General features: G+C 41.5%; 1 protein-coding gene and 1 non-coding gene across 3 annotated transcripts; both read right to left on the reverse strand.

The window, feature by feature from the left end:
- Positions 1 to 33,963: 33,963 nt before the first annotated feature.
- Positions 33,964 to 95,636, reverse strand: PITPNB (phosphatidylinositol transfer protein beta). 2 transcript variants are annotated; one of them, XM_057526639.1, is made up of 12 exons: positions 95,511 to 95,636; positions 90,834 to 90,864; positions 87,914 to 88,059; positions 78,031 to 78,122; positions 77,357 to 77,364; positions 76,757 to 76,831; positions 75,075 to 75,158; positions 55,705 to 55,782; positions 42,517 to 42,627; positions 40,595 to 40,717; positions 37,130 to 37,215; positions 33,964 to 35,936 (listed from the first exon to the last, which is right to left on the reverse strand). In XM_057526639.1, exons 1-11 carry the CDS (start codon positions 95,528 to 95,530, stop codon positions 37,168 to 37,170), a joined length of 816 nt encoding a protein of 271 aa, XP_057382622.1. In that variant the 5' UTR covers positions 95,531 to 95,636; the 3' UTR covers positions 33,964 to 35,936; positions 37,130 to 37,167. The 2 variants fall into 2 exon arrangements, with proteins under 2 accessions (XP_057382622.1, XP_057382621.1); XM_057526638.1 differs by lacking the exon at positions 37,130 to 37,215.
- LOC114236378 (small nucleolar RNA U109) lies at positions 84,401 to 84,522 on the reverse strand. Its single transcript, XR_003622357.1, has one exon. It is a non-coding gene; the product is annotated as a small nucleolar RNA U109 (small nucleolar RNA).
- Positions 95,637 to 144,179: the final 48,543 nt, after the last annotated feature.

Below are 144,179 nucleotides of genomic sequence, written 5' to 3' on the forward strand. Positions count from 1 at the left end.
TGCGAGGCCCTCCGTGCCCAGCCCTGGAGACCTCACTGTGCCCACCCCAGTCTCCCCAGTGGAGTCACACTGGCCCTTACTCTGTCCTTCTTTCTTTCCCCCTTCACAGGACTTTGCAGGTGCTGTGCCCAAGGCTGGAGAGCTCCTTCCTGCCCACGCCCCCTTTGCCCAGGTAAGAAGGCACAGCCGTCCCTCTGTTCAGCTGCCACGTCCTTCGGGAAATCTTCCCAGCCACTCCTGCCAATCAGCTGACTTTGGGATGCTTTCCCAGCCTGAGGAGCAGGGAGTGTGGCATCCAGTAAGTGGCATTACCTCTTGGGATCCTTTAATGGATCTCTGTCCGCCCCACTCAAGAGCGGGCGCCCGGTTGGGCAGGGACTCTGCCTGTTTCTGGGTCCCTGCTGTTTGCTGGTACCATATAGGTACTCCATAGGCATTTGCTGAATGAATGAATGAAATGAGACACTTTCTCTGGGCCAGACAGAGAAAGTGACAAGGTTAGGTCCAGAGCAGCATATCTAAGACTTATTAGGTCAAACCCAACAGATTTGCCGGCCAAGAAGGGCCCTTACATTCCAGTTTTCCCTGTTCAGCCCCACTCCCTCTGTGGCCTTTTTCTCTGGTCTCACCGTTATTTTCCCTTCCAGGTCCAATAAACTCCTATTCACCCTGCAAGGGCCCACTCAGTGCTTGTCAAACTGCAGGTTGTGACCAATCCATAGATTAAAAATCATTTAGGGAGTGTGGTATATACATACAATGGAATATTAACCATAAAAAGAAGTGAAATTCTGGTACATGCTACAACATGGAAATACCTTGAAAACATTATGCTAAGTGAAATAAGCCAGACACAAAAGGACAAATATTGTGTGATTCTGCTTACATGAGGTAATTAGAATCAGCAAACTTGTAGACAGAAAGCAGAACAGAGATTACCAGGGGCTGGAGGAAGGGGGCAATGGAGAGTTATTGTTTAATGGGGACAGAGTTTCTGTTTGGAACGATGAAAAAGTTCTAGAAATGGACAGTGGTGATAGCTGCACAACATTGTGAATGTACTTAATGCCACTGAACTGCACGCTTGAAAATGGTTCAAATAGTAAATTTTATGTTATATATATTTTACCACAATAAAAAAAACCCATTAAGCTAGCCAAGTAAGTACACAAGTAAGAATTATCTGGTGAAACTTTTCTTTCGTGTGTGTGTTAGTGTGTTTGTGTAAAATATATTTCCGATGTAGGGTCAAGGTCAAATAATTTTGAAAAACATTGCACTCAGGGGTCACGGATCGTCAGAAGCCTGCCCTGACCTCGGGCAGAGTGACGTTCTGCCCCCTCTTTTCCCAGGCCCCTTTGTGCCGGCTCTCAGCACTCGGCAAGCTTCCCCTTGTGGTCTAATCTCACGTTTATCTGTTGGTCACCAGAACTGGACCACAAGCTCATCAGGGCCAAAGACTGTGTCTCATTCCTCTCTGTGCCCTCGAGATACCAAGTTCAGTGCCTGGCACATAGTAGGTACTCAGCGTTTTTTTAGAAATGATCAGGGAGTAGGTGAGTACAGCAGTCCCAGCTTCGGATTCACCGTGATGCTAAGTCCCAGCTCTGCCACTGATATGCTGTGTGAGCTCAGACGAGTCACTTCACCTCTCTGGGCCTCCATTTCCCATTAATAATAATAATAATAATATTACCTACTATATTTTATTGAGCACCTACTATATGCAAGGCTAAGTGTTTTATAAACATTGACTCATTCATTCAACAAATGCTTGAGCACCTACTACAGGCAGCCCTGGAGATTAAAAGGTGAGCAAGACAAGTAGGTCTTGGATCTTTATCTTTATGGAGCTTTATCTTAGCAAATCCTCCCAGCACCCATTATACAGACAAGAAAACTGAGGCCAGGAATTTTTGTCTGACTCTGAGCCCGGCCTCTTTGCTGCCTCCCATCGCCCTATCAGGGTCATGTGGTCACAGCCCCAGGACTAAAGAAGAATCGATTTCTTCCTCATCCCACAAAGGCTTCATGAGCCCTACTGTGTGTCAGACCAGCCCTGCGCTGGCTGGGGAGATAAACACATGAACGGTCACTGATGCCTTTATGGGGGAAGCTCTGGGCCTGCAGGCGCACGGAGGAGACCCTGGACGGGAAAGGGGGTCAGGGCAGGCCCCCTGGAGAAGGTGACACCCAAGCAGAGTGCTGTAGGAGGAGCAGGAAGGGCATTCCAGGCAGTGGAACAGCAAGCCAACCAGGAGGAGCCCCAGATAGTTCCCTGTTTCCTGCTTGGAGGGCTGGATGGCAAAGCTGTTCCTCGCTCTAGTTTGCGTGTGTGTGTGTGTCCTGGATGCACTGGCTGGTGCGGAGGCAGGAAGAAGCAGAGAAGAGGTAAGGGGAGGGATGGCGGCAGAGTGGAGGAGTGGAGGGAACTCAGCTGGAGGGGAGGCAGGTAGGCACCAGCCCCGCCTGGCCCCAGGGAACCCAGAATCTTCATTCAAGACATCCCCTGGCTGAATGAAAGAGCAGGAGAGATCCCTTCCATAGCCACGGCTTCTTTCCCTTGAGAGGGTCGGACAAAGTCTTAACACATCTTAACACATAGAGACCACCCCTGAGCCAGACACCATGCAAACTGGGTTCTAGCAAGCCCCTGCTGTTGGGAAAACTGAGGCCAAGAGATGGGAGGAGACAAGGTTAGGACTCCTACAAAAGGCAGTTCACTTCAACGGACTTTAATTGAACACCTACTATGTGCCGGGCACAAGGAATACGATGAGTTCAAACAGGCGTGGTTCCAGCCTTCAAGGGGCCCACGGTCCAGAGGGAAACAGGTATTAATGTGACAATGAGAAGAACAGCAGAGCATTACAGCAAGGTCAGGGCCCTGAAGGCTCTGGAGGGAAACTGGACAATAAGAGCCCACGACAAAAGACACTGACTAAACCTGGGGCACAGGGTGAACAAATAAGAGTTAACCAGGTTAGAGAGAGACAGAGACAAAGAGAGAAAGGGAAACAGTGCTCCTGGCAGAGAAAATGGCATACGCAAAGGTCCTGAGGCAGGAAGCAGCATGCGAAGCTCAAGAAATGATCAGAGGGGCCAGAGATGATGACAGGGTCCAGGCCTGCAGGACTCGTTGACCAAAGGCAGCCTTTGAAGATTAAGGGGCAGTGATATCTATTCATTTATTCATTCATTCATTCAACAAATCAATATGCATTCAGCATCTACTGTGGGCCCCTCTTTGCCCAGCTCAGTTCTAGGCTCTGGAGATACAATGCTGAATAAGATTGACAAGGACCCAGCACTCACAGAGCTGACCCTCTCGAGACAAGATTTGTGATATCACATAAGCCTTTCTTTCCCTCCTTCCTTCCCTTCCTTGCTTTTCTCTCCCTCCTTCCTCCCTCCCTCCCTTCCTTCCTTCCTTCCTTTCTCCCCTCCTTCCTTCCTTCCTTCCCTCCTTCCTTCCTTCCCTTTTCTTAACTTAAGCCATCCTTTCCCACCAATCTCAATGTTCTTATGTCATATCACCAGCTGGAGAAAAATCATCTTTAAGCAGCTGAACAAGATGGGTGGTGACCCCATGTGATAGTGTCCTAGACCTGCCATAACAGAGTACCATAAACTAGGTGGCTTCAAACAGCAGAAAGTTATTCTCTCACAGTTCTAGAGGAAAGCAGTCCAAAATCTAGGTGTTGGCAGGACCATGCTCTCTCCGAAGGTTCTAGGGGAGGCCCCTTCCCTGCCTTGTCCAGCTTCTGGTGGCTCCCAGAAACCCTTGACATTCCTGGGCTTGTAGACACGGCACTTCAGTCTCTGCCTCTATCTTCATGTGGCATTCTCCTTGTGTGTCTCTGTATTCAAATTTCCCTCTCCTTATAAGGATGCCACTCATATTGGCTGCAGGGCCCAGCCTAATCTAGTATGACTACATTTTAACTTGATGACATCTGCAAAGACCCTGTTTCCAAATAAGGTCACATTCACAGGCTCTGGGTGGACATGAATTTGGGGGGTACACTATTTGAATCAGTACACTCTGGTTCTTTTAAATAAACTAGAACGTTTTCCAGCGACACCAGCTTTTTTTCTGATACACACTGGAAAAAACCCACAGATAAAAATTTCATGCAATTGTGTCCAGGTTCAGTATGTGTTATTCAATTAGGTGTTAAAATATCTTTTGTCGAGTAACATCACAAAGCATTTCATTTCAGTCACAGTCAATCTGCATTTCATCTCATACATTTAATAGGTTTGACCCCCAATTAACAAAATTTTTTTTTAAAAAGTCTAACTGCAGACTGCTTAGGTTTGAGCAGCCTACACATTTATCATTCACTCAAGGCAGAGGTAAAGTTTGATTGTGATTCACCTCATTATGGGATACAGTTCCCAAAATATATAGTTACAAACTATTTCATAAATAGTTGTTTTATACTTATAATCTTATAGTATTATAGGAAATGTTTTATAATATTTACTATAATATGTATAATCCATTTGTTATTTTGATCAATTGTATGCTAATAATTACTAAAATAACTACAATGATAACTCAAGACAGAAAAAAATACTGTAACTCTTAGAGCTTTACAGTCACAGAAAATGAGACAAATATTAAAACTTTTTAAAAAATCTGTGTGCAATACTTTGGCCTGGAGAGGACGAGGGCTGGGTCTGAGTGGTGACAATAATATTTCTATAGCACGTGGCATGGGCTAAAAGAGCCGGCTGAGACCCCACTCACCTCTCTGGATCCTTCTCATGCTTGGGCCAAGACATGGCACAGTGAGAAAGATGCAGGACTTCCAGGGATCACCAGCAACTCAGAAACCACTCCCCACCTGGGCAAGAACCAGATCTCCTGACCCCTGATTGTGAAATTCTTTAGACCCAGAAAATCAGAACCCCCTTCCTGCAACCCCCAGAAGGAGAAATGTCAGCACAACTCCTGCAACCAAAGACAACTGCCCAAGAAGTACTTGAAGTCCTGCAGAATCTAATTTTGACCTGGAGGTGACCAGAGCTCGGGGATTAGTTCTGCACACACGTGGAGAAGCCAGGGTTGGAAGAGTCAGAAGGGGCTGCTCTCCCTTGCACATCTCACGGCAGACGTGTCTCCACTGCACCCTGGACATCTGGAGAAACATGAATTCCCCAGGCACTGATGTTTGGGTATCTCCTGGCAGCCTGAGGCATAGTGAAGGCAGCTGATGAGTATGATTCACCTTGCCCCATGGAAATATATTTCAGTAACAGCAGACCCTTCTCCTTGGTTTGATGGGCTCCCTCCAGACCTCTCTGGGGTCCTCATTGTTAAGACAGGTTCCTGACAGGACCCCACGCTCACCCTGACCTTGGACCATTGGGGGATCCATGTAGAGGGCTTGACACAAGCCCGGGGGGCTGGGGAGGGGACACAATGCGAACCCCTTTCCAAGGCCACTGTAGGGGGCATGTGGAAGACAGGCCAGGACTGCCAGAAAACCGCAGGCCAGCCCCTGTACATCCAGCAAGCCTGGAATCCTCCCAGGACCTCTACTTTCTCACCTGTCAAATGGAGCTGCAGAAATCCTATCCTTCCAGAGTCACTGTGAGAGTCACATTTTTAAAAATGGGGGTGAAATTCCCATAACATGAAATTAACCATTTTAAAGAAAACAATTCAGTAGCAATTAGTACATTCACAATGTTGTGCAACCACCACTTCTATCAAGTTCCAAATGTTTCCATCACCTCAAAAGGGAATCCTGTATCCATATTACTCCTTATTCCTTCTCCCCCCACCCTTCCCCAGCCTCTGGCAACCACTAGTCTTCATTCTATCTCTCTGAATTTGCCTATTCTGGGCGTTTCTTGTAAATGGAATCATTCAATATATGACCTTTGTGCCAGGCTTCTTTCCCTTCGTATAATGTTTTTGAGGTTCATCCATGTTGCAGCCTGGGTCAGTACTTCTTTCCTTTTCATGGCTGAATAGTAGTCCATTGCACAGATAGACCACTTTTGTATATCCATTCCTCCACTGATGGACTCTTGGATTATTTCTACCTTTTGGTTATTGTGAAGGGTGCTGCTATGAACACAAATGTACATAAAGTTGCTGCTTTTTGAAGCAATCTGCTATGTGCCAGGCATGGTACTGGGCTCTGGAAAAGCAACAGGGAATAAGCTGGAAACATATCTGCTCCCTTGAGCTCTTTGCAACACAGCGTGGGATGAAGTGTGTGAATTATAAAGTGGATTACCTGCTGGGCAGTTCCTCTTTCGGTTCTCCAGCTCCTGGCACAAAGTAGGAGCTCAACAAATATTAGTTGAATGAATGAGTGAATGAATGGATGGATGGATGAACCAATGTCTTTGTCTTGTTCATTACTGGATCGCCAGTGCCTGGAACCGGGGCTACGTGTAGTAGGTACTCAACATACAATTGCTAAATGATTGGACCTGAAACACGATGCCTGGTCCCACAGAGGCGCTCAGAGCCTTGTGTTCAGAACCAAACACAAATTCCAGCTGTGCCATTCACATGTTGGGTGACCTTGGCCAAGTCCTTCGCCAGCTCCTCATCTAGAAAGCAGGGATGAAGCTAGTGCTCCTTTCCCAGGCTGCTGATGGATCACCAAGGCCAGGACACACCGGGGAAGGGGGTTGTCAACCCCTGCAGGTTTAAGGCCCTGCCGTGTCACGTGGCTGGTTGCCCTTCTTACCCCAACAGAAGGCCCAATTTAATCCAGCCGCCATCACTGCTGTGGCAGCTGGGGCACAATGCAGCAGGTTTGTGGCCGGCATCTGCCGATCAGGTTTCGAGTAATATCCCCGCCAGGCTGCCCAGCCCAGCAGACAAAGGTCTCTTTGTTGCAAATATATTTTTTTAAATCCCTAAAGATATTAGCAGTGCTGGGGAGCTCACACTGCAAGCTGGTTCAGAAATTGTTTAAGGAACATGTTTCAAATTTGGGGGTGATTGTTTAAATGGAATCTGCCCTGTGCTTTCTTATCAGGAACAAGATTAGCTCAGGGCAGACTTGGCCCTTGGACCTGGGCTGGGAAATCTCAGTGGCGAAATAATCCTAACAGCCATCATAACAACAAAGCCAGCTGTGATTTACAGAGCCCTGGACAGGTGCCAGCCCGCCTACGCTTGTTACTTCCAATTCTCAGAAGTTCCTCAGTTACTTCCAATCTTCAGATTTAGACTTATGCTACCATTCTGTGGATGGGAAAACTGAGGTTTAGGGAAGTCTTGGCCCAAGTGACAGAGCCAGGCTTGAACTGGGTCTGTTGGATCTTCTAAACTGCTTCCCGTGTTCTCACTTCATGCTGTTGATGGTCACAGACGTAAAGTACATCCCCACCTCTGAGCTTTGTCTCACTGGTCACCCAGGAGTATATCTGATGGCCACTTGACCCCATACGCACCTTATTCCTTCAAGTTCACACAGGAGCACCTCCCTCAAACCTCTCCTGCCAACTGGTCTCACCTCCTCTGAAGCAACTCCACTGGTTCCAGACCATGCCTACCCTTGAGTTTTTAATAAATGACAATGACAGTTCTTCAGGGCTGTGTGGTAGGCTAAAGCATGCAGACGTTTCCATACACCTCAGCGTCGGGAGAGCACTTGGGTGAAGTACTTGGACCTGGATCAGAAACACCAGCTCTACCTAGATTTTCACAAGCTGTGTGACCGAGGGCAATTTAAAAGTGAATTCACTTCCTCTATAGTTAAACTTAGAATCACCTTATGACCCAGCAATTCCACTCTTAGGTAGACACCCAAGAGAATTGAAAACAAGTGTTTCAACAAAACTTGGACATGAATGTTCACAGCAGCATTATTCATAACAGCCAAAAGTTAGAAACAAAGTAATGCCCATCAGTAGAAGAATGGATAAGCAAAATGTGGTCCATTCATATAATGGAATATTATTAAGCAATAAAAAAAGAATGAAATACTGTTACAAGCTACAATATAGATGAACTTTGAAAACATTATGCTAAGTGAAAAAGCCAGACACATATTATATGATTCCATCCATGTGAAACGTTCAGAACAGGCAAATCCATAGAAACAGAAAACAGATTAATGATGGGCTCGTGCTCGGAGGAGAGGGGGATAGGGAGTGACTGCTCATGGGTACGGTGTTCCCTTTTGGGGTGATGAAGACATTTTGGAAATAAATAGAGGTGGTGTTTGTACACCATTGTGAATGTACTACATGCCACTGAATCATTCACTTTATAACAGTTTAAATGGTGAATTTTATGTTATGTGAATTTTACTATTTTTTAAAAATTTACTTACTGTCTCTGTGCCTGTTTCCCTTACTTTCACACACTATTGTGAGGATCCAGGAAGATCACATATTTAAAGAACTTGATGCCAAGCGAATGGCAGCAGCTCTTTTATTTTACTTTAATTCTCAAAACCGCTCTTTGGTTCCCTTTATAGAGCAGGGAGCCAATATTCAGGGGTGAGGTGGCTCAGCCAGTCACACGATTGGGCAGGGGCTGTGGCAGACCCCGAACGCTGCTCTGTCTGGACCTCAGCAGTGTCCACCCTGTCATGCTTACATCTCTGGAAAAGAGGACATTCCGATTAAAATTGGCCATCAACTCCCCACCCTTTGCTGGGGACGTTGCCACTGATTGATCTTTTTAGTGTGAAGTCAAACCAGGACTTGAGAACCTGTGCGCAGTCTGGCCCTTGCTTCTGACTTTCCTCATCGGATCAGGGTTCTGTGCATTGCACGCATGTGAGAAGACCCTCCACGTTTATGTATTGAGAGCTTACTCTGTGCCTGTATCAGCTGGGGTCCAGCAGGAGCTGAGAGTGGTGGGGGGATGTGATAGGTTTAATAGGAGGCCATTTGTAGGAGCAAGGGCCAGGGAACAGGCCTGCAGAGGAAGTGTGTGCACCAAGCACTTCACACACACAGGTGCATGCACACGCACTTGTGTACACACACACACACACACACACACACACGCTCGCCAGGAGGACCCAGGGGACAACACATGGAGGCCCCTCTCATTCTCTTAAAACTGGCCAGGATCCTCTCACTCAGACTACGAGCTGGTGTGGACACAGGCCATAATTTAAACTTTACCCATGATAAGCTTTGGACCAGTCCCTTCCCTTCTCAGAGCTTCGGTCTCTCCCTCTTTATAAAAGGAGGTGAGTTTGGGTGACATAGAAAGCTCTCTCCAGCTTACAGGTCATTGCAATGCTGTCCCCTCTGCCTGGAATTCTGCTGCCATTCCTCTCCCCTAGCTAATGCCTCTCCCTCACCTGTCCCAGCTCACCTGGATGCCACCTCCTAGTTGAAGGCCCAATATTACACAGCTCAGTGCTTCCTCAGGGGACGCATCATATTCACGTGCTTCCCAGCTGGTCCATGAGGATGAAGGACCCGTCTGCCTAGGGAGCTGCTGCAGCCTCAGCCCCAACCGCAGTGGCTGGAATTTAACCGACATCTGCAAACATTTATTGACCTTCAATGGTGCACCCAACCTCTGGTGGCTCAACTTGAACCTGTAGGTTTCTTGATAAGTTTAACATAGTTACCCATATGGCCCAGCAATTCCATGCCTAGGAATATACCCAAAAGAATTGAAAACAGGTGTTCCAACAAAAATGTGTACATGAATGTTCATAGCAGCATTATTCACAATTGCCAAAAGTGGAAACTACCAATGTCCATCAACAGATGAATGCATAAACAAAACATGGTCTATCCATCCAGTGGAATATTATTCAGCCATGAAAGGAATGGAATACTAATACATGCATGCTACAACAAGGATGAACTTGAAATCATTATGCTATTGAAAGAAGTCAGTCACAAAGACCACATATTGTATGACTCCATTTATATGAAATGTCCAGAAGAGGCAAATCTATAGAAACAGAAAGTAGATGAGTGGTTGCCAGGAGCCGGGAGAAGGGGAATAAGGGAGTGGCTGTTAGTGGGTATAGGATTTCCTTTTGATGTGAAAATGTTCTAGAACTAGTTAGAGGTGATGGTTGCATAACATTGTAAATGTAATTAATGCCAATGAATCATTCACTTTAAAATGGTTAAAATGATTATTTTATGTTATGTGTATTTTACCACTCACACACACACACGTGCACACACACACACACACACACACCTGTATGTCAGTCTCCTTTCAGGCAAGAGGTGACCTGAGAGAACAAGGAAAAGAGCATCAGAAGACATAGGTCCCAGCTAAGCTCTGTCCAACCTGCTGGGCGCCCTTGGGCAAGTCAGTGCACTTCTCTGAGCATCTTTGTTCTCCTCTGTGCATCAGGCCTGTTGCCCTTGGCCCTGCAGATCTCACAGGCTCAGGGCAAGCTCATGCAGGAGACCATATTGTTCAAAAAATTCATATCATGACAATGAGAGCAAACAGGAATAGAACCCTTGGGCTCCACGCTAACATTGCTCAAGCTTCCCTCCTTTTTCCAAAGGGCCCTACTTCACTTTGTTCTCACAAAATCCCTGGAAAGAAGGCAGGCCAGGGCTGACGGGTGTTCTCCAAGCACAGCATGCCAGCGCATCCACCCTGGCCAGCTTTCCAGAGCACACCCCATGGGTGTACCGAGGGGGGCCTTCAGATGCCTGCCTGTGCTGGTAGGTGCCCACCCGTCTCACTGGCAATGTGTCTTGGCAAGTAAGGGCATGAAGTAGCAGCAGGCACACCAGCCTCAGGCCCCCTGCTGGCTCTGCATGTTCTTTCCCACCCCCAGGCCTTTGCATATGCTGTTCCCTCTGCCTGGAGCTCTCTTCCACAGTATTAGTTTCCTGTTGCTGCTGTAATGAATTACTACAAACTTAACGGCTTAAACCAATACAAATGGTTTCAGTTATGGCGGTTAGAAGTCTTTCCAGTTCTGGAGGTTAGGGTCTCCCTCGGCTAAAATTAAGGTGTATCTTTCTGGAGGCTCTAGGAGAGATTCTGGTTTACTACCTCTTTGAGCTTCTAGAAGCTGCTGCATTCCTTGGCTCATGGCCTTCTTCTTTCATCTTCAGAGCCAGCAGGACTGTACCTCTCCAAGCATTCTTCCATAGTAACATCTCCCTCTGAACAGAGTCGGGAAGGGTTCCCTGCTTTGAAGGGCTCATACGATTACATTGCCCCAGCTAATCCAGGATAATCCCCCCATCTACAGATCCCGAATCTTAATCCCATCTGCAAAGACCCTTTTGCCATGCAAGGAAATGCAGTCACAGGGTATAGGGATTAGGATGTGGACTTCTTGGGAGGCTGTTATTCTGTCTGCCACAAGCACCTCCTCTTACCTTAACTAACTCCTACTTATTCAGTGATTCAATGCATAGATTTTGTGTGCCTACAGTGTCCCAGGCACTGTGCTGGGGAAACAGCAGTGACTAGGACAAACGCAACCTCTGCTGTCATGGATCTCTTCGACTGGCAGGTCTCAGCATAGACAATCACCGCCTCCAAGAAGCCTTCCCTGACTGTCCCGACTTCTCCTTTGGGCTCTCCTGGCCCCCTGTGTCACCCCCATCTCAATACCATCATCTTGTAAAGTGACTGGCCCATCTCCTCAACTAGGTTCCTTAAGGACAGGGAGTGTGTTTCATTCACCTGCATCTCATCAGGGCCCCCATCTAGCTCATAGTGAACACTCGGGAAACATCGGTTGAATGGGTGAACTTGGACTCCATCCCAAATCCACTACTTCTGGCCACGTGACCATGGGCAATCCCTTTCCTTCTCAGAGCCCAGTGTCACCAGCTCTAAAGTGGGTATATTCAGCAGCACCTGGCTTCAGAGGTTCTTGCAAGAATTAAGCCAGACAAAGTCCATAATGCACATAGTAGGTGTTCAACCGAACAGCAGTTCTTTTATCTCTTTGACCTATTTCATGGAGGCAGATTCTGAGTTAAGCAACCCTTTGGGGTTGATTCCAGGCCTCAGATTTCTCCATCAAAGATGTAGGTTTTAGGAGCATTCTTCATAGGCCCAGCTGTCCAAACCACACAGTGTGGCTACAGGTGTCACCTTCCCGAACACAGCTTCCTCCTATGGAAACACCACATGCCCCCTTGGGAGGACTGGTTAGAAAACTGGAGCTGTCTTGGTTGGATATTCAGCAAGAAAGCAACATGAAAGATGAGAACGTATCTATTTGCACACAGTAGGTGCTTCCATCCAGGATCAGGCAGTGGTGAAAGTCTGGACTTTGGAGTCAGGTAGAACTGGATTCAAATCACCACTCTCCAGTAATCAATATACTGACCTTGGATAAGTCCCTTCCACTTATCTGAACTTGATTTTTCTCCAGCAAGATGGGGATAAGAAGAGGACCTGTGTGTGAGGAAGAAATAAGATAAGGAACAGAAGCACGGGGCACACAGTAAGGACCAGATCATTGCGAGTACAATGGTCAGAGAAAAAACCCATCACCGTTGAGGAACCGGCCAGGAGACAGGGCCCCTGGAAATTACACAAGGTTGGTCTCTGATTTCCTGTAACTTGGAGACTCCTACTCAACTCCTAACTTTGGAAAATATTCTCTTAGCGTTTGCAATTCTTGATCTGAGACCAACACTGAAATTATTGCAGCCCTTTTTTTTCTTCTTCTTCTTCTCTTCTCCTTTTGACAGCTTGAGCAAAAGGAGCTGTTTTCGTATTTCAGAGGGGAAAAACACACACACACACACACCCCAAACAGCATCATTTTGCAGGACAAAATATCCCCTGTGCTCCAGAGCGGGCAGCCCAGGCCCCTCTCCACTGGTCTCACAAACACTTACTGTCACTGGTGGTTATGTAAGCGCGGTTTGGGCCTGCGAGTTTGGACGTGGCCTTGGGTTTTAAAAGGAGGCAGAGGAGTTTGGGTGAGGAGACGTTTGGCTCAAGATAAGTCCAGGAACTCAACCCAGAAAAAAAAATCCCCAAGACTCTAATGGAGGGAATATTTAGATGTATAGTTTGAAGCATCAAGAACTCAGAAAAATTATGCCAGAGTTTGGCCAACGTGACTTTCTCAGCCCCATCATGCACGTGGGTGAGGCTCAGAGGCCAAGGGAATGAGGGGTCGGGGGAAGGTTATAATGTGACCCCTTCAGGGGGATAAAGGGCAACATGCAGACCACATCACTCCTGGAAGGAAAACACCAATTCTTAATATTTTCAAAAACTGTGCTTTTGTTCACTGAGTTTCCAGCCCTTTCACTGGGGCCCCAGATTCAATGATTCCTACTGGCCAGTGGGACCAATGCAGGCAAGCAAGATATTTGATCTGGGGAGAAGAAAGCAAGAGATGTAGGGCGCCCAAATCCTCCCGATTTGCCCAAAACCTTCCCAGTTTTAAAACTAAAAGCCTCGGGCTTCCCTGGTGGCGCAGTGGTTGAGAGTCTGCCTGCCAATGCAGGGGACACGGGTTCGAGCCCTGGTCTGGGAAGATCCCACATGCCGTGGAGCAACTAAGCCCGTGAGCCACAACTGCTGAGCCTGAGCGTCTGGAGCCTGTGCCCCGCAACAAGTGAGGCCGCGATAGTGAGAGGCCCGCGCACCGCGTTGAAGAGTGGCCCCCGCTTGCCGCAACTAGAGAAAGCCGTCGCACAGAAACGAAGACCCAACACAGCCAAAAATAAATAAATAAATAAATAAAAAAATTCTCCTAGATCTTGTTCACCTTCCAGTTTAAAAAAAAAACTAAAAGCCTCACATTCAAGGAAACCCCTCAGTCCAGGGTAGATGGGGGCAGTTGGTCAAAAGAGAGTAATAATGACAACCATCGTAACCGTTATAGAGCATCTGCTAAGTGTCCCTTGTCATACTAGGGTTTATATAAATACTGTCACACTTCGTTTCCCCAGCTACATTTAAATGTCGATTATGCTCATTCTACAGACCAGGCAACCGGGAGTCAGAGGGGGAAGTCAAACAGCAGGGGAGCAGAAGACCACTGGGGGCCCCAACTCGGTAGTTGGGGACCTGCATTTATAACACACACTCCCAGTGATTCTATGAGCAAGTAATTTCAATGTGCAAAACTCAACCAAGCTCTGCTGGCAATGGCCTCGGAACTGAGCGTGGAAAGGCAATTTCAGTGGGGACAGGCATTTGAGCTGAAGGAATAGCACGCGGACGGGCACAGAGTTGGTGGCGGCTGGCGAGTGTGTAGCCGAATATAATCCCCTCGAGGGACAGAGCAGGGGAGGAGGCTGCTGTTGCCAAAGCCAGGTCTGGGGGGCTGGAACGCCAGGCTACGGAACTTTTAATTCATCCTGAGGGCAACTGGGGAGCTGTGGGAGGGTTTAAAGAGTAATGACAAGGTCAAATTTGTACTTTTGTAACCCACCCTCCCAAGTGGGTCCCCAACAAGGGTCCTTCTGCCCAGTGTCGTTTGAGCCAATAGAATGTGACGGAGTTCGGTTCAGAAGCAAAGGAAAGCTTTATTCTTTGATCAAAGAATGGAGAGATGTGAGCTTGACCTCCACGCTCCAGGGTCTCCCCAGCAGGCTCCCCGCCCCAGTGGGCGGGGCTGCTTTATAGGGTCAGCGGCGAGGGGGCGGAGTTCTGCACAGCTGTGCTGCTCACGCTCCACATCGCTGTGCCGGGTGCAGCGTCTCTGCACACAGCCCGCCACCGCCATCTTGAATTGAGTGTCACGTGCAGCGCTTCGGCGCACTGCCCGCCGAGCTGACGTGTCCGCGCAGCCATTTTGCGCCGGGAATTCTGGTCTGAAGTGCCCGGTGTGAGGCCTCTGCACGCGGTCCCCTATGAGCGAGCGAAACTAGACTGACCACGGAGGAAAAGGAGATAAAAGGTTAGACTTTATTATACCCAGATTCCATTTTTATTTCCCAGGAACTGTTAGTGGGCTTTGCCGGTGACTAACCCCTCCTCTGCCTTTTTCCCGCTCCTCATTCTCCAGGGGCGCTGAGGGTGCAGGTCCGTCTTCTGTGACTGCTTCCTGCCGAGCGCGGGCCTCGTGGTGACCGGGTGGAGGAGCAGAACTGCTTCCCTGGCCGCCTTGAGATGTGTTTGGTGTTCACCCGTCCTCGGCCCTGACTGTCCGCATCCCTCAGCAACCCACGGTGGCTAGAGTGTTACTGAAAGAGATGAGCCGCAGTTTTGGGCCTGTGGGGTGGCACGTGCATCCCGGGAGTCTGTGTAAACATTTAAGATCTTCCGTGTCCTGAGCTGGGGGGAGGGCTGTCAGCTCAGCCTATTTGGGCAGAAGTCCCTGGGGGAGGCTTCGCGCCTCTATGACTTGGGTCTGGGCGGTCACTGCGTGTCCCACCAGCCTTTTCCCTTCTCTCCGTCTGTGCATCATTCCCCTTCTCTCTTGAATATAAAGGTCAAGGGGTTTAGCTAAATCTGGAAGGGTCAGGGTGGGGCCTGAAGTACAGTAATTGCTTTTTTGACTCTTGAAAGGCTCCTTTGCATTCTGAATTCATTCAAAAGGGTCATCATCCTTTCCTTTCAACGTTTCATTTGGAGGCCTAGGTATTAGATCGTAGTTAGGGATCCAGATGCGGCAAAACCCAGCCATCCCCAGGAAACCCCTAAGCTGCAAATTACTTCTTTCCTGGGGTAGGCTTCTCTGACCTTCTGTGAGAATGAAACCTAGGTAGGTCACCCTAGTTTGTGACATTTGAGCCTTTTGCTTGGACACCTTATATCCTTTATCAGCTAGGTGGCCCAGGGTGGTTACAGTATTTTATCAGAGGCCTCCGTGGTGGGGCTGGTGATCAGAATGTTGTCTGCATGTTGGAGGAGTGTTCCTTCCTCCAGCTGTAGATCTTTTAGGTCTTTAGCTGAAATTTCCCCAAAGATAGTGGGGAAATTTTTGAGCCATTGGGGCAGGGCTGTCCAGCAGTATTGTTGTTCGTGTTGTGTGTTTGGGTCCTGCCACTCAAAAGCAAAAATGCCTTGTGACTCTGGGGCTAACAGAATACAGAAGAAGGCATCTTTTAAATCTAATACAGAACATCAGGTCCTGGAGGATGGTAGAGTGACTGGCAAGGTGTAGGGATTCGAGACCACCAGATGTGTATCATTGGTGGCTTCGCTGGCTGCCCTGAGGTCCTGTGCCATCCAGTATTCCCCACTGGATTTTTTTTTTTCTTTTGGTCGCACTGCATGTCATGCAGGACTTAGTTCACCGACCAGGGATCAAACCCACGCCCCCTGCAGTGGAAGCACGAGTCTTAACCACCAGACTGCCAGGAAGTCCCCCCACTGGGTTTCTTTACGGGGAGAATGGGGGTAAAGGCTGATTCTCCTGGTCTAATAAGGCCCTGGTCTGTTAAGGTCTAATAAGGTCAATTAGGCCCTGTATGATGGGGCAATGCCCAAGAAGGCCACGTGACAGAGAGGGTACTGTTTTCTGTTGGCTGTGTACGTTCCGGTTTTAGACGGACTATCACAGGACTGGCTCCTGCAACTCGTCCCACCCGTCCCTGAGCCCAGCCTTCGGGATTTACTCCACGGAGGTCGACTTGCTCTGTCCGGGGAGGTTTGTCCTCAGCTATTAACGTTGTCATGTGTGTCCACTGTCTAGGGGACGCCAATCTCCAGTTTGCCTCCCAGTAGGTGGACGGCAACTCCCTATTCGTGTAAGATATCCCTTCCTAGCAGGGGTATAGGGCATTCGGGGACGGATAGGGAGGAATGGAGTGCGTTCATCCAGTTTGTGTTCTAATGGCTCTGTGAATGCTTGTTCTTGGGCCTTCCCACATACCCCCATAATTTTACAACTCTTGTGACCGAGTTTGCCTGATCTGGTGTTCAGAACCAAGAATAGACCATGAAGGGAAGGAGCGAAGTAGCCCAGCCTTGGTCTGGAACCCACCGGATTACCATTCCCCTATGCCTGAAGTGGAAACAGAGAGGTGAAGTGACTGGTGAAAGGTCACACAGCAACCCAGGGTCTCCAGACTTTGTTCAGACAACTGTTAAGGCCAGCAGTCCACCTTGTGGGCCCTGCAGGGTAAGAGTTATGCACACTCCTTGAAAACAGCCTAGAGAAGCTGCCCATGGACTCTGAGAAGTTTAAGAAGTATTTCTAAAAGCTGCCCTCCTGCACACCCAGTCTCAATATCCAATCATTCTGCAGGCATATGTTAAAAGGGCGGGAGCCTCAAGAAATCTCTGGTCTAGAGTCAGGATTGAACGGGTCCTGGAAGCCCCCAGGACAAATCACTTCCTGTGTGAGGCATGAAGAAAGGGCTGCAGGTCATGGAGCTGGAGTCCATGAAGCATGTGATACCACAGTGAACCGTCGCCGGGGCACAATTCATTCCGACTTGCAGAGCTGTGTCTGCCTGGAGCGGCGGCTTCGCCGCATGAGCAGGGGAATAAATAGCCCTGAGCGACACAGCACAGCACATGCTGCGAGGTCTCTGTCCTTTACCTTTCTGTCTCCTTCCCAGGCTGTGAGTTCCAGGAAGGCGGGGGTCATGTTGCCTTTGTCCTCAGCACCTAACACAGGCCTGGCACACTGTGAGGCCTGACAAATAGTTGTTAGATCAATGAATGGCTGCCTCAGTTGTCTTGCACACCCCCAGGCACTGGAGGCTCACTGCCACCAAGATGGTCTGTCCCTTTGTTGAACAGCCCTGCTGGAAATGCTGTCCTTAATACCACCCCACTCCAAATGGCAAAATGACAGAGCAAGACCCAGGGATCTCCCAGTTTGAAATTCATCCTCAGGAGAGAATTTAAAAGTGGCAAAAACAAATTTATCCATATGAAGATGTTCATTCTAGTGTTGTCTACCATGGTGGAAATCTAGGAGCAGTCTGAACACCTCACAGGTGGCAAAGATTGTAGGTATGTGTATATTTGTGTATACATTGTGTGGATGTGTATATGTGAGTGTTTGTGCTTTAGTTACTCCTGAGTCAACTATAATGGACAATTAAGCAACGATTAAAAATGCAAACCGCAAGAACCGTGTAGAAATGTGGGGAATTGTGATCTAACAGAAGGTTAGGAAAAGCAAAATGCATGCTATGCCTGCAGCCACATAAGCCAAGTGTGTGCAGACAGGACGGAGTGGGAACTTGCAAGGAAGGAAATAGCTGTGGGGTCAGAATGGCAGCACCTTGGGTTGTTTTTAAAGTTTCTTTCCAGTTTTATTCCCTCATCCTACAGATACTATTATTCCCATTTTAGGGATGAGGAAACTGAGGCTCAGGGAGGTGAAACCATTTGCATGTGGTGGCTGCTGGGACGAACCAGGGAGTTGGCTCTGAGCCCCTTTGTGATCCTATCTGCTGTCCCCACCTGGCCTGCAACTTCCGCAGCCCTCCTGGGACCTGAAGACAAAACTCTTGCCTCCAGGGCCTTCTCTCCTCCTCCTAGACTGTTCCTGCGCCCTCACTGTCCCTGCTAAGACTTGGCCTCAAGTCCCCCATCGCAGACCAAGAGGGAGCAATGGCCGGAGAAGCCCCCACGACAGATAAGAATTGCCTGAAAAATATCCACATGGCCACAGCCTGACTTTTGTGTGAGACTCGGAACAAAGGCCCCTGTGCCCACCGGGGCGGCACTGCCAGTCGGGCAAACAGAGCGATGTGTCACAGCCGCCCGGCGTGGCCATCTGCTCTTTAGAGCACAATTAAATCTGACCCAGCAATTATGACTTCCCGGTAGGCGACGGCCTCATAACCACAGCGCGCGCATCCCCAGGCTTCAGGCTCCAGGCTCTGCAGAGAGTTCTAGAGCGTCACACGCTGGGTGAAAAGCCCCTTCTTTTAAGGCAAGTGGAAGAAGTAACTTGTGTCTACAGACAGAGCTGGCTGTGCTAGGCCAGGCTCTCATGTTAACTTATTTACTCTTCCTCAGATCTCATTAAGGTACATGTCTTTCTCCCTGTTTCACAGACAAGGAGCATGAAGGATGCTTGTCTGGCCCTGAATATGCCCCTGTCCTCCAGCCCAGGCAAGCAAACACAACTGTCTTCCCTCCCCTACCCCAGCCCCAAATTCTTTGCTTCTGAGTCACTTCTTCAGGAGTTTTCTTTAGACACAAGCCCCGTTTTCAGACATTCACTCAACAAACATTTATTGAGCGTTGACTATATGCCAGAATCTGTGCCTGGAGGAAGGGAAGGTGTCATGAGCAAAAAAGACACAGCGCCTGCCCTCATGGAGCTTATAGACCAAAGAGAGAGGCAACATTCAACAGCGCAGGAAGCTATACAGTCTGAACAATGAAAGGAGGGGTACACGATACCATGAGAATGTGGGGGTCATGAAGGGCTTCTCCAAGGAAGTGCCACATGGGCTAAGAGCTGAAGGCAGGTAACAAAGCAAAGAAGTGGGGGGGGGGGGGACAGTATTCCATGCAGCAGAAACAGCATGTGCAAAGGCCCTGTGGTGAGACCCAAAAAGGTCAATGTGACAGGAGCACAGATGTGTCCAGGGAATAAGATAAATGTTGATAAACTCCTGACGCAAGTGATTCCAGCTAACATTTGCCCTGTGGCCAACACACGCTGACTCTGAGCTTCTTGCACAAAATCTCTAAATCCTCCCAGTGCTTGCATGGTGAGGGTGCTTCCCTAAAACTGGTAGTTGACTGAGGGGGTGTCACACTGTGCCTGGCTCTGTGTGAAGCACTTTGCACACATTATTTCAATGAGTCTGTGATCTGTGAAACAGGGACCTTTACTACACCCATCGTAGAGATGACCAAAAGTGAGGCTCAGGCAGGGCATGTGACCCTTCCAAGGTCACAGAGCTTGGAAGCTGCAGAGCTGGGGTCTGAATCCCGGTGGGCTTGGCTCCAAGTCCAGGGCGGTTTCTACAGTATCATAGTTGCACCAGCTTCAAAATGTTTGTTGGCTGAAGCCAGCCCCGCCCCTGTGCACAGACACTGGTGAGGGATTCATGTTTGGCTCCACGTCTGTTTGCTGCTGTGGCTTTATCTGCAGCTTCTGCAGATCCATGGGCTGAGCAACCTCCAGCTGATGAACTAGGTGCTCTCTCGGTGGCCAGTGCCATCTTGCTGTTGTTATCTCAGGGCCTGGCCCCCCCTCACATTATCACTTGATTTCTCCGACACCGCCCCTCCCCTCCCCCAACCTTAGCGGGCATCTAGGCACACTCATTCTGGGTTCCCCTAAAAGCAGGCCCCAAGGAAAGGACTTGGAGGCAAGCACTTTGATTGGCAGGTGATACAGGAAGTAGAATGGGGAGCAAGGAAGTGAGAGAGGGGAGAGCCATTGAGGATGCATTCAGGAGTGGGTTTCCACTGTGGGCAACCAGGGCACATTCCTGTTGGGACCTCTGGGAGAGTGTGTTGCCCCCACCCACCTGGGTTGCCCCACCCACCTGAGTTGTCCCACCCACCTGAGGGATGAGGGAGTTGGGGTATTTATCCCCCAAAGCCCATCCTGCTATGGCTGAAGGCTGTTTTTGGGGTGGGTGTTTACTCTCCAGGGCTTCTAGCCAGCCTGCCCACTCATCTGGCCAGAGAGCACAGAGGCTGTCTGCAGGTGACCTCCAGGGTGGGCCGGGAGACATGGCTGGGGCATCGATTACAGGAAGTTTGTCCATCCATGCAGTCTGGCAGGCAGCAAACCTTTCTTGAGGCCCCAGGTGCCTGGTGGTGCTAAGCTCTGAACAGAGACAGCCTGGAAGGGTAGAACAAATAAGCACCTACTGTGCATCAGCTGAAAACTTAAATCCATAATCTTTTTAAAAACCATGTCACCAGATTTTGCATCCTCTCCTCACTGGCTGTGGAACCTAGGGCATGGGAATCACCCTTGAAACCTCGGTCTTTCCATCCACAAAATGGGCGTGAAATCAGTATTCGTTTCAGAAAGTTGTTGAGAGGATAAAACTGCAAAGTTCTTAGAAATGGTACCTGGCATGGAGTAAGCATTCTATAGACGGTAGTGATTCTTGTATTTTTCTCTTCTTATCACCATATGTCACAAATCTAAGACACCACATCCCAATTTAGAGATATTAAAATGCGAGAGAGAAAAAAAGAACTTTTTAGAATTGATGGAATACAGCATAATTCCTGTTGCCCAGATTGAGGCATGGAGGCTTGGGGCAGGGATATAATTTGCCTGTTTTTCCCCCTGTGTTCCCTGCTTCTTGCCCGGGGACAGGGTCCTCACCAGGTCATTCTGGTGTCAGGTTCGGTCAGACTTTGCTGTTAATGCCATGTTGCAAGAGGAGACTCAGCCCTTTTTGAGCCATGGATTAACTTATTTTACTGCGTGTCAAAGAGAAGCAGAAGTCGGGAGCAATTATGCTGATGGAGGCCCCATCCACCCAACACCCTCCTCCCAGCCTCTGCCAAGATGACTCAGCCCAAATTATCCTGCTAATTGTATCAACCTGTGTGGACTCCCAGCTGAGGCCCTCCTTCCCCCAAACACGCATTACTGGATCCTGGAGGGCTGCAGGCAGGTGGAGAGAGCCCCTCTCTCTGAAATGGACTTTGGACTTTCAGGCCCTTCCACCATTCCTCATAAACCCAGTTCCCACTGCCCTCCCTCATCTGCACGCATGCCCTGTTGTTGATGACATTTTTGAAAGTTCCTGCTTGGAACGGAGAATCTCTTTCTTTGGGCATCCCTGTTTCTCTACCCCTGGCCTTGCCCTATGCTTGTTGACCTGCCTGGGGAAGGAGAGGTATTGAATTTGAAGTCCCATGAGAAAAGGAACTATCTTGCTTTGACATCTGAATCCCACCCAGCCGAGTTTATGGCACAGAGAAGCTCTTTAAGACAAGTGGGTTGAATAAAAGAGAAGGAAGGAAAAAGAACCAAAGAAGAACTTTGGTCATGGAAGAGAAAAGAAATCCGCCAAGGAAGGGGATGCTATGGCTGAATCAAACTCCTGTAGTGAGAATAAGCAGACAGCAAAACAAAATGGGTACAACAGCAAGAACAAGCAGACGTACCAATGTTCCATGCAAATCAAGGGATCAATAGAATCTCACAGGGAGAGAGGAGAATGCACTAAGTGGTGGATTTTCACGTTCAGGGTTCAATAAAGGATCTTCTGTTGGCTGAGAAAATGCTCCTAGTATATTGGTTTTATGAAGGCAGGAGTCCCATGAATTGAACAGATATTTATTGAAGACCCACTGAGAAGGCAGACTGAGGCTCCAGGGACCCAGGCCCAGGCTGTGCCACCGTAGGCTGGGAGATACTAGGAGCCTGATTTACTTATTTTTAATTGGCAGATGCGCAGGGATGAACTGATTCCCTCAAGGACATTCATCTGTGAGCAGCTCAATATCATCAGTCTAGACAGACCCTCCCCCCCCAGTCTGTTCCCCTCCTTGCTACCATAGACATGGGCATAACGTATTTAATGTAATTTCAAACTTCCAGGATGCTTGCCACCCCTTTATGGACATTGCCTTGGGTAGGTGGTTTTAAAATGAACGTAAGTGATATCATCCTCTGTGGTTCATTTGCAATTTTCTTTGTCAATATAAATTTTCAAGGTTCATCCTTGCCCACTCCTTTTAGCTACTATATAATACTCCATTTTATGAACATCCCTTATTTTATCTGTGCATTCTCCCACAATGTAAGTTATTTCTAACCCTACCCTACCAGACACCTCATTTTCTTTTATGAAAATGAGGTGCCACAGATGACTTCCAAGTTTCCATAAACTGGCTGCCTAAAATGCAGAACTCACCCCCAGGAAGTTCACAGTTGGAAAAGTCATGATTTGTACATACAAACGAGGGATTTCACTACTTGGCTGAACTGGGCGCCAAATATATGTCTTAATTTTCATCTCTGTTTTTGGCCCCTCTCACCCTGAGGATGCTTTGCAGAGCGCCTGGCACTCCTGAGTGAGGCCAGTGAGTGATCTGGCATGCGGGGTGGGGGTGGCAGGGGAGGGGGGAGTGGGGTGCAGCTCCACTGATTCCGTAAGGGGGCCCAGTCTCGTCCATCAATAGCAGCCCGGGCTGGGCAGCTTCCTGCCCCAGACCAGCAGGACGCACCTCACGTCACGCAGCAGGAATCCTCTCGCTGTTATTTATGTTGGCTGCAAAATCCAGGAAATCGCCACTGGATATATAGCCCAGTGTCTCAGGATTAAATCCTGTTAGCATGAATCTCATTCCCCAGTATTCCCCTGTGATCCAGACCATGAGGCCCACCCGATGGTGCATCCAGGTTGTTGTTATGGGGAAAAAGAAAGAAACCAGAGCCCACGTCGGGGAAGCTCAGAATCAGATCTATGGCCTGGTGGAAACACTGCCATATGCTTAATTGTACTCCAATTACACAGAATCCTCCAGAATCGCTGCTCTGGGGTGGAGAGACGCTAATGGCCATCATTACATTTGGACAGCCCTGTTCGGTTATGCTGTGATCTTTGCATCTCCCATGTGGTTCACTGAGAGTCACCCGCTTCTTCTAACATGGGAGAAACGCCAGAGTTACTCATTTGCAAATGCTTACTGAGCACCTAGTACAGACCACACCGGCTTCCAGGCACGGAGGGCAGCACGAAATTGGCTCTCATGGAACTTCTAGTCCAGTGGGAAGAGACAAGCAGTGCACACACACAGCACACACCATGCGGGTAGTGATAAGTGCTATCTATGAAGGATAGAGAGCCATGACGGATGGGGGGAGGGCTGTTTTGTATAAGGTGGCCTGGGAAGGCCCTCCTGGACATTAGAGCATCTGAGTGAGGCAGGAGAGGGAACTGGGAGGGGCTCTGGTGGAAGTGTTCCAGACGGTGGGAGCAGCCAGTGCAAAGGCCCTGGAGGTGACTTGCCTGGTGTTTTGGAGAACTGGCCAGCAGGAGGCCAGTGTGGCTGGAGCAGAGTGAGGGAGAGGAGGAGCAGGAGCCGGTAGGGACAGAGAGGGCTCTAGCGAGTCACTGTCGGTTACGCAGGGGCACTCTGAGCAGAGGGGGTACAACTTGTTTGATACTTAAAAGAACCACTCTGGCTTCTCTATGGGAAGAGAAAGGGCCAGTTAGGAAGGTCTTGAGCAACAATCCAGGGAGAGAAGATGGTGGCTGGGCAGGGTTACGGTCGTTGTGGGTGTGGTGAGAAGGGTCGGATTCTGGATGCGTGTTCAAGGTGGAGCCCATAGAAACCGATGCGGGGACGTGGGGTGGGAGAGGCGCACTTGACCCGGTCGGCGGGGACGTGGGGGGCTGGGAGGGGGGAGATGGAGGGGGGTGTGGAGGCACATCTCCTGCTCAGCTGTGCCCCAGGCTCCCTCCACTGCAGCCTGTCACTGGGCTTTGCTTTATCCACTTGGACAAGCATGCTGACAGCCACCAAGTCCAGTGGGTTCAAGCCAGTGGGCGTGACCCATTAAGGTGATCCCTGGGCTCCCTTTTACCTTCGCAGACTCTACTCGTGTGCACTCCCTCTTACCAACGGGATTATCATGAACAGGGTTTGGGACTAGGACCCTGGGTCAACCTCAGTGTTTTCACAGACACATAAAACCCATACAAATAATCCTTTATCTTGCACCCACTTTAAAGCCATAACCAGAGAAGAGTCTTTCCATCTTTATTGAGAAGACAAGGAAACTAAATTAGGAAGCAGCAGGATCTGCTGCCCAAGGCAACAGGGCAACTCAGTTAAGCTGGGGGTTGCACTCAGGTGATGGGGAGACGGCCATCACCTGGCTGAGCCCTGTCCAGGCTGAGGGATGAAGGATTGTGATGCTGGGATCCTTCCAGGGCCAGACACTGGCTCCCACTCCTTCGCCTCAGCTCAGCCTGTTTTCTGGGCTCCCTGATCCCCACTGCCCAGCCTGGAGACCTCACACTTGAGTCCGTCTTCATGCACAGCTGTGATTATTTGAGGAGCTGCAGACTTTAAACATTTGAAAGCACTAAGGGATGCTAGGCTTTGATAATCAGGTACAAGGCATATGGCCTCTTGTTCTCTCTGCCTGCAGAAGCTCCCATGACAATTAAGGAAGAAAACAATTCTGTCTTAGGACGTTCACGGTTCCAGTCCATTCCATTTTAGAATTTCTTAGATCTAATTGCTTATTTGTTCCATCTTGGAACGTTCAAGGTTTTCACTCCCTTAAAAAAATATCCTAGATCCAATTCCTGCCCTACTAGAATTTCCTTGATCTAATTTCTAATCGAGTCCACCCTAGAACTTTGGAAAAGTACGTGGGAAACAGGTCTGGGTCACTTTCCCCAGCATGGATATTTGCTTGTATCCAATTATTTCTTCCGTCGGTCTGTTCTGAGTGTCGACTGTGAGCCAGACACAGAGCTGGGAACTGAAGGCAAAAGCGAACTGGGCTGAACGCTTCCCTTGAGGATCTCACAGTGAGGGAATCAAACACTCTACCAAAGAAAGTGATGAGGGTATCGTGTGCTACATTCATGCAAAGTGAGAGAACATGGGCCCTGAGGGTACCTGTGGTTCCAAGCTCCTCAGAATCACCCATGGGAACTGATCAAAACTAGATCCCTAGGCCTGAGCCCTCAGAGGTTCTCATTCTGGGGTCTGGGGTAGGGCCCAAGTAGGGTGACCAACCGTCCTGGTTTGCCCAGATCTGGTGGGGTTTTCCAGGACACAGGACTTTCAGTGCTAAAACTAGGATAGTCCTGAGCAAACTGGGACAGTTTCTCTCCCTCAATCCAGGTGTGTGCATTTTTAACATCCTCTGGTAATTCAAATGTAGGTGGTTCCCAGGGACCTGGGCGGGTACAGAGAGGAGGCCCTGAGTCCCAGTCTTCCCCAGGGTAGGTGGGGAAACATGGCTGGGCTGGGAAGTCCAGGGTGAGTTTGCAAGGGCAAGGTTGGCTAGGTGTGGGTGGTGTGTAATCCCGGCAGATCAGGCAGTCAAGACTCCCGGGAGTGGAAACACAATTGAGATTTAAGCCCCCGAATCTGCTGACCTAGATCTCTTTCAGAGCATCCCATCCCCCGGTGTGGCAGGCCAGTGTGGGCAGAAATAAAAGTAAAAACGGATTGATTAACCCAACCGGGTGGAGATGTCCAAGCTTGTTGATAACCACTAGGCCAAACTTCCCGACAGCCCCCAGCTGGGCACAGCTGAGCTACGGCTTCCGTGAGCGGCAGGATATTTGGAATCAAGGCTCAACCTTGAAGAAGCATTAATGAAAATGTCACAGGCACTAAAGTCAAAGCAGATGTGAAGCCGGCTACATGGGCAGACGTAGCTGATAAGAAACAGCCCAGGAGAGAACAAAACCTCTTGAGATTAGGTCACGGGCAGACCAGAAAAAAAAAAAAAATGACATCAGGGGTCCCCCATGAAAACTCAGAGGAACACTGTCGCTCCTGTGGACAAGCCGACGTTTTTTGTGCTGCTGCGTTATATACTGACATCCCGACAGGGCAGCATTTGGAGGCTTCCACATCAGCAAATAAATATTACGTCTCCATCTTCAGCTAAGCAGAGCTGTGGTGCATTCCTATTACTTCATGTGGATTAACCATCTGGAAGTTGAATCAAGCCACAGAGTAAAGAATGGGATCCAATTTTGCATTCACCAAAATAAGCCATACTAGTCTCAATTTATGGCAGATGGTTATGCAGTCTCAGCGGGCCAAAAAATCTCTCTGCAAAAGAATAAAGTTTATGCCAATTACTGTAATAGGAACCAGCACAACAACTGTGTGGGTTGACTAAGATCGCAGATATCGCTGTACAGCTCATAAACCGCAGGGGGCCACGGGAACGATGGGGACCCAGTTAATTCATTAAGATAACGCGAGAGAAATGAGGAGCAGAGTTTAGTCATAAAACAGAATTATTTCCTCACAAGTGATGGGAGGGGAGCGAGGTGGGGTGGCTCTTACTGGGATGTGGCCTCGGCTGGGCTGCAGGCAGGGTCAGGGGAATGGTTAACAGGTAATGATGGAGAGAGACTGCCTGCTGCTCGGTGGGAAAGGCGTGGGAGGAGAGGGGTTAAATTTGGGGCTTCTCAGCTCCATTCATTCGAAACAGATCTGTGGAGTGTGGATGACTCCGTGGCAGGCCCTGAGCCTACGGTGGCGAGTGCCGCTAGTGCTCTTGGTACCCGCCTTTATGGCGCTCCCGGCTTGGCTGAGATGGCAGCACCCAGTAGGGACGCTGGCCTATTCGGGAGGTCAGGGGAGGCATCTTGGAGGACAGGGCCCCTGGGCTGAGGTTGAAGGATGAACAGCGGAGGGAAGGGGGCTCCAGGCCTAGAGGGCACCGTGGGCTTTGGTCTCAGAACCTGGAATGAGGCACATGTGGCTGAAGCCTGGAGGTGAGGGTGAGGATGGAGAGGGTTCCGGGCCAACACACAGTGAGGAGGTTGGTCTCTGTTCTGGAAGCAAAGATGGAATGACCTGACCCACCTGCTTTGGGAGAGAGGCCTTGGCTGCAGGAAGTGCAGCCTCTTTTTAGCTGAGGACAGCTTCTTGACCTATGGGAAGTGTGAGAACTTCCTGTTCCCCAGGAGGGTGTCAGGGTGAACCTGTGAGCTGGAGCAGAGGAGGCCTGGGTGGAGAAGGGATTTGCTCCGTCCTTGATGAGCCATCCCACCTGAGGAAAGCACTTCCAGGCCCTCCTGGCCAACACCTCCTCGGGCTGGAGAGAGAGAGGCAGTTAGTTTGGAGAACATCGGGCTACAAAACAAGTCTGTTTCCTATACAATTTGGGTTCAGTTTATTTGTTTTTAAATGAAAGATGCTGGCTTCAAGAATCTTGACATTTGGGGCTAAAAATAAGGTGACCAATGGTCTTAATTTGTCCAGGACTGTCTTGGTTATAGCACCCAAGGTTCAGCCTCCCAGGAAACCCCTCCATCCTGGGCGAACCAGGATGGCTGGTCACCCTAGCTGATTAGTAGACCAACCCAGGGGCAAATCCAGTGCTGGAGAGATTTTCACACACTACTTACACATTTGTGTCTCCTGGCCACATTCCATGTTGGTATTATTACCCCAACCTTCACTGGCAGGACAGTGAGGCTCAGAGGGGCCAAGACTTATTTGCTGGCCCGTTGCTCAGTAAGTGGACGTGGCAGGCTTGGAATGCAGGCGGCGGATGGCAAAGCCCCCATGTCCAGCGGGGCCTCTCCGGGAGAATCAGTGGCAGTGACCATTAGTAAACCCGATGGCAGTGGTTATGGTTGCCGACCTCCACATTCTCTGATGGGTTGACAAGGAAGGGATGGAGCTGTTTGCAAGCAACAGTAATCCCACTGTTCCTCTCCTGGCCAGAGGACTCTTCCATACTCACTCTCAGGCCTGAGCAAACACAGGGGCCGCATCTCAGCCTGGTGGCCCAGAGCCAGAGCTGGGCCAGGCTGTCCCCAGTCTCCGATGGAGTCTCCCCACCCCATGGGTGGCGAGCAGGATGGAGAGGGCCAACTAGGGGAGTGAATTCCAGGGCAAATGAGAGAAGCCCCTGCCTAAGGCCTGGCACTAGCATATGTGGGGAGCTCGCCAGCCGGAATGCAGGCACTGACCTCAGTCACACAAGTGGAAAATCTGAGCCTGTTGGGTTGGGAGGGGCCAGGAGGAATCGTGAAATCCCCCCGGACGGCTTTCTGGCACGCACCTAGGAAGAGGAGTGAGCTCATGGGCCACCAGATGCTGAACTGAAAATTCTTATCCCCAGTGATAGAAGGCACGACTGGGCATTCACATATGGGGAAGTGCTCTCAAGGTCTCGTGCGTTACAAAAATAGTTTCAAGGAAGAGTCTCTTGTAAAGTGAAATACTGAGGACAATTCTTGGAGGAAAAAACTACCCACAAGCCCACAAAGCTAACAAAACAACCCTCGTGGCTCCCCTCCAGGTAGTCACAGGCCTCGAGATTTCCTGCAGCTGAAGAGTGATTGCAGTTCTGATTTCTCACCTCAGTGGAACAGACGTTGTGTTTCTACATACATCAGAATCATCACTAAACCTTTCCCCCCAAGGAGTTTGAGGGGACTTACCTAGCAGTCGTGGACACAGGAGAACCACAAACCCTCAAATTTCATAGCACCGTCACAGAATTCAAGTATGAGGGGTGGCAAGGGGGACTGGGTGGGTGGGGGTGGAGTGATGCCAGGAAGCCTGCCTAAAGAGGTTGCCTCAGTTGCACATAAAATGCAACATGGGAGTTTCCTGACACCAAGACTGAGGGGGAAATTCAACACTGTTGAGGAAGTTTTCTTGGCTCTGAGCTCTGGGAAGAATCGGTCATGGAATTTTGCTCCTAAGTGGTGTTTAAGAACAAGAGTGTCCTCAGAATTTTCATCGTGATGGCTGCTCCTTATGTTGGCCTTGGTATATGCCACAGGCATGGAAACTTGCAGCTCTCAAACACAGGGAGACGGGATGATGGGCAGTGGTTGTGCGTGACTCTGGAGTGGTCCCTGGATTATAACCCTGGCTCCACTGCTTTCTGTAATAATACCTAGCAAAACTACACTTACCTGCGTCTCAGTTTCCTCATCTGTAAAAAGAGGTGATAACAGCACCTACTTCATAGGGTGGTAGTGAAGATTAAAGGAGGCCATTTACATGTTGTGCTTATTAGAACAATGCCTGACATACACTACTAAGTGTTGGCTGCTTTGGCCGGAAAGAATCTAAAGTAGAGCTTGGAAAACTAGGGCCCTGGGGCTAAATCCAGCCCACCACCTGTTTGTGTAAATAAAGTGTTACTGGAACACAACCCCACCCATTCATTTACACAACATCTGAGGCTGCTTTTTTTTTATTTTTATTTTTCTATTTATTTTTGGATGTGTTGGGTCTTCGTTTCTGTGCGAGGGCTTTCTCTAGTTGCGGTGAGCGGGGGGCCACTCTTCATCAAGGTGCGCGGGCCTCACTATCGCGGCTTCTCTTGCTGCGGAGCACAGGCTCCAGACGCGCAGGCTCAGTAGTTGTGACTCATGGGCCTAGTTGCTCCGCGGCATGTGGGATCTTCCCAGACCAGGGCTCGAACCTGTGTCCCCTGCAGTGGCAGGCAGACTCTCAACCACTGCGCCACCAGGGAAGCCCCTGAGGCTGCTTTTAAGCTACAAAGGCAGAGTTGAGTAGCTGCAACAGAAACTGTATGGCCCACAAAGCCCCAAATATTTACTATATGGCCCTTTATAGAAAAAGTTTGCCACCCTCTGATCTAAATGAACGAATGGCTGTTCTGGGCTTGATCCTAAGCCTCCCTCCAGACTTACTTGAGAGAAGTCTCAGCCTACACCGTGTCTCTCTGGGAACATTTTTGGAGTGATGGCTACAGAACACCCTGGATGGGAAGCGCTCACAGCACCTCTTGGCAGGCTGCGTTGTTTCAGGCCTTCCCGGGCCATGGGAAAGTAGAGGCAGCTCTGAGAGAAAATGCCATCAGTATTCCAGGCTGCAGGGAGCCGGCGTGCAACGGGATGCCCAGAGGCGAGGCTTTTGTTTAGCACATACATTAATAAACACCGTAAGCCACTCCTCCGTTCCACTTCATGAAGCTCCCTCAGTCTGGAGTGCAAGGCAATTCTGCTATCGGCTGATTAGCAGGTGGTGTCAGAATATATAAGGGATCAACGAGGCAGAGACATGTCATGGTGCTTTACTGCTTCTCAGAAATCCAAGGAGTAAACAGATTTGACCCAAAGTTGAGTGTCACTGACTCAGGGAACCTCCGGGCTGCTTTTCTAGGCAAAGGCCTAACCTTACCATGCCCAGTCAGGAGCGACAGAGCCGAGCTCAGGTTAACACGTTGGCAATGGTATCTAAGGAGCCAAATTTTATTTGTGGAAAATGTATAGGGCATCTGTGAGCTTTCCCATGAGAATAGCATTTTAGTTTAACAGCCACAGATGGTATTTTCTGGACAACAGACATACAGCAATATAAAATATGCCAATCGAGAAGAGTTTAGCTAACCAGCCTTATCTTCATTGTATTTTATACATCAGCAGCTTTTGTTAGCACACCACAGCTCTACCCTTCAACCTCCGGCTGGTATTGGCTGGGAATCAGATGGAAACAGCAGCAACTGTCTTCCTAAGCTTAGAGCCTTTCTAGGGACAGCATCCATGCCGGGGCAGCAGAAATCTGCTCAGTCCCTTTCACCCATCCAACGGCCATGGGGTGGATGAACATCACTGGCTGCACTTTACAAACAGCAGAATGAGGCTCTCACTGGTCACTGGCCTTGACTGCACTGGTCTTTTGGGCCTCACGGAGCCATGCAGGTGTTCAAGCAGGGGTGTAGCACCATCAGGGGCGTTCCAGAAAGTCACCTCTGGCAGAGACTGATTACGGCTTTCCATGCTCTAGACCAGGTCTTGGCAACTACGGCCTCACCAGCCAAATCTGGCCCACTGCCTGTTTGTGTAAATAAAGTTTTATCGGAACAGACACACTTACTTTACACATTGTCTACGGCCGTTTTTGCATTGCAAGGGCAGAGTTGAATAGCTGTGACAGACCATGTGGTCTATAAAGCCTAACATATTTACTGTGTTTGCAGACCCCTGCCCTAGATAAGAGGACAACTCATAGGAGCATGGCTTGGACCAGCATATTCAAGAGGAGCAGGATTTCACAAGCGTTTGGGGGCACTTTTAAGACTTGGTGACCAGCTAGGATTTCTAGCTTGGGCAGCACAGCCAGTGACACAGTTAACTGATGGGAGAAAGAAGTACATTTAGGGGAAAGAGGAAAGACTTTAAAGTTTGGTCTTAGACTCCTTCAGTTTGAAGAGTCTACCAAAGCTCCTGTTAATGTCTGGAAAGCGAGAAGGGAATGCGGACCTGGAGCTCCCTCGTCTGTTCTCTCAACGTACTTAGTACTCTGAGCTACCAGAACTGCTACCTCCTGCTGCAGCTGGCTGTCAGGATTTGATTCTCTGAGGGCAGAAATCTGATCTTACTGATTTTTTCGTCATACTCCCCTCCACTCTAACCCCAGGACTCAAAGGGGGCCTTGCACAGTACATAGGCAGGAATCTGTTGTGGGCAAAAGGAGCAGTTTCAGAGTCAAACTTTCCATCGGGAGAGGTGATTCTGGGGTACAACTGTGTGACTCCTGCCCATGAGGAGTTCCTGAGCTCACTTGGGAAGCAAAATATACAGATGTATTAACCAAGGCGGCAGAGTCTGTAAGAGCCCAGTGAGGGGTGTAGACTGCTAGAGGTCACTCCAGGTTAAGGAAGGCTGCACTGGGCTTTGAAGAATGGGCAGGAGTCTGATTACTTGGAGAGAAGGTCTTCTCGATGATCTTCCAGGAGTAGGAATTCTCTAAGCTCTCTTCCTGGCCTTTGAAAACAGGGCACACTGAACCCAAGCCATAGAAAGGCAACTGGTGGGCAACGGATATTTTTCAAGGCTCCCCCCATGATTCTAAGTGGAGCCAAAGTTGAGAACCTCTGGTTGACATGTGCTGAATTTTTTTCAAACCAGTAGCCCTAGCATAACAGAACACTCAAAATTTTCTACTTTCCCTAATCCAATCTGGTTTAAGAACTGGTTTTGAAGGGATCGCTGTTGTTTAGTATTTCCAAGTCAGAAAACATAACCCCAAGTGATGTTGGCAGGGTTCCTAGGAAGCACGCCCTATAGATGCTCCAGGATCAGCAGGACAATCTTTAACCTATCCCCCCGCACCTTCCCTCCCTCCCTCCCTCCAATCATGTGAAGTCCCAAACTCTAAAGCTGACAGTGAGGGCAACATTGAAAAACATCAAATTTTGGACTCACTGAACTCTACCGCCTAACATTCAGTGGCTCTCAATGGTATCAGGTGTGAGGGTCTAACAACAGTCAGAACATTCTCCTTCCAAATTGTCAGGAACAGGGAATTCTATGCCGACCTCTTCTCAACTTGACTGCTGAGGGGAAATGGACAAAACAACTGTTAATAAATGTCTCTTACTTCCTCAGAGACAAGATCTGAGGGGGAGGTTGGGCTGTGAAACTTTACAGCTTAGCGAGTTGAAAAGGGGAGAGAAAAGTGAGCTATTTAAAAGCCAGGTGTTAGGTCCACAGTGATTTTTAGATCAACCAGGAGGCAGTTTGGTAAATGGATAGAATGGGAGGGGAGAAATCACACTGAAGAGGACACAACATATGCTAGAGGATACAGTGCCTCAGCTGACCCTGAACACTACAGGGCACCAGGGCCCCAGTGACAGAAAAGGAGTCCAAGACTCGGCAAGGGGCCAGGAGGGGGGCTCCAAGGGTCCCCACTGCCAAGCTGCCTTTGGCCTGGACTTTCGCTTTCTCATCTGTACGATGTGGATGACGTCTTAAGATCTCTCTCCACCAATTCTCTACTGTCAAACGACTACTTATCAGACTGAGCTGTCATCTACCTATTAACACGTCTGTCTCCCACCCTGGACTCTGCACTGCTGCTCACTCTGGCACCTCCAGGGGACCTGAGTACTGGGTGTGGAAGAGCTCACACTGCTGAACGCACGAATGACAGACGGTCCATGTGAATGCAAACACTACCTCTGAAATAAAACACTAAGAAAATCACCTCAGAAAGCGAACACAAGAACACCGTGGAAGTACAACATTTTATTAAATCCATCCAGATACCTGGCCATCTCTCTGAAGGTTGAACCGCTCTAGAGTGTAAGTTGGCACCACAAGAAAATAGTTGTTACGTGTCCAAAACCGGAAGATTGGAAGTGACCAAGTCCTAAAAGAGGAGATGTAAAACATGGCCCCAAACCAAAAAGCCACGATCTTGAAATGAGCAGAATCTAACAGCAAAATGCTTACTGAGTACTTTAAAAAATACTATGGATTTTCCTTATTTTTCCCCTTTAAGAATAATTTTTTAAAAACCCCTGAGACTAATATATAATCCTTCTTTACTGCTCAGATTTTAAAGACAAATTTAAAAAAAATTTTTTTCCCCAGAGTGGTAGTGCTGCAAATTAGAGAATTCTTGAAAAAACAGCAGAGAAGTGGTCCACGGTGTTCTAAACCAGACGTGGCATCAGGGAAACAACCACTCAAGCACACAAGTGGCATTTTGTGATCAAATTTATTTTGTTTAAATTTCATTTACTTTGTTTTACTGTAATTTACACAAGAGACTGCCAAGTAAACTAGATATTTTACATTCACCACACATTCCCTCAAATCTCCACAGTTGTTAGAAAAACATTAAAATCCATGCGCTGGGCTCTCATTTCCATGTGCGCCTAAGCTCCCAATGATGCTACAGACGCCAACGAGAGTTAAGTTCATTAAAAGGAGAAGGCTAGACTATTTCACAAAATTAGCAATAATCTTCCTGGCATCACTTTGCAGACACTGATTATGCTTTGACAAAACCTATCTTACAACAGTGCCCAGAGAGTAAACATCAGTCTTGATCCTGAGTACACAGAGGACATGTGCGACGTGGGGTCTGCAGCCGAGGATAAAGGGTATCGCAGCGCAGGAGTGATCCTAACATCCTTGTCTAAGTCACTGTGATCACTTCAGTGGGGACACAGGTCGTGGGAAAACAAGGAGCAGGGAAGGCAGGACTGTCAGCAAATCAGATGACTAATGTGACACAACCACGTAGGGGCTTGTGTGCTGTAGGAGGGACGGGAGGTTAAAGAAGATGGTTTGTGACTTGAAGGCTTCAACAGTATCCCTCTATTCAAGCTCCCAGGACTGACAGGAGAGAAACTGGATTTGGACAGAGAAAGATGATAAAAATCTTACCTAGCTATTGTTCCTTTCTTTAAAAAAAAAAGGAAAAAAGAAAGAAAAAAGGGGCAGCAGCTTCTAACCGGCATTTTCATGATGCTTTTTCAGAATATGTTCTAATGACGTCCTACTTGAGAGCACATCCCAACGGGTGGAACCGCGCTGGCCCCTGGCAGGGCCTCCTAACCATGTGCAGACAAGCCTCATGCTGCCTCTGAACCTCTTCTTATCTCAAAGGCAGCATCTCCCCCTTAAAGTATATTTCAACATGAAAAGAGCAAAATGTCATCACTATCTATATTCTACCGTGTAAGCTGTGAGGAATCTAGATCCTTTGCATAGTTTCCAAGTTGTAATTTCAGAAAACAGTCATTTCAGAAACAAGACTCCATGGAAGTGCTGTACGTCCAATTTTTCTAAACAGCCTACAACCCTATTAATTTCTTCATCAATTTCTTTCTTTGCCTAACAGAAGCCTGAAAATTGTATAGTGTTTGTTATAAATCACAGACTGTCATTTCCATTTTTGCTAGACTTGATGTAGAAAAATACTTGAAATTCAACATACAAAAATCCAATAAAAAATGGAATTTTTTTTAAAAGGATCTTTTCCTTGGGGCAAACAAGTAAAAACTGGTCGGTAACTCTACTACTTACTAATAGATATTATCCAGTTTGGCTGTATGATAATGAAAATCCAGAAATAAATGATTATAAATACATTCAGAGTTACATTCCAGATTCCTTGGAATACCAAAAGATTTCTAATAAATTTTTCTGTGGGAGTCTGTTGATTATGGCACTAAAATTAAAATTTGTAAGAGACTGATTTAAAAGAACAGAAAAGTAATAAAAGGCTATATATATATATTGGTCCACAACTTGCCATTTATGAAACATACCAGCTAGTATTACACTGCAGTCAATTCGTCCATTAATGGTATTACTCTGATAATTATTAAAATCTGTTCCAGGTATATATATTGAAAATATTTTCTTTTGCATTCTTGCTGAAGATAGGTACAGTACTTTGGAGAAATTGTACTAATCCCTTCAGTATGTTTGTATGTACATATATACACAAGTGTGTGTATTTTGATCTGCAGCTCTACATGCGTTTTATATACAGCTACAGATAGGACACACATATATACACACATGGTTGGGACCTGTGCCTGTGGGCACATAACCACAAGCACACGTCTGGGAAACGTCAACACTGCAAGACATGGTCAGATTCTTCTTCACTCATCACTGGCTGCACTTGTTCCCCTTACTTGACCTTGATTACGTAACTGTAAGGAAAGCGAGACAGTGCAATGTGTTAAAATACAGAGAGATGCAAAAAATGTTAGACCGCAGCTTGTCACAAACATTCTCTAGGAAAAAAATCCTCAGTGTAGCAAAACTTCTGGCAGACAATGCTCCCCAACTACTGCATTTTAAACATTTAATCTCTTGATTCTGGTCTTACTAAGGGCATAATATTTTGTTTCATCAGAGGGAAAATAAATTAGAAGCAGAAATAAATCACAGAAACTCAGAAGACCTTAATGAAAGTAATAATAAATTTTAAAAAAATTGTAAATGAACACTAAATTTTAAGAAAAGGGCTTTGGAGGAATCCTGGCAGAGTTCATCCATTCTTATTTGGTATTTTTCTTCAGGAGTGAACATTTCGTTTCTCCGGTGTTCAATAATTAAAGAGCAGGTAGCACGTGTCAGGGGGCAGCCAAGAAACAGTGGGGTAAGAAGTGTGTTCTGTCTTCTCATTTTTCTCAATAAACATCATAGCTCAATATTAACGAATGACGACAGTGTACTGCCGATTTTTGTTTTTCATCCTGGTTTTAATATGTGGGGTAGATTTTGAGGCTCTTTTTTTCCCCTCTAGGAAAATCTCTTATCTAGGCATATAAATCTGTGTGAAAGAAATAAGACCATCGAAATATTTTACACTGTAAACAAAAAGCAGTGTATTTACACATATTAAAGCTAAATGTAAAGATAACTGAAAAGTCAACATGAAGGGAGACTTCCTGATATTCAAAAAAATGTCAACTAAAATGAATTACTGAGATTGGCCCTTATGGCATGGGATGAAGGATCTTTGACTTTAAATGCTTTTACATATTTCCTTACTAACCACAAACGGTCCTAGTGAGAAATAGGTCAATTAACTGGCTATCGATGAAAACTCAGCTGGTTTCTAGGACAGTGCTGCATGATGAGTAAGTATACTTGGCAGCTGGATTCTAACCCGTAACACTAAGAACTAATTTAGGATTACTAAATTCAACCTCTTCCACAGATAGAATTCTTACAGAATAATAACTCAGGTGTTCACTGTCAATGTCTGAAATATATACCTCTTACATTCTAAAAATTAAACCATACTTAATATGTTGTCTCCACTCAGCAAGTTAACTACCCATTACCAAAAAGGTATTGGTTTTTAAACATTCTTTTTACCCAGGTCTTCACTTACACAGTTTGATATTGTCTCTGACCCTACAGGGGACTCATCTAGACATCAGCAGCCGACGTGCCTCGGACGGAACCCTTCTTACGCATCTAAACGTAAAATAAAATCATGAGCTGCTGAAATCACAGACTCTAAATTGGGTTAGTAAGCAAGGGGAGAAAAAAGATCTAGAAGAGATTGTGAAGTGACCGCTGCCTATTTACAAGCATATCCACATTAAAAATGAAGTTCCGAGGCCCTTCTAGTCAGTCACCTTGATCTAAAGTAAATCTTGCAAAAGGCTTTTCTTACCACAGCACAAAAAATGTATCTATTCTCGAATCTAGGAAACAAAAGCCTGCAGACTGATGATGTGAAATTATCAAAGATAGCCAGGGTAAATGAACTGTTCACTAATACAGTGTGAGAAAATGCCCTGATGGTCTGGTTCACCTTTTCATAGTCCCTGGACCAGACAGGAAGCCATGAGATGTGGCCACCTCTGGCTTCTGAGACCAGTGTCCCTCAAAGGAGTTCTTTACAGGAAGTTTATTAAAAAGAGGGAGGACAAAAGGAAGAACAAGCGAGCACAGTAACAATGTATAAGAAACAACGGACACAAGGACAGGCATCAGAAAGGACAGGCATTCACAACAACGACCTAGAGACAACTCAATGAGAAAATTAAAAGAATGGACAGAAAAGAAACACATGTAATAAACACATTTCTGAAGCTCAACCCTTCCCCCCTCCCCCGACCCCTCCTGAAGGTCCAGTTGAGAACAGGCATAACGTTGCTGTAAGTACTCCTTCAGTTGCTGGGCCTAACCCCAGTATTCCTCTGCAGGATTACAGGCAGGGGCATTCCTCTCATGCCTAACCTCTCGAGATGCTACGCCTTCTCTCCAGGGCCAAAACCCATTTGAAAGAAATCCAATTCTTCAGATATTTGTGAATTAAGAAGAGAATTATATAACACATCAAATTCTATCATCAGGTGTCAGGGAAACAGGACCTCAAGAAAAGGGGAAATTCCTCCGTGGTGAAGAGGACTTGAAAACGTTAAGCCTCTTCAGGAGGCAGGTGTTTTCTGGGTAGGCATTCTGGCCTGTGGGCATGATGCTGCCCAGACTGAGATGCTCACAAGCCAACTGTGAGGACCCAGAGCAGCAGCAATGGGATGTGGAATAAAGCGCTCCCAACGACCTAGAACGAAGTAAATGGGACTTAACATTAAGATGATCAGCATTTAACCCTGCAGTTTGACTTGAAGTATTTTTGAAATATTTAACAAACTGCCATGGATTCCCAACCCTGAACCAATGACAGATTTCTACCAACTTTATGAGGGAATTTGTCAGTTTAAGCCATGTGGATACAATAATGATGCTTTCTAATAAACTGGGCTTCTGTGTAACACTTCTTACACCTTCTTTTCAAGTGCGATTCCCAACTCACAAGTAACAGATGTGCACGGAGAAGCAGCTGAGCCTGCAGGCCCTCTGCCACAGGTGGCAGCCAGAGTCACCACCTCCTGTCAGGGCTCTCCTGTTGGCGCTGTGTTCAGGCACCTTGAGACTAAAAACTTGTGAGGGAAGTAAGCACTCCCCTGGGGGAAGACAAGGCCTCGGCCAAGTTCGGTCCGAGGGGTCCAAAGCCCAAACCAGGGAGGGCTCCACTCGTTACCCTTCAGCCATCACCACTCTTCCTGGTGCTATGGACGGGCCTTCAGCATAGAAATCAAAACCAAATGAAAGCCTCCTTCCTGAGAGTTCGAATCAATAAATATAAGTCCATTTTCTCTTTCTTCTTGGTGTTGGCAAATCGTTTTTTGGAGATGCCAAGGCTGTACCATAAGCTTAGTGAGAACGAGTGTGTAAACCTGCTGCTTTCTTTTTAATGTTCAGCTGACACCGGCTGCTCGGAGGGGTTGGAGGCAGACGTGGCAGCTATTACTGGAGCCTGGAGCACCTGGAAGGAGCAAAACCAGGCAAGGCAGGAGGAAAGGGACTAAGACTGGGTGGTGGTGAGGGGTGCTTCTCAGAGAAGGGAACCTGACTCTTGAGAAAGGGAAGACAAAAGTGGGAGAGAGGCATTGGAAGGAAGGTAGCAAGTACCCACGACTTACTCTTGTCCGTTTAAATATTTTGCCTGGGGCCAGCCTAAAAATAAGGGTGTAAGGGATGGTCTTCCATGCTTGCCATCCTATCACCTTACTCCCAAGATCTAGAACTCAGAGCCATACTATTAGTATGAGAAATTGAGGTCAGAGAGGCCTCTATTGTCTGGCCTGCAAACCAAACCCCAATTTACAATGTTGTCACTATGGGAAAACATGTTCCAAATCTCAAAAACTGAACTTAAAAACTTTTGGAACAAAATCCATTCATAAGTTGGAGGCTGCTTAAAGTTTACTTTATGTATAAGATAAGGTTAAAACATTTTATTGCCTTATAAAGAAAATATGTCCTAGTCCTCTCAGAAGGTTTGTATAAAGCTAATTAGAAGCAGATCTGCTGTAATCACCAAAAGTAAGCAATTTTAAACACAGATTCTTTACAATGCTATGTGACAGACAAATAGATTTCCTTCTGTGCCAAAGAACCTGATTTGTTGCCATTCTCCTGTGATTAAATGGAGTTCCTGCCTCACACACAGGCGATCGTCAAACACTCCCGCCCGCCCACGGGGCTTCCCAAACTGGGACTGCTGGCAGGACTCTGGATGCCTGCATGGAAACCACAGCCTACCCTGGACATTCCTCGGGTTCACTTCCCCCGTGGGGCCTTACTTCCAACTGAAAAGAAGCGCAGCCCAGAGCAAAAGCAAAACCAGACACATGCAAGAGTAAGTCGGGGAAGAACCCACTCTGGGAGAAAGGGGGTGCTCTTGAGCTGCAGGGCCGGCTCTCTGGTGCAGGAGGAGCTGGGGTGGGCTTAACTTTGAGAAATGGCACACAGACCTCCAGCCCAAGGATCACCTGAATTTCTGCCTAAAGCTTGTAAGAAATAAGGAGACACTGCTAGTTGTGGGATGGGAGGAGGCACTTCTGCAATCAATGACAATACTACTAGCCTTATCTTATCTACAGAATAGGGAACTAGGACTTACTGTGCTAGCATTAATAACTTACTGCGATAACAAAATGACAAAGGCAACTTGGCCTGATAAAGTGAATGCCTAAAAGGACTGCGAACCAGGCACCAGCATGGACAACCAATGCATGAAAAAGAATACAAGACTGCTGAACATTTTACACGTAACAAATTCTGGATCAACAAAGTTCTAGTTTACTTTCACGAAAGATGCTCAACAAAAGAGAAATCGGAATAAAAGGATATTAGTGTCTAAGAAACTGGATTTTGATGAGGATATAGAGATAAGAAATGGCTTTCAATAACACTTTTCCTAATTGTAAGTCTATACTTATTAAGCACACAGTTTTAGAAAGGGGAAATTAGAGAATTTCCCCAGAATGGGAAGTCTTACTGTTTCTAGTTCTTTCTGAGTTTCATCTTCCATTCTCCTAATGTCTTCCATTGTCAGATCAATCCACTTGTCAATCCAACAAAAAAGCTGGCGATGAAAGTTTGTAAATATCCTTTTTTCTTGCTTTTAAAACAAAGAAGAAAATGATTATAAGACGGCAAAACTCTAACATTAATAACATATTAACTTTATATGCCCCAATTAACCCATGAAATCTACATATTCTTGGTTTGAAAAGACCACTATTTCAATTAGTGAAAATCTTAATTCCATCCTATTAACATTTTGTAAAACGAAGTAAAAAGAAAAATCTCCCTTTGAAATGTGAAACAATCCTCCTTGCAAAGGCAGAATGATTTACCAGAAACTGAAAACAAATGTGGTGGGCATTCTGATCCAACACGAACTCCTGCTGGACCCGACTTACTTTTACCTTTTTCTAATGTCAGTGACTAAAGGTCAACTTGATTTCTTCTGCTATAAAACCATACACTGTCATTCTTAACTTCTCTGCAATTCAAAGAAATATGGTGAGGTAGAATACAACATGTACTTAAAGAAGAGAGTCCCGGGTTCTTTAGAATAAAATGTTTTATTAAGAATTCTTATATACTCTCCATTAATTTTTCTGCTCTATTGTTACTAGGTGTATATATATATATATGTATACACACATACACACACACACACACATATATATATATTTAGTGGCTTTAACATATATAATTAGTGGTTTTAATTGCTGGATTATTTAAGTTTTACTACACTTTCCCAAAAAGCGAGAAAAGTGCAATGAACAGTGAATAGTACGTTTGGACAATCGACTTAAATTTTTTTTTCCATGAACAGGATGGACTTCATCAATTACATGTGTACCTTCTATTTATCAGAACTGGATTGTTAATCTATTACTCTGATCCAAGAGGAAGAAAAGAAGCCAATATTTACAGAGTGCCTGCTGTGGCCAACGGCAAGCAGGCCCAAGAATAATGAAAGTTTCCAGCACTTTAAGATACTTTTTTTTTTTTTAAACATCTTTATTGGAGTATAATTGCTTTACAATGTTGTGTTAGTTTCTGCTGTATAACAAAGTGAATCAGCTATGTGTATAAGATCCTTTTTTTAAAAAAATGTTAGAGCAGTTACAGTTTAAAAGTAGAAAAGTTACAGTGAAACTCAGATGCAACTAGTTGTGGGAAGTTCAGAGATATAACAGGGGCCTCTATATAATGATAATGGAATGAGCTATTCACCCTATAGGAAAATTACATACCAAAGAAACTTTCCATGTTCCTCACATGTTTACAACCATGTGTTTCTATGCAACTGCAATTCTCCCCTCTTTCTACATCAAAATACTTGTGTTACTTTCAGTTGAATAAAGAAGACATAAAAAAGTAATTAGAATTTGGATCCTCAGATTATGTCACCCTAGGTTCAGCGTAACTATTCTCAGTGAGGATCTCTGAAGAAGACATCCCACCAGAAGGTGGAAAGTGCACAGTGCACAGAAGGTGTGTGTCAGGAGAGACCTGTGTGCAGGGGCTATCAGCCGAGCTGGGACAGAGGAGCCCCAACATCAAGGCGTGGCCTCTCCCTCCAGCCAGTGCCAGGACCCCAGGTCCCCTTGGAGACATGCTGGATGTGGAAAGGGCGCTCTACAGAAGAGCTGGGCAAACCATCAGGGAAGCACTTTGCACCAAAAACCGCTATGCTTTTCTCCAAAGAAAGCCCCTTAAAACCTCTGCTGGCATCTGTTTTTGCTGTTTGTAGGCAGAAAAAGGAGGGCAGAGAGGAATTACAGAGGGGCAATAATTTCACCTAAATGAGAAGGAAAAAGTGGCAAAAGAGAAAATATACCATTAATAGCTACTTCAACTCTTAACCTAAATGTAAGTCACCACCCTCTGAACAGACTTTACCTTCTGAATGAAGTTTTCTACTTTGCTTTGCAGTCCCCACCACTTGAATTTGATGGTCACCAGCTTATAGGCACACATCTGAGGACAGTCAGGGTTGCTTGCCAGCTCCTTCTGCATGAGGAAAATTGAAAATGGGCAATCGTGACTTAAAATTGACTGTTGCGTAACAACATCACAGACGTACATGAAGAAAATTACAATCTCATATGTGTTTAATTCAGGTATTTGGAAATTTGAAATCATTTTAGCAAAAGCAGCAGTATTCCCCTGCTGCAAACCCTCCTTCCACAGACCAAGTTACTTCCTGGCTCTACAATTTAATAGGCGCAGTGCTCCGCCTCAAATTACACTATTCATATTTCACATGAAACACCAAATTCAATTCACATCATATGAATAGTGAGCCTTTAATACGTAAAGGTTCTCATAACACCATTATCGCACTCCCACCGTGGATGTGGTGAGGTCTCATCCATTTTATTGAGCCTCAATAAAAAAACCATGAGGAAGATTAGTTGTCTTCTTGTCTTCAAACACTGGCAAGTGGAGGGGCACTGTTTTTTTTTTTTTTAAATTTATTTATTTTATTTATTATTATTTTTGGCTGCGTTGGGTCTTCATTGCTGTGCGGGCTTTCTCTAGTTGCAGTGAGCAGGGGCTACTCTTCATTGCAGTGCACAGGCTTCTCACTGCAGTGGCTCCTCTTGTTGCAGAGCACGGGCTCTAGGTGCGTGGGCTTCAGGAGTTGTGGCTCGCGGGCTCTAGAGCACAGGCTCAGTAGTTGTGGCGCACAGGCTTAGTTGCTCCACAGCATGTGGGATCTTCCCGGACCAGGGCTCGAACCCGTGTCCCCTGCATTGGCAGGCAGATTCTTAACCACTGCACCACCAGGGAAGTCTGGGGCACTGTTTATTAACTGAGGTATTTTTCAACCAAAAGGGGGGACCATGTAAAGGGATGTAGCAGCAAAAGTGATCTATAATTATCAAGTATTTGAAGGCAAATCCCATACATCCAGACTTTAACTTCCATAAATGATTACACCTCATAGTTTAAATGTAGTAGGGAATCAAATCAAGAGTTAGGGTAAAAAAGGAAAACTATTAAAAAAAAAAAAAAAAAGAGCAAGGGAGAGAGATGGGGGACTATGTGGACAGAAGAAACAAAATAAAATGTTCGCAATTTACTTTCATAAAACATGAAAAAGCAATTAGAATTTGGATCCTCAAAACATGTCACCCCAGGCTCAGAGTATAAAAACTTACTCTGGATTTCTAGGTTCAGAATGAATGAATGAATGAATGAATAAATAAATAGGTAGAGAGAAGGAGAGGAGGCAGAAGAGGGAGAAGAGGAGGGAAAAAACAAATACGGCAAAGTGCTAACAACTGTCCAATCTAGATGGACGTGTTTACTGTTCTATTCTTTCGGGTTTTATGGCTGCTTCTGAAATTTTTCATTATAAAAACCGGGTTGGGGGGGGATTGCAAGCTATAGTATTGTTGATGATTTCTGTGAAACTTAGTGCAGGCTACTGTCCTAGTAAGCACAATATACTAGCATGTTTCCTTGGGGGAGTGGGGTGAGTGGCGGGGGAGGGGTGAACCAGGAGCTCATCGCACACATCAGTGTCTTCACCATGGTCCCACTCAGCACCACTGTTCTCCCAAGGTGGTATATGCGGGAGACCGATCCGCTCCCGAGCTGACCGAGGAGAGAGCCTGGGACGGGCCCAGAGCAAAGGCAGCCATCGACCTGCCTCTGGAGCTCCCAGTTTATTACGGAAGGCAGGTATGGTTCAAAGAATCCCAGGTGGCAGAGGCGGACTGCAGGTATGGCCTAGGGAAAGAGCCATCCAGTAAACTCTCAGCCCCAGTTCTGGTGTAATTCCAAGAAGAAAGCTATGTCTCAGGACTGTTGTAAAGACTAAATAAGGCAGAGTATGCTCCGTGCTTAGTTGGTGGGACTCGGAGCTTAATACAGATGAGTTCTCCCTCCCTTATTCTTTCATAGAGTTGTACCTACCACCTTGAATTTGCAAAACAATTTTAAAATAAAGTTTCTCAAAAGAGTAGGAAGTTACAGGGACCCTTTTTATAAAAACTAAATTACAGAGTGAAAAGATTAAGCAGCCTTTTACAAGCGTTCTTCCTTTTCACCACTGTTCTTAGCTTCACACAGCACTCAAATTGCAGTGCTGGCGTCAGTCACACTGTGTGCCACTATCACTTCTTGTCAGCTTGCACTCATACACACCCCCCACTTTCAGTAAGTTCGTTGTGTGTGAACAAATATTACTTCCATTCAGCCACACGTACATAAAACTTTAAAATGATGAACTTCTAGGTCTTATTCTAAAACCTCAAGATTATTCTTCATTTACACAATCATAGCAACCAGACCACATGTTTCCCCCAAACCCTCAATAATGTTCCAATGTCAAGTGAATTCTATGATACAATATACGAAAAAATTCTATTTTGGTGTTATTAATAGGACTCAAAGTTCTGTAGAGTCCTGCATGACTGATCAACTTTTCTCAGAAAATGTCTTCTGTAATAACATTTCATCTTCTGAATAATGACCTGGTACATGGATTAAATCAATGAGGCAACACCACAAGCATTTAAATACAAACATTACATACAGCAAACTGTCCTTTTGTAGGTGAGTTCTATGTCAACAGAAGGACTTGGCTAGCTCAGCTCTAGTTTTCCAATTTCCTTCCCATTAAACAGAGTACCAGTGTGAAAATTCAGCATGGATGTGTACGTGTGCACATGTGCGCACACACACATACCCATACTTTATGAACAAGTTTAATTCAGCAAGTATTAAGTGGGCACCATTTACAATCCAATTTGTGCTAGGTGGTATTAGAGGACACACATGTGGTTGGTAGAGAGGAGAGTGACTATGTATAAAAATAATGATGAAACCACTATCCTTGTACCAACAATCCCTATCAGAAGGGACACACCTCTGCTGTGGACACTGTGGCCCCAGACTAAAATCACACATTTGTAACTCCCCCTCCCGTCCCTGACCTGCAGACCCAGCACTTAAGCTGGGCTCTGGTGTCTGTAAGAGCAGTCCACAGCCTTCCCCAGGATGTAGCGAGCTTCTCAGTACCCAGCCTTGTTGAAATAATGACAAGGTTGGTCTTTTACAGATCATTTTTTCAATAAGCAGTGAGCCAGAGTGGAGGTACTCTCTAATCCAATGAGTGTCACTGACATGAAACTTTCACATGAAATACAATTTAGGTGTATGTAGAATAAGGCACTTAAAACTGTGGGGTACACCTGCCAAACGGTAGTGCTAGACTCGGAGTAAGGGGACTTGGGTTGCAGTTCCCATTATGCAAAGTAACTTCCCATGTAACGTAGGCAGGATCCTTTACCTCCCCAAGCCTTACTTCTCTGTCAGGAGAAGCAAAGGCTGGGCTCCACTAGAGCTTTTCATCTTCCACTGACGTGCCACTAAAAGCAGGGGTGAAGGAGCTGAGTGTGAGGGTCGGGGTTGGCCCAGGGCTGCAGCGGGTAAGCTCATGTCCCTGACATTCAATGGCTTGTCTTACAACTTCCTATAATTTTGCATTTTATTCTATAATATGCTTAGGCTTAACAAAATATCCTCCTGCCCACCTACTCAGGCTGAAATTTCCTCTTGACTGAGAACCTCTGATGCACCACTGATTAGTCGTAAGATACCTTCCAGATGGAACATTCCAAGGTCCTATTAATTACGGGCTACTGAGAGCTTCGTTCTCAAACTCCAAATCATTGGACACCTTGTGCTAAATGAAAACCCTGGGTGTTTCTAAAACACCAACTCTTCAGAATTTCCCCACCATTTTATAAAAACAGCAGGATGAAGCATGGTTCTAATTAAAGAGTAAGCTAAATTTAATACACACATGCCTATACCAAACTGGGGCTCCAAGAACAAAGCACACACACGTGACTTCAATAATTACCCAAGTTTGTTTCTCACATTCTTTCTAGTGACTTTGGCAGGCTGCTCAAACCAATTAAAGTACTACTGGTAATTTACAAAGTAACACTGGTCTATAGCATTTAGTTTAAAAACTACGTGATGGGACAAACAAGAACCAGTTCTCCGAGCTATCTTCCATGGATCTAAAATGTACATTCAGTCTCAATTTGCTTTTTGTTTTCCATCCAATTTACAATTATTAAAAAAAAAAAGTGCAGGGAAGAATATGTAAACCAATTAAAAAAATAAACAAGGGAACAAACAGCCTGCTGCCTTTATTTCTTGGCCTAATTCTCCACAGTATCAATACCCTAGTGTGAGGTACAGAAGGTGACTTACAGAAACATAATCTCAAAGATCCCCGGGAGAAAGATGAGAACATAGAAGCTATGTATTTTCATCAGCTACTATTATTAATATGTATGTGATATTTAAGGTCTCACCCAATTCTAAAAATGACTTATGCAATTCACCTCTTAATCTGTGCTATGGTCTTAAAACTAGTGACTAAATTAAGAAAATAGCTTTAAAAGTCTCTTTTGGGACTTCCCTGGTGGTGCAGTGGTTGAGAGTCTGCCTGCCAGAGCAGGAGATGCCGGTTCGATCCCTGGTCCAGGAGGATCCCACATGCCGCAGAGCAACTGAGCCCATGCGCCACAACTACTAGGCCTGCGCTCTAGGGCCCACGAGCCACAACTACTGAGCCCGTGTGCTACAACTACTGAGCCCGTGTGCCACAACTACTGAAGCCCGCGCGCCTAGAGCCCATGCTCCGCAACAAGAGAAGCCATCGCATTGAGAAGCCCGCGCACCGCAACAAAGAGTAGCCCCCACTCGCCACAACTGGAGAAAGCCCACGCACAGAAATGAAGACCCGACACAGCCATAAATAAATAAATAAACAAACAAATAAAAGTCTCGTTAATGATGATACAGAAAATAGTAAACTTGACTACATGCGGTAAATAAAAGGTAAAAGAATCCTTTTGGCATAATCTTTCTGGGGTGGGGTCTGACACTACGTAATTAAAAAGTTTTAAAGCTGCTCGTATCCTATATATACCATATACCCTTTAACCTGATAATTCCACTTTCAGAAATGTATTCCAATTCATCAGGTAAGAAAATAACACTGTAGATTTTTTCAGAACAGCGAAACCTTGTACTTACTAAACTCAACACCCACTGAAAGAGAGTTGGTGAAATACCTCATAGTTCTTCCAAGCAATCGGCTACTATGCATACAGCCATTAAAAACCATCTTTCCAAAGAATGTGAAGAAAAAAAAAATCATAATACGAATATAAATAGGTATCTATGTATAATATAAACATCTACAGCAAAATAAACTATGTGAATTAAGAAATATAACAAATAGCGGTAATTAAATGCTGAGACTACAACTGACTTTTATTTTCAAAACTTCATAAATATGTATTATTTTATATTATAATCAGAAAAAAAATTAACACGCTTGAAGAACAGACTCTAAAAAAGTTTTTGCCTTCAGCTGAGTATTTTAAGACAAAGATTTATTCGCCCTAAATTATCTGGGTACTATTTTAAATCTTCATCTTTGACTATAAACAATATTTTCCTGCTTCTTTTCTTTTTGATGTTTCATAAATCAAAGCTAAACAAAATCAAGCTAAAAGCTGAATTAAGATCTTTAATACGTAACTTTAGTTCAGCCCACATTTAATTTTTCCTCATCTTAAACTTCTAAAGCAAAAACAAGGTATACATGTAAAGTATTATCCCTGTGAAAAAATGTGTAACCTTTAAAAAAATGTGAAAAATCTCAATGGGACAAATATTTGCGACCCCACATTCAGAGCAGTGTTTTAGAATCCAGAGAACCCAAAGGAGTTTCAGCTTGTCTGCCCAGCCTTCAGGGGCTCGCTGCTGGCGCAAAGCAAAGTTTCCTCTTTGGCCTTAAACAATACAAATGTTTTCTGATTCTTTCCTCCTCCATCATTTGAAAAAATAACCCCAAAGCAAATAAAGGCAAAATCTGAATTCAGATCATTCACACCTAATTCCAATCCAGCCCAAACCTAACACTTCCTAACCTAATGTAGCAGTAAATAAAATTATTCTGCTAATGAAAATACAAGTTTTATACAGATTATAGCATGAAAATTTAAAAAAAATTGAAAATAAAAGGTAAAGAATGGTTGGTCACCAAAAGATAAGAATCAGAAGTTCTATAAAAAATAAATTCCATGATGTCCGCCCTTGACCTCTCTGGCAACGCTGATGACAGCGCTGGTGACTGATCCACTGATCTCATCTCCTCCCCCCACTCCAAGCATCAGTTCCAGTGGAAATAACAGATAAAATGGTTTGCTTCTCCCTGAAGCACCTACATATTAAAAGAGCCCCTTCCCCCAACCCCCCTTCCCTCCATTCTCCAGGAAAAAAAAAGTCCCAAGTGTCTGAAACTGACAAACCCAATACCCTTATTTAATCCGTACTCTGTTTTCAAGAGAAAAAAAAAAAAAATTATCAGCAAAAAAAATAAAAAAATAAAAAAAATAAAGTCATGGGCTAACAGAAGAACCCAAAATGATCACCCATCTCTACACGATTTAAATTTCATCTGTAATACTAGCTCGCTGTGAAAAGTTTCCAAAATTGCATTTAAATAGTTCGTGTAGTCACTGAATTCCTTACATTTCACTTTTCTAACTATAAATGAAACCCCTAAGCTCAAATCATGTTTTTAATTTAACGACACATATTAGGTTACTCTGAGGTATGTGGATGAGGCCTAAGGGAGAGTAATGTATACTGAAGCCACACAACGTAACTAAACAAAACGCAGGGTGTTTAACTGGAATGGTGAGCAATCAGCCCATGCTCTCCACAAGAACTAGTTCCTTGTATCTGTGACAAACAAATACATACAAATGCAAAAGAGGGTGAAAAAAACCACCCAAAGGCATTCTGCAAACTCATTTCCTAAAAATGTAGTCCTCTCACAGCTTCATCCTACATGTCAACTGCACATACACTTTTTCCTATTTAAAATGTGTTGGGATAAAGACAGAAAAGGTATAAGCTACATCTAACCAGCGTTAATATTTTGCAAGGACACAGCAGTTTTTATAAGGCTCATGCTCCCTTCATATTTCAATTTTTCAATTTTAGGCAATCTGAACACTCAATTTCAGCTGCTGATTTCATCATGTTAAGTTTCCAACCCAGATTTCACTAAGAAAGTTAAAAATAAATGCACTGCTGGGGCTACTGCCAGTGCACCCATCAGTAAATATCAACACAAGATTACAGAATGTATGTGGAGTATGCGTACTGAAATTTCAAGCAAAGCCTGATGCTACAATTCACAGCCATTCCCTCAATTTGGTTTAGATTTTGGTAGCCATTTGGACAGACCAACACTGGACATTATATCCCCTGTAAGTACATGGCAAGTCCAACACTGATTTTTATTTCGTTTAAGATAGTTAACTTGAATTCAGTGAATACTTACTAAGTATCGGTAAGTATCTACTATGAGCAAACCCCGTGCTCAGCACTGCACATACCAAGTGAGCCGGACACAGAGCCTACGGCTGAGAGTTCGGAGAGTGACGGGGGGACGAGGAGGTGGGGGAAGGAAGGGAGTATGAACCCGTGAACCGCCACCCTGACGCAGGACACACCAAGTTCCATGAGCAGGTCATCAACAAAGGACTCGGAAGGGTTCAGGGCAGGAGATTCCTAACTGGTTGGGCAAATGCTAACTGTTAAATGGAAGAAGTAAATGTGGGATAAAGTTCAAAAGATTAAACTAATTGTAGGTTAAACTAATTTCACAAAAATAGACAGTAAAGCTTACTGCCTGTGAGAGAATGATCAGTCACATTTTCCATGTCTCCAAACTTAGTATTTTTGTAGCTCACACCCATTTTACTAATCAGAACTTTGACACGTGCCTCATGCTTGTGTCCAATTACTCCAGGAGTGACACCAAGTACAAGTGAAATCCCAAATTCACGCTTCAAGTGAAACTCATGAAGAAAATTTTACGGCCCTGACAGTGTCAGGAAGACACTCTGCAAGAGGCCCATCCTGTCAAATTACTCCTCGAACCTGAGTAAGACATCCCATCCATCCACGCCTAGTCCTTCGGCTCTGCCCGAGAACAGAGGCATTCGGTACCCGAGATAAAGCTAGAACTAATCATGTACCGCTCCTGGGGCACTTAGCTTCTGGAAGACACAGAACGGCTTTTTTGGTGTCCTCTTAGGAGTTGCATAATTGATACATACTAAGGGCAAAATGCCTATTTTTTATACTGAATTAAAAACCTAGTTGCCAAACCAAGTACTCAAAAAAAATGAGCCACGTTCTAAGGTCTGCTTTAGTATATGCATAAGCCACAGTGTGGTCAACTAGAAACTAATTATTAGGCCTCTTTATACCACCCACCATGCGGTTTCAAATGTGAGATTACAGGGAGGGAGCACATTTAAAATGCCTTCACATCCCTCCTGGACTCAGAGCCAGGTCTAGATGAAGACACAGGAGAGTGCCCTCAGACCTCCTCCTCAGGCGGCTCAGTAAGAGACAGTGCTCATTAGCCTCTGGAGGACGAGGATGGATGATCTGGGCTGCTTTCCTGCCAGTCTCTACCTCAAAGAGATTTCCACAGAGGGGTTTCAAATTCTCCCTCATCCCCTACTTCCATTCTTCCCATCCCCAGCCACCAGAACCTTGTGGTATCTTTACTTTAGGCCACAGACAACCAAAACTGCCTTCTTTTCACAGGTGTGGGGGGAGAAGAGAAAGTCTTGGTAGCACAGCAGGATACAAATCAGCATCCCCATAATCCAGAGATGGCTGCCCTCCACCTGCTTGGAGAATCCAGAACGGCCTCCGCGGTAAGTCCAAAAGGAATCTAAAGCGTGACCGCGCAGGTGAACTGAACAACAAGCTGCTCTGCAGGGCCAAGCTCCAACTGCCGGAGCTTTTGCGTAGAATCGAATTAACTGACATAGAAGACAAACTGCACGTGTCTTTATGATTAGAAAGAGAATATTTATATAAAGATATATAAAAAGATAATATAAAAGCCACCACAATTTCTGCATCAGCTTCTTTACTCGACCTAATCCCCTAATACCCCAATGTTCAGACACCACTGAGTCTTCTGAAACACGTCAAGCACTGTAAGGCTCGGCAGACGCTTCGGCAAAGCCTCTTGCAAAGACCTTTATAGGCCTAATTATTAACTGTCATATATATGTAGACATAGAGGCTGAAGTCTTCATGAGGCATCTGGATTAAATGAAGAAAAAAATGAGACCTTGCCATAATCTTCAAAAGTGTTGTTTCAGTTGGTTAAAATGACAACTCCTCACCTCATCAGAGAAGGCAAACTGGAGAGCTAAAGGAATCCACATGCAAATGGATAAACCATTGGTATTGGCAGTCATACCAACATCACAACCCCCGAAACATAAAATGAACCAAAACATGGACACGTGCACACACACACACACACACGCATGTGTGGTGCTACACAGAAGACATTTACATCCATGAGAAATGCACAATTTTGCCTTGAAGCAAAAATCTTTATAGGTTATAAATCACTCTCCTATTATTATGCAGAGTCACTTAATCAAATGTTGAACCCTAAATAACAAAATATAATTCACGTGCTCAGATTTTAAAAATTCTTTTTTTAGAGGGAGAATGAATACGTATACAACTAAGGTCTGCACCTCTGGGTCTGTAGTTTTAAAAAAATAAAAAAAGTATGTATCATACCATAAACTAAAAAAAAGTCTGTACTCCTAACACATACAGGTAATATGAAAATCTATTCCCTGGCAATCCCGTGATCCCCTGCTAGCAAAGGCTCTCTAAACTGTGTGGCCTCTGCTTTATGGCTGACCCGAGTCAAGCACTCACTAAGCACTCATAACCACGAGGGGTAAGGACAGGTGAACCAGGACATGTTCGACAATCCCCAGGCACCAGAACCAAGGGAACCCTAGACACTAGACAAAGAAAAGGAATAACTGTGTCGTCAATAGGGTAGCATATTCACTGACCTCATTAACCCCAGGAGATGATAAGAGGATTTTTATTTCCAAATACAAAAGCATGACAACAATGATAAAAGCTACCATTTATTGTGCACTTCCTCTCTGCTGGGATTATAACATTCATTATTTAGTCCTCACACAAACCTTCTGAGGCAGTTACTAGTATCATTTCCATTTTAGAGGTGTGGAAACCGAGGTTCAGAGTTAGGGTTAAGTTATTTAAGTCACAACTTGTGATAGATTCACGACGGGTTTTTAATGGATCTCCCTTAGTGCCACTGTCACCTAACAGATTCCCTGACCACTGGAAACGTATGACAGGTATTAAGAGAAGTATCAAATTCTGGAAAGTACCATGAATAAGAGAGCCACACAACTGCCATGATGCAGGAGGGCAAAACGGTGCAGATTGGTGAGCCGGGGTCTCTGGATTAAGAGCCAGAATCTGCTATGTCTCCATGCCTTACACATCTCTGTGACTAGCACTGAATCAGGTGCTACAGAAATGGCAGACGCTTCTCCTGTAACTATTATCCATGTTTCTCTGGCCAAATTTCTAATCTATAAAGTGAAGCAGCTGTATTTACCCCACAGGAAGGTTGTGAAGATTAAATACAACCTTGTAAAATGCCTGGCACCAAAAAAAAGCTTCTTTTCCCTCATCCAGTCTGGTGCAGACAAGCAGTAAATACTGCAATGATTCAGAAGGAAAATATCACTGTGGGATAAGTAAGGGGAAGTTTCAAAGCAATCACGGGGTGTGCACTTAGCTGTGACTACCCTTTGGAATGTGTGCTGGTAAGGTGAGTCTCCGCTGAGGGGCATGGAAGGCCTCTGGAGCGGCAGAGAGACCACCAGGCAGCACTCAGACTGGCGCATTCTTCTATACGATCCTGGGCGACTGGGTCCAGAACAGGGTTTCTTCCTTTTTGCCTTAAGTACCATGTATTTCTTCCCTATTCTCGTATTTCAGAAGTATAGAAACCTTCAACTATTATCCTTCCCTGGTGCTCCCTTTGGTGCCAGGCAAATAGGGCCTGCTGAACAGCTGCAGGAGATGCTCATAAGAGCAAGTCAGTCCACAGGTTCCTGTTTTTCTGTATGTTGTATCATCAGCTAGTCAATCCTTCTTACTCTTTAGTTTCTATCTCAGCAGCAAGCGATGCTTTTAAGGCCAGTGTTAAATCTCAGAGAAAGACTTCTCCTCTGACTTACTCTTGACTACCTGAGTTATTTCTGAGATCACAGTAACTCACTGAAATTCAGTTAAACAGTAACCCAACTTACGAGAGTAGCTGCACCTACCATCTTTTGGCTCAAGTCAACAACCGACAGGCAAATAGGTAGAATGGTATCACTACCAGCCAGCACTCTCCCTGAGAAATAAGCTATTGTTTAACCCCCTCACCACACACACACACATACACGCACACACACAAAATGGGGCAATAATTTGCTATACTGCAACCTGAAAAAATGCAAAATTTCACAATTTCTAAAAACGAAACCTATTCTAGAATTTTAAGTAACCATTAATGGATAATAAAAGACAAAGCAATGTTAGTTAAAAAGGTAAAAATCATAAATAAAAAAGCAGTAAAAATCATATTCCAAGTTCCTAAAGGTTGGAAATCAGGTAAAAGTCATAGTGTCAAACTACCTTTGCTGCCTGTTATAAAACTGGTTAGGAGGTCCTACAGGAAAGATGTGCACCCAGACACAATAGCCCACCACATAATATAGCATCACCTTTTCAAGCTCATACCTGAAAAATTGACAATTTGAAGAAAATTCAATATTTAATCCACCTCCAAGTCTCAACTTCATGACCCTCTATTCCCTGAAAAGTATCATCAGCTAAAGAGCTGGTACTTATTGGGGACAGAAGGCCTTTGAGAAGATATGGCAACCTTAGAAGCAGACACCTGTCTGCTCTAGCACAGCGCTCTCTTTTAAGGCCAGTGTTAAATCTCAGAGAAAGGCTTCGCCTCTGACTCAGGGTGAGTTCTAAAGTTCACAGTGAGAAATCTTGAAAGGGGTGGGGAATTTTTTTTTTTAAATCCATGAGAGTAAATTTAGAACATGCATACTGAACTCGTTCTTTAATTTTTTTTTTAAGTGACATATATCACTTTCTGGGTATTAAAAGTCTCTAGTCATGGCCATTAAAGAGAGAATCTTGAACCAAACTCTATCCAGAGAGCAAATATGAAAATAATTATGAATCATTTCTTATAGAAGAAAGTCAGACTCATTCTTCATTTTAATTGATGTGCAAGACAGTCCAAAATAGTCCAACACCCATGGAGAACCACTCACTGGGTTCTTCTTGTGGGGCTGTTACAGTAATCCCCTATCTGCAAGCAAAAACTAGCACCTAGACATCATTTATCGATGACCTGTGACTGGCTTCAGCATAAACAGATTGGTTACCAAGTAAAACCCTGTTGGCAGAAAATCTGCTCTGGGCATGTTTAGGTTTTTATGCTCCTCTTCTCCTGTCAAATTAGCTGTAATAACTTGCCATCAACACATTAAGCCTTCTCTAAGGGGCTGTCATTTAGTTTAGCGGATGTCTTTAAAATCCATTATATTTCTATAGCAATTTAAATTATTACCTTAACATTGCTTTTCTTACTTCCATGAATAAAGTAAGGATGTGCTTTTTATTAGAAAACAACTACTTGCCATCAAAATTGTTCTCTGGTGCCCTGCTTTCCGAAATATAACTATTAAAAGGCCAGGAACATGAGACCAGGGAAGGGGAACTTGTTCAGTTTTTACTAAGACTAATTTTAAACTATCAACCTTCATTTAACATGGATTTTTGTACTGCTTCAAGTCTCAAAAGAGAACATTACAATCCCCAAAGACTAAATCACTTGTCTCTTTTAAGAGTTATCAGAATAGCATTATGCTGAAAGTGACAGCCTGGCTCTGTTCTGTTTGTTAATGCAGCGCAGACTTGCTGGCCAACTGCAACTGGCTGTGAGTCCTTATCGCAAATAAAACTATTTTTGTGCCATTTCTGTTTTTCACTTAAACGTCACCAGCTCTTCCAGACTCAGGACCTGTCAAGTGTTCTGTTGCCAAGACTCTGCCTGTCAGAAAGGTCAGCATCCAGTACCTTCCAGTTGGGTCCCAAAGGGCCTCTCTTGGTTTTGACTGACTGGAATAACGCTGGGTCTTCATCAGCTTTGTAGTCCTGCAAAGGAAAACAAAGTCAGAAGCAGAGAAGAAAACCAGAGAAAATTCTTTAACCTTGCCAGAACAGCCCTTTGCAGCTACTAAACACATGACAGAAACTGACGGGGCTTACTGTGCTTTGCATAAATGCAGGAAAATGCTTCTATATGATATTAAGTTCTCAGTTTGGTTCTCTTTGCTTTAAACTGTTACCTTGTAGCAAAACCAACTACATAATAAAAAGTAATAAAAGTCCTGACTAACAGTCCACCATGACTGGTTGCTGGATAGCTATCTCTTAAGAAATCTTCCGAAACTTTTCAACAGTTTCAGCATTTTGATATACATATAATCACACTCAAGAAATAAAGCCGACCCATACCAGTTTCCACAACACCCACAGATGAAGACACTGGACTCTAACGCCTGCTGGAGAGCAACTGCCATGACGGGAAACACCGAGCAGAACCACGGACGCTGTGGCATCCCCTTGAGCTCTGCCACGGCTGGGTCTGCGGTGGGTGCCTCAGTTAGGAGGCCAGCCACTCCAAAGCCTTGTTCGTGGAGAGCCATGGGTACACAGGCAAACCTTAGGGACTACACTCATGTCAGCCCTGCACTGCCAAGTGAGGTGAGCGAGGGCTTTACGACTCCACATGGGACTCAGTTATAGCATGCCATAGGGAACAGCCCTAAAATCTAGGTTTTATAGGAGGTTTTGGTGTGTAAATTCTGTTTCCCTTAATATCCTCTTTCTGATAGAATGGAAAACATGACAGGAGTAAACCTTTTTAATCCTATCTGCTTTACAAAAGTTCTTTTGTCATTACACACATACATACACACAATCTACAGATAGAAGTAAAAAACTACTTTTGAAGAGCTAACATCCAGATTTAAAAAAAGAAATGAGTTGTAACAGTAACAGTGAACAGAGGTCAGTTGAAAATACTACAGAAGGAGAGCCCCTTTCTTCTTGAGCAGAATTTTTAAACCAGGGGTACTTCACAGCATTTATGGAGGGACCACATACTTTGAGAAAAATGCCCAGACAAGTCAATATGAAAAAAATCATTGTTTTAGAGATAGGGGCAGTGCAAGCACTGAACACATGCCAAAGCATAATACAAACTTTCAAAATCAAAGAAAACACGCTGAGAAGCAGCCAATCAAGACTCAACAGTTATTCAGTAAATGCATATGACGTTAATAATTCCTAAAGAGAAAGTTATAATTAAATTACGTGAGGAAGGAGAAAAGTGAGGTTCGGGTAGACAACAAAACTTTAAAGAAAGATAATTGGGCAAATATGTGACCTTGAACTCCTAACCTCTGTCTTCTAAGAAGCTACAAAAAGGCCCCCCAGAGGGCTAAGACGATTACACAGGCAAACTTGGCTGGCCACGCTGGGCCTTACCACTAAAACACGCAACACGGCGCAGCTACAGGCACGAGGTCAGTCAGCACTGTCCAAGAATGACAAACTGGGGTGAGCCAACTGCAGGGAGTCAGACAACGGGAGTTACTTGGTGTGTCTGGGCACATCAGCAGAAAGTTCAATTACTGTCAGCTAACATGAATTCTTAAATTCCAATTTAGAACCGCACCCTAAAAATTAACAACTTCACTGCTGACTGAGAAAAGAATCAACTGTACAGGTGGTCTCAAGACCTGGATTCACAGTGAGAAATCAGCTGTCCTACTAACAAATACTTGTAACCCCATAACACATTTTCTTCTAGGTCAGAGGCTTGGAAACCCAGAGATAAGCTCGGTTTCCTCCAAAACTGAAAATATTTAACATTATATCAAATAATCACTTTTGACATCATCTCCCTCGATTCCAGGTCTATTTATTGAACAGCCATCACAGAAAAGGTGCATTACATATGCACCATGCAGTGCACAGGATGCTAAGCTAAGAGGTAGTCTAAGGGATCTGAGGACACAAGGAGAGCCAACACCTGGTTCTGGCTCCTAGAAAATCAGTCTAGCTGGGAGCAAAGCAAGAGAGACAAAGAAAAGGTAATCGAAACCCCAGGGACTACATGTTGACTGCCAACAGAGAATGGAGAGGAGAATTACAGACAGAATTGAAACCAACCGACACCAGCCAAGGAAATGTATTTTTAAAATGAGTTTTAACATCATGTTTAAAAGTAGAAAAATCTTACTTCTAAAGAACACTGTGTTAAAATTTTTTATGATAAAATTTTAATTATCTGAATAATGCCCAGAGGTCTGACCACTGTTTAACATTTAACAGTTCATCTCATTTGAAGGAAAAATACTTCCTTTTTTCTTTTTTACTAACTGGGGTGTGACCTTACTGTGGGCATGATGCTCAAGTTTTTGTTTTTTACAAAATCGAAGATATTATGGAGCCTGTCATGAGTTGAATAGTAAACACCACATTTCCTGAATCTAAGAGGCTGCCAGGTACAGGATGCTCCATTATTTTATGTACCATTAAGAAGGAAAACACTAAGCCCATAAAACATGCCACAACTGGAAGACAAATCTGATGAAATAGAGACTGCAGAACTGTCTCTGAGGATGCTAAACTCACCAGCTCCAAGAGAAAGAAAAAACAAAATCCACAAAACGAAGTGTACACAAGTATCAGTAGGGCTGACAGCATACAATAAGGGTAGTACATAAACCAAGGCAGAACTCATTTAAGAAAAGCGAGCTTGGTCTAAAAATTGTATCAGCATAAATTATTTTCATGTAGAGGTAAACTAATTAAGGGGTGACTCACCCTAGGAGGTGGGTCTAAGCATGATTACAGCACCAGTGAATGTGAAAATGTAAGCGGTTGGATTAGATGGACTTTTGGACAACACTCCTTTCTCCTTCCTAACCCCACCCAGCTCCATACCAGGGCGACACCTTAAGGGATTTGCAATACCTATCTGCCATAGATTAATTAACTGAAGAACGTGGAATAACACTTTAAAAATTCTCCACTCTGGACCTAATATACCGATCCTGAAAGTTATTTCCGAGCCTTCATTATTAGTGCTATTCACTGGATAACTTTTCTGAACTATGGATTCACAAAATTATAGAGGTGAACTGTACCTTGAAGACCACCCAAGTCGCTTCAATTCACAAATGAGGAAACCACAGTCCAGCAAGAAGGTGGCATGGCTCACCTACCTGAGAACTTGAACACAAGCCTTCTTACCCTCTCTGTCCTGGGCTCATTCTAGTCCAGCACACAGGAGGACAGCAGAAGTGTGTCCACAAAAGCCAGATAAGCAAAACACATTTCAAAACCACCAAGAAGCAGCAGCACCAGAGGTACCAAAGTGGATTTTCCTATAAGGCATGCATGTGTGCATATAAAATATCACACATACACATATATACATATATCTCCAAAGCTAAGTCTTCCCTCTCTGCTTTTTTCTCTTGAATACAAAGCAGCAAACATTAAGGAAATACTGAAAATGCAACAAAACCCAATTATTAACAATAGCACCTTAACCTTGACAGATGAGGATAATGCATCTTGTCAAAACCTAGGAATTTTTTTGTGCTTTTTAATGTTAGTTTGAATATGTAAATGTTTAATCAGTTGAATTAAGTAGCAAGATATTAAAAAGCAGGAAGCAGGTGTGGTTTTAACAACCTCAGTTTTGTATCTCTATAACAAACATTTAATTTTTTGAACAGTATCTTTTTTGCTACAATTTTATTGTTGGGTAGCTAGTTTGGTCTTTCTGTATATGAAAACCGGCCGATTTATATCCGTATCACAATGAACAAATATATTCCTTCATGTATGACAGTTTCAGCATACAGAATGCAACCTCCGCTACCAATTATAGCTGCAAATGAGCAATAGTGTGGAATGAGACAGCCTGCTGGCTTTGTTAGTATTCTGTCTCCTTTGGGATCCCGTGGGGAAAGGGGAGGCTCTGATGAAGAGAAGCCCTTGGCTCATGGTTTATTGTGCTTGCCACCAGCTGCAGACTTCTCATCTCATTAGTTCTTTTAGAATACTGTGGGTGAAGACAGCTGTAGCCTACTTGAGTCTTCAGCTCCTGGGTATTCTGAAGGCTGAATTTGCTATGCACTTTCTGTAATCCTTGGGAAAAAAAAGAAAGCAAATTCACTAGGCCAAGGAAATGTATTTTTAAAATGAGTTTTAAAATCATGTTTAAAAGTAGAAAAATCTTATTGTTAAGGTGCACTGTGTTTAAACATTTTTATGATCAAATTTTAGTTGTCTGTATAATGCCCAGAGGCCTGGCCAGGATAAGGAAGGGTTTAGTAAAACCATCATTATCAAGTTAGGTGTAATGTCCCCAGACACTGCTTGCTCCACCAATGCTAGCGCCTGAACAACAGAAAAACACAATGGTATCAGCATAAGGTAGATTCAGATAAGTGTTAATACAGCTCTATTTAATTGAAAACTCTTATTTAAGTAAAAAAGGCAAGTCAAGACACCCTTTGGAGAACAAATAAAATAAAATATGGTAAATAAATGGATTACTGAGCCTCTATGCTAGAGCCACAGAATACATTAATTAAATTCTTATAAATAACTGTTTTCTGTCACTGGAATACGAAAGTTGTGCTACGTCTTGGGTACATCTGTTACTCACTACAGTTCTCAATAGAAACTCTCAACAGAAACCAGATTCATTCTGAAGACAAAGGATATTAGTTTTATGAATCTTTTAGCATAGTGGCTGTCCCCCAAAATGCAAGTAAAAAATCTGTGCTGAGCCAACCCAATGTCCTCGAGCCAGACTGAACTCATGATTATAAATGGGGGAGTGAGCAGGTGATGGGGGCAGGCTGGTAAGAGCTTCTTAACAGCTTGTGGAAAAATCGAGATGAGCTCCAGATACCAGAAACTGCTTAAAGAACCATGCCTGGGTTACCACAGGTGAGGTTACAGTAAACTAAGAAAAGGAAAAGAGTGCCCAATCCACATGCATTAGCAACTCCTTGACACCTGCTCTCCCCAAAGAGAAACAATTCTACAGGGTAAACAAAAACTTGAGAGAGATATTAATGCCTTCCTTTAGCACAAGATGATTAATTAGGTGTCTATTCAAATAGCTCAAAGATAATCATTAAGTTTAAAATGCACAGGTATTGCAGCTCAACTTAGCAAAGCTCATTTCTTCTAATCACATCCTAAAAGTAAAGACCAGGATGGGGGAAAGAGCTGAATCAAATATGTAGCTAAACAACAAACATCATTTATTAGCACTGCCCTGTATTTTCCAGTACTGTGGCACTTAGAAAAAAGGAGTTCCCAGATCCTATCACCATTGACCCAGTGCATAGCTAACTGGAGCTGAGAAAACTCAGCTCAGACTCTAAAAGGGAAGCCCATTTAAAAAAAAAAAAAAAAGTTTGCATTAAATTTTGCAAGTAACAGAGGTGTAAAGAGAAAACATTTACTAACTTGTTTAAGAAACTCATTTCAACAGTTATTTTCAAATAAGCAGTTTTCTTTCCTATTTTTAATCACATCTCCCCAGTGACTCCTCACCCTTTCAGGTTCCCATAGAGTACCATTAATGTAGTATAAGTAAATCTCATTAATTCAGGTCCTACCACCTTGGAATTCATAATAATTCGGAAGGGGCTAGACTGAAGTTTATCTTTGCATGATCTATGAAAAAAAGATTTGCTACACAAATTAATAGAGTAACAAGATCTCAGGAGGGCTGTTTAAACAGTTCAGAAGTGTTTTAGAGCAATTCAGAAGCATTCATTTGCATATAATTATTATGCTAATTACAAATCATTCTTATCTATTCATTAAAGCAGATTCCCAAAGGACCACTAATTGTCAATAACTTGTTGGCCTAGTTTCTGTTACTGAATGTACCTCAGAGGAACAAAACTGCATTAAAAAATATTCTCTAATTCAACCCTCTCATTAATCCTTACTGGCTTTCCACCAATGAATCCTTAAAGCTGAATTTTTAAACAACTGCCCTGAGAACTGAGAAATGCAGTCAAACCTACACACCCAAACAGAACACTTTCTTGTAATCTTTTCAATCTCATAGAGACGCTGCACAGAGACCTGGGGTGGGCGAGCTTGGTGGACAGGGGAGGGGGACAGACGCTGTCAACAGAGCTCTGTGCTGAAAGGTGGCCACAGCCTAGAGCACTGCTGGGCTAGAGCACAGCTAGAGTAATCGCCTCCTCCATTCTTTCTCATCTTGTCCGAATCAGAGCCAGAGCCTGCCAACACTGTCATGTTTATGAAGGCAGACCCCCAAAGCCTTTGGAAGGTTGCAAATTGACAAAGAGCAAAAAACTCAGAATTTTAGTTACGAAAAGAAGTTACAACCAAAAGCCTGATGTGACAGACTCCATCTCCTACAACCTGGCAGGGAAACTAAATAGTTGGGCTCCAGAGGCTGGCTGGGTTCCTGGAGAGCCCAGGGCTGGCGGGTACTCCCCAGCCCTCCTCTCAGGGGTCAGTAGGCTACTGGTTTGGATAAGCCTGTGTTTCATACACAAATATACAATATATTTGTTACTGTTACATTATATTTATTATTATATGTTTATATAGTATAGCATTTAAAAATGAAGACATTTTAAACTCTTAAAACCAATGAAGTAAGTTTCAACATACCAACAAGTCAGTTTTATTAAAGATGATCGTTAAATATATATTTTAAAATTAAACCACGTATGCCTAAAACATAAACAATATGTTTAGGAAAGTTTTGCTTAACATAAATGCATTTATTTCCTTAAATGACAGGAGATCACAGAACATATTACATCAAATTCCTTAAACTAAAATGGGAATGTCCTTTTGAAAATGCACAGGGTGAGCCCTCTCCAGTAAAATGTCCATTTTGGTTCATGATCTGGGCTTCAGGCACAGCTGCATCTAAATCCCAGGACCCCATTAATTCCATTAGCACCAATTTAACAAACACTAAATGGGAAATAATTGCAGAAAAAATTTTAACTTTTTTTTTTTTAATAGCAAGAGCAAAATCTGATAAGCAGCATCATTCTTGCTACCATTTTAGGAAAACTTACTTACGTTCCAGGCACACACTTTCTCCTAGTTAACCCTCACAACCTTGGAACAAAGTTACTACCACTGCCACTGGGGGTGAGGAAGTGAAGTTCCTTGCCCAAGTTCACGGTGGCTGAGCAGAGCCGGGACTCAGATGCTGCTCTGTGGACACCCAGGCACCACGAAACGTTACTGCAAAAATGTGACGTGATTTACACTTCATCACTTGATAAGACTCAAGTACCCTAAGGGATGTTTACTCCCACTCAGTCTAGAGAACCTCTCCTTGAGGGCTTTACACTGCTGAAAAGGGCTTTTATAAGGAATCGACTTTAAAAACTTGATTTGGAGCTGTTTATGCTAATTTCTTTAAAAATATCTGCCGTTAGCTGCTCCAAAAAAACCCATTTTCTAACTCTTACCAGACAATTTCTCCCCCCTAGGAACTACTTCACACCTGACCACCTCCACCACCCTCCCTGCTTTTTTTACTTTGAAATCATGGAAGAGATTAGAAGTAAACACCAGTAACAGGTTCTAGTGGAAAAAGTATTTTCTGCAACATAAGCTCGTACACACAGAGTTTTCAGAGAAATTTTAAAATTCTTGCTAAGATTTAAGCAAGCATGAAATAAGCAATGTGCTCTTTTCCCACAAGAGGGCACTGCCATCCAACTATGCCTTCAAATACACAGGACATTCTCTAAATCCACCACTGGATGCAAATCTAAGTGTTCCAGAGTACTTGACCATGTAAGGCAGCCGAATAAAGTGGGAAACATTTTCACATTTCTTTTTAATAAGAACCATGCTTACATTTATTTATATCTTCTTTGAGAATGGAGAAAAGAAAAAACCCTCTGTAACTCACTACAAAAAGGATCTTGACAATGATTTGCTTCACAGCACAGCGAAGGGAGATGAGATAAGCCTTTGACAAGTGACATTTCTTAAGCAAAAGCAAAACCACCACTACCTCAAAACCTGTACTTGAGTTGTTCTGTTTTTTTCCCAGAGGTCAAGGAGGCTCTACTACAAGTCAGGAGCTGGATCACAGCTCTCACCTCTTTATGGTGCACACACTTTAATAAAGAGCTTTTGGAGCTCTTGCACCTATACCGGGGATAAGTTACACCCTTTCAAGATAGAAATGAGTGTCTAGGTTCATTCTAGTGGCAGAAGGGAGAGGTACTCTACTGGGTTGAGTGTCTGCTCATGCCAAGGAGACCTGAAGCATCCGGCAACCACAGGCTCCTCGCACTTGCTGGAGCCCAGCCACAGACTTCCAATAAACAAAGGCTCTCTTCACGGCTGAAGAAGGGGGCAGCCACAGCTCTGGGAGGCAGAAAGCCCTTCTTAGGAAGTGAGAGGCCAACAGCTGGAACAAAAGTAACATCTAAGATGCAGGCGCTTTGTGAAGGCTGTGAGCAGGAATGAACTGGAGTGACGGTCAGCGCTGACCATTTAGGGTTATCAGCTACCAATGGTTAATTCCGAAGTCTATTAGATTGACCCCAAAAGTGTCACTTTTGTGGCTCAAAAGCTGACAAATATTAACAATTTCATATGGTCTGATCAAATATTTAACTTTTTCCAGCCGAATTTCATCACGTTTCTGATTTTAAAGAGAAAAAATTTTAATCTTATAAAGATTACTTAGAAAGCATATTTTATGATTCTTACATTTCTTTAAAATTATGAAGTTTTTTTTTTTTAAAGGCAGTGCAATAAAGCATATGTTGCCAAGACTATCTACTCAAATGTGTAACATCTGGGTACTGTCTCGCAGAATGTCTGATCAAAAGAAAAGATATGCCCGAATCCTTCCTAGAGCACAAGAAACAAGCACTGTTTAAAAGTGTGACCAAAACTTACATGCCTACATAAATTAAACCAAGTTTCATCAGCTTTCCATGGCTGACATTTAGGAAAAAGTATGTTTAAAATGAGCAGTAACTTTAAAACAATACATACTCATGGTTTAAGACAATTATAAAGTGCCAGATTGTTCAGTACTCAAATAATGGAATGGTGTTCAAAGTGAAAACAGCTAAATGGGTGGAAAAGGCAAGTCTTACATGTTCATTTCCAAAGGCAACCAAGATTTCAGAAAATCAGATACAGCTTAGCATACTTCTGCTCTCAACTAAAATGGGCCCACCAAAACATATCCACCAAACAAATGGATCATAACCGGAGAACAAATGGTCAGTGCTGGAAAGAACAAGCAAAAAGCACAAACTTTAAAAGCCAATTCATTTTCCTGGAGACCACCATCACCACGGGACTCCTACAAGCGGCTTGGATGAGCCCAACAATCCCATTACTGCCTTTGGATAGACAATTAAATGGTGGGGGCTCTTCATTTAGTAAAGTACTAAACTCCAAATCTCCCATCTAGCCAGCCTTTGAACCCGGACTTTGCAGGCACCCTGGAGCCCAGCACTGGTCTCTATCAGTTGTGAGAACAAAAGCTCTTTGGTGGAGGGCACTTGACACCACCAGACTACACAATCAGAAAATAGGAACTCCAAGTCACTTAGAAACACTTTAACATGTTCACTGATTAAGAATCTTGCAGGCTCTTCAGACAGATACAATTATTACTTTATCTGGAAAAATATTTACCACACCAACACAGAGCAAATAGCAAGTTCCAATAAATGTTTGCTAAATGAACATGAAAATATATGAGTGGTGCTCACTGTAAGTACCCACACCAAAAGACATCTTAGGGTCTCCAATCCTTTTATTCTGTTGTATGTATGCAAATTTCCAAATATGCCAGAGTTTAGCAGTTATGGATGGAGGTAACAAAGGCCACCGACGAAAGCTGCTATTTCGGGGGGCAAGAGAAGATGGATGGAAGAGCCAGCACTTGCTTGTTTTAAATAAATTGAGAATACTCTTAATCAACATAATGCAAAGGAAGGAACAGCATACAGTGAGATGTTCTAGAAAAATAAGTCAGCAGCCCTGCTTTTGAGTCCACTGGTAACGTGGCTTGTGGGAAAGTTACAGCACTTCCCTGAGCTGAAACTCCTAAACAGTAAAATTAGCGACTGGTGTGAATGTTTTGGGACCATGGCCTCCAATTGAGATTCCTTCTGCTTCCAAAATCCTAGAAGGAGAGTGCCCCCTCTACAATGTTGACCAGTAACAGCGTACTAGAGCACTTCCCAAGGGTGAGCAGAAATCACCTAGAGAGCTGGACAGAGACAGCCCAGGGCCTGGAAGGTTCTGACCTGGGAGGAGGAGAATTTACATCTCTAACAAGCTGCCCAAGGGCAGACCTTGCTTAAAAGAAAAGCGTTTTGGCCAGAGTCCTAGCTAAGGTTCTGAGAGGCAAGCTTAGGAGTTAGCCACAATGTTCCCCAGAGGGCCTCAGGGGCCCTAAAAAGAAGCTTGTAACCTCTAAAGAACGGTCAGAGAACTGGACCAGTGGGCAGATCCAGCCACAACTGAGATCCACACATGTACGGCCTTCTGGCCGTGGTGGGGGTGTTCTCCAAAGGAGCCCAAACAAGTGGGGAAACTACGTAGGCTGGAATGGAGCAGAGGGGTTCCAGGCCCCGCGAGGGAGTGAACTTTATCAGCAGCCCTGGCCTCTCACCTGGGAGTTCCTGTGTCCCCTGGGGTAGCAAGGAAAGAAGCAGGACTAGTGAGTGGAACCACACTTTGCTCCAGGAGCTCCTGCTGAAAAAGCTGCTCAGGAGAAGTTTTCTACTGGAAGGAGATGGCACAGAGCCATCTGGAGTCCAACAGCGGCGACCCAAGGACCACAGCCCAGGGAGGGAGGTTTGGCTACTGGGGGCAGGCATCAGGGCTGAGGGCATAGAGCTCTGAGTCCAGAGTGTGAGACACCTCCTCGCCACCACTTCCCAGGGGGGACAATCGCAAATGTGGAGGAAAAAAAAAGGACTTGGGGTAAACACGACATGGCAACCAAGGCAATTATACTCATGAGCATGTAAGGATAACGACCTGAGAGTAACAAATGGGGCAGAGGGGGGTTAAAAAGGACAGAAGAAGGAAGAGATCTGTATGAAATCTGAGCTTTATCTTAAGAGCACAAGCTTCCTGGGTCACTCACCATGAAAGTGCCCCTCTGAGCTCTTTGAGGAGTCTCCACTAAGGACCTGATCCATCAGACCACACCTTGCACATCCTTTCTGTGACCCAGAAACAATATGGCATGTGAGTTTCTAGCTTGTGTGTCTTCCTTTTAGGAATACCATCTTCAGTGAAACAACACTAAGGTTAAAAAACTGGGCAACTCTTGGCTTTGAAATGCCTCATTTGGGAAAAATCTTTCACCTTTAATTAATACACCCTAAGATGATGAAAAACGGAAAAAATTATTCTCTCTTTAAACCTGCTGCATTTTAATTTGGCATAGATCTATATTTTTCAACTATATCTCCCAAACTTTTATGCCATTAATATTTGCTTATTACTGACATCTAAAAAGCAGATGTTCAGCTTTATCAATTTTAGACCTGTGAGCCTTAAAAATTTGAATTGAACATTTATTTCCACGAAAAAAAGTTATAAATTATAAAAATAAAGTCCCATAGCATGTACTTCAGAGGAAGCATAGACTACAGAGAAAGGCTGATACAATCCTTTCCCAGTTACACATAAATACCTAAAATGTGGTTCCAATTTCTTTTTCTTTTCTTTTCTTTTTTTAAAATTGTGCTCATTTTCTTTCAAATTACTTCCAAAAACGAAGGTCTCTCTGATGTTAATCGTGTGTACACTTCGGCTTACACTTTAAAGACTCTTCCTCTCCTGGGAAGTGACTTTTGTATACAAATCATGGAAAGCTACTTAGACAAAGTGCTGGAGATGATTAAAAGGGGCCAGATTCAAATTCATACCTTAAAAAAAAGCAGAAGCAGATGTCAACTGACTCATTTGTGTATATTTTGGAAATGAGTTGAAGATATGCATGTGCATTTCATCAGGACATTTAAAGAATTCTCAACTTTTTATTGTGGTTATGTATCAACAATGACTTTAGGAATTAAAAATACTTTAAAACTTGTATTCTGGTGTTTTACGCTGGACACCTTGACTCCTCCTTACAATCTGATCTAACTGAAACACTTTTTAATCTGACAGAAAGGCATCTGCTCATTCAGAAAGGACAGAGTCTTTAGAACTGAAGGCACGTCACATATACTTCATAATCCAGAATTAGTAAAGAAGGAGCTAAAGTAGCATTTGTCCATTTAATATTTGAACAATAAAAACTTCATTTCCTCCAAACTGTCTCCCCATTGCCCTGCTTTTTTTTCACACCACAGAGGAAAAAATCTGCAAATTCTCTTTGACTGATCAAACATTTACTGAAGAGCTCTCTGCATGTCAGGCATTGAGCATCTTGTTAGGTCCTAGAAACAGAGATGATCAGTACAGTCCAGGCCCCCAAGGGGCACCCAATTTACTGAGGAAGGCTTTTCAAGAGTGATATCTGGGTTATATTTGAAATGGGGGAGGGGCAAGAAGCTGAGGGGATGGAGGAGATGTGGGGGCAGGGGGTGTGTTCTGATGGAACATGATGTGCTCAGTGGCTGCTGCAATTACAAGCAGAAGGAGCCTTCCCTCTAAAAGGATTTAACATCTTAATACTTCACTCCAATGCCTCTTTCCACTAAAACAAGAAATCTGTTTTGCATGGTAGCCAAAAGAAATTGGGTGGGGACATTTAAGCAGAAATCTCAGACTGCTCAGCTTGTTTCATTAGGCAGTGCTGTTATCTTCTAGAAAATACCAGAGAATGGTGGCTATAGTAACAGTCCTATGCAGATTTCCCATAAGTCATCAAGGAAAAAACCAAATAACCCATAAATTTAAATGTATATATGATTTCTGTAGCAAATTACTCTGTGACTCTGCATCACACTGACAGTTTTTACAACTCCTTGTACCTAGAGTTATTTTGACAATGTCATCCTTCGATTATGTAAATATGTCAAAGCATCCACCCAAGTATTCAGTTACACTGTGGGTCTAATCACACATCCCTTCTATGCATGGTGAAGTACAGTGCATAAGCATGACCAAAACCCAGCAAGTCTACAAGGAGAGCAACCCAGCAGAGAGAGTTAAACGCTAGAAGCAGTCAACAGTTACTCTCAACTAGAATAACGTTCAGGGCTGTGTTTGTATTAAATCCAGCTGCAGTGACAGAAACCCCCCACCAGGTGGAGTAAAAAGATTCAAGCTTCACTTCCAACTTCCTGGTTTCTTAACTCCCAACCTTTTCACATTTGTCCTGATTTGGGAGAGCTGGCTACTTATCCTCTCAAAATTACTAACCGACTGTTTTTACTTCTTTTAAAGCAAGTAGTATGCAGGACAGAAATTCAACCATTTAAGACGTTTTAAGAAAATTTAGCTCATTCAAGTAAAACCAGAGTTCATTAAAAACAAAATAAAAACCAAGGAATTAAGTCAGACTGAGACTAAAACCTCCAGGAGTTAAGGTGCCAGGCTGAGCATGGAGAGATGACTACACCTTCAGGTCTCCCTACTGAAAATCTACCTTGTTGGCCCATGCACAGTTACCAAGCTCCCAATTCTAGTATCACTTTAATCCTTAAAGAGCAAGCTTTAGGTACTAAAGATTGGCCACTGGTATGGCAGACGTATCCTAAGATGACCCTTTTCTGCCACTGAGTCACAATCTTGTGTAATCTCCTCCCCTGAGAACAGGTGGAAGCTGTGACTTGCTTCTAACCAAGAGACTGTGGCAAAGGTGATGGGCTGTCATTTCTTTGATTAGGTTACATTACACGGCAACTCAATTTGTGGTGATCTGTCATGTAGCAACAGAAAACTGAACACTGAGTGAGGACATCCCCTCACCCCAGTCCACTGGGCATGTCTCTGCCAGACCCTGACTCTTCTACCCCATCTAATCTAGCTGCTCCCATTTGCTGAAGAATCACTGTCACCACCATCTTATACACATTTCTTGACCTCTATATGTAAGCAAGCAAATACATGCATATAGATATTATCTTTTTCTCTCCACATTATCTTGGAAAGGATACCCTATCAGTACAAAAAGACTCACTCCCTTCTGGTGACTACACTGAACTCCACCATACGGGTGGAACCACGTTTTTCATCAGTTCCCCATCGATGGAGAAACATTTAAGACTTCAGACTGTTTCCTTATAAAAATCTTATGCTTATACATTTGGTACTTCTCATTGAGTAGGACCAATTCCTAGAAGTGGAATTTTGCTGGGGCAAAAGGCACGTGCATTTGCAATTCTGCAACAGAGGTTGTGTGACTTACACGCCCACAGGGAATGTATGTGAGTGCCTGATTCCTCACCCCTGGCCAACCCAGGTGTTACAGGTTAGTTTCTTCATTGCCCTCAAGCTCATCAGCTTCATTTGACACCTATTCACAAGTCGCCACTCTGTGAAGAGTTCTGTGTTCCTGAACACAGAACAAGACAGCAAAGAAATGAACAAGAGCTGAAACTCAGCAGAGGGGAAGACTGATGCCAATGAAAGTGAAATCCCCCAGAGGCAGATCCTGCAGGACACACAGGCTTTGGACAGAGAGGAAGGTTCCCAGAAGGGAGGCCAGAACAAGCAGTGTGACGTGGCCAGTGGCAGACCAGCTTGAGGAGAGGAAGACAGTGCTCAAGTGGCAGCTTGAAAAGGGACAAAGCAGACAGGGCCTCTGCTCGGAAGGAGTCGAGCCAGTGGAAAGAATACTGGACTGAGTTAGAATTTCCACTTCAGGCATCAGCTCAACAACCTTGAGAAAAACGCAGTTTATCTGGCCTTAGCTTCCTTACTTGTACAACAGGACCTCCCTGTTTAGCCCTGAAACCAAACTATGTGTAGCTGCAGAACTGTGTTCAAAGTAAATCGTATGGTGAAGACTAGTGTAAGACATGCAGAACTGTGCTGGGAGAGGGGCAGAGGGAACTTCCCAGCCCCATGCTCTAGGCACTTGTCCTAACAACCAGAGTGGTTTCCAAGAAACTTAGGGTTCTGGAAAGCACAGTTTGAAAGCACTGAGGCCTAGGTAGCTAAGGTTCCCTTCAACTCTATTATTCCAACCTCTCCCTCAGTGTTGGATAACACACCTGTACCTCTGCCTCTATTCTGCTTGCCTGCAATTCACTCATTCATTCAACATGCATTCACCGAGTACCTATTACAACCCAGGCACTGTTCTAGGAGCTGGTGAGGCAAGGGTTAACAGTACAAAGATTCTTCCCCCTGGGGTTCAATTTCTATTTAGAAGGGAGAGAGAAAAACATGTACAATACATCAGAGCAACCCGGGTGAGAGGGAAAACTGTAATGAGAGTGGGGGTAGACCACTCCACCCATCAAAATACTACTCGTCGTCATATTATGACTCTTCCTCAGTCTTTTCAGACCTCTGTCCTCACAGATCATTTCTTTTCTCTGAAATCCTGGTGCGCTCTGGACCAAGCATACACCTCCACCATTTGTAACTATCTCACTGTACGGGGTTTGTCTCACCCAGAGTGTAAGCCTCTTGAGGGTACTGTACCAATCTTGAGGAGCTCCCGGGGGCTATGCCAGCAGCACAGACTGAGCCCCACGATATGAGTTGACTGCTATGACAACTTGGCCATTTCAGAAATGCAAGTGCGTTCTTAAAGCCTCCTTTGACACCATGGGCTATAATTTCCAAGGAACATAAAAGTGCAGAATCAAAGGAACAAATTAATTCAACAGAAAACCAAACTGGATCTGGCAAGAAGTAAGGAATGCCAGGTGGTCCAGGTGTTTGCAATAGAAGCTAATTCTAATGCAAACATTAACTAGTGGAGGCCAAGCAGATGGGGGGTGGAATCTGAAGGGAGAGTGTGGGGCAACCGTCTGTGCCAGCAGAGGGGACAGAGGAGGCTGTGCAGAAGGCAGAGGCAGAGCCCGAGCCCCGTGACTCCCCCTGCTCCACCCACCTCAGCCTTCACAGGCCCCCAGGCAGCTCCGTGCTCTGCTCCTCACCCCAAGCCCCGAACTGTCAAGGGCACCCTCACCTCCCACCACACAGAGTTCCCCTCTCCCCTTTTATAGCAGAAAATATGCATGTCAAGGTTTTTTCTTTCTTTCTTTTTTTAATGTCAAAAGGTCTGAGAATCCCTACACGATATCATTTGTACTTGTAGTTTCCACAACTGAGAAAACAAACAAAAAGCTGCTGTGACACACGTGTTCACAGTAGCACTATTTACAATCGCCAAAAGGTGGAAATAACCCAAATGTCCACCAACAGAATAATGCATAAACAGAACATGGTGTTCATACACTGGACTATTCTTCATGCATAAAAAAGAATGACAAAATGACACATGCTACAAGGTGGATGAACCTTGAAAACATTATACCAAAGTAAAAGAAGCCACAAACAGAATGCCAGATATTGCTATGATTCCATCTATATAAAATATCCCAGGGCTTCCCTGGTGGTGCAGTGGTTGAGAATCTGCCTGCTAATGCAGGGGACACGGGTTCGAGCCCTGGTCTGGGAAGATCCCACATGCCACGGAGCAGCTGGGCCCGTGAGCCACAACTACTGAGCCTGCGCGTCTGGAGCCTGTGCCCCGCAATGGGAGGGGCCGCGATAGTGAAAGGCCCGCGCACCGCGATGAAGAGTGGTCCCTGCACCGCGATGAAGAGTGGCCCCCACTTGCCGTAACTAGAGAAAGCCCTCGCACGAACCGAAGACCCAACACAACCAAAAATAAAGAAATAAATAAATAAAGTAGCTATAAAATTAAAAAAAAAAAAAAAAAAAAGAGTTCCCTTTAAAAAAAAAAAAGATGTTAAAAATATCCCAAACAGGTAAAACCATAGGGGCAGAAAACACTTAGTGGTAGCCAAAGGTTGGGAGGAGGGAGCAGTGAGGAGTGATGGGTACAGGGTGTCCTTTCGGGGAGGTGAGAATGTTCTAGAACTAGATGGTTGTGATGGTTGTACAACACTGTGAACGTATTAAACGCCACTGAGCTGCACATTTAAAATGTTTGAAGTGGTAAATTTAATGTGTATTTTATTACAATAAAGGTACTGTGAATTCAGTAAACTTTAAAATTAACTAATCTTTAAAGTGTAACTTGGAAAACAGGAGCTATGAACGGTGAAAAACAAAACCACACATACATATGTGAACACTTATTCACTCTCCAAACAATGCTTGGTGTACAGATTCTCAGAACTCCTGCTAAGAATAATGACAATAATGGCAAACATTTATTAAAGTAGGCACTGCTCTAAGTGCTCAAATTTAATCCTGTGAGATAATTAGCCCCATTTTTCACAAGATAAAACAGGGAGAGAGGTTAAGTAACTAAATAGCCAGTAGGAAGCAAGACCTCAGAATTTGAATCTGAAGCGCATATAGTTTCAGAATGTATGTTCTCAGTGACAGAGCCATGGACTCAACAATGCAGACCCCTCTCATCTGGGCCCAATCCATTCTCTCTCACTATCTATCCCCCCCAACATCCTTCCAAAAAGAATGCCACCTGCTGAGCCTCTGCACTGTGGTGCCTTCCAGCCAGAGCCCCTGTGGCAATGCTGCTATCGTGCATCCCAGGCCAGCAGTGCCTTCCCTCCTCTCTGGAGGTGAGGCTGGGGTGGAAGGAAGGGAATGAGGGCCTCCAGGGCTCTTGCACAGTTGGCCTGAACTGTTCTTTCCCCTTGCACTCTTGCCTGCAAACATTGTTTGGGAGCCCATTTTAGCCTGAGGACAGGAACAAAGAACTACTCTTGTACCCCCGGCAAAACCAAAGGTGCCTTGTGCTCTGCTGGAGAACAAGATGGAATGCAAACCTCTGAGCCACAAGACTGGACCGTTCTGCTTGGCCAGCACAACTTAGTCAAACACCCGCAATACGATCCGAGTGCCTTCACCCAATCCTGGTGGGCAGCACTGATGTTCCAGGCGTCTGAGCTCCCCTGACCTAGCCATTAGTGACCCACTCCCAGTGATCTGTCACCCTATCACCACTCTTCAACATACATGAACTCATGGCTGGAAGAGATACCAAGAGAGATAAAGGGGCCAAACAGACACCTGAATATTGTTTTTAAAACAGAATATACATTCATTTCTAAGGATAAAAAAGTCCAATATAACTTCAGAGGTGGAAATATCACTAAAACTGAAATAACTTCAAATCACAGCATGACTAGAATTTAAGAATTTCTATGACAAGAGTCCCTTATCAGTGCTCACACTTCTTATCGGGGAGGGGGCCCTAAACAGAACAGGACCTGGCCTAGCAGAGGGTCACTGCTGGCAGTCCCAACCCCAGTGATTTCTGAAAAAAGGTCGAACCTTTGTTTTTGAAAGCTTACCTTTCAATTTCAATGGCAAAACCAGACATTTATTATTTGGGTTATTTCTGTTCAGCTTACAACACTGCTCAAGTTCAGGGAATAAGCACAAAAATGAAATGGAAAGGGATCCTAACTGAATGTGCCGTGCTTTGCCATGACAAACCAAGGGGTGCCACTCTTACTGCAAAGCTTTAGTTCTCTAGACTAGCAGGAAGAGGGCCACTGGTTATTTTAGCACGTAAAAAATCCACAACTGTACCCCACACACTATAAGAACTGAGTTAACATTTATAAACTGGGGCAAAGTAATAACAAGGGTCTTAATTGCTGGGGTTGGGGGGAGGGGGGCAGTGATTGGTGAGGAGTAAGGGTCCTTACTTTTTGGGAAAACATTTTTTTTAAATTAAGTCAAAAGTCTAGAGTACAAATAATTACATCTAGTAAGACTCAAAAGAGAAAGCTACACAACTGTTAGACTGGGATATTCTACCATCAACCATTTCCCACAAATGACAACTTTAGCCCTGAATTACTGAAAATTTGTATGTACATTAAATTTTTGCTTTCTTAATCAGACTTTAAACGTATAAGGGACCCATGGTATTTAAAGAAGCTCAAGAGAAAATTCTTTTGTAAAATAATGTTATTTTTTTCCCCCCCAATGAAAACAAACTCCTATGTATATCCTGGGTATACTGGGATTTCTCAGAGGGATCACCTGTGCAAAGGTGAAATCTGCACAAAAAAACAAATCACCTTCTCTCTTATTCTCTGATCTCTTTCGCTGCTCTGATCTCTTTTTGGACCCAGACCTAAGTTCCAGGCTTATGTCAGTGTAGAAAGGTAGGTCATACCAGAAAAAAAATAGAACAATTTTTAGATGTAAAAGGCAACAGGTTAAAACGTCATCGAGTTGTACATCATACTTACTGCTGGTTCAACTTGACTTCGATCAGCAATATCTATGTGGACAATTTCAACAGTTTTCCATGTGTTCGGATCTAAACCGTGTACCTATATATGACAAAGAGAAAGGAAACAAAGCAAACTGTTAGGCAAAACTACTACACTTACATACATAATCTTTTATCTTTAGACTCTCGGAGTACATTATGAGGAATAAAAAAAATCCAAATTGCTATTTCATTAAATTAGTTGTCTGAAGGCTGGAGGGATCTCAAGATTGTTTACCTCTGTAACCCCAAATAATAAGTGGGGACGGGGGAGGGGGAGAGGGAAGAGGATAATGCCAAATTAACAGAAATCTGTCACCATTATTTTCTGGTAGCCCTTAGAGATGATTTATACAAAAAATGTACCTGACCTATGTTTAACCCAAATGGTACATGACAAAGTCCTTGTAACCTCTAAGTCCTAGACAAACAGAAGGTGACACTATAATTACATTTTAAGAGGCTGCACTGTATGGTCTAAATCCTCTCCTGTATTTGATTATCCTAAAGCTATTCAGTTTCAGTAGGATGTCAATTCCTCTATATACCTCATATGTTGTTCAATCATTTATTTCTGAAACTCCATCTACGAACCCATAAAGAACTGTTTAAAAACTGCCAAAGATACGCCCATGTGAAAACTAAAAATGGCAAATTAAATCATACAGACTAAAGCATACCAAAATACCTCATTTCGACTCTAAATTTTAGAGCTACTGTTAAAAAAAAAAAAACATGAAAAGTCAAATGATCATCTCGAAGAAAAACTCAAGTCAAATACTACAAATTATCATTAAAGTTCTACTGATTGGCACCAGTAACATTAAAGCACAGGAAGAAAAGAATCTACCACAATTACCATAAACTTACTTTCCCATAACAGCCTATCGTAAGGTTGGAACGGTAGTTCTCAAACTGGAATGCCCACCAGAAAATAGACTGCTGGACCCCATTTCCAGAGATTCTGATTCAGTGGGTATGCAGTGAGGCCTGAGCACCTGCATTTCTAACAAGTTCCCAGATGCTGCTGCTGGTCCAGAGACCACACCTTTGAGAACCACTGGGCCAGGGCATCAACCTATACCAGATGCCCTCCCAAGTTCCCTGCCAAACCTTACCAAGTTAATGAGTCTTAACTGAGTCTTAACTGATTTTTTGGTAATTTACTTTAGGGATAAATGTGCACCAATTTGTAAAAGGCAGGAGCTTGTCAACATTTCTGTAAATCAGTCAGAGTACCTTCTCCCTCCTGCCTTTTGGCCATTTCTCTGAAATCAACCCATATTCCAGCAAAATGGACTGGAGGTGAAAATTAAAGCAATCAATTTTGCTATGAAGAGCAGCTCTGGCAAATACAGAGATGAAAAGATGGAAAAAATTATCTGTGAATTTTTATCTATGCTCTCCCTCTCCCAGGTAAAGAGAGTTGCTGATAAAAACAGCAACCTCACCAAAGTCCACTCACACACCAGGGCAAGGGACTGACAAGGAGGCCCATTTGTTTCTGGCTCCGTGCTTGCCTCACCGCAATCTGACACACCCCCGGGTGTGGCCAGGTGCTCATCTAAGGCAGGTGGCATCACTTTGGTGATGACAAAATGACTACAGTATTCCCATTTCCGGGGCCTTCTACACTGAAAGCCCAGAGTCAAAACTTACATTTTCTAATGTTCCCAAGTCTGGTTTGTGCCATGTTTCAATTTTAATGAAGAAATCATCTTTCATATATTCATTCTGCAGAAAACACAACAGCAAAATGATAGTGATCTTTCACTGGTTCTTGGGGCTCATGTCTGCAGGAGCTTTCCCCAGCACAAGTATCCATGCTTTGACTCTATAGGAAGACTGACATAGGAACACTGATCCTCAAGTGACAAAGAACCATGAGCTGCCTACTTTTACAGACTTGTCAGGCAAACCAATTGCTGCATGCTTTTAAATAATGTAAACAACCCTGCTTGTCATGCAGCACACAGGGCTAATATTAAAGAAGCTGTGAGGTTTGGCGAGTGAATCTGGCATTCAAAGGAAGTAGCAGAAGCAAAATAAAGTGAATAGGGAGATTTTTGAGGCAAGGCTGGAAAGAGCCCCTTAACAACGGAGCACGAGGTGGAGAGTGAGCTGGTGCCAGGGGCACCGAGGAGGAGCCGTGCAGCAGTGGGCAGTTTTAAGAAAAAAGCAAGAAACAGTTGAAAATATTACTATGTAAAGCAAAGTTTAAAGATGAAGAGTATGTGACACAAAAATAGTTTTACTCACCGTTACAACTGAGGCATAATGAACAGGTAGGCGACAAAAGGGAGAAAATGTCAGAATATTAATCGGAGCCAAAATAGTCTGTCACAATATTTAATGTCACAAAGATTAAACTACCTGCCAACACAGAACATTTGGTTTATATCTGCAAAACACAACTTCTAAACAGTGATACTATAGGATACTTTAGATTGTGGAATCAATAATCTAATTTTAAAACAATGGTAAAAGAATAATGTCACAAAAGCAAAACATCATTTATAAGGCGAGCTTAGCAAACAAGAGGAAACGTGCAAGGAGTCTGTGCGTCACAGCCCCCTCTACTGTGCGGCAATACAAGTAAAGTACTGCTGAAACCACAGCAAATGACACTGTGCATGAGAATGACCTTTCTTTAAGGTTTCTGTATTCCTTTTATTTGCTCCCCGTGGAGCCTGCTTGGTCAATGGAGGACCTCAAGGTGCCTGTCATCTGGGAATGAACACGTGTCCCTCACTAGGGCCTGCGGGCGGGAGCCAGCGCAGCTGCTTCTCTGCCACAGTGAGTGCAGTGACTCCCCGAGAACCCAAAGAAGGCCTTGCTTCCTGTCACCCTTCTCTAAGGCGCGGGCACCGCAGTCCCTTTCCTCATTAGCCACAGGGTAGAAGGGTGAAACGGTTTCTGGGAACCAGACTTACTTGTTCTACAGTAGGGGTATGCGTTCCAGGCTTTCTCATGAAACACCAAGGAGCCCTCGGGAGCAATCATCCTCACGAATGCAGGGACTTTGCTTTGAGGAGAGAAATACTGGATATATTTTCAACAGCACCATTAATTCTTTGTTGGCTGCTATCAGACTGCTTCAAAGAGTACTCAAATACAAAATTATTGTAAAAACAATGAAATGATTAAGAATGTGTTTAACCAAACAGAGGGTTGTTTTTTAAAATAGAAGCAATTCTTTCTTATGGCTTTTGCCCTACTCCCCTAATATGAGATCTAAGGGTTAACTGAAGCTATTCAACCTGCACATAATACAACACAGAAGTTCTCTCCTGCAGTTTAGACTACACCACATTGTTTCTTAATGCAGTACATAGTCGCCAAAGATGACGACTCTGAATAAAAGTCCTTTAATACATTTTACAGAATAAACTTAAAGAAAATGAAAATGTGAAGGATCCATGTAGAGAGTAAGATATTCAGATATGTTCAAGTATAAAATTTTGTAGACTTGGGAAATGAATGTTAATTGCTGCCTCAAGTATGGTCAGAGTAGACTGGTTAAGTATGTAATTAATACATGATAAGTTTCTGCAAATTCATGAGATAATCAGGAAAGATTCCAACAGACAAATGGGCAAAGGACATCCACAGACATACCACAAACAGAAAACACAACTGGTTAACAAACAGGGAAAATCAGTTTTATCAGTCTTCAAAGCAGTGCAAATGAAATGACCATTTTACTGATTGGTACCTATGGTACAGAAAGCAGTTTTACATGCACAGGCTTTCCACAGGTTGGATTCAAATCCCAACATCACCACTTAGAAGCTGTGTGACCTGGGGCATATTACTTGGCGCTCTTAACTTCCTCCTGTGTTGAACGGAGTTCATACTATCTACTCTGCAGGGTTATTGAGAGGATTCCATCAGATAGTATCTGTAATGTGTTTAGCAATGGCGCAGTGCAATGAGAGCTCACTAAATGGTGGTTATTGCTTTTTCATTATAACTTGACATGCAGCTGGGTGCTTTCACATGCCTTTCTTCACTTTAATCCCTCAATAACACTATGAGTTAAGCATTAATTCATTATTTCATGTAACCATTTAAGTGGCTGAATAACTGTATGTCAAAATGATATCCTCCAACTTGAAGCCCTGCGTATATTTTTTCCATCAGAGCTGCTTTCTGACAACTTTCAAGCACAACTTAATTTCCTAAACTAAGAGAAAGAACAAACTAAAGATACATGAGACCCAGAGAGGACTGCTAGCCCCATAGTAAGATTGAGCAGTTGACCAAAGATATTCCTATGTTGAATTTTGGAGACTAAGCAAGGTAGATGGAATGAACCCCACACCAGCCAGAGAGCTGCGCAGCTACAGTAGTGTGGACAGTCCTTTCCTTGCCTCTGCTGTACCAAGAACGGTACAGTTTAGGAATTCCCTACAGTTTAACTCACCTGATTTAATATGCATCTTTAAAAATGCCATAACTATTAAATGCCTTGTTTACAGACAGATGAAATAAATGTATTCCAACCAAAAAAAAAAACAAACCAAAAAAGACAGGATACATGAAAATAATATCACATTAAAAGTCAAGGAATCTCTAAGCAGTCCAAATTATTTCTTCCATTGCTAAAAAACTGGAACCAAAACTCCTTTAAATGTAGGAGAGGTCTAATCAGGGTATAACATAATACATATGGGGAATTTTTTATAATACTAGCTACAAGATTACCTGTCATCTGAGAGAATGACAAACAGATTATATCAGTGGTTCACTTGGTCAACTTAGAAAAAGGCAGGAGAAAAATAGCTGTGTACCAGCTCAGAAACATACTCTTAACTATTCTATTTATTCCTATAGTGCCCAATATTCTAAAAACCTTAATATTCATCAAGTTTTAAAATTTGCTGACACAAACAAGAAAATTGGCAGTCAGTTACTGAAGGCCAGCATGAGCCAAATCTGTAAGGAAGTTTTAGTATTTCATCATCTTGCTTCCAAATGCCTATTGTCTTATTTCCAGCATGCTTTTTCTACCATGCGAATTCCAATTCATTTTATGTTTTGACTTAGTTAAAAACAACCAAGCCTTTGAGCTAGTTTTGTTTCAAATTTACTGGTTTTTTACGTTTAACATGAGAACATTAACATACATCTCTCCTCAATGAATCTGACTAAATTCAGGGAAAATGTATAAATGGAGAAAATAAAACTGAATTTCACTTCTACTTTAAAGGAGAGGAATTTTCATTAATGGCAACTTTAATATATTCCTAACAAGGCAGGTCAAGTGTGCCATTCGTACACAACTGAAAGCATATACCTTGTTTTCCACCTCAGTATCACTTAGGAAGTCGCTTTAGTAACATGCAGGAAACTCTGTTTTGGAAGCTTAGAGTCTCAGAAAAGGGACAAATATTAACCAAATTAGCAAAATAGAGCTAGACCTTCAAAAACAAACAAATTAAAAAGGACATTCCTCCTCTTATTCCCCCAAACTAGTCACAAAATGTTGTCCTCTCATGATAAACCAACATTCATGATAGTGCTTACCTCAAGGTAAACACATCTCGGTTTCAGAGTTTAAGAGTTAGCCATACTATGATGTCCAGATGCACAAAGGTACTTTGCCAATACACAGCCCTTCCCCTACCCCATCTCTGAATACAAAATAAGAATACTTAACTTCAGGGTAAAATTCAACTGAAGTGTTTTATCAGTTGTGTTATCAATATTAAGATCTAACCTTAATATACCAATGGTTGTGAACCTGTCTGTTGTGCAGTAAGACAACTTCGTCATAGTTGCAGAAGAAAACAAAGGGCTTATATGATTTAAAAGATACATAATAAATGACCATTGTGTACACTGAACTTCTGATGTAGGAGCTTTTTTAAAAAATCTTGTTCCTGAGATAAATAATACTTGGGAAATCATTTCAAACTGCACTTTTTCCAATGAAATGTTTACATCTTCTGGTAGACAAAACGAACAAAACTGTTCAAAGTTCCATTTTTCCATTCTTCTCCATCCTACTGTGGATAAACATCAAAATGTAGAAAAACACAGGGAAGAATGTGAAGACTACATTAATTGCCATAAATAAAGAATCTTTCATTTTATAATCAACTAAAATATACCTTAAAGACACTGGAGACCTCATTCATTCATTCACTCAAGTATTTACTGCCTGTCCATTTTGCCAGGGACCATGTACATAATGGTGTACAAACAGGGACAATTCTTACCCAGAGCTCACCTTCCAGGGAGGGAAACAGAAAACAGGCCAGCAAACAACAAATGACAATGAAAATTACCTTTCCTGAAGGCTATGAGTTTTAAGGAACATGGCAGGGGGCAAGTGAGTACCTGCGGCAAGGGTGCTCAGAAAGGCCTCCCTGAGGAAGTGACACTACAGTGGCGACTGGAGGGTGCAGAGGGCCAGCTACATGAAGAGACAGCGAACACCAGAGCAGGCAGAGGGACCAGCATGACCAAAGGTCCTAAGATAGCAAAAGATCTGGTCTGCTTGGGCCACTCAGGAGGCCTCCAGCACGGCGAGACTGTAGTGAACAAAGAACAAAGGAATACAAGACAAGGATGATGAGGTGGCAGGGTGCACACAGATCACATGGGGCTCCTCTCACAGGCCTAAGAGTTTGGATTTTATTCTTTGTATGATGGGAAGCGACTGAAGGCTCTAAGGAGGGGAATGACACAACGTGATTTAAGTTTTAATATCATTCTGGCTTTGTGTGGAAAATTAAATGGAGTGGGCAAGAATGGACGGCAGCAAAAGTTAACTAAAAATGGATTAAAGAGCTAAATGAAAGAGCTGAACGCATAAAATTCTTAGAAAAAAACATAAATTGAATGTCAAAATTAGAAGCTTTTTAAGCCTCAAAGGATATAAGAAAATGAAAAGACAACTCACAAATGGGGGAAAAATACTGCAAATCATGTATCTGATAGGAGACTAGTATCTGGAATATACGAAGAACTCTTACAATAAAAAACCAACCCAATTTTAAAATGGGTAAAAGATTTGAACAGATATTTCTCCAAAGATCTACAAATGATCAATAAGCATATGAGAAGATGCTCAACATCATTAATCAGCAGGGAAATGCAAATCAAAACTACAATGAGATACTACCTCATGCCCATTAGTATGGCTGCCATTAAAAAAAAAAAATTCCAAAAATAACAAGCGTTGGCAGTGATGTGGAGAAAATGGAGCCTTCATACACTGTTGTTGGGAATGTAAGATGGTACAATTACTTTGGAAAACTGTCTGGCACTTCTTCAAAAAGTGAGGAGTTACCGTATGCAATTCCAATTGTAGGTACGTGTACATGTGTATGTACATACCCAAGAGAAATGAAAACATATGTTCACAGAGAAACTTGTATACAAATGTTCATAGCAGCATTATTTATAACAGTCAAAAGAATGAACAGCAAGAGATGAATGCAGGGAGGCAACCGGAGAAATCTGAGAGACATGGAGCTTGCATTAACGCAATGGTGCTAGAGATGGAAGAAAGGGAGAGATTTAAGGGGGAAAAAATTAAAAACTGACTTAAAATTCCCCAATTTGTGGGAAAGGAATAAAATAGCCAGACACAAATTGAATAACTTCTGGAAGGTATAACAAGACTCTAAAATTCAAGAGAATTATAAAAAACAAAAGGAGAAAGAAGTATTTTTCACAGAATAAAAGGAAATTAGGAATGAGAAATGAAATATAACATAAAGAAGAAACTACATTGGAAAATGTCTGACATTCTTCTGAAATAGGATCACTCCTGATGTAGAAAACTTTGAACTATGCAAATCTTAAGACTCAGGCCTATATACAGAGAAAAAAGTTATGTGTTGACAGCTAATTCTCAACTGAAGAACGAATTACTCTATTTGGCTGATATTTATTAATTTCTTACTTACTATACTTACTCAGTGATGCTCATATCTCTGTGAAACATCATATGTAATCAACCTTTGCATTCTCAGATGATTTAAACTTCTCATTTTTAAACACGAACATAACTTAAGTTCCTGGCAAATGACTCTTGTTGCTTACAAAAATGAGCTCTTAACTTGAACCACATGAAACTTTTAAACAATGATTTTCAATAAAACCTCTGCTTCAACCTTTGAGGAATGAGGCCATTTTGGAGCTGGTAAAGCTTTATGAATTCTCCATCATCCAGGACTGAATGAAGTTGGCTAGATTATAATGCTTATGGGGAATAAAAAAACAGTAATGCTGATTTTCCCCAAGAAGGAAGAGAAAACAATAGCAAAAGGATTGGTCAATGTGTCTGTATGATGTCTCAGGACAGCTGCAAGTTTTTCTCTGAAATACCATCTTAAAAGCTGCACCACATTTCCTTGACCAGCTTCAGAATTCTTCAACCAATAAATTCTGTCTCCCCTCCCCACCATCCACTATTAAGTGTATATTAAACAACCTTAGGAAACGTCCTCAAACTTTTTTGGCAAACGGGGTACACAACAAGACAAATATGTATGCGTACAGAAATACCTGATTACGTGTCAAATGGAGAAGTGACAAAAAGTGATGGTTTTAGGGAAGAAAGATCAATATGAATGAAAGTAGTCAAGGAATGCACGGGACAGATCTGAGCTGTGCTCAGGACACCAAGCAGGTTATGAGCAACCTGACAGAGGCGGAACAGGTCACTTCTACAGGACAATAAAGAGACGGGCTTGCTTAGAGCCAAGGGTTTTTTACTTTGGACAGAGTTATAACAATTGGAGATACATGGGTAATCTTGAGTAAGTACCTTGTTAAGTTCAACTTTATTTTGGATAAAGACTGGAGACTTTAAAGACTTAGGAGAAAATGGGGTGCGGTGAAATCCATGGTCTTGGAAGAAATTTCTCTGTAAACTCTTTTGGAGTTCACTTTAGGAAATGGAAAATTTCCTCCCACAGGGCTCAGCAGTAAAGAGAGCGATAGAGGAGCCACAATGCCTCCTGGGTTCCTGGGCTATCTCTGCTACCAAACAGCAGTGACGTATCAGCCAGCTACTGAAATCTTAGTCACTGGACCTAGTTTCCTCACTAGCAAAGGTTGACATGGAGAATGAATGAGCTCCCACCTAGAGCACTTACAGTGACCAGTACACAGGAAGTACTAGATCCTCTGCTTAGAATCACAATGGGTTAACACTCACTATAAGTTATCAAAGGAAATGGAAAGAATATCATCCCATAAGAGGACTATTACCTGAGACTCAGGGAAACCAGACATTTGAAATGTCCCTTGTGATGATCACTAAATTTTGTATTTATTTTATTTTTATGTAGGAAAAATATACTACTCCTCAACCTCTACTGTAAGGCTGGTAGCCCTGAGAACTCCTTCTTTAATGTAGCATGTTACGGATGTATTAAATTTTGAATTTTTTAATACTTCACCAAGATTGTTTCTCAATCTTCTGGCTGAGATTAAGTGTGTATATCTTACCATGAAGTGTTTTTTGCTGAAATGGGAAAGCATACTGACCAGGGAATTCAGAGACCTCGATAACACTGGGTAAAGCAGACCTCAGAATTCAAGTGTACCAAATGTAAAGTAAGGTGCTGGCAGCCTCAGCCAACCAACTTACCCAGCAAGGTTTGCCAAGTTTGCAAGCCTATCTATCGATGCTATACAGTGACAGTGCACAGAGCACTATAGGCTTCCCAATGGAATAAATCCTGGAAAAGGGAACATATATTTCTGGACACAAATTTAACTTCCTCAGGGAGAGAGCTCTAAAACTCTAGGGACTGTGGGTATGTCTTCAGCATGCTGAACGGACGCCCTTGCAGGACACTGAAGTCTGATGGGGCTGTACCACCAGCCCTGGGCCATGACTGTGGTCTTTCCTCCACAGGAAGGCCTGAGCACTTGCTGCTAAACGATTCTTTACCCTTCCATAACAGTTATCCTGGGGCTACTGTGCTTTCAGTATGACACTGATAACTTTGAGTGTTGACGTGTGATTGCCCTTGAGTGTGGACGTGTGATTGCCCTTGCTCCATGACCTCCCCCACAGGACCACAGTGACAGTGGGTCCCTGTTTTGTCTTTATTAACGGACAGCTTTTTTATTGTTTTTCATTACCACCAGAGTGGCTATTATCTGCCACACTGTCTGAGATCCATTACTGCCACCTTTCCTTCTTTCCTTTCCTGTCTCATGCCTCTCCAGGCTTCCATCCAGAACTGCCATCTCGGTGTGACAAGGCCAGCCTTCTATGAGCATCAAATAGTCCTCACCATCTGATCAGACCCCATCTCACCCTTCTCATGGGGCACCTGTGCTCATCAGCGCAGGCCCTTGAGACTGTGACTTGTGACCAAAAGAGCATGGGATTAGAAATCAGAGAATCCAGGCTCAGTCTCCATCCCACCACTTACTAGCTGTGTGACTTCGAGTAAATATGAAACTTAGTGTCTTCTTATGTATAATGTGTATACTGCCCATGTCTCAGGACTGCAATGAGGACTAAAGGAGTGCATGAAAGGGTGAAACCAAAGGGTACTGTGGAATGATTTCAGCTCCTTCAAGGAATGAAGAAGCAGCTCCAGAAGCCATACTGTGCTGGGAGGCTGGCCTCCAGAGCCAAGGTTTTCTTTTATTTAATCGCCTGAAAGGAATTCCGAACCTCATCCCAATAATCCCTCCAGAATAATAATATCTCTTGCACTAACCATATTTATACAGCCCTCTTGAACTTAACAGATCCATTATGTATGGCTGGAGTGTCACCTAAATCAGATATTTCAAAATTAATATTTATCATTCTTTACTTTCTCATTAAACAAAAATACAGAAGAGTAAAATAAATTTAAATCACCCATAACTCCACCACCAAGGGAAAAACATTCTTGACATTTTAATGAATCTCTTTCTAGGCGTTTTTCTGATTAATTTTTAAAATTATATACAACATATTATTTATGTCCAAATTTAGCAACTGGTCTTTTCCATGTAATAATGTATCAAACATTTTCTCAATATTCCAACTCTTAGTTTTCAAACAAAGGATATTTTGAATCTATTTCAAGTTTATATGGACATCATAGACCAAAAAAAATTTTATATATCAAATTTTTTGGTTTATTTTAGATGCTCCAGAGAGTCAGAGAGTTGAATGTTTATAATAAAGGGAGTTTTTATATATTGGTAAAATTCAATTAATGAGTAAATGTAAAATGCTAGAAAAGTAAGCTGAGTAAGCTGAGTAAACATAAGTAAATTCAATACTACAAATATTATATAGGTTATACCATCTAGAATGCTAAAATTCTCTCAAATGGCACATTTTTAGATATGCTTAAGGTGCTAACAAATTAACAGAAACCATGAATAACACAGTCTTTATGGATAATTGATTAATCAAAGTTATTGCCTTCATTCAAACCTGCATCAGAAACAAAGAAATGCTGTGTTCTAAGCGAAAATAAAAGTAAAATTTAAGGTTCTACAAAGTGATGACCCACTTCATATTCATGTGTCATTATAAATGAAGCAATAGCCCCAAACTGAGAAAACATGAAAAATACTAATCATCACAGCTTATCTGCAACTTTAAAAAGCTCTATAAAACCCTGGCATTAATCAACATGAAGAGAAGAAAGCCAAGAGCACAGCAGATTCCCTCTTCCTTTTATAAACTGGGGGCACTACTGACAAAAAAAGACTCTTAAAAACCATTACTGATCTTTCTCCCTTGGATAAATATTGGTATGCATTTTCTATTTTAAAATATTTATGCCAAAGACAGAGATTAGACTACCAAACTTAGGAGAATGTGCAAAAGAACTTCTGCAAACAAAAGAGATAAAAACAATGAACAAAGGATTTGAAGGGTCAAGTCACACAGGAAGTTCAAAAGGCCAAATTAATATGAAAAGACATTCAATTTCACTAATAAAGAAATGCAAATTTAAACAAGGGGCTATTTTTTGTGTATCAAATTGGCAAAAATTAAAAAGATAGAAAAATATGGGAAAACGAATGTTCTCAAACTCTTGGAAGGCAATTTGGCAATAATATCAAAATTTTAAAAGAGCATGGACTTCCAGCAATCCTACTGTAATGAATTTCTCCTAGAGAAATAGTAACCTAAGGCATAAAGACTTACAGAAATACTATCTGTAACAGACAAAAAGGAAAATACCTAAAACGCCTAAATCAACTTACCATTTAAAGAATGGTTAAGTAAACTATGCTTATGTCCACATCAAGAAATTTTACTCAGCTTTAAAAAGAATGGAAAGGGCATTAAATAATAACAACATGAAAGGATGCTCGTGATATATCACTGCATGAAAATTAATGCAAAGTGCATAGCCATATGTATGGTATGATCCCATTTGCTGTGGGAAACAATAAATGATACAAGTGACATATTTCTATTTTTTTAAAAACTTATTTGAATATGTATACAAAATGATCTGTAAGCATAAACTCTAGGCTGTTTCTAGTTTCTCTCTGGAGTTAGGGGTATGTGATGACGTGAGATGGGGACTAAGTTTTTAATTTATAATCTTCTGTTTGAATTTTTTAATAAGCAGACAGACCACTTAATAATTTAAAAATAACTAATAAAGGGGGAGAAACACTCTCAAAAAATTAAAATGCAACATATTAGCACGATGAAAAAAAAATTTTAGGGGGGGTCACATTAAAATTTTTTTAAAGCACCTCATCACATCTACTAGTGAGTTAGGTAGTTAACTACTGAATAAGTAGGCTGGGTAGTTAAAGCGTGATTGTTTAATATGATGACTAAGCACCAAATGTGAACACCCTGCTTACCTCTTCAGGTGATAAATTTTGTGTGTATACTGTCCCTTTTCTCCATCTTTTTCATAAGGTTCATTCTTTAAGACTTCAATTCCTTCTCCACCACCAGTCTCATTCTTACTGGCTTCTGCAACAGAGTAAAGCTGCCCAACCTGATACTGAAATATCAAAGAGTACAGAATTTCAATAAGTCAGCATAAATGCAGAAACTTCCTGTGCTAAAATCTTATTGTAGATATAGAAAAGCACATCCAAACCATTTAGCACATATGTTCTATATGAAAACATGACTCAAATCATAAATCAATATGTTTAGAGAGACAAACACCAGATGATCATACAGCTTCAAGAAACTGTAATATTTTACAAGATTTCCATTATTTAAGGAAACTGTTGGTTATAAATATTCTGGTGCTTTAACATATACTACCCACTTATCAAGACATCTTGACACTTGTTTCAGTTTTTTGAATAATAAATACACATTTCTATTTTCCAAAGCATTTTCATATCTATTATACCTCACTTAGTTTCACAAACTTCTAAAGAAGGTATGGAAGGAACATAATTGTTACTTGGCCAAATAAGAAAGCTGAGCAATCAGAATACCATTCTCAATAATGAGGAGGGATATAGAGTGTAACAATAAAAGCCTGCAAGTACAAAGAACCATTACAGTCTAAATTTTAGTAGACCTCTGGGGTGTTCTTTTCCATGCTTATGTATAGGACATGGCTGATTTGGCCCTTGCCCACCTAAACAGAAACAGTACTGGGTATCCAGGGTGAGAACAGTTAATTGTGAAGTTCTCCAGTAAACAGAAACTGTTTTTAAAGTATTTATAAATATCTAAGTATTACCATAAAAGGCAAGAAATTGATGATAGTGGTTTCTATTTCATTTTAAAGTGAATGAGAATTCTCAGTGGCCTTCACCAATCCCTGTGGGTGGGCAGTATTGTTCTATGCCAATCTGGAGTTTCTAATAGTTCCAACAAATGATAAAAAGCAAAGTTCTTGTGTTCTAATTTGTTCTAGTGACTCAATCATGGCATTATCTCCAGTCTCTACAAATTTGGCTAAATTTCTTCCTTCCAATGAAGACAGCCTGAAGAAAGGTTTTTGTCTTTTTTAAGCATATTTTCAAAGAATAGCTACCTCTCAAAAGTAATAATTCAAAACTAACAATTTATTTGAGGAATAAAAAAACAGGGGTGGTTGTAAGCTCAGTAAATATTCATATCTAAAAAGCCCATGGGAATATGATGCTATCTTGCAGGTTAATTTACTTATACACACACACACACACACACACACTCAATTTGGAAAGGTTTCTTAAAGGTATCAAAAAAGTTTTTGTAGAGATTTTAGACTGCAGAAAGGGCTGTCTTTTTTCTTTTGGTTTTCACGATACAACACCAGGGTTAGACCAGTAATGCTACAATCCTTACGTCCTTCAAAATATACTTCTCAACACTGTGATATTTTGAAAACATGATTAAAATGCCTCTAAGCCAGAGGGTAAATTTGATCTTGGTCAGGAACAGAGTAACAAAAACTTACACAGAAACAACAACAGTATCCAAAAATATGATATTAATGGACTGATATTTCGCCACATGCTACTAGGCTTTCATTCTCATTTTTAAGAATAACTTAAAGACAAGAGGCATGTTATTAAGTCCAAATATAACAAAAAGCTGAGATTATTCTGGGTGACAATACCAAGACTCAGAAAGTAGCTGAAACCAAAAGAAAAATTTAACAGAAACAAATGTCAATTTCCACATTCAAGTTCAAACAATTGTACAAGTAAAGAATAGGGGTGCCTGGTTTGTCTCGAGTGTTCTAATTCACTTTAATACAGAAACCTCAGGCGCTACTGAGGTACATGCGGCTATGTTCAAGTCTACATGAAACAGTGACAGACAGCTACTCCTTTTCAGTTCCTGCATTTTATTTTTGTTCTGTCTGCCTTCTGTCAGCTGTCACATCTTAGGTTATCAGTTTGTTTTGTCCCACTTCCAATTCACTGCTTCTAATCGAGTGTCAGCTCTAGGAGAACCAGATAACCTAGGAGTGCAAGCTCTGAGCAAGTTATAGAAGGACCCAAAGGCCTTTATGGGTTTTCCTACACGTATCTTGATTTCTCAGAAGCCATCTCTGCTTTTATCCTCATTCCTGCCTATACTACAGAGAGCTACAACTGCAGAACATGCAAGTTCTGAATAGGTGATGCATTTCTGTACCATGCAGATCAAGGGAGACAATGATCTCTCACGGATCTGTGGTCAGACTGTGTTGGGAACACTTTTTCAGTTGAGAGTAACAACTACAGCACGTGCAGTGAGCGGTGAGACGAACTGGTGAGAAAGTCTGGAGATCACATTATATTAGGCCAAATGAATGTGCTGGGAATGTTTAACCTTGTGACCTCACGTAGAGAAGATGGAACAAAAGGGCCAAGAGGAGGAGAGAGAATTGCCAAAAAATACCCTGAAAGGTCACCATGTGCAAGACAGAACAGGCTTACTTCACTTTGCTCAAGTGGAAGGAACTGTAAACAGCAGGCAAACTTTATAGGAAAGCAGATTTTGGTTTAAAGTAACGACAAATGTTTAAAATATGCAACAGTAAAGTAGGCTGCTTCTCCAAGCAGCAAGTGACTTAACCCTAAAGTGCCTAAATTGAGGCTGGAACCTTCTTTCTCTGGGATACTGTAGACAGAATTCCTGCACCGGACAGGAAGTTAATCTACATTCTGAGACCCTTCCAAAACAAGGCAGTGTTAACAAAAATTCATTTACAATTAATTATCTCTAACACATCATAATTCACTGTGTCACATAAACTGCAAAGTAAAGGTAAATGAATACGATGAAAATATGTCTTTAGATTAGCGTATCGAAATAAACTATGCAAGCAAGACTTACCTCCTGAACCGAACATGGCAAAACCACACGGCTAAAAAGACAAAAGGATAGCAAATATGTTACACATGAAATAGTTGGCTTTAAAACACAGATCTCCACGATTAAAGAGTTTTCGCTTTAAATCCAATGATAGCTTAGTACAAGATGTTGTTTATGGAAGAGGGTCTTTGCAATGACTACAGCTCTAAATAAGAGTTTTTAAATGGGGGAAATAAAACTACCCATTCCTGGCTCTCAACAATCACTTGCATTTAGCATCCTCATTATACCAGGACCCCAAAAACGCAGTTGTAGAGATTCTTGTGAGGAGTAAAGGAACAAGAGAAAACTCATCACTGAACATTGCAGGGTACAGGATATATTATTTGTAGACTGCCTGGTCAGGTTGCCCTTGTGAAACTTTTAGTATGGTTTCATTCTCCATCTATATATTATGCATTTTGTTTTTATGATCTTTCTCCCAGAATGCATGTCTTGAATCTCACGAATGAATGCCTCCAAAAATTGTTCCCCACTACCCAATTATTCCTCAATTTTATTGAGAAAAACAAGTAAAAGGTCCTTTAGACTTAGTAAGAAAAAACTTTACCATGGAAAATACATTGAACTTTATAAATATAACCCCTTTCCAATATAAGGTTTCTGTGTTTGATCTTGTCCAAGAGTTTGTTACTGTACATACAAAAGGACTAGTATAGAGGCATAATGCTCCTAAAGATGAATTCGAAAAAAGAAGTCTATGATGAATTATTTTATATATCAGGATATTGCATTTTATCTCCAGATTTTTACAGGGAAGTACCCTCACACTTATTTCCACAATAAGCTCTGAAAACCAAGGCCATCCCTGAATATCAAACGTCTCATGATAATAGCTGGTGTCCAAGATAGCAACTTTTTTTTTTTGGCCTGGTCATTCTCAGACTTCTCCCTCCTAACCATCAAGCTACCACAGCAGTGCCATTTAAAATCTTATTTTAACTCTTCCTACTGTGAGGAGAGAAAAAAAAATATCATGGCATTCACCTCAATTTTCATTTTACAGAAAATTCCCAGTAGCTTTCCTCATTCCAACTTCTCTTCAGCTCACTTTTCACCTATTTCTCTCTCCTTAGTCTCCTCAAACAACGATGCTTGAAAGCCCACATCACCTTAATCTCCAACACGTGTAAAACACGTCTCCTGTTACTCCCTCCTCCTTGACTACTGGGGGTCACTCATCACTCTGTCTTTCTGATAATGGTCATCTAAAGACAACGAACATTCTCAAAGTCACAATGGTTACTAATTTTTATTCTCATCAAGAATAAACTTGTTATACAAAATCCTTCCACACCTAATCATTTTAGCTGTCTCCTCAGGGTACACACTAACTTGCTGTCTCAGTAACAGAAAATGAACTAGGGTGGAGGCAGGGGGAAGACTATGATACAGGCTGGGAGCATATTTTGGGAGGTACAGACAAAGATACAGTTTGGGAGCATATTTTCAGGGTCTGGAATACAATGGTAAGAAATCTATTAAATTTATTCGACAACAAGGAATCCTGGAAGGTTGTTCCAAAAGGTAAGTGACGTAGCTACAGCTAACCTGAAGACGTCATCTGTAGGTGGTTAAAAACATTGAGAAGCAGGAAGGTGGGGAAAAGCCATCTTTTGGGAGGCAGGGCAAGGATGTACAAAGGTCCAAATGAGGTTGCTGGGATGCAGAGGAAATGGAAGGAAAGAATAGAAAGGAAACAGTTAAAGACTTCCCTAAAGTTTCACAAAACTAAAGAATCACTGCTGAGTAATTTTAACAACTACTCACTAGTAGGAAGATCCCTATTTTTATATACTAACACTTTCAGGGAAACTTACTTCACAAAGTGAAAATGACTGATAAAGACATTGTGAATGAATGATGAGTCAAGTAACTTCTTCAAGATTTGCTTAAGAAAAAGTAAAAGAGAAAAGAAACAGGCTTTGATTTTGTATTATTATTCTAAAAGCAGTATTCAACTTTTAGAGCAATTTGAAATTTTTCAAACTTCTCTGAAAATCCTTCTAAAATAATTTTCCAGATCGAACTACAAATAGTTCTTTAAAACCAGGACTTCTACACTAATGGCAATTTCATCTATTGCTTAAGCAACAACCTGAGAAAGGTATTTCTAACCTTTTAATTCATGTCAAAAATAGATGGCATTTTTTAAGACAACAAACATTTGCCAAAGTATATTACAGTTTACCAACATCTTCACAAAGGAATGACCTATTCATTGCTCCTGACCAAATACAATTTTAGAAAGTTGACGTGTGAGTAGGAAGAATCATTTTTTTTTTAGACAACACTGAGTTCTTACAGTGTGCTAGATAGATGCTGTGTGGGATACCGGTAGTACTTAAATAAAGTAAGAAACAGCCTCTGACCTCAAAAAGTCTAGGAGGAAAATGGGAATTCCCTAGTGGCCCAGTGGTTAGGATTCCGTGCTTTTACTCCCAAGGGCCCAGGTTCAATCCCTGGTTGGGGAACTAAGATCCCACAAGCCACGCCTCAGCCAAAAAAAAAAAAAAAGTCTAGGAGGAAAAAAAAGTCTAGGGGAGACATACATGAGTGAACATCAAGAAATGTAATTGTATAACTCCTCGAGAAAAAATATTACACCTTGAACACATTTCAACACTTGTTACCTTGGTACATTAAAATTTTTGTAAAGAAAGTAATGATTCACAAAAAGCGCAGCATGCAAATTCCCAATGAGAATTTCTTTCCATGATTTAGCCTGATACTACTCACATAACTGTCAAAGGGATCTACTGAACGCTTAATTCACATTTTAGGAGGGAGGAAATAACTAAGAAAAATGACTAGATCTATGACCTAAAATCAGTTCTGCAATGCACTTGCTATGTGACTTGGGCCAAGTCAATTTCCTCCTGTCTTATTTCCTCCAGAAGTCTTAATACCTGCCACTTATCAGTTACAAAAACTTCAGAGTAATAAATGAGATAACACTTGCATGATACATTGTAAAAACGACTTGGATGAAAAATTTTATAAATCCAAAGTTCAATACTATAAGCTTTAACTGAAAATGTGTCTTTTCTCAGGATCCCTGTCACTGAATAAAGTTATAATTTTTCATTAATTTATTTAACAAATATTTATTGAACACTTACTATGTGCTGGAGACTATTCTAAGAGCTGAGGATGTGAGAGTGAGCAAAACAGATTCGTGGAGTTTACATGCAGTGAGAGAACACATCCAGTAAGATAGAAAAAATAATTATTGTGTTGCATGTTAGTGGTGATAACTGCTAATGGAGAACAATAAAGCAGGGAAGGCAAACACCAAATTGGGGGTGGGGGGAGTTGCAATTAGATCTTCAGAGAGGGATTCCCTAAGGTGATATTTAAGCAAAGACCTGAAAGGAGGTGAGTTAGTGAGATGAGGGAAGAGCTCTTCATGCAGAGGGAACAGCAAGCAGAAAGGCCCTGAACTGAACTTTCCCTGGAGTAGTGGAGGAACAGCAAGAAAACTCGTGAGCTTGGAATGGGCAAGGGAAGGGCAGTAACTGAAATCACAGCACAAAATAGTGTTAAGACCTCCTAGGCTATAGTAAAGGCATTGGCTTTTATTCTCAGTGAGATGTGAGATAAGGAGTCTAAAGGATTTTAGGCAGAGAAGCGACAGGAGTGACTTTTTAAAAAGAAGTTTGAGAACTAACACTAAAAATAAGCTGTCCGGAGTTAGCTAAATTAAGCCAAAAATTTTAAGAGTTTAAAATCAAAAGAGCATTTGAAAAACCCAAGAACGGGCCACACTCGAAATCCCTAGTTGCCCAAGAGATGCTGACAACACGAACCAGCTGTGACAGCTGAACATTCCCTACCAACCAGATTTCCTGTGATATTCACAATCCCTGCCGGTAGGAAATGCCGTAACTTTTCAACAAAACCACTTCGCCGGTCTGATGCACCTGGAAACCCTTTTATATGACCAACCACATGTTAACGCCTCATCTAAACCCCGGGAAGTACACGGAGCCCAGAGTGTCACCCCATCTTAAAGATGTAGAAACTGAGACTCAGAGCAGAAAGATGGCTCTCCCGTGAAGGGAGAGCTTCACTGCCCAGTGAAGAGCATGTTTTCCGGACTCCCGACTCCAGCATGATCTTCAGGGCACCTACGTCCCACCTCCAGCCCCGACACCAGGGCTACCTTTACCTGGCAAGCCCACCTCCCGCGGGTTACAGACAGGCTCCACTCTGGACGAAAAATCACAGACCCACCGCGTCTCCCCCACCCTCGGGCTTCGGCTGGGTCCCACCCGAGAGCCTGGGGATGGGCCCAGGTTCAGACTGGGGTGAGGGGGTTAGGGAGAGAAGGCGGGTCCCAGCGGAAACTCCCGGCCGCGCCTTCCTGAGCCACGCGCTGCGGCCGAGACCCTGCCGCCTCCGCCCCTGGGTGGGGAGAGAGCAGCACTGTTACCACGACAACGCCAGGGGGGCCTGGGGGCGCGTCGCGGAGGGGCCTCGAGCGGGCCGGGGGCGCGAGCCGGCGGAGAGGGCGCGCGCAGGGAGCGGCCGGCCCGAGGCTCGCTACTTCTTAGGAATATTCCGCCACTTCTCAATCAATGAATCTCCCACCACCGCCGTCCCGGAACCTCGCTCACGCCCACCGATCCTACTCACAATTCTTTAATCAGCACCATCTTCCCGGAAACCCTTCACAGCTGCCGCCACTATCTCTACCACCGCCGCCGCCGCCGCTACCGCCTCTCACGGCGCCTGCGCGGCCCCGCCCCCTGCCTCCCGGGCCGCTGCGGCGCCTGCGCGTCCACACCCTTCCGCCACGACCCGTCACGTCAGCGCGCGAGAGTAGCTGGCCCCGCCCCAGTTCCGCGCCCCACCCTGGGCTCGCGCGGCTTCCACTGCGGCTGTGCGGGCTCAGCGCCCGCTAAGCGCGCGCTTGGTCGACTCGCGTCGGCGATTTCTCCGTTCAGTCAAGTTCTCTCGAGGCGGCTGTGCAGTCTACGCTCTCTGGTGAGTTTTCCAGTCGGTTCCCTCGAAGTCGTTTTCTGGTGACCAGAGCTAAACTTTCTCTCACAACTCTTGAGAAGGAGGCCCGCTTTCTTCACAGACCCCTCACTTCAGAAGTCCGTGTTAAAGACTCGAGACGGGTCGGAGAGGGGTTGGAGGGGTGGGCGGCTCGCGCGCCGGTTCCACGAGCCCAGAACCAAGCCGCGTACAGCTGTGGCTGCACGAGTTCCCAACGCCCACACCCCCCTGCCCCCGAATCCAAAATCCCCCCGTGGCTGTGACCCGACCGCAGGGGCGTCCGACCCTCCCGACCAGCCCCCCGGGGGGAAAGAGGGTGCGCGCCCTTAGGTCCCGGAAAGGGGGCCTGTTGTGGGGAGACGCTAGCGGGTCCCGGTGAAGGCCCCACACGACCCGGGCGCCAGCCTGAAAGCCAGGAGGTGGCCTTTAGGAGGAGTTGTAGCGCAGGGTCACTCGCTTGCTCTGTGCTAGTCTCAGGTCTAGGCCCTGGGATACACCTGGAAGCAAAATAGACACGGTCCGTGCCCTCACTTGGAAACAACTAAGAATTTGGCGTAGTGGTAAGTGCTCTTCCATGAATACGATAACACAGGGTAGAGGCGAAGGCAGAGTAATCAAGGTAAGAACTCTCCGGAGGCCACGGTTGAGCCTGATGTTGTAAATAGCCCAGCCTGTGAAGATGGGGGAGGCATCCCAATTAGAGGAAAATAGACCGAGAGGCTGAAATACGCTTAGAGTAGTAGTTGAGGAGCAGGTGGAGGCCAGGTGTGGCTAGGACGTCTTAAGTGTGTGGGGCGGGGGGGGGGGGGGGCGGAATAAGCTGGGACTAAGCAACTAGGCCATAGTAAAGAGTTTGCGTTGTATGCTAAGAACCATGAGAAGTTGTTGAAAGGTTATTAAAGGAATTTAAAAAATCATTAGAACACTTCTACATAAATTTATATGGAATACACCCAGTGGAGTTAGGGCTGCCTCCAAAAAAAGTAATAGTAGTGAAATATTTGTCTAAAGCTGGAAACTTTTCCTAAGGCAGTCTCTGGGATCCTCTGAGTTTCTTTGATGTGTGAAGCACTATGCTAGTTATTGTGATGGTGAAGATTCAAGGAAACATGTGCTCTTACTTTCAGGGAGCTTAGAAACTGGGAGTAGCTTCTGTTGATTGGGAATCTGTTGTATGCCAAGTACTGTGTTAGGTAATGGAGATGTTTTATCTTATTTCACCCTTAGAACAACATTATGAGATAAGTGTTTTAGCATGCTTTAGAAAGGGGGAAAAGTGTTCAGAGAGCCAAGTTAAGTGACATTTGCAGAAATCACTCAGCTAGCTTGTTTACAGAACTAGGTTTCAAACCTAGGTTTTAAAAACTTGAAAATCTGGTCTTTCCAGGACACTGACTTTTTTCTAGATAAAAATAAATAAAAAGTTGAGGCATATAGACAGTATTTAGGACAAATAATTGTTCTTAACTATGGGAAGAAGGAGGTTATGGTCAAAACATAGAAGATACTTAAAAGGTATAATAGACAATCTACAGATTTGAATACTATACCAATGAATATGAGCACTGGAAGATGTTTTTTTTAAGGTCCAAGGAGGTAATATTAGTTGCCAAACTTATAAGTAGTCATTTTAGTAGTTTCTCCCCAGGTGTTATGCAGGCTGAAGATATAAATAGCTTTAAAAACGTGAATAAAGTTGTGGTTGACATGCTTAATTAGTCATTAAGAAAAGTTAGAACGTTGCAGAACATTTCTGTAACTTTTGAAGTCTTCCCACAAGTGTTCACTAATTCCATTCTGTGCGTAGTACAGGTGCTGCTCATAGTAACACTCATATGTTTGTAAAGTAAATGAAGAGATAGTGTACTGGGTGGAGCATAACTCTGAACTGGTATACAGCATGGACATTGTCTCCGTTCCCCACCTAAAGATTCATAGTAAAACACTCAGTTGAAAACCACAAGATACGGACTTCCCTGGTGGCGCAGTGGTTAAGAATCCTCCTGCCGATGCAAGGGACAGGGGTTCGAGCACTGGTCGGGGAAGATCCCACATGCCGCGGAGCAACTAAGCCCGTGCACCGCAACTACTGAGCCTGTGCTCTAGAGCCCACGAGCCACAACTACTGAAGCCCACGCCTAGAGCATGTGCTCCACAACAAGAGAAGCCACTGCAATGCGAAGCCCAGGCACCGTAACGAAGAGTAGCCCCCACTCGCCGCAACTAGAGAAAGCCCACGCGCAGCAACGAAGACCCGGTGCAGCCAAAAATAAATTAATTAATTAAAAAAAAAAGATAAAGAAATTAGCCAGTTTAGGTGTATATATTTGTGGGCAACAAAAGATACTAATTCAGAATTAACTAGGTTGATAGAAAATATGAAATCTGTATACCTAAATACCTGTACATCTGCTTAAGAGATAAAAAAGGCAGAATGAGGGAATATTGAAGAAGACTAGAGAGTAGGAAAGATGAACCATCACCCCAAAATGACAAAGAAGGAAATATAAAGAAAAAGATTATGACACATGAAAAAAAATAAGCTAATGGATTGTGTGGCATTTTCTTGTTTTAAAACTAAAGATGTTCGATCTTATGCATTTTTGCAAATACGGACATACGATGGGATATAACTTATTAGTAATTGTTTCCGGATGTGGAAAATATCCACCCTCTTTTTTAAGCCTGATGTCTGTTGTCCCTTGTTCTAACTTTCATCCTTCAGCAAAGGTAACCTTTACACACAAGATGTCCAATTGAATTTAATTCTACAAGCCTCATATAACCACCAGTCTCATTACTTCTCGTATACAGTTTGGAACAGAGCTCGTTAGAGTAAGAATGATGGTAGATTTTACTGAGGCAAACCAAAAGATTTCTGAACACAAGCAATGTTTGGAACATTATGCACCAGTTGATAAAGTACAACTCTGGTCAAAGAAATATGGATAGTCCTTCAGATACTATAAGTGAATATGGCCTGTTTTTTGCCCCTAAGGAGACGTTCTTAACCTGGATCCAAAGACCTTTTCGTGGGTGTTCCCAGGGAATTTGTGAACCACTGAAATTATATACATAATTTCATGTCTATGCACATTTTTCTAGGGGAGATGTCTATAGCTTTTATTTGCCTTGCTTACTCTGCAATTTGCCATCCTGTTTTCTTTATCTTCTCCCCATTCCAGAGTTATCTTGATTGAGATACTTTGATGAAAACCAGAAATATTTCCAAGAATGCATTAATATTGTCAAACATTAGGGCATAGGTCATAATATTGTACTGCTGTGGGAGAGACAGGATTGGACCTTGCAGTGGAAAGCCCTTGGCCTGAATCCTGGCTCTGCCACTAGCTGGCTCTGTACCTAAAGAGCTACTAATATCTACAACATAGATTTATTGTGAGGAATAAAAGTATGAAGCGTCTCTTACACGTTACCTGATATGTATTAGGTGTTCGGTGAATGGGTGAATGGGTATCATTTTAAAACTTAACAGCTTTCAGAGAACAGAACTGTAATTTAAATTAAGATATAATTAAGTTCCTCCCCTCTCCATCCCTAGGGGTAACTAATGCATGAATAGGAATGCGTATATTGATATATGTACATACATTCATATATGTATTGATATATGGCTGTAATTTACTCTTTCACCTGCAGTGTATAGTGTAGATTCCTGTTCTTCTCTATTGCACCAACATTTGGTATTGTCAGAGTTTTTTGTTTTTACCACTTTATTGGTTTAAAAATGCTGTCTCACTCACTTTGTATTTTTCTACAGGGAGAGGATCTTTTCATGTTTACTGGCCATGTTCTTATTCTTTGCTCATTTTCCTGTTGGTTTTGATTTTTCTTTTTGATTTGTAGATATATACTATAGTCACTTTGGACTCGAAGTTCCATGTTGATTGTGTGCACTTTTTTTTTTTTTAATTAATTAATTAATTTATGGTTGTGTTGGGTCTTCGTTTCTGTGCGAGGGCTTTCTCTAGTTGAGGCAAGCGGAGGCCACTCTTCATCGCAGTGCGCAGGGCTTTCACTGTGGGGGCCTCTCTTGTTGCGGGGCACAGGCTCCGGATGCGCAGGCTCAGTAGTTGTGGCTCACGGGCTTAGTTGCTCCGCGGCATGTGGGATCTTCCCAGACCAGAGCTCGAACCCGTGTCCCCTGCATTGGCAGGCAGATTCTCAACCACTGCGCCATCAGGGAAGCCCTGATTGTGTGCACTTTATATATTTTCTTTCCATATGTGGATTGTTGTATCACTTTGTTTACAGCAAGATTTCTCAACCTCTGCAGTATTGACATTTTGGGTCAGATAATTCTTGGTTGTGAAGACTGTTGTGTACATTGTAGAATGTGCAGCAGCATCCCTGACCTCTATCCACTAGATGCCAGTAGCACCACTCCAGTCATGATGATCCAAAACGTCTCCAGACATTGCCCATTGTCCCCTGGGAGCAAAATTGCCCCTGGTTGAGAACCACTGGTTTATAGTGACTCTTGTGCAGAGTTATTTATCTTTAAGAAAACTTTATTCCACTAACATTTTTTGGGTTTATATTATATGGCAGGTCCTAAGTGTTTCATTTGACCTAATGCTAACCTTAGCCCATTTACTAATCATAGCACATAGAAAATAGATACTATTATTATCCCTGTTTTATAAAGGAGAAATCTTGCTTATGTCTTCTAATGTAGAGAAGATGTTAATCAACTTTACTGAGCTATAATTTACAGACAATAAAATGTATCCATTTTAAGAGTACAGTTTGAAGTGTTTTGTCAAATATATATATACTTCCGGTGATCCTTACCAAAAACAAGATATGTGACATTTCCATCGTTCTAAAAGGTTTCCTTGGGGACTTCCCTGGTGGTCCAGTGGTAAAGAATCCACCTTCCAATGCAGGGGACTTGGGTTTGATCCCTGGTCAGGGAAGTAAGATCCCACATGCCGCAGGGTAACTAAGCCCGCACGCCACAACTACTGAGCTCACATGCCTCAACTAGAGAGAGAAAACCTGCACACAACTAGAGAGAAGCCCATGCACTGCAATGAAGAGCCTGTGGGCCATAATGAAAGATCCCGTATGCCAAAACTAAGACCTGACGCAGCCAAAAAATAAAAAATTAAGATAAAATAAAAGGTTTCCTTGTGCCCCTTTCCATTCGGTTCCCCCACACTCCCAGCCCCAGGCATGCGCATAACTGCTCTCCATGACTCTAAATTAGACTTGCCTTTTCTAGAGTTTCATATCATTGCATGATATACAATTGACCCTTGAACAACACAAGTTTGATCTGCGCGGGTCCATTTATACACAAATTTCTTTCAGTAGTAAATACGGTATGATCCTTGGTTGGTTGAATACACAGATGTGGAAATTCAGATATGCCAACTGTGGGACTTGAGCAGCCTCAGATTTTGTTATTCGCAGCCAGTCCTGGAACCAATTCCCCGTGGATACGGAGAAATGACTGTACTATGTCCTTTTTTGTTTCTGGCTTCTTACACTCAGCGTGTTTTTGAGATTCGTTAATGTTGTGTGAAGTTCATTCCTTTTTGTTGCTGAGTGATTCTCCTTTGTATGGATATATCAGATTTTGTTTATCCGTTTACTTGGTGATAGACTTTTGAGTTCTTCCCAGCATTTGGCCATTATAAGTAAAGCTACTATGAATGTTTGTGTGGAAGTCTTTCTGTAGATATGTTTTCATTTCTCTTGGGAAAATTTCTCTTGAATTATGAGGGAAGTAGACATTTAACTCTAGGAAAAACTGCCAAGTAGATTTCCAAAGTGGTTGTGCCATTTTACATTCCCACCAGCAATGTATGAGAGTCCAGTTGCTTCACATCCCCTTCAAAACATTTTAGCCATTCTAGTGGATATGTTGTAATATCTCACTGCAGTTTAATTTGCATTCTCCTGAAGACTGATGATGTTGAGCAGTTTTTCATGTGCTTATTGGTCATTTGTACATCATTTGTGAAGTGTCTGTTCAAATCTTTTGACCATTTTAAAATTGGTTTTCTTTTTATTATTGAGTCATAACAGTTCTTTATATATTCTAGATATAAGTTCTTTCTCAGAGGTATTTGTTGTGAATATTCTCTCTCAGCAGCTTACCTTTTCACTTTCTTGATGGTATACTTCAAATAGCAGAAGTTTTAAATTCTAGGAAGTCTAAGTTATTTTTTCTTTTATGATTCATGCTTTTTGTGTCCTACCTAAGAAATCTCTGCTTACCCCAAAGTCACAAAAATCTTATTTTATAATGTTTTCTTCTAGAAGTTTTAAAGTTTTACCTTTTACATTTAGGTCTGCATTCTATTTCAAATAAGTTTTTTTTCTCTTTTTTTTATTGTAAAATATACATAATTTATCATCTAAACCATCTTTAATTTTTAATTTCATAATGTTGTGAATCCATCTCCATAGCTCTTTTCACCTTGTAAAACTGAAACTCTCTGCCCATTAAACAATAACTCTCCATTCCCCCTCTCCCCAGCCCCTGGCAACCACCATTCTACTTTCTGTTTATATGATTTTGACTACTGTAAATATTATATAAGTGGACTCATTCAGTCTTATCTTTTTGTAACTGGCTTATTTCACTTAGCATAATATCCTGAAGGTTCATATTGTAGCATGTGTCAGAATTTCCTTCCGTTTTAAGGCTGGATGATATTCCATTATATGTATATACACGTTTTCTTTATTCATTCATTGATGGACACGTGGGTTGCTTTTACCTTTTGGCTATTGAGAATACAGGCATACCTCTGAGATAATGCAGCTTTGGTTCCCAACCACCGCAGTATAAAGCGAATATCACAATAAATCAAGCCAAATGAATTTTTTGGTTTCCCAGTGGATTTAAAAGTTATACACTATACTGTAGTCTATTAAGTGTACAATAACATTATGTCTAAAAACATGTACACACCTTAATTTAAAAATACTTTATTGATAAAAAATGCTAACCATCACCTGAACCTTGAGTTTTAATCTTTTTGCTGGCGGAGGGTCTTGCCTCGATGTTGACGGCTGCTGACTGAGCAGGGTGGCAGTTGCCGAAGGCTGGGCTGGCTGTGGCGATTTCTTAAAACGACAGTGAAGTTTGGCACAATTGACTCCTCCTTTCACAAATGATTTGTCTGTAGCAGGCAATGCTGTTTGGTAGCATTTTACCCACGTTAGAACTTCTTTTAAAATTGGAGTCATCTTCTCAAACCCTGCTGGTGTTTTATCAACTAAATTCACATAGTATTCTAAATCCTTTGCTGTCATTTCAATAATCTTCATAGCATCTTTGCTAGGTGTAGATTCTGTCTCAAGAAACCACTTTCTTTGCTCATCCATAAGAAGCAGCTCCTCATTAAAGTTTTATCATGAGATTGCAGCAATTCAGTCACATCTTCAGGCTCCACTTCTATTTCTCTTGCTATTTCTACCACATCTGCAGTTACTTCCTCCAATGAAGTCTTGAACCCCTCAAAACTCGTCCATGAAGTTTAGAATCAACTTCTTCCAAACCCCTGTTAATACTGATATTTTGACCTCTTCCTCTGAATCACAAATACTCTTAGTGGCATCTAGAATGCTGAATCTTTTCCAGAGGTTTTCAGTTGACTTTGCCCAGATCCATCAGAAGAATCACTATCTATGGCACGTATAGCCTTAAGAAATGTATTTCTTAAATAGTAAGACTTGAAAATTGAAATGACTCCTTGATTCATGGGCTGCAGAGTGGATGTTGTGTTAGCAGGCATGATCGCAACATTAATCTCATTGTATATCTCCATCAGAGCTCCTGGGTGACCAGGTGCATTGTCAATGAGCAGTAATATTTTGAAAGGAATCTTTTTTTTTTTCTGAGCAGTAGGTCTCAGTAAACCATGTTGTAAACAGATGTGCTGTCATCCAGGCTTTGTTGCTTTGTTTATAGAGCACAGGCAGAGTTGATTTAGCATAATTTTTAAGGGTCCTAGGATTTTTGGAAGGGTAAATGAGCATTGCCTTCAACTTCAAGTCACCAGTCGTGTTAGCCCATAACAAGGGAGTCAGCCTGTCTTTTGAAGCTTTGAAGTCAGGCATTGACTTCTGCTCTCTAGCTATGAAAGTCCTAGAGGTGATAAAGATATTCCAAAGTTTTAAAGTTTCACATTTTACATTTGGGGCTTTAATCTACCCGGGCTTAGTTTTTGTGTATGGTGTGAGGTGTTGAGATCCTGTTTTTTTTCTCCCCCCCCACCCCGCCCCACACACATGGATAACAAATAATCTTAGCATCATTTATTGAAAGAAATGTTTGTTATTGTTGAAGTGGACGTTTGATTTTCCCCATTTCATACTTTATAGCAGAATGTGGCTATAGCAGAATTTCCCCCAGTTTATTTCTTTGGAGGGAATATTTTATTTTATTTTTATTTTTTAATTTATTTATTTTTGGCTGTGTTGGGTCTTCGTTTCTGCGCGAGGGCTCTCTCCAGATGCGGCAAGCGGGGGCCGCTCTTCATCGCGGTGCGCGGGCCTCTCACCATCGCGGCCCCTCCCTGCGGAGCACAGGCTCCAGACGCGCAGGCTCAGCAGCCATGGCCCACGGGCCCAGCCGCTCCGCGGCATGCGGGATCCTCCCAGACCAGGGCTCGAACCCGTGTCCCCTGCATTGGCAGGCAGACTCTCAACCACTGCGCCACCAGGGAAGCCCGATTTGCCCATATTTTAATCAGTATATCTGCTCATCATTCCCTTTCACATCTCAGCCCTTCCATCTTAGATAATTTTACTTTCGCCTGAAATTTGTCTTCTAAAATTTACCTTAATAAGGGTCTATCAGTGGCAAATGATATTTTCTTGGTCTGAAAATGTCTATATTTTGTCTTCATTCATAAAACACACTTTGATAGAGAATTCTAGGCTGAGATATGTTTTTTCTTGGCATATGTGAGATACTATTGCCCTGTCTTCTAGCTTTCATTGTTGAAGTAAAGAAATTAGTCATCTAATTCCTGGTCCTTTGTAGGTGATACATCTTTCCTTTCTGGCTTTTTAAGAAAAGGTTTATTGAAATATAACATGCATACAGAAAAGTGCAAGAAATCATAAATATATTGCTTGGTGGATTTTCAATAATAAAAACACTCACAAAACCACACCCAGAAATATAAAGACAGCATTACCAGAACCACAGAGGTCTCCCTTTGTAGCCCGTTCCAGTATTTACTATCTAAAAATGATCACTGTCTCACCTTATATCATGATAGGTTAGTTTTTTCTTATTTTGAACTTTTATGTAAGTGGAATAATAGGCTTTCTTTTGTGTCTGGCTGCTTTTACTCAGCACTATGTGAAATTCTTCCACAACAGTTTGGTTCATTCTCATAGAATATTCCATGTTACTGTTACTAGTCATTTGAGTTGTTTCCAGTTGTTGACTGTTATGAATAGTGACACTAATCTTTTAGTGACATTTATACTAACTTCTATTGTGTATATACTTAGATGTGAAATTGCTTATAGTAGGAAACTGCCTAATAGTTTTCAAAAGTGGTTATGTCATTTTATGTTTCCACCAGAAGTATATGAGAGTTCTGATTGTGCCATAAACTCATCAGCTTTGTTGTTCTCAATCTTGTGGCTTTAATTTGAATTTCTTTGATGCCTAATGTGCTTGTTGGCCATTCATATATCTTCATTTGTGAAATATCTGTTCAAATCTTTTACCCAGTTTTTAATTGAGATGTAATTGACATATAACATTAAATTAGTTTCAGGTGTAAAATAATGACTCGATATATGTATATATTGCAAAATGATCACCACAATAAGTCTAGGTAACATCCATCACCGTAGTTACAAATTTTTTTCTTGTGGTGAGAACTTTTAAGATTTACTCTCTTAGCAACTTCCAAATATGCAATACAGTATTATTAACTATGGTCCCTATGCTGTACATTATATCCTCATGACTTATTTATTTTATAACTGGAAGTTTGTACCTTTTGACCCCCTTCACCCGTTTTGTGTAACCCTACACCCCCTACCCCCCAACCCCTGCCTCTGGCGATCACCAAACTCTTCTCTGTATTTATGAGCTCAGTTTGTTTGTTTATTTAAGATTCTACATATAAGTGAGATTATGCTGTATTTGGCTTTCTCTGTCTGACTTATTTTACTTAGCATAATGCCCTCAAGGTCCATCCATGTTGTCCCACGTGGCCAGATTTCTTTCTTTTTATGGCTGAATGATATTCCATTTTTAAAAATTTAAATATGTGTATGGCATTTTCTTTATCCATTCATCCATTGATGGACACTTAGGTTGCTTCCGTGTCTTGGCTGTTAGTCTAAACAATGCTACAGTGAACATGCGGGTGTATATATCTTTTCAAATTAGTGTTTTCATTTTCTTCAGATAAATACCCAGAAGTGGAATGGCTGGATGATATGGTAGTTCTATTTTTAATTTTTTGAGGAACTTCCATACTGTTTTCTACAGTGGCTGCACCAATTTATATTCCCATCAACAGTGCACTAGAGTTCCCTTTTCTTCACATCCTTGCCAACACTTATTTCTTGTCTTTTTGATGGCAGCCATTCTAACAGGTGTGAGGTGATCTCTCATTGTGCTTTTGATTTGCATTTCCCTGATGATTAGTGATATTGAGCACCTTTTCATGGTATGTTGGCCATCTGTATATCTTCTTTGGAAAAATGTCTATTCAGATCCTCTGCCCATTTTTTAACTGGATTGCTTATGTTTTTTTGCTGTTGAGTTCATGAGTTCTTCATATATTTTGGATATTAACCCCTTATCAGATGTATGATTTGCAAATATTTTCTCCCATTTAGTAGATTGCCTTTTCAATTTGTTCATGGTTTCCATTGCTGTGCAGAAGCTATTAAGTTTGATGTAGTCCCCCTTGTTTATTTTTGTTCTTGATGCCTTTGCTTTTGGTGTCAAATCCAAAAAGATCATTGCCAAGACTCATGTCAAGGAGCTTACTGCCTGTGTTTTTCTTCTAGGAGTTTTTTTTTTTTTTTTTTTTTAAGGATTTTCTTATTTATTTATTTATTTATTTTATTTTATTTTTGGCTGTGTTGGGTCTTCGGTTCGTGCGAGGGCTTTCTCCAGTTGCGGCAAGCGGGGGCCACTCTTCATCGCGGTGCGGGGACCGCTCTTCATCGCGGTGCGCGGGCCTTTCTCTATCGCGGCCCCTCCCGTCGCGGGGCACAGGCTCCAGACGCGCAGGCTCAGCAATTGTGGCTCACGGGCCCAGCTGCTCCGTGGCATGTGGGATCTTCCCAGACCAGGGCTCGAACCCGTGTCCCCTGCATTAGCAGGCAGATTCTCAACCACTGCGCCACCAGGGAAGCCCCCTTCTAGGAGTTTTAAGGTTTCAGGTCTTATGTTCAAGTTTTAATCCATTATTTTACCCATTTTTTAAATTGGATTATTTTTGTCTTGAGTTGTAAGTTGTTTTTTAAAAAATATATTCTGGATATGGGCTCTTTGATATATGTATAATTTACTTAATGTATTGTTTACTAAATGGTGGGGTCTTTTTAAGGAGCAGAATTTTAAGTTTTAAATTCAGTTTATCAGTTTTTTAAATCTTAGAGTTCCTGCTTTTAGAGTCCGATCTTAAGAAGTCTTTTCCTACCCCAAAGTTGCAAAGATTTTTCTCTTACATTTTCTTCTTAGAAGGTTTGGTCTTGCATCCTTTTCAAGTAAGTTTTTGTCTGTGGTGTGAAGTAAGGGTTGAGTAAGGGTTGACATTCATTTTTTTATACAGTCGCGTATTCAGGTGTTCCAGAATATATGTTACCCAATAACAGTTTTGATTTTTATAAGTTTGTTGTAAATCTTGAAATCAATCTCCCATCTTTGTTCTTTTTTCAAATTATTTTGGCCATCAATTTCTATATAAATTTTAGAAAGAGCTTGCCAATTTCTGTGAACACAAACCTGCTGGGCTTTTGAGTGGGGTTGGATTGATTAATCAGTTTGGGGAGAACTGACATCTTAACAATACAGTTGATCCTTGAACAACACAGGGGTTTGGGGCCCCAGTCCTCTGCACAGTTGAAAATCCACATACAACTCATAGTTGGCCCTCCAACTACATGGTTCCTTCAACTGTGCAGTCCCTCTGTATTTGTGGTTCCACATCCACAGATTCAACCAACCAGGGTATTGTGTAGTAATGTAGTATTTACTGTTGGAAAAAATATACGTATAAGTGAACAGCACAGTTCAAATCCATGTTGTTTAACTGTATTGAGGTTTCCAATCCATGAACATAGTTTATCTCCAGTTTTTCTTAGGTCCTTTTTAATAATTCTCTGCAGTGTTTTATACTTTTCAGTGTAAAGGTTAGAAACATGTTTTATTAAATTTATCCCTAAGTATTTTTATGTTTTGGGATGCTGTCGTTATTTTTTAAATTTCAATTTCTAATTATTAATATGTACATACATATTATGGTTGTTACATGTTCCTGGTGAATTGAACCTGTTATTGTTATGGAATGTTCCTCTATGTCTTTGGTAATATATTTTATCTTGAAGTCTACATTATTTGATATTCATGTAGACACTCCATTCATCTCTTTCACACTTTTTAATTTTTTAATGGTATGTCTTTTCTTCGATTTACATTCTACATATTTGTGTCTTTTATTTAAAGTGTATCCCTCACAGACAGCATCTAGCTGAGTCTTTTTAATCCATTTTGACAACCTCTGCCTTTTGGAATGTTTAATCCACTAAAAATTAATGTAACTTTTGATATGGTTGTTGTTTATTTCCTTATTTTTTGTTCTTCTGTTTCTGCTTAACTATTCTCCTTTGTATTTTTAAAAGTGGTTACTCTAGGAATTAAAATATATAAACTTTTTTTTTTTATAATCTACTTAGAGTTAAAATTTATGTACCACAGCATATAAAGTATAAGAATCAGCCAGATAGGTTCATTTAATCCATTTCTTTGTAAAGGTCTGTTTCCATCTGGTATCCTTTGCCTTCTGCTAATGACTTCCTTTAGCATTTCTTATAATGCAGATCTGCTGACAATGAAATTTCTTAGTTTTCTTTTATCTAAAATCCTCTATTTCACCTTAACTCTTTTTTTTTTGGCTGCCTTGGGTCTTTGCTGCGCTCGGGCTTTCTCTAGTTGTGGTGAGTGGGGGCTACTCTTCGTTGCGGTGCACGGGCTTCTCATTACGATGGCTTCTCTTTGTTGTGGAGCAGGGTCTCTAGGTGCATGGGCTCAGTAGTTGTGGCTTACGGTAGTTGCTCCACGGCATGTGGGATCTTCCCGGACCAGCGCTTGAACCCATGTCCCCTGCATTGGCAGGTGGATTCTTAACCACTGCGCCACCAGGGAAGTCCCTCACCTTGAGATATTTTTACTGGATATAGAATTCTGGATTAATTATTTTTTATTCTTTTGGAACTTTAAAGATGTTGATCCATTGTTTCTTCTGGGCTTTATTGTTTCTGATGAGAAGTAAGCAGACATTTTGAATCATTCATTATTCCTTGCATGTAATGTGTTTTTTTCTTTTGGCTGCTTCAAGATTATTCTCATTAATTTTGATTCTCATCATTTTGATTATGGCTGTGCCTAGGCATATTTTTCTTTGTGTTTGTTGGGGTTTGCTGAGCTTGCAAGTTTATATCTTGCATATTTAGTCAGTTTATGGCCATTATTCATTCCTTCAGGTATTTTTTCTTTTGTATTTTCTCTCCTCCTAGGAATCCAGTTACATACATGTTATACTTTTTCATGTTGTCCCACAGGTCCCTGAGGCTCTGGGTTTTTTAAAATACTTTTTCTCTCTAAATATTGTCTAATCTCTGTTGATGTCTCTTCAAGTTTCATATATCCTCCTGTTATCTTCATCTGCCGTTCGCTCATCCAGTGAAGTTTTTTGTTTCAGGTATTGTAATTTTCAAATCTAAAAAGTCCAATTTATTCCTTTTATATAGTTCTTACTTCTCTGCTGAGTTTTTATCTTTCCATTCCTTACAAGCATATTCTCCTTGATGTCCTTGAACGTAGGTGTCATAGCTGCTTTAAATTCCTTGTATGTAAAGTTCACCGTATGGGGTCCTCTCAGGGTCAGTCTCCATTGAATCTCTCTGAGTATGGTTCACATTTTCCTGTTTCTGTTTATGTGGAGTACATTTGGATTGCATCCTAGACATTGTGAATGATATATGGTAACAACTTTGGATTCTGTTATGTTCCTCCTAAGAGTACTGATTTTTTCTTTTTAAAAAACCAGACCATTAGGTTGGCTGAACTGAAACAGGAAACTCATCTCCTCCACAGTGGGCAGCAGGTGAAATTTTTCTTTAGTTCTTTTAACCTTTTAGGGCCACTTGGAGTCTGCTTTTCACATATGTGCTTCAGGGGTTAGCTAGAGATTTGGGCACTGTTTATAAACACTTTGGGGATACTTGTTTTTTGCTCCCTCCTTTGTAGCATTTTCCTCCTTAGGAAATGGCATTTTCCATTTGCCCTGAAATCTTTCCTCTGAGACAAGAAAGTAAGACTATAGAGTTTTTTATCTGAGCCTCTTGGCATGGCATGGATTGGGTCCTGCCCAGCTAGAAAATGGAAAGCTCAACCCTCCACTACAGAATCTTTCTGCTTCTGATTGCTCTCCAGTGCTTTTAGGGAGTTGTTGGTGTTTTGTTTTGTTTCTGTCCAGAATTTATAGTTGTTATATGTAGAATTGTTATTCCAATAAGAGTTACTCAGCCATGATTAGAAGCAAAGTCTCTGGGCTCTTTGTAATGCATGAGCTTTATAGATGCTCATCTGAGGAGAGCAGTAAGCCTTCATGAGTACCTATTCTAAGACATGAGTTACATGACAGGCAGACATAACATTAGCCATGACTTTACTCCAGAGTTTGGCTGTTAGATTTGGGAGTAGTAACTGAACCAGGAACCCTTTATTAGAGTTAGTTAGATCAGGTCAAAGTATTCCTCCAAACTGTATGTATTGAGAACACTGCAAACTTACAGGGCAAGTAGTTTCAACAAGTGTCCAATTTCATATTCATATAGAGCCCAGTAAGGCAAAAGCTCATTTCATGTGGTCAGTAAATGTTAAATCACTCTGATAAACAGCTTCAGTCCTTATAAAATGATTCAAAAATAATATATAATATAGAGTTGTGATGGATTGGAGTGTGCCCAAGGAAAAGAAAATTACCTACAATATTAGTAAGTTCAAGAAACATAACCATCTGTGGCTTGATGGAGGGGGGGGTGTAACATAAAGATGCATGATGCCATTTGTAAAACTAATTTCTCTTTCCATTTAACCTCTTGTTGCCTAAGAAAATGCAGCTAGTAATTAAGATACCATTTTGGTCTTGCTTGTAAATGCTGTTGCCTTCATTAAATTTCACACTTGTGAAAAGGAGCTATTAAGAGACAGCCTAAGGTAACACTTTTTGAATAGCTAACTTTGTTAAAAATACTTTTCCAAATTTCTTACAATAAAATATAATTGCATTTTCTGTTTTCACTCATGTGGAATCTTCTCACATGTTATCTGTTAAGAGATAAGACTTGGTGATAGAGGGAATATTCTGTTAAGCCCAAGTAGTACAGTGACTTCGGAGTTCTCCTTTCCTTGCCATTTGTAATAAATAAAGTTTTCTGGTTTCTCTAATTTTTCTTACAATTCACTTCTCATAAGGTTTAGCTGGTGGCAGGGGAGAGATTCCAGAATATATACTATTTTGAAAGTGTCAAATTTTAAAAGATTTGTTATTGAATTAAAGTGGTTAGGAAGCAATCAGTAAATAATCATTGAGTCTGTATTGAAATACTAGAGTACCTTGATAGCACACCTGTAAAGTTCAAAACAAACAAAACAGGGTGGGGGAAGAAGAAAAGAAGGAAAAAAATCTATATAGTCTTTTTATTGTTGATAGTAATACAATCATGGACAATGGAAACATGTTCTACCTTATAAAAATGGGTACATAGTAAAGTTGTTGCTGTTGTGTATATGAACAGTGAACTTCTTGTATGACATGTCTTTGTTGTTTCACGTGTTATGATTTTTTCCATTGGAATTCTAAGTCTTCACCTCTGTGACTGGTCTATCATGAGTATAGTTTAATAGATGAAAATGTTTTTAGATTAAACATTAGTATAACCCTCCAGCATTCCTGTATCAGGTTACCTGAAGACAGATCTTAATTCAAATGTCTTTATTATTATCTCTGTCACATAGGAGAAACAGAGAGTGCTTCTTTCTCTCCACTCATTTTAAGTACATTTCTTGTTTTTAGAAAGTGACTGTAGTAACATGCTCACTTCTGAAGTTCTTTCTCCAAACAGATACTGATATGAGCATTCTCCTCTGTTAGCATGAATTTTAACCTCAAAAGACCATCTTGAAGAAAAGATGTCTAGTTTTATCTTTTAGGTTTATTTTGTCCTGTACTTCTTTCTAGGATTATCAATAGAATGTGCTGTTAGTGTGTATGAATTTTGTGATGTGAATACTTGCTACAGAGAACAAGACCAATACTCTAAACCTACTTTGAACTCAAATGTAACATGCTTTTGAATCCAACAATTTTTGATCTAGTTTGAAATCAAATTACTAGGTTGTACAGTTGAAAGTGTTTTCTTCAGGTTAATACACAAAAATCTATAACCTTTATGTATATACAGTAACCACCTAGAAGATACACTGGAATAGAAATTCCCATTTTCAGTAGCAACAAAAAGAAATACTTAAGAATGAAGTTAATGCAAAAGTTTAAAAGCTATATGAAGATAACTTTAAGACATTCCTAAAATATACAAATGTGGACTTGAACAAATTGAAAGATATTCTGTATTATTGAAAAGGATGTTTCAGGATCACAAAGTTGTCACTTTCTCCCCATGTTAAAAAATAAACACAGTCCCAATAAAAAACTCAAGTTTTCTTCGTCAGGACACAGAAAGATTAATTATAAAATTTATATGGAAAAATAAACAAACAGGCATAGTCAGGAAATCCCTGAAAGAGAAGAGCAAAAAGTTGCGTGTGGCTAGCCCCACCAAATATTGAAACATACTATGACTATAAAGCCTCTACAATTAGAAGAGAGTGGTGTGGTAATACCATAGACAAATCAATGGAACAGAATAGAAACTCCAAAACTAGACTTTCATACTTAAGGAGATTTGGTGTATGGATATCACCATCTCAAATCACTATGGAAAAGATGAATTTTTTAATAAGTAGTGTTGCGATCATCGGATAGCACTTTGGAAAAAAATAATATTTGATCTAAACCTCATACTGCACACCAAAATACATTCAGGTGGGTCAGAGATAAAACAGTTGAACATTGAACAACATTGGTTTGAATTGCAGTTGGTTGAATCCATAGATGGGTAACTGCCAATAGGGAGGGCCAGCTGTAAAGTTACATGCAGGTTTTCGACTGCAGAGAGGGCCAGCACCCTTAACCCCCTCCTCACTGCCCCCACCCCCCACGCCACATTCAAGGGTCAACTGTAATGTAAGAAATGAAACCATACAAGAGCTAGAAGAAAAAAATGGATGAATTCCTTTATAACTTGGTAGTGTCAAAAGCCTTTCAGACTCTGACTCGATGACTACATAAAAATAGCATTTGCATACCAAAAATACTATCAAATCAATGGCAAACTGGGAAATAGTATTTGCAAACTCTGTCACAAGGGGCTAATCTTAATATACGAGGAGCTCTCAAAAAATGAGAGATCAGAAACCCAATAAAACACTAGGCAGAAACTTGAACGTTCCAGTTCATAGGAAGGAATGTCTGATGGCATTTGAACATATTTAAAGATGCTCAAACCCACTCATAATAAGTGAAGTTCAAATTAAAACCACTATGATATGATACAGTGAAGTACTACTCAGCAATAAAAAGGAACAAACTGTTGATACCAAAATTATGCTATGTGAAAGATGCCAGACACAAAGGCTTCATACAGTGATTTCATTTATATGACGTTCTGGAAAAGGCAAAACTGTAGGGACAGAAATGAGATATGTAGTGGTCAGGGGGGTAGGGGTGGTGGAATGGGACATGAAGGAACAGTTCAGAGTGATGAAAATGTCCTATACTTTGGTTGTAGTGTTACACGAATATATGTTCGTCAAAACTCATCAGACTGTAACCCAAAAAAGGTGGGTGTTATTTTGTGTAAATTATACCTCAACAAACCTGAATTTGAAAACAATCAAATAAAAACCACACTATGGTATCATTTCTTACCAGTTTATTAAAAAACTCTAAAAGTTTTACTGTTGGAGATGCTGTGGAGAAACAGGCATTCTCATGCCTAGCTGGTGGTAGTGCAAAATGGTACATCCTTTATGTAGGGGAATTGGTAACATCTAACAAAATCACATGTGCATTTATCCATTGGCCTGGCGGTTCCATTTCCAGGAGTCTACTTTCTTGCTGCATAGGTCCTATCTCATCAAACGATAAAGAGACTGCTGTTGTTAGTTGCTTGTGTATGCTATGGAGATTTTATTTAATGTATATATATGCAAGTAGACATTAACATTTTCCCCCTTGCACACAGATTTCTGCCTCATTTACACGCTGTTCCATACTTTATTTTCTTCACCTAAGATATCTCAGAGATCTTTATATATTAGTACATAAAGGAGAGCCTATTTGTAGGGTTTGGGGGTTTTGTTTTAAAAAAAGTTTATTAACAGCTTCAGAATATATTCCATTGGGTATGTAATTTATTATGTAACTACTCTCCTTCTGATAGACATTAAGGTGTCTTTTTTTTTTTAATACTGTCTTGATATTACAGTGCTGCAAGGCAAAACCATTTCACATGTTTGCAATATATTTGTAGGATAAATTCCAAGAATCAGAATTGCTAGGTAAAATGAAAGGTACGTGTTTAATTTTGAAGAGTATTAACAAGTTGCCATCAGTAGGGATCATACCAATTTTCACTGTTATCACTGATGTATGAGAATGACTATTTCCCCTCAGCCATGCCAGCAGAATTTGCTCCCAAGTCTTTGAATTTATCGTATTTTAGTTTTACCCTTTGGTTGGTTTTCTGTTAAGTTGCCGATCTTACACATTAGAGAGATTAAATCTTTTGTGATATGAGTTACAGATATTTTCCCCACTTTGTCAGTTGTGCTTTGACTTTGCTTTTGGTGGGCTTTTTTTTTTTTCATATATAGAAGTTTCTTATTTTTATGACGTTAAATTTCTTTCATAGTTTGTGGATTTTTTTTTTTTGAGACCGCATGCTTTTTTTATTTTTTAAGGAGGGGAAATTGGGTAATTAAATTTATTTCTAGTTTGCTTTGATTTATTTTTTCCTTTTGGTTTTATTGAGTTGTAATTGACATACAGCACTGTATAACTTTACAGCATAATGACTTACATATATTGTAAAGTGATGACCACAGTAAGTTTAGCTAACTTCCATCATCTTGTATAGATACCAAAAAAAAAAAGAAAAAAAATTTTTTTCTTGTAATGAAAACTTTTAGGATCTTCTCTTTTAGCAGCTTGCAAATACATCATACAGCAATGTTAATTATATCATCATGTAATACTTTACATCCCCAGTAGTTAGTTATCTTATAACTGGAAGTTTGTACCTTTTGACCACCTTCATCCAGTACCCCTTCCTGCTACCCTTCACTTCTGGTAACCACAAATCTGATCTCTTTTTCTATGGGTTTGGCATTTTTGTTCTGGGTTTTTGGGAGTTTGTTTTGTTTTTTAGATTCCATACGTTAAGTGATATCATACAGTGTTTGTCTTTCTCTGACTTGTTTCACTTAGCTTAATGCCCTTGAGGTCCATACATGTTGTTATAAATGGCAGGATTTCCCTATTTTTATGGCTGAATAATCCATTGTATATATCTATAGCACATTTTCTTTATCCATTCATCTGTAGATGGACGCTTAGTTTGTTTCCGTGTCTTGGCTATTGTAAATAATGCTGCAGTGAACATGGAGGTGCAGATATCTCTACAACATAGTGATTTCATTTCCTTTGGATACATACCCAGAAGTGGAATTGCTGGATCATGTGGCAGTTCTAGTTTTAATTTTTTGAGGAATCTCTATACTGTTTTCCGTAGTGGCTGCACCAATTTACATTCCCACCAGCAGTACACGAGGGTTCCTTTTTCCTATATTCTCACCAGGACTTGTTATCTCTCATCTTTTTGATGATAGTCATTCTAACAGCTGTGAAGTAATATCTCATTGTGGTTTTGACTTGTATTTCCCTAATTATTAGTGATGTTGAGCACCTTTTCATGTACCTGTTGGACATTTGAACATCATCTGTGGGAAAATGTCTATTCAAGTCCTTTGCCCCTGGCAATTCCCTGGCCGTCCAGTGGTTAGGACTAACTGCTAGGGCCTGGCTTTGATCCCTGGTCAGGGAACTAAGATCCCACAAGCCATGCAGCGTGGCCAGAAAAAGAAAAATCATTTGCCCATTTAAAAAAATCTGATTATTTGTTTTTCTGTTATTAAGTTGTATAAATTCTTTATATATTTTGGGTATTAACCCCTTATCAGATACATGGTTTGCAAATATTTTCTCCCATTCCGTAGGTTGTCTTTTCATTTTGTTCATCATTTCTTTTGCTGTGCAGAAGCTTTTTAGTCCCACATATTTATTTTTTATTTTGTTCCTTGTGCTTTAGGTGTCATATCTAAAATACTGTTGCTCAGACCCACATCAAGCTTTTTTCCTATGATTTCTTCTAGGAGTTTTATGGTTTCAGGTCTTACATTTAATTAAGTCTTTCATCCATTTTGAATTAATTTTTGTGAGTGGTTTCAGATAGGGGTTTAGTTTCATTTTACATGTAAATATCCATTTTTCCCAACCCCATTTAGTGAAGAGACACTCTTTTCTCCATTGAGTTTTCTTGGCTCCCTTGTCAAACGTTAGCTGGCATTATATGCATGGGTTTCTTTCTAGTCTCTCGATTCTGCTCCACTGGTCTATGTCTGTTTTTATGTCAGTACTGTACTGTTTTGACTACTGTAGCTTTATAACATAGCTTAAAATCAGGAATTGTGATGCCTCCTGCCTTTTTCTTCTTTCTCAGGATTGCTTTGGCCCTTTGGGGTCTTTTGTGGTTTCATATAGATTTTAGGATTGCTTTTTCTACTCCTTTAAAAAATGCCATTGCAATCTTGATAGTGATTGGATTGAATCTAGATGGCTTTGGGTAGTATGGACATTTAAGAATATTAATTCTTCCAATCCATGAACACAGGATATCTTTCCATTTATTTTTGTCAGTTTGTGGATTTTGAGTTCAGTTAAAAAGGCCTTTCTTAGTCTAAAGTTATTAAAGAACTTTGCCATATTTCCTTCTAGTGTTGTTTTTCGTTTTTTACATTTTACTATTTGATTCATATGGAATATATCCTGGTGTATAGTGTTCTTGTTTTTTTTTGGTTGTTTTTTTTGTTTTTTTTGAAAATTATTTATTTATTTATTTATGGCTGTGTTGGGTCTTCGTTTCTGTGCAAGGGCTTTCTCCAGTTGCAGCAAGTGGGGGCCACTCTTCATCGCAGTGCGCAGGCCTCACTATCACGGCCTCTCTTGTTGCGGAGCACAGGCTCCAGACGCGCAGGCTCAGCAACTGTGGCTCACGGGCCTAGTTGCTCTGCGGCATGTGGGATCTTCCCAGACCAGGGCTCGAACCCATGTCCCCTGCATTGGCAGGCAGATTCTCAACCACTGCGCCACCGGGGAAGCCTGTTCTTGTTTTTTTAAATAGTGAGTTATCCTAACAGTTTATTGAACAACCTATTTTCCTCCTAGTGATTTGAGATATCACCTTTACCACATACTAGCTTTTCAAGTGTTAGTCTATTTCTATTCTTTCTATTTTGCTTCATTGACCTTCCTGTTACATGCTAGAACCACCCTTATTGAGGCTTTTACTATTTTGTATGGCTTGTCCTGTTATTCACTTATTTGTTTTAAAAAATATATATATATTTTCCCCCCTTCAGAGTTTTTCTACCTTTTATATTTCCAAATGAACTTTAAAGTCATCCTATCTAGTTGAACAGCAGCAAAGCTCTCCAAAACAAAACTCAGTATTAACCAGAAGCTTATTTTTTAAGATGTATTTTCTTCCTAAACAACACATAGCATACCATACACTTTGAATACTGGAATTTTTGGCTTTACATTTGAAGGATTAAAATACTCAAAATAACTTTAAATAAAGCAGCAGTAGCTATAATAAATTGCTACTGTATCATAGTGGTGTCTCACAGCATCTATAAAAGCATTCACAATTATATTCACTAAGTTGCTTTTAGCAATTAGCAATGTCTCTCTCCTTGAGTATAACTGTTTACTTCTCTGACTAGCCTGCATGTGTTCTCATGAAGCAAAGTTTCTTGTCATAAACATCCTTAAGTATTGGCTTGATACTGTGATACAACTTTTAATCTCCTATTCCTGTTTTGTTTCTCTATCCCTTGTCATACCACTTACTTAGATCAAACTGCGTCCATTAAAACACAGTTTATACGTATTTTGAAAATCCAAAAGAATCAACTCAAAAAATACAGAAACATAGCCAGATATAAGCAAATTTTTTAAAACTTAGTAGTTTTTTCTGTATATCAGAACTAACAGTTTAGAAACTATAATGGGAGAAAGACCTCATTTGCAGTAGCAACAGAACTATAAACTATCTAGGATTAATAAGTTTAACAAGAAATATGCAGAGATCTATTTGAAGAAAATTGTAAAATTTTAATAAAGAAAATAAAAAACATTTGAATAGATGGAGAAACATACTTGAATGGGAAAACAGTATTGTAACACTTTCCTAAATAACATTTATACTTAATGCAATTCCAACAAAAATGACAACAGAATCATTTGGAAGTTGAAGAGTTTATTTTAAGAATAAAACAGGATTTTTTACTTTAATAAGTTTATTTTAAAGTTCATCTAGAAGAAGAGAGCATGGAAAATTTTGAAGAAGCATGAGAAAGATTTTCTCTATAAATATTAGAATGCACTATAGAGCTGCAGTACTTTAAATAGTGTGAATATCTGGCAGAAACAGATTGGATTTTTTTAAAAAGAAGAAACCACTAAAGTACCAGAAACAAATGGGGGGTTTTTCCAACCATCTTATTATGAAAAATTTCAAAATTCAGAAAAGTTGGAAGATTTTTAAAGCAAACACTTATATACTCAGCACTTAGATTTTTAGTGTTTTTGCTGTGTCACTTACCTATCCATCTATTCATCCCTCAATCAATCTAATTTTTTTATTCATTTCAAAGTGAACTTCAGATATCAGTATTCCACCTAAATATTTCAGCACATACAGTTGACCCTTGAGCAACTTGGGGGTTAAGGGTGCAGACCCTCCAGGCAGTCCAAAGTCCACATATAACTTTTATAGCCTGCCCTCCTTGGTTCCTTATCTACAGATTCAGCCAACCATGCATTGTATAGTACTGTATTTATCATTGTGAGAAATTCACATATAAGTGGACCTGCACACTTCAAACCTGTGTTGTTCAAGGGTCACTGTATATTATTAACTACAGTTCAAGAAAATTTGGCTTGCACATTTATAATTTTGGAATTGGGTCTACCCTTGGAAGCATATCATAAAATTTAAAATTTTAAAGGAAAAAACCAGCTATATTAATAAAGAAATGGAAGTTAATAAAATGCAATCAGATTGCCAAAGATTAAGATTCAAAACATGGACAAAACCCAATCTGATCACAAGATGGGGAGCCAAGCAGCCTCAAGTGTTGTTTGTAAGAGTATGAATGAATTCAGCTTCTTTGAATAGCAGTTTGGTTACATATATCTACATATAAAATATGTAAAAACTTTGACCTAGTAATCTCACTTAAATTTATTTCAAAGAAACAGATATATTAGGTTTTCTTAGCATTAGTTATGAGTGAAAATTGGAAATCCAAATATAAAATAGGGAACTGATAAAGTTAATTATGGTCATGTATACTGTAGGGTCTATGTATCCATTAATAATGATAATGGTGAGTCATAGAAAAAAAATAGAAAATTGGCAGATGTAAATCCAGCCATGTGTAATTACATTAAATATGAATGGAGGGACTTCCCTGGTGGTCCAGTGGTTAATACCCTGTGCTTCCAGTGCAGGGGGTGTGGGTTTGATCCCTGGTCTGGGAACTAAGATCCCACTTGCTGTGTGGCACGGCCAAAACTTTTTAAAAAATAAATAAATAAATGTGAATGGAGTAAATATTCCAACCTAAGACAAGGTTTGTCAAACTGCAAGATCCAAAATATATGCTATCTACAAGAGCCTTTAAATTCAAAAACACAAATATGTTGAATACAAAAGGATGGAAAAGGTTACACAATGCAAACAACTGTAAAAGAGCTGGAGGAATTGTATTAATATCAAGCAAAATGGACTTTTTAAAATACTACTAGAAACAAAAGTAACATTTCATAATGATAGAAGAGCCAAAAATTCAGAAAGATTTAAAAATTATAAATACACCTAACAACAGAGTCCTGAAATATATGAAGCAAAAACATAAAATTCAAAGGAAAAAGAGACAATTCAACAGAGTTGTAGCATTCAATACTCTTCTCTTAGTAATTGGTAGGGAAACTAGACAATGTCATCAAGGATGTAGAAAACTTGAGCAGCATTATCAACTAATTTGATCTAACTGAAATAGATCTCTCCACCCAACAACGGTAGAATACACATTCTTATATAGTGCATATGGAGCACTATTATTAACAAATTTTTCAGGATTGAAATTACTCAAATTATATACTTCAGTGCAAGAGAATTATATTTGAAATCAACAACAAATTATTATCTTCAATCACAACAGAATTAACAGTAGAAGGAAACTTGGGGAATCCCTGAATACTTGAATATCAATATACTTTTAAGTGATCCATGAGTCAAAGAAGAAATAACAAGGAATATTACAGATTACTTGAACTGAGTATGAATATACAACATTAAAAATGTATGGATGCAGCAAAAACTGCTTAGAAAGTTATCGCTTTAAACACCTTGGTAAAAAAGAAAGATACATAAGTAATAACCTAAGCTTCCACCTGAAGTTAGGAACAGAGGATTAAATAAAGCTCATGTAAGGAAGGAAATAATTCAGAACAGAAGTCAGTGAAACAGAAAACAAAATCAAAAGAAGGGACTTCCCTGGTGGTCCAGTGGTTAAGAATCCACCTTGCAATGCAGGGGACGCCAGTTCCATCCCTGGTCCGGGAACTAAGATCCCACATGCCATGGGGCAACTAAGCCCGTGTGCACAACCAGAGAGCCCATGTGCCGCAACTACAGAGTCCACGTTCTCTGGAGCCCATGCGCCACAACTAGAGAGAAGCCTGCACATGCACCACAATGAAGTGAAGAGCCCGTGCGCCACAATGAAAGATCCTGTGTGCTGCAACTAAGACCCGATGCAGCCAAAAAATAAATATTTTTTTAAAATAAAAGAAAATCAATGAAACCAAATAATAGTTCTCTGAAAAGATTTTAAATATTGTCTTTTGCTATACTAACCAAGAAAAAAGAAGATACAAATTACCAAAATTGAGGCTGAAAAGGGGACATGATTATAAACCCACATAAATTGAAAGAATTGTAAGGGAATATTATGAACTTCGTTAAGTTCATAATAGACATTAGATAACTTAGATATCAGAAAAGACAACTTAGATGAAATAGACAAATTCTTAGGAAAACACAAATTACCAAAACTAAGAAGAAGTAGTAACTCTGAAAATATATATATATATATATTTAAGAAATTGAATTAGTACTTAAATATCTTTCAGCAAAAAAAAGCTCCAGTTCAGATGACATTACTGATGAATTCTACCAAACACTTAGAGAAGAATTAATACCAATTCTTCACAAACTTTTCCCCAAAAATAGAAGGGAACACTTCACAACTTATTCTTTGAGGCCATTGCTACCCTAATACCAAAACCAGACATACATTACCAAAAAAGAAAACTATAGACCAACATCTCAAATACAAATGCAAAAATCCTCAACAAAATGCTAGCAAACCAAAGCCTGCAATATATATGAAGTATTAAACACCAAAAACAAGTGAGATTTATCACAGGAATGCAAGGTTGGTTTTAACATCCCAAAATCAATTCTTATAGTACTCCATATTAATAGAATACAGGACAATAACACATGATCACTTCAGTAGATGCAGAAAAGGCATTTGACAAAAGTCAGCATAACTCGATGATAAAAAATCACTCAACAAACTAGGAATAGAAGGGAACTTCCTCTGTGGTAAAGGACATTTTAGAAAAACTAGCGTCATACTTAATGAGAGAGAGACTGAATGATTTCTCCCTAAGATCATGAGCAAGACAAGAATGTCTGTTTCTCCCCACTTCTGTTCAATACTGTACTGGAGATTGTAGCCAGGACAGTTAGCAAGAGAAGGAAATAAAAGACATCCAGATTGGACACGAAGGAGAAAACCATCTCTCTTTGCAGATGTCATGGTCTTGAATATAGAAAATCTTAAGGAATATACTAAAAAAAACTATTAGAACTTAATAATCAAGTTCAACAAGACTACAGGATACAAGACCAGTATTCAGAAATCATTTGTATTTCTATTCACTTGCAGTGAACAAACCAGAAATGAAATTAGGAACATAATTCCATTTATAGTAGCATTGAAAAGAGTAAGATACTAAGGAATAATTTTTTAAAATTTTATTTATTTTTGGCTGCATTGGGTCTTTGTTGCTGCATGTGGGCTTTCTCTAGTTGCGGCGAGCAGGCTTCTCATTGCAGTGGCTTCTTGTTGCACAGCACAGGCTCTAAGTGCACAGGCTTCAGTAGTTGTGGCGCATGGGCTTCAGTAGTTGTAGCTCACAGGCTCTAGAGTGCAGGCTCAGTAGTTGTGGTGCATGGGCTTAGTTGCTCCGCGGCTAGGAATAAATTTAACCAAAAAAGTGCAAATTATATTGTATTAACCTGCTAGGAGTACTGTAACAAAGTACCACAAACTGGGTGGATTAAAAAACAAAATTTATTGTCTTATAGTTCTGATGGCTAGAAGTCCAAAATCAGGGTTTCAGCAGGGTTGGTTCCTTCTCAGGGCTGTGACGGAGAATGTATTCCGTGCCACTCTCCTAACTTGTGGTGGTTTGCTAGTAACCTTTGGCCTTCCTGGCTTCTGCTGCAGCACCCTGATCACATGGTGTTCTCCCTGTGAGTGTGTGTCTGTCTCTGTGTCCAAATTTTCTTTTTTTATAAAGACACCAGTCACACTGAATTAGTGCCCACCCTAATGATCTCATCTTAACTCATCTCCATTTCCAAATAAGATCATATTTCCAGGTACTGGGGGTTAGGATTTCAACATCCTTTGCAGGGGACACAATTCAACCCATAACACTTAACACTCTGAAAGTACAAGACATAGAAGTTAAGGAAGATTTAGATATATGGGAAGACATTCCATGTTCATGGGTCAGAAGACTTAGTATTTTTGAGATGGCAATACTATGTAAATTGATCTACAAATTCAGTCAATCCTTATCAAAATCTCAACTGGCTTCTACACAAAGATTGACAGACTGGTCCAAAATTTATATGGAAATACAAGGGACCCAAAATAGCCAAAACAATCTTGAAAAAGAACAGTGTTGAGGAGACTCGTATCCTGACTTTGAAACTTACTACAAAGCTATAGTAATCAAGCAGTGTATTACTGGCAAAAGGGTAGGCATGTTGACTGTGAGACGTATATATATATTGGTTTCTGCCCTCCGTTCCTGGCACAGAGCTCCTAAAATCCTTGTAATTTTCTATATGATAAGAGCCTAGGAACATCTTTTGTTCTAATATTTGGTCTTTGACCCCAGTTCCTGACAAAGGGCTTCTGAAACTCTTGGTTGATAGGAGTGTCTTTTGTTCTAATGAGGCAACTCTGGGTGGGCTCCTGGATGAGAGCTGGTTGCCAGAGAGACCAAGCCATCATTAGAAGCTTGGAATTTTCAGCTCCATTCACCATTCTCTTGAGAAAGGAGAAAGGCTAAAAATGGATTTAACGCCTACATGAGGAAGCTCCCATAAAATCCCAATAGTATGGGGTTCAGAGAGCTTCCAGGTTGTGGAACACAACCATCCAGAAGGGTGATGTGCCCCAACTCCACAGAGACAGAAGCTCCTACACTTGGGACCCTCTTATACCTGGCCCTATGTAGCTCTTCATCTGGCTGTTCATCCATATCATCTGTACTCTTTACCATGTTGTTTAATGAACTGGTAAACATGAGTAAGTGTTTCCCTGAGTTCTGTGAGCCAATCTAATGAATTAATCGAACCTGAGGAGGGGATTGTTGGAACCTCCCATCTGTAGTCTGTCTGTCAGAAGCCCAGGTGATAACCTGAGCTTGAGACTGGTGTCTGAAGTTGGGGTGGGAGGTGCAGCCTGGAGCCCTTACATGTGGGATCTGATGCTGTCTATGGGTAGATAGTGTCAGAACTGAATTAATTTGTGGAATACCCAGCTGGTGTTGGAGATTTGCTTGTTGTTTTGGAGGAAAAAACCCACACTTTTGGTGACTAGAAGTATCAGAAGTGAAGTGTTCTGTGTGAATAGTAAAGGAGACTCACAGGAGAGAAACACAATAGGGAAGAACTGGGTTTTTCCCTACACAGGAAGGAAAAAACTGAGGTTTTCCATTATATAAACCAATGGAATATGATTGAGAGTCCGGAATTAAACTCACACATATGTGGTCAACTGATTTTTGACAAGGTTGCCAAAACAAGGATGCAAAAGAATAGATTTGGACCCCCTATTATATACAAAAATTAACTGAAAATGGATTAAAGACCTAAATATTAGCTAAAACTATAAAACTCTTAGAAGGAAACATAGGCATCAAATCATTGTGACCTTGGATTAAGCAACAGTTTCTTAAGATATGGTACCAGAAGCACAGGTAACAAAAGAAAAAACGAATACAGCAGGTGCTTCCAAAGACACCATCAAGAAAGTGAACAGCAACCTACAGAATTGGAGAAACTACAGGCAGACCTCATTTCATCGCACGTTGCTTTATTGAGTTTCGCAGGTACTGCATTTTTTATAATTGAGGGTTTGTTGCAGCCCTGTCAAGCAAGTCTGTCAACACCATTTTGCCAACAGCATTTGCTCACTTCAGTTCTCTGTGTCACATTTTGTAATTCTTGAAATTTTTCAGACTTCTTCATCATTATATTTGTTATGACGATCTGTGATGTTTGATGTTACTATTGCCAAAAGATTATGACACACTGAAGGCTCAGATGATGGTTGGCATTTTTTAGCAATAAAGTATTTTTAACTAGGGTATGAACATTGTTTTTAAAGACATAATGCTATTGCACACTTAACAGACTACAGTAAACATAACTTTCATATGCCCCGGGAAACCAAAACATTTGTGTGACTTGCTTTCTTGCAATGTTTGCTTTATTTTGATGGTCTGGAACTGAACCTGCAACATCTCCAAGGTATACCTGTATTTGTAAATTATATTTGAAAACAGGTTTCTATCTAGAATATATAAAGCATTCCTACAACTCAGTAATAAAAAGACAACCCACATAAAAAATGGGCAAAGGATCCCAATAGACATTTCTCCAAGGGATACACAAATGTCAATAAGCATATGAAAATATGCTCCACATCATCAGCCATCAGGGAAATGCAAATCAAAACCACAGTGCCACTTCATACCCACTAGGACGGCCACAATCAAAATGACAGATAATAGCAAGTGGTGGTGAAGATGTGGAGAAATGGGAAACCTCATATACTGCTGCTGGGAATGTAGAATGGTGCAGCCACTTTGCTGCTTCATGTGAACTATGGAAACTGGGCCAGTGAATCCAGAGTGCTTCTCAAGTTAAGAAATTTAGAATATCCTGGATGTTTCCGTAAGTCATACTGAATGTTCTTGTTGGCAAATTATTCTATGATATAATGCTCTGAGAAGGGAATTCTAAGCTTATTTGGAAAATAAAAGTCGGGAAATGTTTATCTGTTAACCATATTTTAATCCTGATTAATTAAAATGTTTACTTTCATGATATTATTTAAAGGTTCAGCTTAATTTTCAGAAAATGGGAAGTGGAGATACTATTCACTGACATTTTGCCCTTTAAAAACACTTTTTAATATAAGATTAGCAAGATATTAGAGCTGTGGTAATTGGATGTCTTTCAAGGAAATAAACCATTAAAGTTTATGAGTCACGTTAACAGAAAGCCTTGTCAGTTCCACCATTTCCCTTTATCAGTTCCTTCTACAATAAACGTAAAATCCTCTGCCTAGAGTTCGGAGCACAGCAAGGGAGAGAGGAAAAAGCCAGAACAGAAAATCCAGAAAGTAGTAAGTAGGAAATGTTCAGTAACCTTGTGATCCTCAAGCTCATGACAAGATGTCCAGTGCTTAGTGCACTGCTGGGACCAGCAGAATTTGGCTGTGGTGAGACTCCTTCTCAGTGGCTTAGTGACTCATCTGTGGTCTCAGAGATTCAGGGATTCCCCAGATATGTTTTCTGGAAGGCGTCTCAAAGCCTTTTTAGTCATTCAAAAAAAAAAAAAAAAAAAGATGAAAGCAAGCAACAGCATCATTAAGGGCTTTGGCCCTTCGTGTGGAAGGAGTCACTTGATTGTTCCTAGGTTCCTGGGCAGCTGGTGGAAGCCTCAAGAAGGAGCACAGTGTGGGACTCAGGCCAAGTCTCTGAGCACAGAGATTGGATGCCACTTGTCGCTAACAGAGATTCAGAGAAGAGTGCCACCACAGCAACATGGATGGACCTAGAGATTATCATACTAGGCGAGTAAGTCAGAAAGAGGAAGGCAAATACCATATGATATCATTTATATGTGGAATCTAAAATACGACACAAATGAACATATCTATGAAACAAACAGACTCACAGAGAACAGACTTGTGGTTGCCAAGGGGGAGGGGGTGTGGGGGAGGGTTGGATTGGGAGTTTGGGATTAGCAGATGCAAACTAGTATATAGAGAATGGATAAACAGCAAGGTCCTACTGTATAGCACAGGGAACCATAGTCAGTATCCTGTGATAAACCATAATGGAAAAGAATATGAAAAAATATGTGTGTAACTGAATCACTTTGCTGCACAACAGAAATTAACACAACATTGTAAATCAACTACACTTCAATTAAAAAAAAAAAAAAAGAGTGCCATGCCGTGCTTGCTGCTCCGTACCATCCCTACTTGGAGGAGACCTTGGGAGGAGGCTGTGTGAATGATCACAGACAACAGAACCCTCGTGTGTGTGTAATTCACTTATTTTCTTCCTCTGCTCTCCTCATTACTTGACTCTTATTTTTGCTTTTATGGATTCTGTGCTTTTATTTAGAGCTTCTCAAAACCTTTTTGGAAGTTGAAGAATATGTATTTCTTAACGCATTGTTGTAATAAGAATATACAAACTGATATACATAAAAACAGGTTCTTCATGATTTATGGAAAGCATTATGCAAATAGTATTGCATGTGGGTTTTCTTTCAAAAGAATTCTTTGATTACAGATTTTCAAAGAAAAAATGTCATTGTTGGCAACTTATTCTTCAAAAAGAATATGCTAAATGCCAGATGCTCTTTTGTGGCCAGGAAGATGTATCAAAAACATATCCTTCTGTAGAAACCTCAGCATCCTTCTGTGAATTCTAGAAGTTTGAAAAGTCACATACACAATTCTGTATATGTCAGGATCTGGGTAAGAATAGGGGACAGAGGGCTGGGAATTGGGATGATCTCAGAAAGCAATCTGGCATCTACTCAATCAGTTGTGAAGTCACTGGCATCTTTAGAATCCTGTACACAGAACCACTTTTACTGATTTTTAAAACAAATAAAATCAAAGTAACCACTCTTTGGCCTCCATAGCCAGCCTAAAGGAATTTTTCATTTCTCCAGCAGTTGTTTTTACTCAAAGACTAGGAAAAAAACAGCTCTACCCTGTAACCTCTGATAGAAAACTTTAGACGCCAAAATGTTCTCTTATCTTTTATACTCATCTGATGTGTGTGCATGACTCCTGAGTAAAAATACAATTCTTGGTTGGTAGGCTAATTTTTTTTATGAAGTTGGATATATACAGCTGTCTTACTAGTCGGTGCTGGATGGCCGTCCCACTCAGGCTTTCAAGATGTATTAGAGCTTTATCAGTTACTCAAATCTGGACTAATTATAAACTTGGTCAGGTTCTAGATGAAGTTGATGACCTTGCTACACTGTCAGAATCAGCTAAATTATCAGGAAATTATCATCTGATATCACCTGCACAGAACTTCTTTATGAGTACGTTTTTCAGAAGACTGGGGGTATGCTAAAATAAAACATATTTTGGTTTTTATTTTAACCACTTTGGATGAAAATTTTTCAACTTAAATTAGTAACATTTTTTAATATAAAAGTTTCAGGCTTAAAGAATGGTAAATAGAATAACAATGAAAACCCATGTGTCTACCATCTATCCTAGGAAATAAAACATTATAAATATAATTGAAACTGCTGGTATATTCCTCCCAGATTATATTGTCTCTGTTATAATTCCCATGCATAGCTGTAATAGATTAATTTTACTCATTATTGTTGATGGGTTTTATCTCTGTTGGTGTGTGTAGCCCTAGTTCATTCTTTATATATATATATATATATATATATATATATATAATTTATTTAGTTAATTTATTTTTGGCTGTGTTGGGTCTCCGTTGCTGTGCGGGCTTTTCTCTAGTTGTGGAGAGCGGGGGCTACTCTTCATTGCGTTGTGCAGGCTCCTTGAGGTGGCTTTTCTTGTTGGAGAGCACGGGCTCTAGGCACGTGGGCTTCAGTAGTTGTGGCACACGGGCTCAGTAGTTGTGGGTCGCAGGCTCTAGAGTGCAGGCTCAGTAGTTGTGGCGCATGGGCTTGTTGCCTCGCAGCGTGTCGGATCTTCCTGGACCAGGGCTAAACCTGTGTCCCCTGCATTGGCAGGCGGATTCTTAACCACTGTGCCATCAGGGAAGTCCTAGTTCATTCTTTTTCATTGCTCTACTTCATCATTTTCTTCTTGGTGGGTATTTAAGTTGCTTTTAACATTTTACTATAATAACACCATGATGGACCTTCCAATAGGTCTATTCTTGTACACATGTATAAGTTTCTCTAGAATAGGTATTTAGGAGTTCAATTGCTGAGTCATAGAGTAGAAATATCTTTCATAGTTATCAAGTTACTTTCTAAAATGTTTATGCAGTTCACAAGCCAGTTGTAGAATGTCTTTCAGTTTGAGTTTCTCTGATGTTTCCTTATGATTAGATTCAGGCTGTACATCTTTGGCAGGAGTATCACAGAAGTAATGCTCTACATCCAATGAGGACCTTTATAAAATGGCACATGATTCCAAATTGTCCCATTTCTGATGATGTTTATTTTGTTCACTCCATTAAAATGATGTCTCCTAAGCTTCTTTATGTAGTCATTCTTTTTCTCTTTGTAATTGGTAAATATTTTATGGAAAAGTATTTTGAAACAATGTAAAACATTCCATTCTCCACATCTAGGTCAAGCCATGATGGAATAACAGCATCCAGACTTACCACTACAGCTTAATAACAAAAAATCTGACAGAATATGGGAAACAGTAGTTTCTTGACATTGGATCCTAGGCCATGTGGATGTTGATCCCTCAGATGAGGTGAGCCCCATGACTGCCCCAGCTTGGTGCCCGGAGAGAGTTTCCAGGCCTTATCACAGGGAAGGGGAACTTATATAAGCTCAAAGGTCTCGTGAGGTAGGCTGAGGATTTGGGGAGGTCGACATGGCTGGAATTCACAGGACAGAGTATCAGAGAGCAGAGAGCAGCAGGGAGAGAGCTCTGGAGATCTGCAAAGTATTCTCCTCGAGTCTTCAGCACCTTTGTGAGTCTGGGGATAGAACCACCATAATGAACAGAAAGGACAGTTTGTGGAGCTCACAGGGTTGGAAATACAGTGGTCCCCCCTTATCCGCGGTTTTGCTTTCTGTGGTTTCGTTTACCCACAGTCAACTGTAGTCTGAAAACATGAAATGGAAATTGTAGAAATAATAAGTTTTAAATTGCCTTGCTCTTCTGAGTAGCGTGATGAATCTCACTCCATCCTGACCAGGACGTGAATCATCCCTTTGTCTGGCATATCCACACTGTATATGCCACCTGCCTATTAGTCACTTAGTAGCCCTCTTGGTTGTTAGATCGACTATCGCAGTATCGCAGTGCTTGTGTTCAGGTAACCCCTATTTTACTTAGTAATGGCCCTATTGACCTTTAAAGAAATTATTGACAGGAGACCTAGGAAAAAACATAGTGTATGTAGGGTTCGGTACTTTCCTTGGTTTCAGGCATCCACTGGGGGTCTTGGAATGTATCCCCCTCAGATAAGGGAGGACTACTGGAGTTCATGTTCCCAACAGCCAGGATGGAGAAATCTCATAATACATGGCATTGGATTGTTCTCAGAAGGTGATCACCTCAGTGGTGGAACTGAATTTGAATTAGCCTTGGACTACAGGCTGCTCTGGTCCTAACCTAACAAAGCTCAAAAGCAACCCCCAAAGGATCAAACTGTTTCCAAGTAACTTAACCATGTCCCAGAACAAAGTGTAAAACATTTTAAAGGAATACCACCCCCCCACCAAAAAAATCCAACACCCAACAATGTAAATGTTTCAGCATCAAACCAATAATTAGGGGATGCAAAGTAGGAAAATATGACCCTTAATGAGGAGAAAATGCATTCAAAACTGACAAGAAATGGCACAGGTGGTGGAATTAAAGAAACATGGACATTAAAACAGCACTTACAAGTGTACATCATATATCCCAGAAGGTAGAGGAGAGCATGATGCAGAGTGACGTGGAAAATCTTTAAAAAAAAAAATTCTACGGATGGAAACTATCTCATGTCTCATCAAATTTTCAATTTATTCATTTATTTATATCAGTATGGACTCTTGGTTTCCTATTTTATTCAATGGATTATACATTGTTACTAGTACTATTTATTTTGATATTCAAGTTGAACCTGACTTGGCCAGTGGGAGCCCATTCAAGCTGTCATCTGTGTGCTTTTGACAGGTCCCAAACATTTTTTGAGAGCTTTTTAACTTTCAGATGCACAAGGTGTTCCAGCCCTGGAATCAGGCATTTTCCAAAGAGCCCTGGTTCCTTTTAATGAAGAATGGTATTTAGAAGCCACAATCTGAGTGTTTGGTATTTTCATTCCTACTGGGGTGTTGCTGCTGCCAGGCCCCCCCAAGTTGGAGCTAGGGAATATATCTATATATTTATCAATGATGAATCAACAAATTGTAAACAGTTTACACCAGTACCTCCAATTCCAGTCCAACACCATGTAAGGTTCATTCTAGTTTTCTGTATTTGTAACTCCTTCTCCATCAGTGAGAAACCTGACTCCCATTATCCTTAATATATTGGTGTATTTGATCAGTCCCACTGCTACCACTGACCTGGGTGGATGCTCCCCTCACCCACTCAGGCCCCAGCACCCAACATGGGGCTGTCGTCACCACCACTCCTTCACGCGGGCATCTCCTCCCCAGTCTGTGCTCTGACACCCTGCACTGCCTTCCGCATCCTGATGAGACTGTTATCCCTCCTCCCCCGCCCCGCCCCGCCCCGGGCCACCACGCTCCTCCTATGTGGATACCTACGTTGCTCAGAACCACCCCAGGATTTTGTTCTGAATGTGAGGGAAAAGAGGAGGGAGAGAGCTTAAGATGCTTTTTGATGCACAGAAGTTAATTTCCCTTATGGTTTATGTTTTTTGTGAAGAAATCTTTTCTTCGAAATGATAATATTCTTCTATAAAGCTTTTATTAAAAAGTTATTTTTCACATTTAAGGCTTTAATTCACCTGGAATTGATTTTTGTGTATGTAAGTAGTAGGGATCCAGGTTTTTTTTTTTCTTTTGAAATAGGTATTTCTTATGAAATGGGTCCAAACAATCTTTAATGAATAGTTCATATTTTGATCTATAAGCTACTGTTGATCGATGAACTATCAATGAAACTGATCTGCAGTTTCACTTCTGTAAATGCCGAGTTTCAATATATGCATGAGTCTAATACTGAGCTTTCTCTTTCGTCTAAATGTTTATTTCTGTGCTAATCATTACCACTCTGTCTTATTTACCATAACTTTTCAATCAGCCAGGGTCCATTCAGGAGAACAACCACTCTTAAGTATTCAAGCAAGACCAGATTTAGTGTGGAGAATTGGGTGCTTAGTGAAACAGTGGCGGGACTGGAGGACTGAAGGTGCAGGAAGTGACTGACTGCTACCTCAGGTTCGCCACTAACTTTCAGGGAGTCAGGAAAGTGCAGAAACCACAGAAAATCTCTGGAAATAATCAGTTGTCACCAGTACTGGTGATTTACAAAAAACACCTGAAGGATGCTGCAGAATCTCACATCTGCTAAAGTTTATCACGCATCTGCCCATCCTTAACAAAGGAGCAAAAATATTCTTCTGCTTCTCTTTTGCCCTCAGGTTTTATGAGTGCCTTTCATTGGGAATCTAACCAGAAACCTGCTGGCAGGGCCCAGGGAAATGTAGCTTCTGGACATCCAGCCCTGTGAGTTGGAGAAGGGGCGTGAGGGTATGAATTGCCCGCAGGTGTTCTGGCCTAGATTCTTGTTAGACTCACTACATCTAGAACAATCCTCCCTTCGCTGCACACACACACACCCTTTCGTTATCAGGACTTCTCTGAGTCCTTTGCATTGCCATATGAACTTTGAGATGATCTTGCTAAATGTTATGAAAAGCTCAGGATTTTAATTGAATTTATACCTAATTTTCAGACTAATTTTGGGATAATTGACTCTTTATGATATTTGGGTTTCCTGTCCATGAATATGATCCATCTTTCTTTTTAATGTCTTTAAAGCTTTATGTCCTTCTACGTGAAGGTCTTTTTTTTTTTAATTAATTAATTTATTTATTTTTGGCTGTGTTGGGTCTTCGTTTCTGTGTGAGGGCTTTCTCTAGTTGCGGCAAGCGGGGGCCACTCTTCATTGCGGTGCGCGGGCCTCTCACTATCGTGGCCTCTCTTGTTGTGGAGCACAGGCTCCAGATGTGCAGGCTCAGTAGTTGTGGCTCACAGGCCTAGTTGCTCCGCGGCATGTGGGATCTTCCCAGACCAGGGCTCAAACCCGTGTCCCCTGCATTAGCAGGCAGATTCTCAACCACTGCGCCACCAGGGAAGCCCCTATGTGAAGGTCTTTTGTCTCTTTCATTATATTTAGTAATTAAACACACTCAGTAAAAAAATGTGTGCTATTTAGGTGGTGGCGGTATACGTAGCTGTGAACAAAACAAAAAGTACCTATCTTAATGGATCTTACACAAACTAACTATTAATATATTACATTTGATAGTAAGGACTGTGAATAAAACTAAAGTTGGAGTAATGGGGATAGAACATGATTGCAAATAAAATAATACAATAATACAGAGACTGCCTCTGAGGGGTGAGCGAGCAGGAAGCTGAACAGGGCCAGTGAGGAAGCCGTGTGGACATCAGAGAGCAGCACGTGTCAGGGCCTGAGGCACGAGCATGTTTGGCACATCCAAGCAGCAACAAGAAGGCCTCTGTGGCTGGAGTGAGCAGGGAGCACAGTGGTGGGGTCAGATCACGGAGGGCTCCATGGGCATTAGAAGAGCTTTGGCTTTGAAGGCTTTGGTGCAGACACGTAAGGTGAGCCAGTGTATGTTTTAAAATGGTTGCTGTGGCTGCCGTATGGAGAACAGACTGAAGGGAAGAAGGGTGGGAGCAGGAGAGACCAGGGAGGAGACCTGACGGGCCAGTTAGCAGGTGGCAGAGGTGAGAGAGCCAACAAGTTTGCGATGGATTATATGAGGCGCTTGGGAGAAAGGAGGAAGGTGAGCATGGCTTCCCGAGTATTGTCCTGAACAGCTGGATAGAATTGCCATTCTACTGAGATGTGGAAGACTTAAGAGGAAAGAAGACTGGGGAGAAAAATTAGGTTGGTGGTTTTTTAACTTTATAGATATTGATGTATAACACACACACAGAAGAGTACACAGATTGTACTTGTACAGCATGATGGGTTTTTACCAAGTGAACCCATCCAGGTAAGCAAGTCCCAGTCTTCCACCACAGAGTAAACAATATCCTAACTTCTAACAGCATCAATTTGTTTTGCTAGTTTTTGAACTTTATATAAATGGAAACATATGGTATATATTCTGTCTGGCTTCTTTTGCTCAACATTCTATTTGAAATATTCATGTTGTTACACATAGTTGCCATAGAGTTTTCCATTGTCTGATACACCATCATCAATTTATTCGTTCTATAGTTGATAGTCCAGTTTATCAACTTTTTATATCCTGTGTAAGAAACATTTGCCTACCTTAAGGTTATGGAGGTAAAGTCTTGTGTTTTATTCTAAATATTTTCCCTAGATTTCTGCCTTTTAGTTTTGTATAGTCCACCAAAACTTGATTTTTGTGTATGGTATGTGGAGGTCAAGACTGATTTTTAAAAATATGTATATCCAATCGAACCAGCTCCATTTATTGAAATTTATTCTTTCTCCACTGTACTGTAGTGTCGTCTTTGTCATAAATCAGGTGTGTGTGTGTTTCTAGACTTTCTATTGTGTTTGATTCATCTGTTTGTCTAACCTTGCACCAATCCCATTCTGTCTTTATTGTAGCTTTATAATAGAGCTTAATTTCTGGCAGTGGAACTTCTCAAGCTTTGTTCTTTTTCTAGACTCCCTTGGATATTCTTGGCTCCTTTGCATTTCCATATAAAATTTAGAATCAGCTTATTTCTACCCACCCCCTCTTCAAAAAACCCTTCTGAAGCTTTTATGTAATTTACACATAATAAGATGTGTAAATTTTAAGGGTACAATTCGATGAGTTTTGACAAATGTATACACTCACATAATTGACACTCCAGTCAAGATATAGGACCAGTTCCATCATGTTTCTTTCCAGTTAATCCCCTTTTCTTCCCAGAGGCAACCTCTCTTTTGATTTCTATCACCATAAATTCGTTTTGACTGTTGTAGGACTTTATATAAATGGGATCATAAAGTATGAATTCTTTTGTATTTGACGTCTATTGCTCAACTCATTGTTTCTGATATTGGCTCCCGTTGCTGCCTGTATCCTTCATTCCTTCTTACTGTAGCCCAGTGTCCATTGTATGACAATACCACAGTTCCTTATCCAGCCACCTGCTGACAGCCATTTGGGCTTCCCCATTTGGGGGCTCCTATGAATAAAGCAACTATGAACATTCTTGTATGAGTCTCTTTGTGGGCATCTGTTCTCATTTCTCACAGGCAAATACTTAGACATAGGATTGGGTGGCTGTATATTAAGTTTTATGAGAAATTGCTGAACAGTTTTCCAAAATAGTTGTATCATTTTACACTCCTACTAACAAGGTGTGAGAGTTCTAGTGGTTCTGTATATGCACCAACACTTGGTGTGGTCAGTCTCTAGCCATTCTAAAGGTGGGAATTATTTTTTTCATTGTGATTTTAATTTGCATTCCCAGATGACTAATGATTCTGAGCACATTTTCATGTGCTTATTGATCATTTGTATATTTTCCTTCGTGAAGTTTCTGTTCAAATCTTTCATCTTTATTGTTTGATGTTTTATTGTTGGTCGCCAGTGATATAGATATTCATTCCAGATACAGGTCGTCTGTCAGGTAAAGTTACCATGAAAAATTATCATGAATATTTTCTTCTAGGCTGTGCTTGCCTTTTCATTTTCTTAGTGATATCTTATGAAGAGCAAAAGGTTTTAATTTTGATAGATTACAATTAATTTTTCTTTTGTAGTTGGTGCTTTTTGTGTCTTAAGAAATCTTTGCCTGACTTAGGGTCAAAGAGGTATTTTCCTATGAATGAAGCTTTATAACTTCACCTTTTATGTCTAGGTTTATGATCCATTTTGAATTACTTTTTGAGTATGATTTGAGGTAGTCATTGAGGTTTTATTTTTCTAAATGAAATGTAGTTTTAATGCCATATGTTGAAAATACTGTTCTTTCCCCTACTAAATTACCTTGGCACCCTTTATTGAAAATCAGTTAGCCATCTACATCTGGGCCCTTTTCTCTCTATATATATTTCTGGACTCTCCTCTGTCTACTACTTGTTTATATGCCAAAACTACATAGTCTTATTTACTATAACTTCAAAGTAAATTTTGAAGGCAACTTCTTTTTCAAGTTTGTTTTGACTCTTCTAGATTCTTTGCATTTCCTAATAAATTTTAAATTTAACTTGTCAGTTTCTAATAAAAAGTCTGCTAAGGCTTTTTCCTGTTAATATTTTCATTACAATTGTGTTGTCTCTATAGATAAGTCTCTGGAGAATTGACATCTTAACAGTATTCAGTGTTCCATTCATCAACATCTGTCTCAACTTACGGCTTCTTTAATTTTTGTCAGCAGTGTTTTCTCGTTTTTAATATAGAAATCTTGCTTGCCCTTTGTTAAATTTATCCCTAAGTATTTTTTTATCAGCTTTATTGAGGTGTAGTCTACATATTATGAACTATAACCATCTTGACTATAGAGATCAATGTGTTTTAATCAATTTGTGTTTATTGACCTAATGGTAAACAGAATGGGTTTTAATTTTGTTTTCTAGTGTTTGTTGGTAGTATATAGAAATACAATTGTATTTACATTTGGTTGTGATGTCACTTACTTAAAATTCTTTGTTCTTGAAGAGTTCATAGCCTCCTTTTTCTCTATATTATTGGCTTAAGAGACCAGTCCAGACCACTATATGTACAAATAAATTAAAATAAAAATTCATATCCTTGGTCACACTGACTGTGTTTTGGCTGCTCAGTAGCCACATGTGCCTAGTGGCCGCTGGATGGGACAGCCCAGCTCTTCATCATTGCAGAAAGTTGTATCAAAAAGCACTGTGTGGAGTGATGGGGTGGCCCCACCTTGGGAGTTACCTCACTGTTTACTCATGGTGTTGTATAACCCGTTCTAACAATCTCTGTATTTACAGTAAATTGAAAGTTACATACCTATATTTAAAAGCTTAATTAAATGCAGATTACACTTTTATTTCAGGTCTACCTCATATGTGATGCTATGTGGTTTGTACTGCATTGCAGAGAACTAAGAATTGACCACTAGATCTTGCAACATTTTGGATGTAGCTCCTGATCTTGTGTTGGGGACCAAAGCGTGATTTGAGGGGGTGGTTTAAGAGAGAAGAGGAAGAGTGGAAGTGGTGACACTGAGTATAGAGCAGTCGCTTTGTTCTGAAAGAAGCGGAGAAATGGCATGTTTGCAGGACAGGGATATGGGGCCACACGGGAGAGATCACAGCACGTTAATGTGCTGATAGGAATGATTCACCTGAGAGAAAAAATCAGTGCGGGAGAGAGAGGGAGGATTATTGACACGCTGTCCTTCAGCGGACAACCAAGAGCGGGTCTAGCAAGTGGAGGTGTAGGCCGCAGAGAGGGGCCCAGGTGGCTCCACCTACAGTGATGGGAGGGCAGGCTGAGCGTAAGCCACAGGAAGGGACGTGGGCTTCTCTTCTGATTGATTCTATTTTTTTTTTTTTTACATCCAAGCATCCAAGATCGTAGAAGCCCCTCACTGGATGGCCTTAGACTTACGTGTTCTTCCATTTCATGTGTGTTTCTTATTCCTTTGCTGTCGTTTCTGTCTTCAGTTTGCCTCCTCTACAGCCTTCCTTCCTGCTCTACTTCTGACTTGCTTCTTTTATACCATATGTTCAAACATCCACAACTCAGGCCATTAAATCAAAAAGAAAAAAAAGTCCCATTTAAGTTAACCCAAGTGGGAAGTAACTGAACATTGAAGTGGAGAGCAGCCTGGAACTTAGCTACTTCAGGGACTTTGTCTCCCTCAAGGTGCCTTTGCATCTGCTCTTTTTTCCTTTCTCCACTGCTGGCTTCCTCTGCTCACTCAGTTTTTGCACCTTTGCAACTCTGGCCTGCACATGGCCATGCTGGCCACTGACCTCAGTTTACATCACTACCTTTGGCTTTGGCTTCAGCTGCAGAGACCTGATCTAGACCTGGATTGAATTCATGAGGAAAGGAATCTGGTCGCAGGGGTTTTTCCTAAGGTTCTGACCTCACACGGGATTGGTGGCCCTGCTCAGGGCTCATCAGCTGCAGCGGGAGAGTAGAGTCCTTCCATATAGAACACCTCTGCCTCCATATGCTGTCTCATCCCTCAGGCTGAGCCAAGGCAGTTCTTAGCAGGGGCACTGGGTGGGGAGGCACAGTGATTGGCATTTTCATTCATCAAGCTGTTTGGACTATTTGTAATACAGGAGAGAATAGAATCTAATTAAGTAAAGTGCACAAAGTTTATTTTATGGACTTTTTAACATCTATTTTAACTTTCTGCTTGTTTATTTTTTATTGGCTACATTCTATTGATTTATCACAACAAACCCTCAGCAAATATTTGTAGAATGAATGACTTTCGAAATGTTAGGTAAGAACTGCCTCTTTTTTCTTAATTACATTGCAATTTTATTTTATATTTGCATTTTTGGTTCAAAAAGAAAATGGCTACAACTTCAGAAAGCTCTGGGGGCTTCCCTGGTGTCGCAGTGGTTAAGAATCCGCCTGGCAGTGCAGGGGACACGGGTTCGAGCCCTGGTCCCGGAAGATCCCATATGCCGCAGAGCAACTAAGCCCGTGCACCACAGCTACTGAGTCTGTGCTCTACAGCCCACAAGCCACAACTACTGAGCCCGCATGCCACAACTACTGAAGCCTGCGCACCTAGAACCCATGCTCTGCAACAAGAGAAGCCACTGCAATGAGAAGCCCGCCCACCGCCACGAAGGGTATCCCCCACTCGACGCAACCAGAGAAAGCCCGCGCACAGCAACAAAGACCCAATGCAGCCAAAGATAAATAAATAAAATAAATTTATTTAAATTTTAAAAAAAGAAAGCTCTGTATATGGGGGAAAAAAGTCAGACTTTTGGCAGAATGCTGCCAGACAGATCAGAATTCAAACTCATTTACCTGTCCCAATTAACTAAAAGGGCAGACTTTGAGCCCTGCTATTGGGATTTAAAGTTATTTTAGAATTTTAGAACTTCTTATTTAATATAAATGTATTGAGAATATTTATATATTTAAGAACACTATTGTTCCCTTAAGCACAAATGCACAATTGCTAAAAATCTAATAAATATCTTGAGATTGGATGCAAATTCATTTGGGAGGCAAAATGTTTCCTTAATGCCAACATGTCCCTTTAATGTATTTGGATCCAGATGTTTCGCCTTATTTGCTGGAGTGGATGCAGCATTAGTCTGTCAGTTCCCTGTTTGCCATTATTTAGTATTAGAGGCTGTTAAGCATGCATACTCATTGGGAAAGTTGAAGAAAGGCTTTAAATTGAAAAAGGTACCAAGCTGTGGTCCTTGTCCAGACATCCTGAGGTTAAAAACAACAAAACAAAGTGACTATAAATAAAGCATGAGAATACTAATATTAAAAAGCATCACAGGGCTTCCCTCGTGGCACAGTGGTTGAGAATCTGCCTGCCAGTGCAGGGGACACGGGTTCGAGCCCTGGACCGGGAAGATCCCACATGCCGCGGAGCAACTGGGCCCGTGAGCCACACCTGCTGAGCCTGTGCGTCTGAAGCCTGTGCTCTGCAACGGGAGAGGCCGCGACAGTGAGGGGCCAGCGCACGGTGATGAAGAGTGGCCCCCACTCGCCACAACTAGAGAAAGCCCTCACACAGAAACGAAGACCCAACACAGCCAAAAATAAATAAATAAAAATTAAAAAAAAAAAAAAAAAGCATCACAGTAGCTAAGAACAGTCTTGGTAGTACCTGTCTTTCGTATTAGCTGTCAGTCAAGGTCCCCAGCACATAACTATTCACTAAGGGCCATTCTCTCCTTCAGGGAAGCATCTAACAAAGCATGTGTTCCATAACTGAACATGCAAATTCTCGAACATTAACAGATAACATAAATTATATTTCCTAAGGTAATAAACACCACACGATTGTGCTCAAAAATCTTTACATGGTGCTGTGTTAATCTTGCGTCCTTAGATCTACGCTATAGATTATTGTACTAAAGTCAATTTCTACTTTAACATTAATAGCAGGGTATAGTTCTCAACGTTGTTTCTTAAGAAATGATAGAACTGCTTGGAATTTCCCTTACATTTGCATACATATTTCATTGTTCTTATACTAGAAGTGTAATAGATTTGCTTCTTGTCTAATTACAATGTAAACTGTAGAATTCAGCACTCCAGTTCTCAGGGTGGTAATGTGCTCTGTAGTTTCATGCTGATTGGTTTTCGTTATATGAATGTGTTTATAGATGCTCCTTAGGGCCGGAGCTCTGGCCCTTAAGAATACCGTGTGCGTGTTCATCAGCAAAGACAAGCACCAGTGACTAATAGATAGATCCACTTTCAATCTATGTTTTCCTAGTTTTAAAAACACAAGGATTTAACGGCCAGTGTTTTATTTCGGATTTTTATGTCTAGATTCATAAATGAAACGGGCCTATCCTTTTCTTATACTATCTATTGATCTTAGAATTAAGAATACCATCATGGAGTGATTTTAGTATCTTTTATTTTTATATTTTCTTAAACGATTTCAAAATACAGAGTATCGCTGGTCCCTGAAAGTTTGGTGAAATCCACGTAAAACCATCTGGGCCTGTATTTTTTGGAGAGTTGGATAAAGGACAAGGAGTTAGGATTACCATTTTAATTTTATGGGCTCTGGTTTTTTTAAGTTTTCTTTTCCTTCTTGCACCAGAGCTTTAAATAGTTTTTCTAAAAGTTTATATAATCTAATTTATTGTTGTATAGTTGCTAATAACATTTTTCACTCATTCTTAAATTCCTTATGAAATAGTTTGTATGTGTGAACAAGGAGTTGTATGCTACAGTTCTTTGCAGTTGAAGTCACTTGCTTACCACTCCTGATTCTAGTTCCACTGCTTCCCTCCCCAAAAGTGGCACCACACCTGCATCTGAGGTCCATCGTTCCCTGTATTTTGGGATTCCTCAACAACATATGTATGCCTAAAACATACTAGGTATTATTTTGCATTTTCACATATATTGGCATAAACGTATTCATAGTATTTTCTTATTAATTTTTGCTGCATCTTTAGCTGTAATCATTTAGCCTTTGTTCTTTCTGTCTCAAATACACACACGTGTGCACACACGCATACGATCAGCCTTCCCAGAAATTGGTGTATTTTTTTCTTTTTGGCAGACTTTACCCTTGATCTTCTGTACTATCTTTTTTTAAATTAATTTCTGACTCTTGTTATTCCCTCCCTTCTTTTCTCTCTGGGTTTTTCCTTCTCTCTGGGTTTCTCTCGTTATTCCTTTGCTAACTTCTTGGATCAGTCACCTAGCTCAGTGGCATCATTCTTTATGCACTTGTACCACAGCACTGGCTATTTAGGATGGCATCGCTCCTCATTGCTTGGGGCTTAAACAGTTACATGTTTAAAATTAACCTTGAAAATAAACATTTAGGGCTATACTTTTTTTCTTTAAAATGCCACTTTAACTGCATCCCACTAATTTTTATGAAATTTTAAGTTAATTTTATTATTAAGCTATTATATAATTTATATATTTCCTGAAAGTGGCATGTAAGCAGAAATAAAAATATATATTTTTACTTAATCAGGTGAAAATGAGATTGTTTGTAGTCTATCGTGGAAACTTCTGGTCTTGAGTAGAACAAATAAGAAACACCTCTGTCATTAGTAAAAGTAAACCCCAGAAACTCCCTAGGTGGCACTGGAGGCATCTATCTGTTTAGATACATAGTATTTTCTCATTTCTATTATGAATTCCTCTATGGTTCATATGTTATTTAATGCATTTTAAAATATCTAAGTGGTTGGCAACTTTTCCATTATCTTCTTGTTATTGATGCCTAACTGAATTGTATTCTCATTAGGTTGGTGGCAATGATATTGATTGCTAGAGTCCAGAACATGGTCTATTTTTCATAAAATATTTTGTGTGTGCTTATGAAAAATGTTGATTCACTATCAGAAACTAGGTTCTCTCCAAGTCATAAGCCTGTTTGCTGATTGTTTAAACCCACCATATATACTTTCTAAATGTCTACTTAATCCATCAGGTACTGAGAGTAAAGGGTAATATCTCCCGTTAATAGTAGTGTAGTTTTCCAAACTTGTAGTTCCGCCAATTTTTACTTTATGAATTTTGAGGCTATAATGTTAGCTGCATACAAATTTAGAATTTTGCCTTTCTACTAAGTTTTTTTTAACATTAGAAAATGGAACTTCTCACATGAAAAGATGCTCAGCATCACTAATTATTAGAGAAATGCAAATCAAAACTACAATGAGGTATCACCTCACACCAGTTAGAATGGGCATCATCAGAAAATCTACAAACAACAAATGCTGGAGAGGGTGTGGAGAAAAGGGAACCCTCTTGCGCTGTTGGTGGGAATATAAATTGATACAGCCACTATGGAGAACAATATGGAGGTTCCTTAAAAAACTAAAAATAGAATTACCGTATGACCCAGCAATCCCACTACTGGACATATACCCAGAGAAAACCAAAATTCAAAAAGACACATGCACCCGAATGTTCATTGCAACACTATTTACAATAGCCAGGTCATGGAAGCAACCTAAATGTCCATCAACAGAGGAATGGATAAAGAAGATGTGGTACATATATACAGTGGAATATTACTCAGCCATAAAAAGGAACGAAATTGAGTCATTTGTTGAGACGTGGATGGATCTAGAGACTGTCTGTATGAGTGAGTCAGAAAGAGAAAAACAAATATTGTATATTAACGCATGTATGTGGAACCTAGAAAAATGGTACAGATGAGCCGGTTTGCAGGGCAGAAGTTGAGACACAGATGTAGAGAACAGACAATATGGACACCAAGGGGGGAAAACTGCGGTAGGGTGGGGATGGTGGTGTGCTGAATTGGGCGATTGGGATTGACATGTATACACTGATGTGTATAAAATTGATGACTAATAAGAATCTGCAGTATAAACAAACAAACAAAACAACTAATACTAAACTTTCATTGGGTTATTTGTATGGAAATATGTTAATATAAATGTTTCAGACATTACATGAAATTTCTAAAAATCTTATATGTTCTGGTATAATGTTATAAGTCATAATCCTAGTTATTACTTTAAAATGTATATCTCAGAAATAACTAACTTTTTTGTCAACTGCATTATTATGAACTTTCATCAAATCTTTAACCGTGGTCATTTTTAAGTCTTTTGTCATTTACAGACAGTTCTGGGTGTACTCTGATGCTTTTGTAAATATGTTCCTATAAAAGGGTTTCATCTTCAGGAAATTCATGGAAAAGACTCTGTCTGACAAGTACAGGTTTCTGGTAACTGACTGTACTGCTGAACTGAATGAATAAGCATTTTCAGAACTCTAATGAGAAACTGATGAACTCATAAAAGTGCTAACAAAAGATCAAGATGAAAAAAAAAATTAATTACATGGGACTGAGTGAACTGATGAGGATGAGTATAATTTTTGTGACTTTCTGTTTGAATTAAAAAAAAAAATCCCACAAGGACTCAGAGGCAAAGAATATACAAATCAATTTTCACTGCAAAGTAAAGGAGCTGTTACAGTGGAGGATTACTGGACTGAATGTCAATATTATGACATAGTATGAGTGTGTTTCATGTTTGGTAATTGCAATCATTGTTGATTTTGTTGTGGTCATCCATGTACAATGCTTGGTGTCAGTCTATTTATCTCTTATAAAAATAAAATACAGTGTGTGTGTGAAAAAAAAAAGTTTAATGTCAACTTAAAATAGGTTTTTATGTTATATTCTTAGATATTAAAGTATTTTGGCCCTTTGTTTAAAAAAAAATTTTGCCACTTAATTACATAAATTTTTCACTGATAATAAACTCTTCTGGATGGTTAAAAAAAATGTAAAAAAATTTAAAAATTAAAAAAAATAAGGGACACACTAAAAAAAAAAGAAAATGGATCTTCTTTGTTTTTATTAGTGCCTTTTACTTTA

Source organism: Balaenoptera acutorostrata, chromosome 13, assembly GCF_949987535.1.
Source record: "Balaenoptera acutorostrata chromosome 13, mBalAcu1.1, whole genome shotgun sequence".
Lineage (NCBI taxonomy): Eukaryota > Metazoa > Chordata > Mammalia > Artiodactyla > Balaenopteridae > Balaenoptera > Balaenoptera acutorostrata.

Excerpts from the sequence above, each read along its gene's own strand:
- PITPNB (XM_057526638.1), bottom strand. The coding sequence starts at position 95,530 with ATGGTGCTGATTAAAGAATT. Across the intron at positions 90,865-95,510 it reads ATGGTGCTGATTAAAGAATT|CCGTGTGGTTTTGCCATGTT; the intron begins GTGAGTAGGATC and ends TTGTCTTTTTAG. Across the intron at positions 35,937-40,594 it reads CTCAGAAAGAACTAGAAACA|TTACGTAATCAAGGTCAAGT; the intron begins GTAAGACTTCCC and ends CTTTCCTTACAG.